This window comes from Sebastes fasciatus, chromosome 18 (genome assembly GCF_043250625.1).
Source record: "Sebastes fasciatus isolate fSebFas1 chromosome 18, fSebFas1.pri, whole genome shotgun sequence".
In the NCBI taxonomy this organism is placed as follows: domain Eukaryota; kingdom Metazoa; phylum Chordata; class Actinopteri; order Perciformes; family Sebastidae; genus Sebastes; species Sebastes fasciatus.
Genome location: NC_133812.1, coordinates 26,798,249 through 26,941,844, shown reverse-complemented (window position 1 = coordinate 26,941,844; position 143,596 = coordinate 26,798,249). Strand labels below are relative to the sequence as shown.

The window sequence follows — 143,596 nt, the reverse complement described above, 5'->3', positions numbered from 1 at the left end:
TTACTAATAGATGTTATTTAGTTTAGTTTTCACATATTTTACTGATATTTTTGGGATATTTTTTAGACAATTTTCACATATTTTTCGGACATTTTTCATTTCATTTTTTAATTTTTCAGATATTTTTTACTATTTTTTTCCACATATTTTACTAACAGTTTTCATAATTTTTTTCGGATTTTTCATGAATACTTGTCATACATTTTTCAGATATTTTTCGCTAATAATCTTTGTACATTTATTGGATATTTTTCACATAATTCTGAATGGTTTTTTTCATGCTTTTAGCTTTTAGGAAGCTCTTTACTCATAGATGTTTAGTTTTCACATATTTTACTTATATTTTGGGGATTTTTTCACATAATTTTCGGATATTTTTTGCAATTCTTTCACATATTTCGTAAATTTTTTAGATATTTTTCACAGATAATTTTTGTAAATCTTTTGGATATTTTTCACGTATTTCTGAATGTTTTGTTTTCATGCTTTTAGCTCGTAGAAAGTCCTCTTTACAAAAATATGTTTTTTTGTTTAGTTTGCATATTGTCCAGGTATTTCACTGAATTACATTTTTTTCACATATTTTACTAATAACTTTGGTTATTTTTCACACATGTCTGAATGGTCTTTGATGCTTTCAGCTTGTAGAAAGTCCTCGTTACTGATAGATGTTATTTAGTTTAGAACATGGAGAACAAAACGCTGGAAGTTTGAATCATTTCATTCAAAACTGTTTCACATGTAAATAAAAGATTTGTTGTGTGAATTGTTCTGTTTTTATCTGTTAGAATAGTTATTATTGAAGGAAAGAACATCAGTATAACATCTGTATGTATCATAAATATACAAATATACATATATGGCATCATGTCAGGTATCTGCTGTTGAATTTCAATGATCATCCATAATGCATGACGGGGCCGGTTGCCGTGGCAACACAAATTCAAGGTTACCACACCCCAACCCCCCCCTCGTCTCCTTCCAGATGCATAATTGGTCGTCGCGGTAACCAGGACCACTCTGAATTCTCCTCATGGAGGAGGAGACATCCATCAGAGCTCCACTAATGAGCCCAGTGCTCCCAGTATCATACTGGGAGCACTGGGATGAATGCAGATGAAACAACTGTTTTAATTAGCTTTTTTTAAATTTATTTACCTTTGTGTTGAATTTTTTATTTATTTACTCTTCTGTTCAATTTCCACTATTATTTATTTATATTTATGAATTTCTAAATTGATTTATTTATTTTTGCATTTATTTTTATTTATGTATTTTTGCATTTATTTATTTTATATTTATTTTTAAATATAAGTATTTATGTATGTGTTTAAGTATTTATTTATTTATGCACAATTTTCTCTCAGCATTTCACCCCTTATTTATTTCCCCAAACTTGTATTCATTTATTTTAGTTCCGTCCTCCACGTTTACCGGGCTCTAAATGAAAGACTCCAGATGCATCGTGGGAAATGTAGTGTTTCTGGCGTAAGGATATCTTCACCTCTTCTGTTTTTAATGTCACAACAACACCTCCAGTGTGGACGAGGTGAAGGTCAGTGAGTCTGATCAGCTGATCAGGAGTATTGATCAGCAGGCTCACTGACCCTCCGGCTGATTGATCAGTCAGAAACATCCTGATGTGTTCCTGTTATTCTGTCCACCCCCCCTCGGTCTGTCTCAGGTGATGTGTTTGAACCTCGTGTCCTGACCTGCCCTCTCTCTCTCTCTGACCTCAGGCTGCTGGGGGTCAGAGGTCAGAGGTCAGAGCCTCATTAGTTCTTCAGTAAACAGACCTGAGGACAGTCGAAGGTGAAGCTCCTCCAGGTGTTTCACAACAGGAAGTCACACCTGGATTCACCGTTACCTCCATCTGTCGTCATAACAGATCAGATCAGGAACCTGGAGGAGACGGCTCAACTACGCAGAAGAGGAGAAGTACTAGTAGTACTACAGTGGAGAAATACTCTGTTACAAGTAAAACTTCAGTAAAAGTATAAAGGTGTCAGCGTCAAAATAAACTGAAAGTACTGAAAGGACTTCAGGATTCTGTTTGAACTGAACTGCAAACTGTTTGTTTACTTTTTGTTGAGCTGTGAACTCGATAAACTCAACACAGAGATCAATAAATACACATGTTGTGTAATTATACAGCTTACTGTGTCATTAAACATCTGGGTGGTTTTGTATGTGTTTCCAGATATAAATATATTATTAATGATTATATTATTGTTCAACTCTACCTCACTCTGTTCTGTCCACCACAATAACTATTTATTTATTTACTTATTTATTTACTTATTTATTTATATATTTATATATGTTTTTACTAATTTATGTATTTATTAATTTATCCTTTTAATTAATAATTTATTAATTAACTATTTTATCTATTTAAATATTTATTTATTTATTCATTTATCTATCTATCTATCTATCTATCTATCTATCTATCTATCTATCTATCTGTCTGTCTATCTATCTATCTATCTATCTATCTATCTATCTATCTATCTATCTATCTATCTATGTCTTTATTTAGCTATATATTTATTTATCTATCTATCTATTTATCTATCTATCCATCTATTTATTTATCTATTTATTTATTTATCTATATATTTATTTATCTATCTATTTATCTATCTATCCATCTATTTATTTATCTATTTATTTATTTATCTATATATTTATTTATCTATCTATTTATCTATCTATCCATCTATTTATTTATCTATATATTTATTTATCTATATATTCATTTTCATTCCTTATATTTTAAAACGCAGCAGAGTGACGTCATCACGAGTCACGACTGAACTTTATACTGACTCATATATTCAGTTCACTTCTAAAGGGCTTTACTGACATGGGAAACGTACGTTTACATCACCAAAGAAAGGGTGAAATAAAAACAAAAACTGTGCATACAATAAGTAAAAATGTCGACATTGCAGTTAAAATATATAAATACAAACTGTGTAAACATTTAAAGGTGCAGTGCGCTGTATGTGAATAATGGTCAGTACAGGAATTAAACACACACACACACACACACACACACACTCACACACACACACACACGCACACACAGACACACACACAGACACACACACTCACACACACACAGTGTTTCAGCCAATCAGCTGTGAGTCTTTTCATATGCGAGCTGCAGCTGATAACATCTGAGCTGCTTCCCTGCTGCTCTGCACATGAATGCATCTCACACACACACACACACACACACACACACGCACACACACACACACACAGGGATTATCACACCTTGTTGTAAAACTCTGCAGAACAAAAACAAATCCACCTTAAAGGGTCAGCTGTGTCTCCATGGAGACAGTTTGGGGGTTTTCTGTCTTTTAACAACTTCAAATGTTTCAATTTATTCTTCGACTGGATATCTCAACATGACTTTATTCCGATGTAAATACTGAATATGACATCAGTAAGTAAACTAAGCAGTGTTTGTGTCTTTATCACCAGTTTCATTTCCTTCCTTCAGTCGACAGGAACTCTTTCTAGAAGAGGAAACACAACGAGTCCATTTTGGGAACTTTATGATGACAACTTGTTTTTATTTGGTCCGAGACTTTTGTTAAAGACAATGAAGAAAAAACAGAGAGTGCGTCACTGGGTCAGGAAACTCTGTGTCGGTAATGTTGAAGTAAAAAAACAGGTGCTCTTCAAGGATGGGGCAAGTAGTCAAATAAGAATAAAAACAGTGACTCTCCAGCTTAGTTTGAAGGGAAGTCCTTGGGATAAGATCTGAGGCACTCTGACTGTGAATTAAAAATCAGTTATTAAGATATGAATAACACCAACATGTTTCCACTCAACAAGTCTTCATCAAGGTGTTTAAAATGGACAAATCAAACTACATAATAGCATTTATATTAGTGAACCTAACTCACATAAACTGGTTAAAAAAAAGCCTTTAGACTGAAGGAGAGTTTGTTGCCTGCAGCTTTGTCTCATGTTTCCTGACAGATGTTCAGCTTCAGGTCGAACTAACACAAAGAATCCTCATCAGGTTCAAATCCTCCTTTTCTCTGTTTTCTTCTCCATTAACCTTCAGTGTAGCAGCAGCGTTAACACACTACAATATAATATATATATATATATATATATACAATATATATATATATACAATGATTAAACAATCAGCCCAGTCGCACAGCAGCTCATGAAATAGTTACGAAATTGAATGTATTGATTTGTGTACATAGACACTAATTTCAATTATTTTTTCGTAATTGGCCAACACGAAATCGTATGTAATCCACGTAATCGTGAAGCAGAAAGTATAAAGAGTGGCAAACGCCATGTACGGAGGAGGTCGGGGTGGATTGGTGGGTCAAAAAACACCAGACTTTCACCAGGAGACCACTGTTCACGTCCCGTGTGAAACCAGAAGTCAACGTTGATTTATTTGTCACGTAATTTCCGTACTTAAATACCGCCACTTCTGGACTTATTTTAACCCTAATCGCGATCTTTTCCTAAAGCAAACTAAGTAGTTTTAGTCACATAACTTACGTACTTCAGTTATGACACTTCCGAAATTATTTTAACCCAAACCGCAATCTTTTCCTAAAACTAACTAAGTTGTTTTTGTCACGTAACTTCCGTACATAAGTTACGCCACTTCTGGAGTTATTTTAACCCAAACCGCGATCTTTACTTAAAGCTAACATCATAGTTTTGTCACGTAACATACACAATTAAGTTATGTCACTTCAGGAGTTATTTTAACGCCAAACCATGATCTTTTCCTAAACCTAACTAAGTAGTTTTTGACACGTAACTTCCGTACTTAAGTTACGCCACTTCCGAAGTTATTTTAACCCAAACCGCGATCTTTACTTAAACCTAACTACGTAGTTTTGTTGCCTAACCCTAACCAAGTCAATCTATTCCTGAACCTAACTGAGTAGTTTTATTTTGAAAAAACTGGAGCGGAAATTGCTAAAAAAAAAATACGTTGTTGAAAGTCGCACGGAGCGAAAGGGACATTCCTGTCTATGTACACGAATCAAATAGATTACATTTTGTGACTATTTCACGAACTGCTGTGAGACTGTGATGAAACATCAGTAAGTCCAGCTGTAACTCTACTTTCAGATAGAATTCAGATCCTTTACTGCAGTAAAAATACTAAGAATACTAAATGAGTAAATGATTTTCTTTATAATGGATTAGTCTGCTGGCTGTTGTCTCAGTTTGGTTTATAAAAATAGTGAAAACAAATGTTTTTTCAAATGTAAAAGTCTGCTGACTTCCTGTTTCCAGTGTTTTACTGCCTTCATGTGATGGATGTGTCTCTTATCTGATCTCAGGTCAGTGAGTCAGGATGTTAATGAGAGGAGGAGGAGCTGCTTCATGAATGAGAAAAGATCTCACAGGTCGGATTTACACGTGAGAGAAAGATCTGACTGAACTCCGGTTTACTGACTCTGAGGCTACAACCACACTGATACGCTTTAAAACTCTTAACGTCTGCTATGTGTACGCCTGGCGTCCACACTACTCGGGCGTTTTCGAGTTCATAAAACGGAGACGTTTGAAAACGCTGCTGACGCGTTTTAGTTTTAAAACTTCAGGGTTGCGTTTTAGTCTGGACGGACAGAAACGTAGAAAACGATGACGCAGACGCCCACACTCGCTTCCTGATTGGGTCTTACAAAGCTTCAGTCATGACGTGAAGAAAACAAATGACATCAGCATCGACCACAAGCGGTTCATTTCAACATGGAGAACGAGTTACAAGCATTGCTGACGTTGTTGTTGATGCTAGCAGCTGCCGTGCAATTAAATTCTGCCTTTTATAATGCTGCTATCATAAACATATATACATAGACGCTGCATTGGACTCTTCGTCGCGTCAACATGATATGTCAACGTGGGCGCCATATATATCGCTGAATCAGTTTTTTCAGCCTAAAAACTGATTCATTATACCTCAAAAGTGTATTTAAGTACAGTACTTAGAGTAAATGTACTTGATTGATTAACAGAGAGTTGTTCTGTTGATGCTTCTGTTGCAGTAAAAGGAGATTTTTACATGTGAAAACAAACTGCAGTTGCTGTTAATGTGGCTATTGATCAGTGTGTGTGTGTGTGTGTGTGTGTGTGTGTGGGTGTGGTAGCATCCATTCACATAGATGAGCTGAGCCGTTCCTCAGGAATGTGGCTGTTGTTCTGTGAGCCGTCAAGGGTTAAAGGTCGAGCTGCTGCTGCTGCAGAGGTGACAGCTGATAGTAAATATTTTTTATTAATAATCAATTATATTATATCTACATTTATATAAGATCATCTCCTGGTTGAAGGAGAAAAGTGAGTAAATATTTATTTATGTAGATATTTTCAAAATAAAACCTACTAAGGGTTTCACAATAAAGGCATTTACAGGCAGGATGGTAACCAGTACAAGAGCAACAAAATAAAAGTCAAACTGACATAAAATAAAACGAAAAAGTTAAGAAAGACGAGGGAATATAAGTGAGTCTGACAGACAACTACAGCGGAGAGTCATCTGCATAGAGGGGAACAGACTTATTATTTATTTCTGTATCTATTTATTTTTCCTTTATTTTAAATTAATTTTTAAATGTGTTTATTTATTATTAAATTGTATTTATTTATTTATTTGTTTGTTTATTTATTTATTCATTCATTCATTCATTCATTTATTTCTGCATGATTTAACGTCTGAGGCCCTCTGATTGTGAATTCAAAATCCTTTATTAAGACATGGACAACACCAACACGTTTCCACTCAACAAGTCTTCATCAGGGTGTTTAAAATGGACAAATCAAAAAACATGTTGGCATTTATATTAGTCAACCTAAATCACACATAAACTGGTTAAAAAACAATAAAAGGTGGATCACAATTTGAGGAAAGAACTGTGAAAGAACCGAACAGTGTAAAAAGACATATAATGTGGTAGTATAAGTCAAACTACTCACAAATGAATAGATTTATTATAATATCAAATAAAAAGACCAAATAGTAGAATATAGATCGAAAATACAATGGAGTAACTCCTAAGTAACGTTTGTTCAATGGTTGACGCATGAAAACGAACACACAGATAAATACCTCTAATCTGCAACAATCTCCATTTTACCAAGAAAATTTTAGATATTGTTAAAATCTAAAAACTTGTATTTCATAAAATTATAGAAAATAATCTGAATCAAGTCTCATTAGTCTTGATTTTGGAGAGAATATATCTGCCTTCATCTGTCTTATACTCCCCTTTGTAGAGAATTCTTAAAACAAGATATTTAAGACTTTATAATCAACAACAATGACTAAAAGCTGAACTAGTTATTTATTATATTATTTTCGGCACTTTTAATAGCCTCTTTATTTTTTCATTTATTTATTTATTTATTTATTTATTATTTATTTATTTATTTATTTATTTATTTATTTATTTATTTATTTATTTATTTTATTTATTTATTTTATTTATTAATCAATCTGGCAGGTTCTGTCCTCCATAACTTTTAGTTTACATTTTTTGACTTTGAGGAAAATATGGAGGCAATTTACTCTGGATTAGAAAACGTATTCTATCAGTTACCTGATGGTTTGTGTCGAGGTTTGTTCTGCAGCCTGTTATTCAGTCAATCACATGCAGCGTTAATCCCCCATCACCATCACCATCATCACCACCATCACCACCATTCACCACCATCACCACCCATCACCACCACCCAAACCCATTCCCCCTGTTAACATGTGTAAGGAGACGGGGCTGGTTGGGGGGGTGGATGTATTTACATCTGCGAAGAGCTTCTTGTCAACACCTAAATCCTCCTCAAACACAGCGGCAGCATTTTAATGAGCTTCTACTACAACAGTCTGTCAGAGCTCCTGGTTCATGTTTAATGTCTGTTAGTTTGTGCTAAAATATAATTTAATGACTTAACATTAAGAAAACATGCCAAAGATTTTCTTCCAAAAGGTTTAAACATGTTAATTATACTGTTTGAGAAAATAATCCTATTTCAGGTCCACTCACTATGCAACACAAACAGCTCATATGGAGGAGGAGGTGGTGCTGGTGTTGGAGGAGATAACAGACGTAACATCCTCCTCCAGCCGACTGCAGATAAACACAGATAGAGGATCTGGATTTAATTTAATAACAAAGCAGGAAGAAGAAATAAATAAATGACTTTTTCATGGACAAATCCGAAGTAAGTGTCGATATGTATTGCGATTTTTAAGTATTGCGATTCGATATTAAGATTTATTGGGATTTTTGTTAACTTTTTTAACACTAGACCATTGGGAAGGGTTGAATCATACATTTCTAGGGATTTTACTTTGGAAAAATATCTAAATGAATCCAGTAAAAATGTTTGATTTTCAGCATGTAAGTAGTCAGAGATGTCCTGAAGTCAAATATATCAGTCATTGTCAGGAATTATTTATTAACCAGTAACCAAAAAAATCAAAGAATAAAGACATTTCCCTCACAGATTACTGGTATTTTCTTTTTAATTTAAAAGGGACATGTAATGTTTTATACTTCTGGTGAACATAATCCAAACAATCTTATTTCCATAGATGTATTTTGTATATACAGTTCCCTTTGTTAACACCTTATTTTGAAAACCGGACGTAGTCCCACGTGTCTACTTCCTCTAACTTCTCCAAGGTGGTCTCTAGCTCTCCCTTCAGCTCCGTTCTCTTTATACATCCATGGTCAGCTCCATCGGGGCTGTTTCAATGCAGAGAACATAAATGTCAGTATATGAGTGATCTACAGTCGTAGCGTCGGCCCATTTGACCACGGAGACGAGAGCGACGGCCGAGTCAACCGCCACACTACCGCGATACGATAACGTTTCCTGTCCGTGACAGAGTTAGCATGCAGCTTTAGTCGTGATGTCTAGCTCTGCTTTTCCTGTCAATGTGTGAAACCCAAAGTGTTTCCATCCTTTACTGGATGTGTAGTGTTTACCACGCTGGATTTAACATGTGAGGGTGCAGGTCGTATCCACGCTGACCCTCCAACGTTTTCTACTTCCTCGTTTCGTCTCTCTGAGGTTTGTTTTGGTTGGCGGATACGGAATGGATATGATGTCACGTTACAAAGCAGTAACTTCCTTCTACCTCCACAGAGACTCAAATGAAGCAAATATATCGATTCTGGCATTAAAAAAATCTATTTCAAAATTGTTTTTAAAAAATCACGATACGTAGGTGTTGGTGGAGGCGTGTTGTCTCAGGTGATCCAGGAGTTTATGTGACCACACAGATGGTTCCTGATACCCTGAGAGGATTTAACAACAGTGAGAAGAGGCTGAATGGAGGCAGTGATTGCAGCTTTAACGGCTCCTTCACATCACAATGGCAATGGCTCCTCATTCATTTCAATGAGGCCGTTGCCTCCGGGCGGAGAAGTCATCCAGCAGCAACGTTGATTGTGTCTTTATACTGTCTCTGAGGTGTGTTGGTCGATCAGACATGTCCAATAATGTCCACATGTTGTCCCCAACTAGTCCTCCAAATTAAACCGCAGAATCTGTAGTTTTAAAGTTTCCTCCAGAACCAAACATAGATCTGGTTCAGACACAAGAAGGACTTGTTTAAAGTGAAAGAAATAAAACTTTGCGTCTCTCCAACACCGTCACACTATTTCGTTGTTTGCACACACAGATAAAAGTCATATATCCTTCAGCTGAGTCAGCTGGACGTCATTTTGGGAATTAAATGAAACATTTGAAGGACTGAAGAGGTCTGAAGTTGGAAAAGAAGTTGTAATAAATAAACATCATTAGGTGAAGGCCTGGTGGCCGAGAGCTTAAACTGTGATGTTCTATGTTGTTCTGCGTCTTTCACCTAATTCCCTTAAAAATGAACATAATTTAGTGTAACCCTGGTTAAAAACCACTGAACTAGAGATGCATAAGAAAGTGATTGAAGTTGTTGTAGTAAAGATGTAAAGGAAGATAAACATGTCATGTCTTCCTGCTTAGTATTTCTTTTTCTGTCATAAGGTGAGTTCATTAACCACCTGTGACGCGTGTGTCCTCCAACTTATGTGTTCACCTTTACTATGAAGGAACCTGCCAAAATAAAAAATAAATAAATATTTTATTAAATGCAGCAAAAATAATAATAAAAATAAATGTAGTCATTAATTAATTGATAAAATGTGACATAAATCGATATTTATGTTGTTTATTTATTTATCTTTGTATTAATGCCCTTAATTATTTATTTACTCATCTGTTTAATTTTCCATTTTATTTATATATTTATTTATATTAATTTTTAAATGTATTTATTTATGTATTTATTTTATATTTATTTCCAAATGTGTGTATTTATTTATGTATTTGTGTATTTATTTATCTTTTATTTATTTTATAATTGTTTTTTAAATGTGTGCATTTATTTATGCATTTATTTTTGTATTTCTTTGCATTTTTCATTTATTCTTTGTTTAATTTTCCCTTTTATTTATTTGTGTAATTATTTTTTTATTAACGTTGAAATTTATTAATTCATTTTTGCATTTATTTATTTATTTTATATTTATTTTTTAAATGTGTGTATTTATTTATATTGTCTTGTAAAGGTGTGAATTAATCTGTTTCCATCTCTCTGTGTCGCCCTCTGTTGGTCGACAGTTGCAGGAGGGTTTTGGAAGAAACCTAGTTGATCACCTGGACCTGGACCTGGACCTGGACCTGGACCTGGACCTGGAAACAGACACTAGATGTTTATTCAGACGCCAGCCGACTAGAAGAGGAGAAAACATCTTTAACATCAGAGATACAGAGTAACTGAAACGTTCCCAAAAACCCCTGAAAGGTCCTTGAAGACTCCTGGAAGCTGCTCAAGGACCTCTAGCGTTCTCTGAAGAACACCTGGAACCTCCTCCTCCTCCTCCAGGAAACCCTCCTCAGGGATTCCTGGAACCTCTTAAAGGACACTCAACAGGCCCCTTGAGGACTTTTAGAACTCAAGGATCCTTGAAAGACCTAAAAAAAAACACGTTGGAGTCGGCTCACAGCTCCCTGGAACTCTCTGGACCACATTTTGAATATCAACAATATTTCCATCTAATCGTTCACAGGATGAATTAACATAAAAACTGTCTGACACACTGAAAAGACACTGAGGGAGTGTGAAACTTTGAGCTTTAACGTGTTTACTTTGATCCAGAGGCTTTGTAGGTATCGATCCTGTGATTTAATACCACTAAACACCAATAAAAAAACCGATAAATATTGATTACTTTCACTGTAATGATTTATCAATCGAAATTGAAATGCAGTTAAAGGTAGGGATTTGTTGGTCGCGAACGAGCCGGTTCAAAGAGCTGGCTCTTTTAAGCGAACGATAAAAGCCGGCTCCCGTCCGAGAGCCGTTTTTTTCTTTTCCTTTTTCTTTAATTAATTCAAGGCAGAATGATAGGATGATCCTCTCCGCGTCACGAGCACTCCATGCACTGACTGTAACTGAATGTTGTGTTAATGACGTCTGTGAGACCAATCAGGTGATGAGGAGGGGTGGGGGTGCACTGACGGTCTACAGGTACAGAGCAGGAGGAAGAGGAGGAGATAAAGAGAGAGGAGTGCGGTACGCGAATAGCAGACAAGATGGGTGACAGTCGGAAACAAAGCAGCATGTAAAATTATGATATTCTGGAAATTATAAGATTTGGTATAATTATATTGAATAAGTTAAAGGGATTGTTTGTAAGTTCTTACAAGTATAAATCACCCGGGTCGGTTTCCCATGCGCAAGATTATTATAAATTGATATTTCTGTTTTAATTGCTTGTTTATTTATTTATCTTTGTATTTATGCCCTTATTTATTTATTTACTCTTCTGTTTAATTTTCCTTTTTTATTTATGTATTTATTTATATACATTTTTAAATGTATTTATTTATTTATGCATTTATTTTTTTATTAATTTAATATTTATTTTCAAATGAGTGTATTTATTTATGTATTTGTGTATATATTTATTCAAACATTTGTTATTTATTTATTTCATAATTATTTTTTAAATGTGTGTATGTATTTATATATGCATTTTTTTTTTGTATTTTTTGCATTTTTAATTTATGCTGTACAATTGTAGGAGAGCTGTGATTGGATGAGGGGCGCTGCGGAATCAAAACAGCTAAAGCTAAATTTGGCTGAATTATAAAAGGCAGAAGTGGTAAAACGAAGAGCCGTTTGGGAGCCGAAAGAGCCGACTCTTCTCTTCTTGGTGAGCTGTGCCAAAAGATCCGGCTCACTAAAAAGAGACGGAATTCCCATCACTAAAGTTAACGGCCGGAAGCTGTGGGCGGGCACGCAGTGCGAGGGAGGAGAGCTGTGATTGGCTGAGAGCTGGTTGAGGGCGGTAACGTCTCGCGCATTATCAGCCGGTTAATAAGACGCCGGTTTGGCGGTTTGAACAGAGAGATGCTGCCGGTGGTGAGAAGAGCAACGGCTGGAAAAACACACCGAAACGGCCAATAAAACACCACGAAACGGTCAATAAAGACGGTGGAAGTGACTGGAGACGGCCGTGGGGTTGTTTTGAGTCCGTTGCCCGTTTTGTGAGAGTTATTTCGGACCATGGTTCAACATGGCGGAGCGCGGAGTATCAGCGGATCTGATCCGGAGGAGAGAGCGCTGCCGGCGGCCTCAACCTCCTCCTCCTCGGCCTCCTCCTCCTCCGTGAAGCCGGACTGGTGTAAAACCGCCTCGGGTCACATTAAAAGACCCATGAACGCTTTCATGGTGTGGTCCAAGATCGAGAGGAGAAAGATCATGGAGCAGTCGCCGGACATGCACAACGCGGAGATCTCCAAGCGGCTCGGGAAGCGCTGGAAGATGCTGAAGGACGCGGAGAAGATCCCGTTCATCCGGGAGGCGGAGCGGCTGCGGCTGAAGCACATGGCCGACTACCCGGACTACAAGTACCGGCCCAAGAAGAAGCCGAAGACGGACGGCTGTGCGTTCAGTGCAGCGGGAGGGAAGCCGGCAGCTCAGTCTCCGGAGAAGGAGAAGAGACCCGTTAGTAGTAATAATAATAAAAACAACCACCAGGCAGCTGCAGCCAAGAAGTTCTCCTCCAAGTTGAAGCCCAGCAAGCCGGTAGTCGTCCCGGTCCGAACCAGCAGCCTCCCAGACCCCCGGTACCGGTACGTACCACCTTTTAATTAATTGATAAAATGTGACATAAATTGATATTTCTGTTTTAATTTGCTCGTTTATTTATTTACTCTTCTGTTTAATTTTCCATTTTATTTATGTATTTATTTATATAATATTTTCAATGTATTTATTTATTAATGCATAATTTTTACTTATTTTATTTTTATTTCCAAATGTGTCAATATTTATTTATACATTTATTTTTTATTTATTTTTAAATGTGTACATTTATTTTTTTGCATTTTTCATTTATTCTTTGTTTGATTTCCCTTTTTATTCATTTTTGCATTTATTTATTTATTTGCTCCTGTTTAATTTTCCATTTTATTTATTTATATTCATTTTTAAATGTATTTATTAATGCATTTATTAATTTATTTATTTTATATTTATTTTCAAATGTGTGTATTTATTTGTGTATTTATTTTCTACATTTATTTTGTATTTATTTTTTAATTATTCTTAAATGTGTGCATTTATTTATGCATTTTTTTGTATTTGTCATTTGTCATTTATTCTGTTTAATTTTCCCTTTTATTTATTTGTCTATTTATTTTTTTATTAATATTTGCATTTATTTATTTATTTTTTCAGCCTCCCGGACCCCCGGTACCGGTACGTGTATACCACCTTTAAAGCCAACAAGCCCATTAAACGGGAGTTTACCGACGACGAGGAGGAGGATGATGATGATGATGACGACTCCGAGGAGGAGGAGCGGGAGATTAAGACGGAGGAGGAGGACGATCCGTCCCGGTACAGCCTCGCCAAGATGCCAGGCAGTGGGAGCCTGAGCTCCGCCAAGGCCTCCGCCACCGCCACCGAACCGGAGGGAACCAGCGTGTATGAGTCGTCCGGTCGGCTCTTCTACAGCTTCAAGAACATCACCCGGCAGGGCACCAGCACCCCGGCCTCCCTCTCCCCGGCGTCCTCGTCCCGGTCCGGCTCCTCCTCCTCCTGCTGCGGGGAGGACCTGGACGACCTCCCCGCGGAGGGCGCCGACTTCACCCTGAGCCTCTTGGCCGGCTTCCACGCCTCCTCAGAGCCCTGGAACCTGTCGTCCAGCTCAGCCCCGGGGAACCTGAGCCTGTCCCTGGTGGATAAAGACCTGGACTCGTGCAGCAGCAGCGAGGGCAGCCTCGGGTCCCACTTCGACTTCCCGGATTATTGCACCCCGGAGCTCAGCGAGATGATCGCCGGGAACTGGCTGGAGGCCAACTGCTCGGACCTGGTGTTCACATATTGATCCCACTGAAGGGGGTCATCGATACCAGGCCGGGTGGAGGGAATGATCCATCCGTCTCATCTGCCCCGGAGCCGGTTCTGGAGCTCCAGAGCCAGTCAGGGACCGGGCTGATGGGGCTGCTGCCCGGGTTCAGTGTGCGTGGAGCGGATGTTTTTGAGGTGGACCCCCGGCCTGGACACACACTGTGGTACTTCTGCAAAAAAAAAATGAATGAAATCACCTCAACAGGGTTTTATGGATTTAGTTTTCTGTTGCTCGGGTCTGAAACCCGAACTATGCATTCCCCCCCAATGACTCTAATGACTTTAATTAACACTAATATCAGGATCTTTATTTTAGTCCCTCCAGCACCAGGACTAGACCTTCAGGACTCTTTTATGTGACATGTTATCCTCCTTTTTATTTACTATTTCCAGCTCCTCCAGCTGTGAGGAAACCACTGGATGGCAGGAAAGATGTTTTTGATATTTACATAACCAAACATACCTCATCTTTTTTTAAAATATCAAGAAGTAAAAACTATTTTCAGGCATATTTTTGTACAGTCAAAGGGAATGTCAAAATGTTTCTTCAGGCACTTCTTCCACTTTTCATTCAGACTGATGGATATTATTATTATTATTTGTAACTGAGCATGTGAGGGTTCAAATCCCAGCCGGCCAGCCTGCCTTGCTTTAAATGCCTTGCTGTTGTTTTAAATGAGGACGAGGAGCGGTACCAGATCCAGGATTATTGTATATGTTGTGTAAAATAGTTAAAAGTTTAGGAGTTTATGTATATTGGTGTGAATGAGTCCCTGATGATAGCAGGAGAGAAACTGGATTCTCTGTTACAATTTTTTTATATCGTTAATGGCACATATTTGTTTTTTGCTCATTATTTTTGTGCAATATAAAAGAAAAGAGGAAAAAAAATAAAGAGTTGTTTTGTAGCAGAAGGAGAAACTGCGTTAACTTGTCCTTCATGATGAAGTCTGTATGTGGACGACTGAATAAATCAGCTGGAACTGAGTCAGGTTATGTTTGATTATTGATCTCTGATTGGCTCTTTTAAAGGGCCAGACTGCTTTTAGCTCCACAAATCAAACATTTACATTTTCACTGATCATCCTACAGCATTACATTTTTATTGTAGTTGACAAAAGATGTTAAATTTCTTTTTTTTTCGTCCATGTTGAGTAAAAAAAGTTGAGATTCAAGGTTCAATTTCATGAATTGTCAAGGGCCTTTAAGTTCTCAAAGTATCCTTAAAACCGTTTTAATTTAATTTACTACTTTGTCTATTTACGTCTGTAGAGTTCTCCTAAATTCACCAAAAGTTATCATTAGATAATGCCTCATTTGCATATTAAAACATAACATGCCAGAAAACTTGTAATACTAAAAATACTTGTCAGTAATTCAGTGGTGGTGTTTTATGGTGATGTCTATTATTATTTTACCCTATTCACCTGTAGCGTCTCTGAGAGGTTCCAGATGTTTAATACATTAATGAGGTGCTGATTTGTATTTGAGATAAATGAAGCCTCAAAGATCAGAATTTCAATTTCTACTTCAATACAAGCCGATCAGGGGTCGTTGAATTTCTTTGGCCGTCCTTGAAAGTCATTGAAAAGCCTTTGAATTCCAAGATAGCGTTGGGAATCTGCAAGAATCAAACCACAACGATTAACAGTGGTCATATGGAGTAAATAGACCTCTTTTCTGTTAGTAACCATGAAGACCTATTTTGTGGGTGAAGCGTTAAAGGGACTATTTGTAACTTTCAGAAATGTCTTGTTAACAGCGACACCTGTGGCCGTTAAGTCAACGAAAGTCAGCGTCGGGCTCGCGCTTGCTCGCTCTACATAGACATGAACGAGCATCGCTCAAAACAGTGAGGAGACACACGTCAGCTAAAACCACAATATCACTCTATATTTCAGCTGCTTGGCAGTAATGTTAGCTGACCAGACCAAGGTCTCTCCATGAATCACTGCTGATCCTAGTGTTGGTTTTTCCTGCCTCAGCCTCCCGACCGCGGCCGGAGGGAACAGGGAGACACCGGCACCCGGTCGGAGACGATAACGTTTCTCTCTGCGGAGCTGCGTCACTTCACAAAACACGGGAAACCTCTGTTGGTCTGGAGGAGCTGCAGCAGTTATTTCTGCACAAACGTCCACTGTACATTCACTAGATATTCTCAGAGCTACTAACTCTTCTGCAGTGTGTAGTGAGCGCTCATGCACGTCTAGAGGTGGAGCGAGAACGCATTTGCGAGCGCAAGCGTGCATGGGATCCCGACCCGGTACATTTATACACTTTAAAAGTTACAAACAGTCCCTTTAAGTGGAGGCAGAATTATTCTCTTAAGACGTTAACGTTGGCTAGCAAGTATAAGTATACTACAAAGTAGTATTTAACAATGGCTGAAGAAAATCCTATTTTCTCTCAGTATGTGCCGTCACTCACTCTCCAGGATCACCAGTGTGAGTTGAGAAAGTTAACATGAACCAACGGGACCAGATTAGCCGACCCCTACGCCGCTGGAGAATACTGCAGGAGGAGTAGACAGTTAGCTAACGCCTGCTCTCCTCCCGGTGAAGTCGTCTCCTAGCGGCGAGGAGTGAGGCAGAGGACCGTGACCCGGCGCTGTCCGCTGTTGGGCTCATTTTCTGTGTTGCATGACAGCATGGCAGAATTAGCAAGCTAAGCTAGCTAAGTAGCTAGCCGTCCGCCCAGCGGGTTGGTGGCCAACGGCAGCGCTGTAAAGATAAATTGAGGGCGTATAAATCTTTGGATGTCTATAGTTAACTATCCTTCAGTAAAGTCAGTCAGAAAGAGAGTCGTACTATATCGGCAAAGCGTTTCAGAGATGGAGAGAAAAGGTTGTTAATAGTTTAACCTTCTGCTAACCGCAGCCAACGGCTCACGGCTGCCGTTAGCAGAGGCTAAACTATTAACAACATTAACTCTCCATCTCTGAAACGCTTCATAACGTACAGCGAGACGGTCATCATTATTATTATAAATTAACCCTGACGTCTCTTTTGCTTCTATACTCTTTGGTATCATCTAGGGACTGATAATATCATTATTTTATTCCATATATGTTATTTTACACCATAAATAGACAATAACTTTCAAATGAATAATTACTAAATATAAACACTACTAATGAATGTAGGAGAGGGTTTCATATATATATATATATATATACAGTATATATATTTATATAATGCTAATATTAAAAATAACCAGGGGCCCGTCAGTGATGAAAGTCACACGGTTTTTACTGCAAATTATCATTGTTTATTACAGAACTGGCTCATGTTGTTAACCAGCTCCTAAAATGCCATTTGGAACATATTTTATTACGCAACATTGATCGTTTTATTGATCAGCTTCAGTGTTGTTTACATCACAACTTAAACAGATACCAGTACCTCTACTTTATAGCCACCATAATGTCATATAGTTGTATTTATACAGTATACATTTATTCAGAGGCAGGCAGACATATTGAAATTGAATTTACTTTATTTACTATTCATTTGATTTTTAATATATATACTGTGGGAGAAACCTGAGCACCAGGAGAAACCCCTTACTGATGTTTCTATGATCGATTGAACTTTTTTTTAACACTATAAATTACCACCAAATATATCACAAAAATATTTGGTGGTAGTTTAGAGTGTCCGATTAGCAGAATGCATAACTTGGAATTGTGGGAGAAACCTGAGCACCAGGAGAAATCCCATGCAGACACAGTGACACAATCGCTGAGTCACTGTGTCGCCCTTAAAGTTAACGACGTAACCCAAGCATCGAGAAACAGACAGGAGCACCGACACCGGAGCAACAGGTTTTCACTGTATTTCTTTAATAACCTGAAAAAGATCAAACTTTAATTAAATTAAATAAACAAGTAGAATATATAATAGCAGAAGTAAAGTGTGAGATGTTCACAGTTAAAGTGTGTTTAGTGACTCGACACGTCTGATAAACAAGCAGCTGAGACGAGTCGACCAGACGTCTGATGATAAATCAGATTATTGTGGATGTTTGCAGTCTGACACCCAAACACACACCAGAGTCACCAGTTTAATCAGCTCACAGCTCCCAGTGAACCATCTGATCCCAGTAGATTAACTGGTTTAACACAGATCCAGTAAGTGATGTGTCGGCGTCTGTTTCTAGGAGACATTTAAACGTGTCTGTAAACAAGATGAGATTAAAGCTTCAGCGTTTTCAGACAAAATATCAGTTTAACAGTATTTTTAATTGAGTTTTTGGCTGATTTTAATCTTTAAATCATCCCAGTTTATCAGGGAACGTACCGAAGAGAAGGGCACGTAAATCAGATAACGGCATTTTGATTCTCTCAGGGAGGAAACAAAAAACATTTCAAGAATAAAGTCAAAATATTTTGAAGGAAAGGTTACAAACTTGTGAGAATAAAGTCATAATTTTAAGAGACAGAAATATTGTAAAAGTTTACAAGAAAATGTCTCAATATAACAGAAAACGAGAAAAAGAAGAATCAAGTCTGAATTTGACAAGAAAAAAGTCCAGATTTATATAACAATAGTCTTAATTGAAAAAAATATTTTATTTGTAATGTTATGGAAATAAAGTCGTGCTTTATTAATTTCTACATTTTAAAAGAAAAAGTGAAAAAAATCTCAATATAAGAAAAAAAAAACGCATTTAATATATAAAGAAAAAAAGACTAAATTTCTCAAGAAAAAAGTCCAGATTTTTATACAATAATCATTATTTTAAAAGAAAATCTCATAATATTATGGGAATAAAGTCGTGCTTTAAGCAGACCAAAAAACGTTAATATTTACCAGAATAAGGGCGTACTATTAGGAGAAAAAGAATGGTAACATTTCAAGATAAAGTCATACATTTAGACAAAAAAAGAATGGTGATAATTCAAGATGCATTTTATAAGAAAAAGTTGTTGATATTTCAAGAATGATGTCTAAATAATTTTAACAAAAAGTTATAATCGGAGGAATAAAAATCTTTATATAATGAGAAAAAGAAAAAATTTAATATTTAAAGAATAATCTCTGAATTTCAAAAGAAGAACAATACTGATTGGTATAACAATACTGTAGCCATAATTTTAAAAGAAAATCTCGTAATGTTATTGGAATAAAGTCGTGCTTTAAGCAGACCAAAAACGTTAATATTTAACCAGATAAAGGGCGTACTATTAGGAGAACAAGAATGGTAACATTTCAAGATAAAGTCGTAATTTTATGGGAAAAATATATTGTAACTTTCAGAGAAAAAGGTGTTGATATTTCAAGAATAAAGTAAATATTTTATGAGAATAAATGTCACAAATGAACAAGGTAACATCGTAAATTTACAAGAAAGTGTTGTAATATTTCATAAATAAACTTTTTTTGTTCGTATAAAGTATAAGTCACGTAAATGTCGTGACGTTTCTGTAACGTTAATGTGAACACACGGGGGACAAAACTGTACCCCTCATCATCATCTCTGAAAACAGGTTTATTTTGAAAGGACACTGTGTACGTAACGAGCGTATATTGACGTGTCGTCCCCGGTCCGTCAAAAAGTGACGCTAGAGGAGGTGTACGCCGCGTGTCGGACTCCGATGACGAGGGGCTAGTGGAGTTGATCATCTCTCCGCCTGAGCAAAAGTCTGGGTTCCTCCACCCTTTGTTTGTTTACGTTACCCAGAATGCAAAGCTGGGGCGTAATTTGAAGTCTGGAGGGGTCAGGAGGTCAGGGGGTCACTGGGGCGGCGAATCAGAGCTCGGTTTGTTTTCTCAACTGCTGCTGCTTATCAGGAGACGAAACAGGAAGCAGCAGCCAGACGGCAGAGAGAAGAAGAAGAAGAAGAAGAAGACGAAGAAGAAGAAGAAGAAGAAGAAGAAGACCTGTTTTCATTTTAGTGACGATGCATTTCCAGCTGATCCAAGAGGCTTTTTAGAGAGTTTATTTAGCTGAAGAAGTTGTACTTGAGTAAATGTACTTAGTTACTAGTTACTTTCCACCGCTGCTCACTGTGCATTAAAGTGAATGATTGAATAGACTCTATATAGTCCTCTACGTAGCCTCTATATAGTCCTCTACGTAGCCTCTATATAGTCCTCTACGTAGCCTCTATATAGTCCTCTACGTAGCCTCTATATAGTCCTCTACGTAGCCTCTATATAGTCCTCTACGTAGCCTCTATATAGTCCTCTACGTAGCCTCTATATAGTCCTCTACGTAGCCTCTATATAGTCCTCTACGTAGCCTCTATATAGTCCTCTACGTAGACTCTATATAGTCCTCTACGTAGACTCTATATAGTCCTCTATGTAGCCTCTATATAGTCCTCTATGTAGCCTCTATATAGTCCTCTATGTAGACTCTATATAGTCCTCTATGTAGACTCTATATAGTCCCCTATGTAGACTATATAGTCCTCTACGTAGACTCTATATAGTCCCCTATGTAGACTCTATATAGTCCTCTACGTAGACTCTATATAGTCCTCTATGTAGACTCTATATAGTCCTCTACGTAGACTCTATATAGTCCTCTATGTAGACTCTATATAGTCCTCTACGTAGACTCTATATAGTCCTCTACATAGACTCTATATAGTCCTCTATGTAGACTCTATATAGTCCTCTACATAGACTCTATATAGTCCTCTATGTAGACTCTATATAGTCCTCTACATAGACTCTATATAGTCCTCTACATAGACTCTATATAGTCCTCTACGTAGACTCTATATAGTCCTCTACGTAGACTCTATATAGTCCTCTACATAGATTCTATATAGTCCTCTACGTAGACTCTATATAGTCCTCTATGTAGACTCTATATAGTCCTCTACGTAGACTCTATATAGTCCTCGACGTAGACTCTATATAGTCCTCGACGTAGACTCTATATAGTCCTCTACGTAGACTCTATATAGTCCTCTACGTAGACTCTATATAGTCCTCTATGTAGACTCTATATAGTCCTCTACATAGACTCTATATAGTCCTCTATGTAGACTCTATATAGTCCTCTACGTAGACTCTATATAGTCCTCTACATAGACTCTATATAGTCCTCTACGTAGACTCTATATAGTCCTCTACGTAGACTCTATATAGTCCTCTACATAGAGTCTATATAGTCCTCTATGTAGACTCTATATAGTCCTCTATGTAGACTCTATATAGTCCTCTATGTAGACTCTATATAGTCCTCTATGTAGACTCTATATAGTCCTCTACATAGACTCTATATAGTCCTCTATGTAGACTCTATATAGTCCCCTATGTAGACTCTATGTAGACTCTATATAGTCCCCTATGTAGACTCTATGTAGTCCTCTATGTAGACTCTATATAGTCCCCTATGTAGATTCTATGTAGTCCTCTATGTAGACTCTATATAGTCCTCTATGTTGACTCTGTATAGTCCTCTATGTAGCCTCTATATAGTCCTCTACGTAGACTCTATATAGTCCTCTATGTAGACTCTATATAGTCCTCTATGTAGACTCTATATAGTCCCCTATGTAGACTATATAGTCCTCTACGTAGACTCTATATAGTCCCCTATGTAGACTCTATATAGTCCTCTACGTAGACTCTATATAGTCCTCTATGTAGACTCTATATAGTCCTCTACGTAGACTCTATATAGTCCTCTATGTAGACTCTATATAGTCCTCTACGTAGACTCTATATAGTCCTCTACATAGACTCTATATAGTCCTCTATGTAGACTCTATATAGTCCTCTACATAGACTCTATATAGTCCTCTATGTAGACTCTATATAGTCCTCTACATAGTCCTCTACATAGACTCTATATAGTCCTCTACATAGACTCTATATAGTCCTCTACGTAGACTCTATATAGTCCTCTACGTAGACTCTATATAGTCCTCTACATAGATTCTATATAGTCCTCTACGTAGACTCTATATAGTCCTCTATGTAGACTCTATATAGTCCTCTACGTAGACACTATATAGTCCTCTACGTAGACTCTATATAGTCCTCTACGTAGACTCTATATAGTCCTCTACGTAGACTCTATATAGTTCTCTACATAGACTCTATATAGTCCTCTATGTAGACTCTATATAGTCCTCTACGTAGACTCTATATAGTCCTCTACATAGACTCTATATAGTCCTCTACGTAGACTCTATATAGTCCTCTACGTAGACTCTATATAGTCCTCTACATAGACTCTATATAGTCCTCTATGTAGACTCTATATAGTCCTCTATGTAGACTCTATATAGTCCTCTATGTAGACTCTATATAGTCCTCTACATAGACTCTATATAGTCCTCTATGTAGACTCTATATAGTCCTCTATGTAGACTCTATATAGTCCTCTACGTAGACTCTATATAGTCCTCTACATAGACTCTATATAGTCCTCTATGTAGACTCTATATTATGGGATCAGCAGGTTGACTCGTTCAGTGCAGCGTTCAGAGAGTCGAGCAGTTCTTCTATCACCTCATCAAGACTGTGGAAACCAGACAGTCTCACACACACACACACACACACACACACTTGCACGTGCACAAACACACACACAGTGTATAATAATCAGACGAGGTCAGACGAGGCCAGGCGTCTGCTTCCTGTCCCTCATTCCCGCCTCCCTCCTCTGACCTCAGGCTGTGTGATCCAGTCCTCCCAGTCCTCCCAGTCTACACACACACACACACACACACCAGTATCATGTTGTGTTCATGTTACCAACATGCTCCATCACACACTGAAACATGTCAACAACTATTATGGGATGGACTGTCGTGCTCCCCTCAGGATGAACTGCAGTAACCAGTGACCGCCATCAGGGGCCAACTCTCCCAGAATGCTTTGCTTCACATCCCTGTTCCTGTAGATAACAGTGTTGTATCTTGGTGTGGATGAATAATGCATTATGGGTAAGAGCACCAGGCCGGGACCCCCGGGGGGCCACAGGGCCACAGGAACCCCCACCCCCAGACCCCGGAGCTCTCAGTCCTGCATCCAGCTGTTGTTTTACATTCATTGATCGTTACACTGGAGTGGTGCGTTCAGGTGCAGTGGGAGCAGAGACGCTTCATGAAGGTGTTTATGTTCTCATCTGTCTGTGTGTGTGTGAGGAGGAGGAGGAGGAAGAAGAGGAGGAAAAGGAGGAGGAAGAAGAGGAGGAAGAAGAAGAGGAGGAGGAGGAAGGTTAGGAAGAAGAGGGGGAGGAGGAGGAAGAAGAGGAGGAAGAGGAGGAGGAAGAAGAGGAGGAGGAGAGGAGGAGGAAGAGGAGGACGAAAGGAGGAGGAAAAAGAGGAGGAGGAGGAAGATTAGGAAGAAGAGGGGAAGGAGGAGGAAGAAGAGGAGGAAGAGGAGGAGGAGGAAGAAGAGGAGGAGGAGGAGAGGAGGAGGAAGAGGAGGACGAAAGGAGGAGGAAGAGGAGGAGGAAAAAGAGGAGGAGGAGGAAGATTAGGAAGAAGAGGGGAAGAAGAGGAGGAAGAGGATGAGGAGGAAGAGGAGGATGAAAGGAGGAAGAGGAGAGGAGGAGAAGAGGAGAGAGAGGAGGAGGAAGAAGAAGAAGAGGAGGAGGAGGACGAGAGGAAAAGGAGGAGGAGGAAGAAGAGGAGGAGGAAATGACAATGTTTGTATTGTGTGTGTTGTGTGTATTGTGTGTATTGTGTGTGTTGTGTGTATTGTGTGTGTTGTGTGTGTTGTGTGTATTGTGTGTGTTGTGTGTATTGTGTGTGTTGTGTGTATTGTGTGTATTGTGTGTGTTGTGTGTATTGTGTGTGTTGTGTGTATTGTGTGTTGTGTGTATTGTGTGTATTGTGTGTGTTGTGTGTATTGTGTGTGTTGTGTGTATTGTGTGTATTGTGTGTATTGTGTGTGTTGTGTGTATTGTGTGTGTTGTGTGTATTGTGTGTGTTGTGTGTATTGTGTGTGTTGTGTGTATTGTGTGTATTGTGTGTGTTGTGTGTGTTGTGTGTGTTGTGTATGTCGGAGGGTTGATGGTTGATCCTCTGAGGAGCAGGAACGATTCTTTAAACCTTCTAAACTGAATCTTTTTGGACGTCAGAAGCACAAAGCTCTTCCTCGTTTGCAGCGTTCGTTTCTCATCTGGACGTGATGAAGGCGAACGAGAAGAATTCAGAGCAAAGCTGGACGTTGTTTTCTTAAATATTCAGCGGAGAGGAGACGAGATCACAGATACGGGAGGAAACACTGATGATCTCTGGCAGCAGATCAAACATCTGATCACATGTTTGATGATGTTAAACTCTCAGCTGGATCCTCTCCAGTCTGATAAATCTGCTGGATTCTGCTCCGGATAATTGAGAGGAACACCGAGCCTTCTGGGTAATGAGAACACCGGGTCACACACGAGTCACGCAGCTAAAAATAACGTCAGGAAATGTGGATTTAGTCAAAAAGGATGAAAACCTGATTTTCATTTTAGAGCTCTTCAGGAGAATGAAGAAGAGGTGAAAAGGTTAAAGGTCACAAAGGTCAATAAAAGAACAACAGAAGACAGAGGAGTGAGCGCTCCTGTCAAACTTTAACTCCTCTCTGCAGCTGATTTTACTGCCCGGCTGTAAAACAGGAAACGGCTTTTCAAAATATGGAAATGAACGCCGCCGAGCGTCGGATTATCATCACAAAGGCCGACAGCAGGGAGCCGAGAGGGGGTCAATAAAATGACCGAGCAGAGAGGATTGTGGGAGCAGTTTGAGGTCGGTGGGGTTTCTCTCTTCCCTGTAGTTCTTCACGGACAGCAGTCTGACCCAGAACGCTGACGTTAGCAGTTATTAAGCTTTAATTTGAAGGCAGCTTCATGGCGGCTCCTAAAAAGGAAACACAGCCTCAGAAATCCTCTTTGGATGGAGTCCAGACGGAGTAAGAAGCTGCAGGCCGGAGCCCAGAAATGTGGACTCAACATCAGCTAATCGTGTCTGCTAATGACGGAGCTGACCAGCTGTGCTGCCGTTTAATCCTCCTCCGCCTGTTATCCTCCATCAGTCTGCTTCCTCTCGCAGTCATTTGAATGTTTTCCGTCTTTATCTGTAAAAACACAGCGAGGTCAGGAGCTCACAGACGTTCACGTTTTAGTTTCAGAGGTCACTTTTATCTGAAGCATCTAATCAAAGCAGCAGGACGCTTTTATTTTTTACCTCTGAGGGCCTCAAAGTAGACGAGTTCCCTGCAGGCGCCGCGTGGTCACGGGCATTTCAACGGTGATGCATTCACTTGCTGTTGTATGTACTGACATTGAACGATGATGCATTCACTTGCTGCATTTGAGAAGTGATGCGTTCACTTGCTGTTTTACGTACTGAAATTGAACGGTGTTGCATTCACTTGCTGCATTCGAGCAGTGATGCGTTCACTTGCTCTTGTACGAACTGACATTTGAACGGTGATGCATTTATTTGCTGCATTTGAGCAGTGATGCGTTCACTTGCTGTTGTACGTGTACCTGAGCAGGTAGTGAACAGTAGCTTCTTTCTATTGGAATGAAAGTTCCAGAACAACGTTTCCCAAAGCATCAAAATACAGAATGTAATCTTCCACCTGTCGTTGCTCACCTGAAGACGTATCTGACCGCTACTACCTGCTCTGTGTTGTAAAGGTCAGAGGTCACGGCAGCTGTCCTCTCCTCAGGAATCAGGGACAAGGCCTATGGACAGGAGGCTGGGTCACGGGTCTTGGGGTATGGGGTATAACATGCGCAGTGTAACTGAAGCTGCGGTCGTGCGTTGCGATTGGCTCAAATTCGGCTCAACTGGCCAGATTTGACTGCTTATGTGTTGTACCCCCAAAGATATGACGCGTTGATGATGCGTGACCCGGCCTCCTTTCCTTAGCCCTTACTCAGGGATCAGGTTTCTGTAGCCTGGAGGAGAGGCGTTTGTTGAATGTCCCGGCTGACTTTGAACGCAGCACCGTGGGGGTGAAACGAGATCCGTCAGAGCTGCTTTGAAGTGACTCTGCTGAGGTGTAAATGTCACCTCTGGCCAGAGGTGGGGGGCGGGGGGGGGGGGGGGGGGGGGGGGGGGGCCTTAATAATTCAACAGGAAACACCACGACCATTACCCACACTTCCTCTCGGGGGGGTCAATTACATGTTAGTCAGCAGAAAGACTCACAGCTCAGTTTGTCAGTTTTTAAAACATGTTGATGTTGACAGACTGCAGACACGAGCTTTTGCATCATATATATAGTGACAAATAAACACCGTTAAATATTCACACTAATTAAATAATAAATCATTTATAAATACTCAACAAACAGGCTGGATAACCAACGTGGTCACACAGCTGGAGGTGAGCTGGTCTGTGGCTCTACCTGCTGGAAGCTGCTCTGCACTACAACATGAGGGATGCTGTGGTTGTTTCAGCCTGTAGATGACGTCATTACCCATCATCCTCTCTGTCTGAAGGACTCACAGTGTGTGACAGCAATCTGCATTCAACATATTTGAGTAAAAATACAGTACTATTTCGTATTTATTTTAGTATTTCTTTCTATGAAGTGCCTTAAACTTGCATTCTCTCTAACAGCCAGCAGGGGGCGACTCCTCTGGTTGCTAAAAGAAGTCTGATTGTATAGAAGTCTATGAGACGTGAGTCTACTTCTCTCTTGATTTATTACCTCAGTAAACATTGTAAACATGAGTTTATGGTCTCAATCGCTAGTTTCAAGTCTTCTTCAATACAGCATGATGTTCATTTAGTAAATTATGGTCCCATTCAGAGTCAAATAGACCATAAAGCAGGGGATGCTTTAGGGCGGGGCTACCTGGTGATTGACAGGTCGCTACCACGGCGTTGTCCGGTCTGGGAGTTGTCCGTGTTTTCGTCTTAGAACTTTAACGCTTTCACAGTGTGTTTTCAGTTAATTAAAGTTAATTATAACACTTTGGTCGCCTAAAAATGTCTTATTCAGCATTTGGTTGTACTTAGCTCCACCCTCTAGAGTCACTTCTGGTTGCAAAAAAACCAAGATGGTGACAGCCAAAAACCAAGATGGAGTGTTCGTGGAGGAAGTGAATCACATTATCCACCATTGATATCAGTTACTAGTTACTAGTTACATATGAAGCCTGGAGCTGAAGGGTCCGGGTCCAGTAGATGTTGGACCAGCGTCCCCGTCCACAGTCTCTAACGGGACCACGACGTGTTTCTGGTATTTCCTGTTGAACTCATGAACATGACGACTTGCTGAACGTCTCATTTGACTGTAGTTTTAATGTGCGGTGTGTCCACAGGCGCAGCAGCTGTAGAGACGGCGGTGATGAAGCCTCACACTTTGCATCTTATCTGTGATCAGCTCAGCAGGTGGCAGCGTCGCTCTGATCCTCCAGCAGCTGCTGCAGCATGCAAAACACAACCTGCAAAACACAACCTGCAAAACACAACCTGCAGATACATATTCAAATCCACGAAGCCACAGAGGAGTTTTACTGTTACTCTGAACTCTGACTCTGTCTGCTCGCTGCACAACAACAGCTGCTGCTGTTTGTCTTGCAAATGTTCACTGAGTCAAACTGCACTCTGACTGACTGACTGTATATACAGTATATATATATATATATTTTTTTTTTAAAAAGTTTTTTATATCAATATTTACAATGATGCACAAAGCTTGATGAAAATTAAATGTCTTAACAATATTATAATAATTTAGAAAGCCAAATGTTTAAAATGAACGTATTGTAATGTGGTGAGGACATTTAGTGATGAAAACCATGAAAAATAAACATGTTACAGATTAAAATCTTAAAGGGACTGTTTGTAAGAATCAGAATTGCTTGTTAACAGCGACACCTGTGGCCGTTAAGCTCGCGCTTGTGCTCGCTCTACATAGACATGAACGAGCATCGCTCAAAACAGTGAGGCGACACACGTCACTTCACAAGACACGGGAAACCTCTGTTGGTCTGGAGGAGCTGCAGCAGTTATTTCTGCACAAACGCCTACTGTACATTCACTAGATATTCTCAGAGCTACCAACTGTTCTGCAGTGTGGAGTGAGCAGCATGCACGTGAGGTGGAGCGAAAGAGTGAGAACGAGCGCGGTGTGTGACTGAAGGCAGGCAGAGGAGCAGAGGAGCAGAGTACAGCAGAGACTCCGGTCCTGGAGACCAAAGCTACGGTCTCCCCCGCGTCCTCCGACCGCGGCCAACACTGTTTAACAGACGGGCTTCACTAGATAGAACTTTGAGGTTTTAGTGCTTCCGTGTAGTTTGTGTTGGAGTCTGAGTCTGAACAGCGTAGCCACACGTGAGCGCGCATGAGACACCAACCCGCAATGATTTATACGTGTAAGAAGTTACAAACAGACTGTAGTGGCTATCTTCAGTCTTCATTCTTATTATCTTCGTCTTAACTTACTTTCTGTCAATAACCACATTTCGAGGACGACATCACAATGTTTTACGCGTTGAGTCGGCACGGTAGCAACGCCAACGGTAAAACAACCATGTTGCTCCGCCGGTAACTCGTTTACTTACAACAGAACCACTTCACAATAAAAGTTATTTCACAATAAAATTCACTTCCTGTCACTTTGTCACGTGTGTACGGAAGCCTCACAGGATGAAACTCAAATTCACGGTGGTCAACATACAGGAAGGAATCACACCATATGTAGTCACAATATTCTCTCACATTTAACTGAAATATATTTCTCGCTGAACTTCAGCAAATAATATTATCCAAACAATAAAGATGCACTTTGCACTAGTAAATGGTGCTTACACAGTCCCTTTAATAATGAGAGACCAGGTGAAATCAGGCAGCAGGTGAGCTGCTCAGACTGGATGTTCAGGGACCAATCAGCTCGCAGGGGGAGATGATTGACAGCGCTGAGAGCCAATCGGCGTGCAGCTTTTAGGGCAGCGGCTCTATAAGAAGCTCCTCGTGTCTCAGTCCGGATCAGTTGGACATGTCTCTGTGTCGGTTCTGGTCTCATGTGATCCTCAGCTGGTCTGTCAGCGTCCAGCAGCAGATATGAGAGCCGGGGTCCCGGTGCTGTCTGCAGGCAGGAGAAAGAAGAGGAGGAGGAGGAGGATGAGCCCGGTGGTCCCGGTGCTGCTGCTGCCGGACCTGGAGCTCTGGTTCCGGCTGCTGGACCGGCTGGTTCCGGGTCTGCAGCCCGGAACCAGCCGGTCCAGCAGCAGGGTGGAGATCCTGCAGCGCGTCATCGACTACATCCTGCAGCTGCAGACCGAGCTGCAGGTACCAACCTGCACAGCTGCTAGGTAGGAGACCCAGTATCGATCAGGTATCGATCAGCTGATCATGTGCATTATTCTAGTTTTATGATTTCTTCTCCTTCTTCATGGTTATTATTTTCTTAAATGTTCAATTTCTGATGGACTGAAGATTCATTATTTATTTTAAATTTAATTTAATAAGTTTGTGGAAATAAACAAACAAGGGCTGAAATGCAAAGAAAAATCATGCATAAATAAATATGAATGAATAAATGAATAAAAAAATAAATGAATAAACAAATAAATACTAAATGCAAAAATAAATAAACAAATTAAAATAAAAAAAGAATAAAAAAAACGCATAAATAAATGAATGAATAAATAGATAAATAGTAAATGCAAAAATAAATAAATGAAATTAAAATAATAATACTGAACATAAATATATATAAATAAATAAAGGGGGAAATTAAACAAATATAAATTTGTCACAATTTATCAATTAATTTTTTCAATTATTTTTAATAATATTTTTGTTACATTTGATGACATTTATTTATTTATCGAGGTATTTATTTATTTATTTATTTTGGCAGGTTCTGTCCTCCATACGGGGGCCCTCAATGTGGTCTCAAAGGGTCTATGAATTTTTAAAAGTACCTGAATCAGATTTTTGGGACTCAGGAGGAAGTTGTCCCGCCACATTAAAAGCCCGTCTGAAGCCACGGTTCTGCTGTTTTCAGATGGAAACTCGTTCATTCTCATCAGCTTTTCTCTCGCAGGTGTTAGAAACAAGAGGCTGATCGGACGCCACCAGAGTTCATCTGCAGGAAGCTTTTATTTTGGCAGCTCGGAGGACTCGGCAGGTCATCGACTTCTTCACCTGATTTCACGGTCTGACTCCGTTTAACCAGCGACGACGAGCGTCAATGAAGTCAAACTGAGACTCCTTTGACATTTCTGTCTAATCTAGACGTCTTTATTTCGTCCTGATGAGACAGAAACCAGCATGTTGGGATGACGTTGGATGCTTCTTCATGTCCGGTCTGATCTGATGACGGAGGATCGTCACACGCCGACGTCTCACGTTGTGTTTTAAATTCACTGAAGACTCATCGGCTGCGTTTCAACCAGCTACTGAAACCCACATTTTTGATACCAAGTCTGGTTTGAAATCAGTTTGAACTCACACGTCAAGACTTCAGACCTGAGTCTTCACAGCTGCTGTAACTTCCTGTCTGTTCAACTTCACTTCCTGCTTAATTATCAGAATAAGACAAAAATCAGACACATCAACACTCAACTGGAAACTTTATTTTGGTAGTTTATCATTTTCCAACATAATGTTTTTTAGCTCACATTTTAAAGACCTGCCCCCACAGGAAGAGGAAACATTCACAGCTTTGTCTCTTCAAAGTAAAAGTCTGAAGAAATGTAGCCTTATGCTGTATGCTACATAACTATATGCATGCATATAGTGTGATTTTATCTATTGTCAGGTTTATTTTGGAGGGGGGGGGACTTTTTTTTGGTAGAAGTTTGGCGAACAAAAGACTCATGACTTTTACTTTGACAAGACCAAGTGGTCGAAGCTTCCTCCTTGTGGCAAAATTACTCTGTAATGTAGTTTTCTTTCTGTTACCTGAGCATTGATGCTTCTGTTTTTGTCTTATTTTGAAAATCCTGCGGGAAGTGCAGTTGTATACAGTTATTTTTGAGTAGTTTTCCTGCAGATATGAATCACATGTGACCTCCGCTGTTATTCAGTTCATTAAAACCTGCAGATTCTTGACAGGAAGTTGACTCGGCGGTTACAGGACTCTTATTCTGAAAACATAGCACTTCCTTTAGCTTTGAGGACTTTTATTGTGACAGGAGGAAGGCTGTGTTTTCTGTTCTGGTTTAAAGTTTGAAATGTTCAGTTTCTGTTCAGCAATTTAAAAATATATTCTGAGATTTTATTGTTGTACTGAAATATTCTGTAAACTTTTCTACGAACAATAAATTAAAGTGTGTATATAAACATAAAATCTAATGACTTGTATATTAATTAATTAATTAATTACTTACTTATCCTCAGGCTGAGCACAGCAGATTTTTCAGCCTCAGTTTAAATCATCTTCCTGTTTGCTGTTGAACTGAATGAACTTCAAAATAAAAGCAGTTTGTTTCTCAAGGTCCTCTTACTCGCTTGTTCCGGAGCTTTCAACCGTATCACACCGCCTTCATCAGTAGGTTGACTGTGGTCGAAAGCTCCAGAACAAGAGAGTAAGTGGACCTTGAGTTGTATTAATTTGTTTTCTTAACATCAGAGCAGAAGTCGGATCTTTATTGAGAAACATGAAACACAAAATCTGCAGAATTAAAAGTTTAAAGACAAAAAAGAAGATTTCTTAATCTTAATATTTTTATATTTACATTTTATTTCAGACAACCTGAAGACATGTTGAAATCAGCTTCCAAAAAAAATAAATAAATAAATGACTCAATAATTAAATCAATGTTATTAAATGTACTAAAAATATAGCATGAATGAATTGATAAATTGATATTTCTGTTTTAATTTGCTTCTTTATTTATTTATCTTAGTATTAATTCCCCATTCCTATTTAAAGTTCCCTTTTATTTATTTATATACATTTTTTAATGTACACATATATATTTTTTTGCATTTTTTTTTATTAATTCAAAGTTCATTTTTAAATGTATTTAATTTTTTTTAAATGTATTAATTTATAAATATATATTATTTTCCCTTTATTTATTTCTGTATTGTTTTCTTTATATTTTTGGATTAAGATGTTTTCTCGTCTGACATGTTCTTAAAGAGAGTAGAACTCAAACAATTTTAATATTACATTTGGTACATTTAATGGCATATTAATTCATTTATCAAGTTATTTTTAATTTTTTTAATTTGGCATCTTCTGTCCTCCATAGCTGAGAGCATGCAGCAGACACAACCACTAAACTTCTGACTGAAACCAGAACCGACTAAAATAAAACTAAAACTCCTCCAGTTGAGTCTCAGATTTTGAACAAACGGCGCCTTCTGCTGGTGAAACTCTGAAATTCATTTTACTTTAGATCTGTTGATGAAACACGTCTCTTAAATACTGCACTGTGGTAATCACATAAATCCATTTATTAGTATTTAAATACAAGTGTCAACATACTTCTCACTTTTTCTATCCTAAAAATCAAAATTTTCTTCAAAGAAATCTCGTATTATTTATTTGAATCATTACGACGGTATTCTTGAAATATTGTCTACTTTTCTCATAAAATTGTTCAACTTTTTTCTCTTATCTTGTTTACTTACTTTGAGGGTTAAAATAAACATTTTAATAAACAATTTACATCAAATTATGACTTTATTTTTGAAATATTAAATTTTTTTTCTTATAAAGTTATGAATTTATTTTAATGTTTTCTTCTTCTTTTATTGTTGACATTTAGTTTAGTTTTCTAATGTAGTTTTCCTCCCTAATACTCGTCGTACTCTACACAAGTAAATATGTTTTTATATATAAAATTAATGTATTTCATCTTCTCATCTTTATATTCGTAGATTTTAAACAGTAAATAATTAAAACCAGCAGAGGTAGAGGAAGTATTAAAATATAAATAAAATAAATAAATACCACAGTGTAAAAATACTCTTAAAAATAATACTAATTAAAAGTACAAAAGTACTAGCAGCAAAATGTACTTAAAGTATCAAAAGTAAAAGTACTCGTGTAAAATGGCCCATTCAGTGTATTTATATAACGTGAATTTTATTGCTGAGTATAAGAATATTAGTATTGTGAAAGTGGCGCTAAATGTTTACAACTTTATGTACAATTATTCATATTTTATAAATCCATCACGTTTACATGTAAAAACTTATTCTGAAAAGTAAAAACTGTGTACTAGAAGTATAAAGTAGCAGAAAAAGTAAAGTAAAGTACTTCAGATTAGTACTTTCACTTCAAACTTTAAATACTTTTTTGCTGATAACACTTCTGTACTGTAGTATTTTTGCTACTTCAGTAAAAGAGGTGAATACTTGTAAAAGATTAAGAGTCTGAAAGAATCAACGTTCAACATCCAGATTTTATTTCTTTAGTTCACAACAGATTAAATAGTTCAGATGATGATGATGATGATGAAGAGCACTGAGACACTGAAAACATCGACATGCAGCTTCACTGAAACAGATACTGAGGTTCTTCTAACTCTAATTCTGTTTTTATTTAGAAATTAATATTCTTCTTTTTTTTTTTAACTCTAATATTGATCCAGTTATCAGATGCTTTTATTCTGAAAACCACAGGAAGCTCTCTGATCATTTCTCACATGTTGAACTTTATTGACAAATTTAAGATTTAATAATTTTTTTAATTTATTCTGTATTTGAGTAAACTAACAATTATTTTATTTATCAATTTAATCCTCTGTTTATTTTCTCGATTAATCAACTAATTGTTTGATCATTAACTTGAAAAATGTCCGTCACAATAAAAGCACGAAGTGACGTCTTCACATGTCGAAATATTCTATTTCCTACGATGTCAGATCAGGAAAAGCAGCGGATTCTCACATTTGAGAACCTGAAACCAGCTAATTTTGGACATTTTTGCTCGAATGATGAATTGATTATGAAAATATTGCAGATTTTTTGTATTTCTTTCGATGTGAACTTAATATAATAAATAAAAGCCTCCTGCAGTATCAGCTCTGATTAAAACACGATCACTGATTTGTTCTTCATGCTCACAGTTTAAATAAAACAAAACTTCCTGTAAACTGAGTTAATACTGATTATTACTGACAGCAGAACGTCCAACTGAAACTCTTATTTTATTCATTCATTAGTTTCCCTTTTCAAAAGTAAATACGATTTGTTTATTTTACTCCTAGTGTTTTTCAAAGTCAATAAAAACATGAATTATTCACATTAGTGCCAATCGGAATATAATATAGATTATAGCAGCTGAAACATTTTAATATATTTAATGTGTTAAAAAATGACGACTGATTAAAACTCCAGTTCAGTCTGTCGAGTTTAATTCAGAAGTAATTTTAATAATTATGATAATAATAATTTTTATTTAATTTTTTTCAATTTAGTAAATTTTAATATATATTTATTATTATTACTATTATTATTATTATCAACTTTTCTCCACATTTATAAAAGTTTTTTCACAGGTTTATTCATTGATGTTCAATTTTTATTATTTTTAATTTATTCCCTTCATCGTTTCATCTACTGTTTAGTTTTTAGGTTAATAACTTATAAATATTTTTATTTAGTTTGTTTTATGGAAACGTCTCATCAGAGTTAAAATACAAACGTGACGATTCACAACAACAACAACAACAACAACAACAACATGCAGCAGCTTCTAGTTCAATAAAGTTTCTACAGAACTTCAAGTTCTTCTACTGACGACAGCTGAGTACGGAGGACTGAACTGCCAAAATACAAATAAACAAATGACTTGATAAATAAATTAATATGACATTAAATTTGCTAAAAATATAGCATGAATTATTTGATCAAATGTGGCATAAATTGATATTTCTTTTTGAATGTGCTTCTTTATTTATTTACTTTTGTGTTAATTCCCAATTCCTATTTAAATTTCCCTTTTATTTATATTAATTTATACATTTTGTTATTTATTTTTTAATAGTTTAAAATTGCTTTTTTAAATATATTCATTCCTTTTTCAAATTTATTTATTTATTTTGATATATATTATTTTCCCTTTGCATTTATTCCCTTATTTATTTCTGTATTATTTTCTTTTTATTCTTTGGATTAAGATGTTTTTCTTCAGTAAAGAGAATAGAGCTGAACATTTTTAATATTATGTTTGGTAAATTTAATGGCATATTCATTTATTAATCTAGTTTTTTATTTATTTATTTTGGCAGCTTCTGTCCTCCATATCTGAGAGCATGCAACAAACACAACCACTGAACTACCGACCGATACGACAACAGACTAAAACTACGAGTCCGCCAGCAGCCGCTCTTCTTCCTCTGCTGACATTTAAACGTCAAATTTTTTCACGACTCATCAGAAGCTTGTCGGTTGACGAGTCGACCTCCAAGCTCCTGATTGGTTCAGAGGGTTGAGAGGCGGCTCCTGTTGGACCCTCAGTGCTCTTTTAATCTTCACGGGTCACAATGAGGTCACGGGATGAGGTCACGGGATGTGGTCACAGGATGAGGTCACAGGATGCTCTCACGCTCCTCGCCGAAGGTGACGGTGTCAGAGGACACGGTGCAGATCTCCGGCGGGTCTCCGGGTTTCAGGCCCCTCTTCAGGTGAACCACTCGGACGTTCTCGTTGTTCGGCCCCGGCCTGGTGGAGGTGGTGGTGCTGGAGGTGCTGGAGGTGCCGGAGCTCGGGGAGATGATGACATCACTGGAGGAGGAGGCGGGGTTGGAGGAGGAGGTGGAGCCCTCGGTGGGCGGGCGTTGGCGGTTGACCTGCTGGGCGTTGGTGTTGTTGTTGAGCGTGACGTTGCTCGGCGTGCGGTTGAGGTTGAAGGACTTGGACGAGGGCCAGCTCTCCTCGGGGCTGCTGGCGAGCAGGCTGCACTGGTCCTCGGAGCAGATGGACATGCGGGCGATGGCGGGGTCCTGGAGGCCGCTGAGGCTGCTGGGAAGGCCTCGCTTCCTGGCCAGGCTCTCCTCGTCCAGCTCGATCAGGTTGGCCCTCTCCAGCTGCGACAGGTCCGCCTCCTCGTCCTGCAGCGAGTGGTTGGGCGAGCTCTCGTTGGACCGCACGCCGGAGTCCGACGAGTCCTTCTTGTCCAACATGGCGTCCGACAGGTAGTCCTTCCCCTTCAGCGCCAGTGAGCCGCCGGGAAGTTTGGGGTCGACCACCTTCTTGCCGTCTTTCAGCAGAGGAGCGTTGTCGGACTCCTCGGACTCCTCGTCATCACTGGTCAGCTTCTGGTAGCGCAGCCCGCCGCCGGCCTTCAGCTTCAGGTCGGTGGCGCCCTGGAACAGCCCCCCCCTCTCAGCGGAGGTCTTGCGGGTCAGCAGGGACTTAGAGGACCCGTGGTCCCCCTTCTCGTCCTCTTCTGTGATGGGGTCCAGGCCGTCGCCGTTGGAGGCGAAGTCGGTGTTGTCAGCCGCCGGTTTGCCGCCGCTCCTCTTGTTGATGGATTTGCGTCCGTCCTGCTCGCCGCCGTCTTTGCTCTTGTCTTCTGATGATGATGTCATGAAATGTCCCGGCTGCGGTTGGACGGGCCTCTCTGCGCCGCCGCCACCCATCTCCACCTGAGCCATCTGGGCGATGTACTCCTGGTAGGCGTTGCGGTACTCGTCCTGCTGCCTGTCCGTCAGCTTGGCGATGTCGTTGGAGGACTCCTGGGAGTTCAGGCTGGTCATGCTGGCAGTGCGGTGAGCGCCGCTCTGAGGACAGACACCACAGAAGAAGAGTTTGGTTATTGTTTGACTGTAGGAACTTCCAGCAGTCGGAGCTCGACAGCTGAAGACTCGGAAAAAGAAACATGAGTAAAAAACATTTAAAGAATAATGATTTAATAATTCACCATCCACTGCATGTTCCCGTGTCTCTGAGCTTCGTCCAGTCCCACAGTGCTCAGCTCCTCGAAGCTCAGGTTGAAGCTGTACATCGGAGAAGCGTCCGTGTTGGCGGCGCCGGCGTGGGGCGGGGCTGTCGTTCGCCGTCCCACCTCGATGTGACTGCCCACGACGCTGCCTTGCTCACTGGCAGCTTCCTCGTGCAGCACCTGACTCTCTATGTGACGCATGTCCAGAACCTGCAGGAGACGGGAGGAGACAGGTACAACTTGATTTAACATGCTAACATGTGTTAGCTGGTTAACGAGCTAACACGTAGTGTATTAGCTGGTTAACTGATGTTGTGGGCTCACCGTGGCTCTGAACAGCTGCCAGTCTCCAAAGTTCATGCTCATCTCCTTCTTCAGCTCGTCGATGTTACACTGAGACAGAACTCTGCCGTTAACGTTCGCCTGGAAACAAGAAAAAACATCATTTAACTCTTCTTCTTCCTCACACAAAGACACGATAACAACACAGGTGCGAGGTCGCTGACCTTCCTGATGGTGGCGCTGTAGTGTCCCATCATGCTCTGGTCGATGCCTTCGATCAGTCGCACGCGCTCACAGACGGCCTCCGTCGCCATGGAGCTGAGGAGGACGGCGGGAGCGCCCGACACCACGGAGGCCGAACCCTGAACACCAAAACACGCAGGTTTGATTTGCAGGAAAACACAGCAGGACATAAAACTATGCTTTTAAAATGTAGTTTCCAGCTGGTTGGACGTAAACTACAACACCCAGAACTATCAGGACTGATTCTATAAAGACGTTAGTGATGTTTCTATTCTACGTTCATCTAATCTTATCAGCCAGTTCCGGGTCAGTGAGACGACGCGCCGGAAGTTGCGCCCATAATTCACGCAAGGCATCATGGGGGCATTAAAACATGTTTTACAGTGCGTAGGAGGGGATAATGTGCCAAACCAAGGAACCGACAGGTCTTCAACTCTGAGCACATCAAACATGTCAACAACAACTCTACTGGGGCTACAGGCTAGTCCAGGCAAGGTGCATGCTGGGAGTTGTAGTAGGCAGAGGGAATTAGTCTGAACAGACAGAGGGGGAGGGAAAGAAGGAAGGAGTTAGGGAGAGTTCAATACCTGCTTCCTTTTCAAAGATGAAACCTTATACTGCAGACAGACAGACAGACAGACAGACAGGTGAGGAATGAAACATCTGGTAAACACAGATGACTGACAGAAGAGTGGAAATGATTTCTGACAATAGTTTTTCTCTGAATGATTTCAGTTTCAGAGCATCAGAAGAAGCAGAAACAGAAAAAAAATCAACTTTTGTACAGCAAAGTCTCCAAAAGTTACACAGCCCCACAAACCACAGAAGAAGAGACGAGAGGTGGAGTCCGGCGTCGCCAACAGCAGAAGAAGAAGAAGAAGAAAACCAGAAACTAAAAAGCAGGGGATGCTGGGAAGGTTTCAAAATGTCTTGGAGTAACTGAATGTTTTAAAGTGGTGTTTGAGGATCAAATGTATGGAAGCTCATTTATGACGATAAATAAATAAAAAATACACTCGAAATGATGAGATACTGAGTCAGGCGTTTGTTTTGTAGCTCATAATTTTGACATTGAGAGTCAAAATGAGTGCCAAATTCGGACGATTTGGTGAAAAGACAAATTTATCTGCAACTATTTTGAAATTTTCCTTTCAAGCATTTTTTAAAGGAACAGTGTGTAGCATTTCATGGCATCTCATATAATATTCATAACTATGTTTTCATTAGGGTTTAATCAGCTGAAACTAAGAATCGTGAAATAAATGTTGGCAATAAAAGATAGAATAAATTAAGTGGAATTAATTTTACTGCATATAGTTTTATTGACTTTTTTTAATTTTGCTTGTGCATTTTATTTATTTATTTTATTAAAACATAACTTTCTTAATAAATAAATACATTTATATATTATTTATTATTTAATTATTTTTTGTATTTTAAAATGAATCAAATTTGTTCCTCCGTACTCTCCGTCTTTTATCCCCAAGATAACAAACAACAAATCACACAGCAGTTGAGTCCCTTCGGTCAGTAGTTGAGTCTTTCAGGTGTTTGTTGTACTCACAGGTGCAGCTGTGACGTCCCGACTGAAGTAGTGTTTGGGTGGTGGACGTGGGTGGAGGTATGATGGGTAGGTGGAGGCCATGAGTGGGCGTGGCAGCTGGTAAACGTGATGGGGGAAATATGGCTGAGGGGGACGGGAGGGGGGGGCAGAAAATCAAAATAATGATCATGGAGATGATTAGACTTCAAACAACAAGGAGGAGAATTAAAAAAAAGTCAAATCAAACCGTGAATCCCTGCTGACAGCTCGATGGCGCCCCCTACAGAATTTCAACAAAGCAGCCCTAGCGGGACATTTCACTTAGATGTATGAAATTTGGTAGGAACATGCATCACATATAGACTTTCAAAAAAGTCTCTCGGGGCCATGCTCTAAACCCAACAGGAAGTCGGCCATTTTTAATTTTGTGTGAATGTTTTGTGTATTTTTGGCCACTTCCAGGCTCTGTACTTTAACGAACTCCTCCTACAGATTGAACCTGAGTTACTTCAGATTTTGTTTAGCGTGGGTTCTCTAGCGCCACACAGTGGACACAGGAAGTGGTGCAAAATTTGCAAAGTATTGTTTCCTGCGCAAAAAACCCAATGACGACACGAGGCAGAGGAGGAGTTACCCGGCCCGGAGGAAGCCCGGGGCCCACGTCTGGAGCCAGGCCCAGACGGAGGGCCCGTCAACGAGCGTCTGGTGGCCGGGCTTGCCACGGAGCCCGGCCGGGGATACCCCGAAAAAGGAACGTGGCACCCCCCTCCTCTCCATCCTGTGGGCTCACCACCTGCGGGAAGAACCGCTTGGGTCGGGTGCGCTGCCACACGGGTGGCAGTGAAGGCCAGGGACCTCGACGGACTGGACCCGGGCGGCAGAGGCTGGCTCTGGGGACGTGGAACGTCACCTCTCTGTGGGGGAAGGAGCCGGAGCTTGTGCGGGAGGTGGAGCGCTACCAGTTGGATCTGGTAGGGCTTACCTCTACGCACAGCCTCGGTTCTGGAACCGTACTCTTGGATAGGGGTTGGACTCTATTCTTCTCTGGAGTTGCCCATGGTGTGAGGCGCCGGGCGGGTGTGGGGATACTCACAAATCCCCGGCTGAGTGCCGCTACGTTGGAGTTTACCCCGGTGGACGAGAGGGTCGCCTCCCTACGCCTTCGGGTTATGGGGGGGAAAACTCTGACTGTTGTTTGTGCGTATGCACCAAACAGCAGTTCGGAGTATTCGGCCTTCTTGGAGACCCTGAATGGAGTCCTGTATGGGGCTCCAGTAGGGGACTCCATAGTTCTCCTGGGAGACTTCAACGCGCACGTGGGCAACGATGGAGACACCTGGAGTGGCGTGATTGGGAGGAACGGCCTCCCTGATCTAAACCCGAGTGGTCGTTTGTTGTTGGACTTCTGTGCTAGTCATGGATTGTCCATAACGAACACCATGTTCGAACATAAGGATGCTCATAAGTGTACGTGGTACCAGAGCACCCTAGGCCGAAGGTCGATGATCGATTTTGTAATCGTATCATCTGATCTGAGGCCGCATGTTTTGGACACTCGGGTGAAGAGAGGGGCGGAGCTGTCAACTGATCACCATCTGGTGGTGAGTTGGGTCAGAGGGTGGGGGAAGACTCTGGACAGACCTGGTAAGCCCAAACGCGTAGTGAGGGTGAACTGGGAACGTCTGGAGGAGGCCCCTGTCCGAGAGATCTTCAACTCACACCTCCGGCGGAGCTTTTCTGGCATCCCTGTGGAGGTTGGGGGCATTGAACCCGAGTGGACGATGTTCAAAGCTTCCATTGCTGAAGCTGCGGCGGTGAGCTGTGGTTTTAAGGTCTTAGGTGCCTCAAGGGGCGGCAACCCTCGAACACCGTGGTGGACACCGGTGGTCAGGGAAGCCGTCCGACTGAAGAAGGAGGCCTTCCGGGATATGTTATCTCGGAGGTCTCCGGAGGCAGTTGCAGGGTACCGACGGGCCCGAAGAGCAGCAGCCACTGCCGTGACGGAGGCAAAGCAGCGGGTGTGGGAGGAGTTCGGAGCAGCCATGGAGAAGGACTTTCGGTCGGCACCAAAGTGCTTCTGGAAAACCATCCGGCACCTTAGGAGGGGGAAACGGGGAACCATCCAAGCTGTGTACAGTAAGGATGGGACACTGTTGACCTCAACTGAGGAGGTAATCGGGCGGTGGAAGGAGCACTTTGAGGAACTTCTGAATCCGACCAATACGCCCTCTATGGTAGAGGCAGAGCTGGAAGCTGATGGGGGACCATCATCAATTACCCTGGTGGAAGTCACTGAGGTAGTCAAACAACTCCACAGTGGCAAAGCCCCGGGGGTTGATGAGATCCGCCCAGAAATGCTGAAGGCTCTGGGTGGGGAGGGGCTGTCTTGGATGACACGTCTCTTCAACACCGCGTGGAAGTCGGTGACAGTGCCTAAGGAGTGGCAGACCGGGGTGGTGGTTCCCCTTTTCAAAAAGGGGGACCAGAGAGTGTGTGCCAATTACAGGGGTATCACACTGCTCAGCCTCCCTGGTAAAGTCTACTCCAAGGTGCTGGAAAGGAGGGTTCGGCCGATAGTCGAACCTCAGATCGAAGAGGAACAATGCGGATTCCGTCCTGGCCGTGGAACAACGGACCAGCTTTTCACTCTCGCAAGGATCCTGGAGGGGGCCTGGGAGTATGCCCATCCAGTCTACATGTGTTTTGTGGACTTGGAGAAGGCATATGACCGGGTCCCCCGGGAGATACTGTGGGGGGTGCTGCGGGAGTATGGGGTGAGGGGGGCACTTCTCAGGGCCATCCAATCCCTGTACGCCCAAAGCGAGAGCTGTGTTCGGATCCTCGGCAATAAGTCGGACTCGTTTCCGGTGGGGGTTGGCCTCCGCCAGGGCTGCGCTTTGTCACCAATCCTGTTCGAATGGACAGGATATCGAGGCGTAGTCGGGTGGAGGAGGGTTTGCAGATCGGTGTGCTGAGGATCTCATCGCTGCTTTTTGCAGATGATGTGGTCCTGTTGGCATCATCGGTCTGCGACCTCCAGCACTCACTGGATCGGTTCGCAGCCGAGTGTGACGCAGTCGGGATGAGAATCAGCACCTCTAAATCTGAGGCCATGGTTCTCAGCAGGAAACCGGTGGTTTGCCTACTCCGGGTAGGGAATGAGTCCTTACCCCAAGTGAAGGAGTTTAAGTATCTCGGGGTCTTGTTCGCGAGTGAGGGGACGATGGAACGTGAGATTGGTCGGAGAATCGGAGCAGCAGGGGCGGTATTGCATTCGCTTTACCGCACCGTTGTGACGAAAAGAGAGCTGAGCCGGAAGGCAAAGCTCTCGATCTACCGTTCAATCTTCGTTCCTACTCTCACCTATGGTCATGAGGGTTGGGTCATGACCGAAAGAACGAGGTCGCGGGTGCAAGCGGCCGAAATGGGTTTCCTCAGGAGGGTGGCTGGCGTCTCCCTTAGAGATAGGGTAAGAAGCTCCGTCATCCGTCAGTCCTTGCTCCTTTGCGTCGAAAGGAGCCAGTTGAGGTGGTTCGGGCATCTAGCACGGATGCCTCCTGGGCGCCTCCCTTGGGAGGTGTTCCAGGCACGACCAGCTGGGAGGAGACCACGGGGAAGACCCAGGACTAGATGGAGAGATTATATCTCTACTCTGGCCTGGGAACGCCTCGGGATCCCCCAGTCAGAGCTGGTTAATGTGGCCCGGGAAAGGGAAGTTTGGGGTCCCCTGCTGGAGCTGTTGCCCCCGCGACCCGATCCCGGATAAGCGGTTGAAGATGGATGGATGGATGTTTCCTGCGCCACTCACGTCGTGCGTGCCGTGTCCGATGGTCATGAAGTGCACGTTTGCTTCAACCGGCGTCCCGTCAGTACCCCCGGCGTGTGCGAGGGTCCGATCATCGCTGCTTTCAGCTTTAATCTTGTTTTCATAATCGTTAGAAGCCAAAATCATGAGGGAATATAAGATGTGATCAATCGGCCAGCCGTACATTACTGATCACATTACTGATCACATTATTGATCACATTATTGATCACATTATTGATCACAATATTGATCACATTATTAGTGTATTATTGTAATCTGACAGCAGGGATTCAGTGTGAAGTCTTCAGATTGTAAATTAAATTAAAACCGAAACATAAAAACACAAATGACAGAAGGTGAAGCTGAACCAGGTGAGCAGGAAACTGTGACATCACAGCGTTACCCATCAGGTGAGTCGACGGCGAGTCAGGGACCGTATTTAGGACTTTAACGAAACCTGAGAGATTTACCCTCCCCCCCGTCACCTGTGACATCATCAGGTGTGGGCGGAGCCTGCACTCACCCTGTTGTAGAAGGGGTGCTGCGGTCCAGCCAGGCCGCTGTAATAGCTGCTGTGAGGCTGCGGCGAGATGACGCCCCCCGCTGGCGGGTTGAAGGGTCCGCCGAAGGAGGCGGACGGCGAGCACGCCGACGACACCTGGCTGTACACTGAGGTGGGGCGGGGCTGGGCATCCTGCAGGGGGAGGGGTGGGTACGGGACCCCGCCCATATTCATCTGCTCCCGGGCAGCACGAACATCTGGATCAGAGAGAGAGAAAACATCTGGATCAGAGTGAGAGAGAGAGAGATAGACAGAGAGCATCTGGATCAGAGTGAGAGAGAGAGAGATAGACAGAGAGCATCTGGATCAGTGAGAGAGAGAGAGATAGACAGAGAGCATCTGGATCAGAGTGAGAGAAAACATCTGGATCAGAGTGAGAGAGAGAACATCTGGATCAGAGAGAGAGAGAGAGACTTTGGAGCAGTATTATCAGCAGTATTAGTTGTAGTACTAGTATCAGTAGTAGTAGTAGCAGTACCTGCTATGATCTCCTCAGTTTGGAGCAGTATTATCAGAAGTATTAGTTGTAGTACTAGTATCAGTAGTAGTAGTAGTACCTGCTATGATCTCCCTCAGTTTGGGGTCCAGGTTGACGGTGCAGGGCAGGAAGGTCCGGATGTCTCTGGCCGTCAGGACGGGCGTCCGTGACGACAGAAAGACCTCGAAGCTCCGAACGTCTCCGTCGATCTCCAGCAGAGGCTCCACGTCTTTTGTGGTAGGGATGTTCTTCGACACTCTGAGAGAAGAAGAACAAGAAGAAGAAGATGAAGAAGAAGAAGAAGAAGAAGAAAAAGAAGAAACGGTGACGTCTGACTGCTGCTGGAGGGAAAGATTTGTAGGCCACCGTTGATAATGAGTGTGACCTCTGACCTCTCGTAGATGGTCTTGAGCGTGGCCTGTTCGGGGACTCCGTCAGTCTCCTCCAGGTACAGGATGAGCCAGGACGTCCTGTAGGGCCACTGCTCCGTCATGTTGATCCACGACGCCAGACGGTCCCAGTTAAAGCTGATCTGATTGGCTCGCAGCAGACGACCTGCACGCAGAGATGAAACCTGTCAGCTCGTTTTCAGACTCAAACTTAAAATCTGAGCTCGGATTATTTTACGTCACTAAAATAAGAGAAACAGAAATCCTTTAATATATATTAATATACTGTATATATATTCATATCTATATACATATATATGTATATAGATATTAATATACAAAAACATATTTATTTCTGTATTATTTTCTTTATATTCTTTGGATTAAGATGTTTTCACGTCAGACATGTTCAAGAGAATAGAGCTGAAACAATTTTAATATTATGTTTGGTACATTTAATGGCATATTAATGTATTTATCAAGTTATTATTTATGATTTTTGCAGCTTTCGTGCTCGATGTCTCAGGTCTGTTCTAAAACCAGACTTCATAAGTCTTTATTAAGCTTTATTATTAATCCTGGTTCTGTTTGGTTTAACTGGTACTACAGTACTGATCCGATGTCAGTGCTCTGTAATCCTCTCTCTGTGTGGAACTGATCGGTTTAGTAATGTCTGGTATTGATCCACTGATTCCTCAGCCACCTGTGACGGAGACGATGTTGAGCAGCCTTCTCATCGTCTGCGGGCTGATGTCACTGAACCAATCCTCCGTCACCATCAGCTTCGTCAGGTCGAAGGACATCTGACGAGTCACCGAGCGCTGCACCTGCCGCCGCCGATACGTGTCCTGAATACACAGGTCACATGATCACATCAGTCAGTCACCAGGTAACATCCATATCGACTGACTACAACAAGCTGCTGCTCTCTGCTTTTGTTTTCTTTACTTTCTCAAATATGACAAAAAGTACTACATAAAGTACTGCTGTAGTTATACACAAGTTTCACATGTTCCTATATACTTTTCTCTGAATGAATGTGAGGTTTGCGTCTGGTTTTAATTCGATAAAAGAAGAGAGGAAACACTCACCCTGCGGTTGAGCGTCGTCTTGCTGCCAAACTTGGTCAATTCTCCCAAACTGTGCTGAGACAGTTTCCTGTCCAGCTCCTCGTGCCAACCTGCAGACAGACAGACAGATATGTTGTATTATTACTTCTGTGACTTTGGGGTTCACGGTCGGCGTATAAAGCTGTACGATTTATAGCCCGTTTCTGGTCCAAATGTTGAGCTGCACGACTTATTTTAGAGTCGGACCAAATTTCCGCTTCACTCCAGCGTTAAAGCTGAGCCGCTACAACCTAAAAGAAGTTGTATTAATGCGTTAAAGAAATTAGTGGCGTTAAAACTAATCGGGGTTAACGCGTTGTTATCGCGTTAGCTTTGACATCCATAGTATACTGTATATGTATCACCATGGTTACCGTCGGTGTTGGCAGCGTCCCCGTTGGCCGGCGCGGCGGCACACATCTTCCTTGCGCTGGACAGCCCTCTGCTGTTGAGGAAGACGGGCAGGTGGACGATGTTCCTCATGTAGTCGTGTCCGTTGATGTTGGAGTCTCTGAGGACGCTGTTCAGGTTCTGGTTGATGGCCTTGATGATGATGTGAGGGTCGCTGGCAAAGATGGAGATGAAGGGGCCTTTGGAGAACAACACCCGCACCTGTAGGACCAACACAGATCACGTGAGACGGACTCGTCATCCTCTCACCTTCTCATCTGTTATATGTTACTGTCAGTCAGATGAATGGAAGCATTAGCGGTTTGGTTGTCGTGCTAGCTTGTCGGGAAGAACGCTAAATACCGCTACGAAGTTAGGCTAAATTTTGGCGAGGAAAAACTGTCAATGCGTTTTTCAAAGGGGTCCCTTGACCTCTGACCTCCAGATATGTGAATGAAAACTCTGAGATGAACAGAGTGAAAACTGTGTCTGATTACATAAAACAGATGTTGACAAGCTGCAGAATCTGCAGTTGAAAAAAGGTAATAAATCACAATATATGTTATCGCAATACTAATATAGTATCGTGATAATAACGTATGATGACTCGTATGGTGACTTAAGTATCATGATAGTATCGTGTTGTGGGGAAGAGGAAAATGTTGTGTATCGTCTCACCGTGTCGAGCATCTGCAGAACTTTGTCCTGTTCGCAGGAGTCCAGTCCGTCGATGACGACCGCCAGCCTCGTCTGATGCTGCGTGAAGCCGTCGATGCTCTTCGCCATCCTCGCCATCAGCTCCACCTCGGTCTTCAGCACCTGCAGGATGAGGGCACCACGGGTCTCGTTAACTAAACACCAGCAGCGTTCCCGTTCCCCGCCAGCAGACTAGCCCTTTAAAGCCTCACCTTCATGAAGCCCTCACTCTTCAGCTTGTGCATCCTGTTGGCGGCGCTGTGGAGCCTCTTCCTCTGAGAGTTCAGTATCGAGTCGGTCACCTGCCACCAGGTCCTGCAGTTCAGCAGCAGAGCCAGACCCACCACGCTGCCGATGGCGATCAGTACGGCGTTCACCGTCCGGTTGTCCCCGTCCACCTTAAACACGGCCAGCAGCGCCATGCCGGTCAGCAGGCAGGCCAGCACCAGGACGAAGATGATGAAGGACGGGACACAGCACGTCCTCTTCCACTTCTTCTTACCTGAGACGACAACCAAAGAAGAAGTAAACTGAGTTGCTGTGCGTGTGTGTGTGTTCGTGTGCGTGTGTGTGTGTGCATGCGTGCGAGTGTCTGCGTGTGCGCGCATTTCACCTTGCGTCTCCTCGGTCTTGAACACTCTGAACAGGCGTGTAGCGAGGAAGCCGAACTCTCTCTCGCAGGCGTCGGACAGCGTGGCGATCATCTCGGCCATCGACGTTTCTCCACCGACGCTCGACAGGCGGTTGTAGTCTGTGAACAGGAACCTGCAGAGAAAGACGTGATGACATCAGCGTGACATCACATCCACTGATGAGGTCTTCAACACCTGACACCTTTACCTGACGGGCAGCGCTCTGGTGCTCTGCTCCGGCAGCTCCGGCGGGTTCACGAACATCAGCCTCAGCAGCAGCTCCAGATACCCGATGTGACGCGCCAGACGGGTGCTGATCAGCCACGCCCAGTTCCAGCTCTCCCCCTCCCGACGCCCGCCGAAGTACACCACCACTGAGGAGCAGAAAACTTTATTTAAACACCACCGAGGACCAGAAAAACTTTATTTAAACACCACCATTATCTGCAAAATAACTAAAACTGTCACATAAATGTAGTGGAGTAAAGAGTGTAATATTTCCCTCTGAGATGTAGTGGAGTAGAAATAGAAAGCAGTAGTAGTAGTAGTATTTTTATCTTACCGAAGAAGAGGTAGAGCAGAGCCAGCAGGCTGAGGGAGACGGCCATGGCGAGTTTGGGGTCGACGGTGAAGCCGAGGACGACGGCGACGGAGCTGCAGAGCAGCAGAGACAGAAAGACGACGAGCCAGGAGAACTGAAACAACGGCTCGATCTGCTGACCGGCAAACGTCTTCATCTCATCTGAGGAGAACGAGGAGAGACGTTAATGTGTATTTATACTGTGTGTGTGTGTGTGTGCGTGCGTGCGTGCGTGCGTGCGTGCGTGCGTGTGTGCGTGTGTGTGTGTGGACTCACCCTCCAGCTTCTTGAGCAGGAAGGACTTGCCGCTGCCCCACTGGGCGTACAGACCCACACAGATGGGCGGCTGCATGGTGGGTTCACTCAGGATGTCAGCCAGCGCAGAGCTGTACAGATCGTAACCCAACATGTCTCCGTCTGTCTCTGTGGGGGACAGGTGACCTGCAGGGGGGAGACGCACGTCACAGGTGAGCGGTATGTCAAACAAAACTCCGCTTTTGTCTGATTTTCTTTTGTTGGTGTTTTGTTTGAGTGGACGTACGAGCTCCAAAGATCTGTGTGAGGATGCTCTTCTGGTGGCTGCAGTCGATGTTGTACGGCGTCTCTCCGCCCTTGTTGGGTCGGTACAGCAGACGGCCGTCTTTGGGGTTCCTGAGGAGGAGCTCGGCCAGGCGGCGACTCCGCCCACGGATGGCGATGTGGAGGGGCGTGTCTCCTCTCTGGGAAAACAGGAAGTTCAGAGGTAAAACTGTTGATCCCTGTCAAGTGAAACTGAATTTCCAGAAAAACTTAAAAAGAAAACCAATGAACATAAAAAAATACTTTTATTTTGAAGGGCAAACGTCAGCTTTATGTGACATTAATAGATGCTAACTGTTGATTGAATGAGTCTTTATTGTTCCCACCTTGTCGACAGCCGACACTTTGGCTCCTTTATCCAGCAGCAGCTCCACGATCTCGATGTTCCTCATCTTGGTTGCTTTGATCAGAGGAGTCTCTCCGTCCTGAGACAGGAAACAGGAAACACAACATCACAACATCCGCTGCCAAACACGACGGTCCTTGAAGGATTGGTGAGTGATCAATTAAAAGAGTGCTAATAATATTCTCTCATTGTATCATCACGGCTTGGTTGTTAAGCGTTAACTATTCGAATGCGAATTATTCTGCCTCCACTTAACGCTCCGCCCCAAAACTACATCATCATATTTACTAACAGATAAGGAGTGTATATACTATGTGTTAAAGTGTGTTGAGGTCTCACCTTGGTGCAGGTCTCACTGTCGGGGTTACACTGCAGGATGTCTCTGACCATGGTGGCGTTCCCTTTCTCCACAGCCCAGTACAGAGCAGTTTTATTCTCCTAGAAACACGTCAGAGTGAGACATCAGCAACTCACTTTATTACTTTATTATTATTACTACTACTGCTACTTCTATTACCATCAGTGCTTCCAGTAATGTGACACATTTACAGGAATATTTCAGTTTTTTCTACCGTGGTATTATTATAATAATAATAATAATAATATGTTCTCACTTGTCCTCTGATGTCGATGTCGGCGTATTTATGCAGCAGAGCTCTGACGATCTCCACGTGACCCCCCCTCACTGCTCCGATCAGCACCGTGTCCCCACTCTGTTACAACCACACACACATAAATAAGGTAAATAAATAAATACATATATTAAAAAAATTAATGAATTTATTTCAAAATAAATAAAAAATAAATAAATAAAATAAGCAAAATTAAAAAATAAATAAATGAAAGGGAAATTGAAATAGTAATGTAAATAAATAGGGGCATTAATACAAAGATAAATAAATGAAGAAGCAAATTAAAACAGAAATATCAATTTATGTCACATTTTATCAATTAATTAATGCCTACATTTATTTTTTATATTATTTTCAGTACATTTAATGGCATATTCATTTATTTATCGAGTCATTTATTTATTTATTTTTTATTTTGGCAGCTTCCGTCCTCCATAAAGAGTCAGGATAATAAAACTTATTCAGATGGAAAATTAATTGCTGCATTTTCCATAATTTTCTTCAAAAGCAGATAAACTTATTTTTTAAACATCTCAACATCGGAAACTGTCAGCCTGTCCGACACGCCCGTCGTCAGGCTGTTTAACATGGTCTCACCCGGTCTGGGATGTTGACGTACGTCCCGGCGTCCAGCAGGTCCTGGACGATCTCGGTGTAGCCCTCCTTGGCGGCGATCATCAGCGCCGTGTTCCCGTCTTTATCGGTCATGTTGACGTTGGGGTTTCTCTTAAGCAGCTCCTTCACCACCTCGGTGTAGCCGCCCTTCACCGCCACGATCAGAGCCGTCATCGAGTTCTGAGGAGGACGCAGAATATAATGTATATAAAAACTCCAACTAAATAATAACAGCATTATGTTATAGATTAGTATGAATATAATTTATGGTTGTTAATATTCTTACTGCTCCCTCCTGGTCCACGTCGGCGCCGTTCTCCAGCAGGTGCATCACACAGTCAAAATGTCCTTTCCTGGACGCCCAGATCAGAGGAGTGGTCCCATACTGTCACACACACACACACACACACACACACACACACACACACACACACACACACACACACACACACACACACACACACACACACACACACACACACAGAGGGAACTGGTTTATTGTTTATTATTCATTATGTATTATATTATTATGGCGTGGTGCTGCGGTGTGTCTTCACCTTGTCAGAACAGTTGACCTTAGCTCCGTCCTTCAGCAGCACTTTGACGATGTCGGCGTGTCCTCGACCTGCAGCCCAGATGATCGGATACACACTGTACTGCTGCAAGACAGACGGACAGACAGACGGACCGACTCAGTTCTGTGTTTTATCACTGAGGTCGTAGTTAGTGATGGCACCGGGGCCAGTTGCATAAACTTAGTTTAAGACTAGTCTTGGCCTTAGACGGTCTTGGACTAGTCTAATTAAACCTGTCTGTTGCATAAATATTAAGACTGATATCATTTGAGGGAGGAAAGTTAGTCACCTAGACAAAATAATAGAAACACCTAACTTCTGACAGTGTCAACATTATAAACTTCATAAAGGTAGAAGTTGTATTGAGATTGTGTACAGGTGTACCTAATAAAGTGGTCACTGTGTGTGTTACCTGTCCTGTAGTGTTGGGGTTGGCTCCAGTCTCCAGCAGCAGCTCGGTGACCTCCACACGACCTTTGTAAGCCGCCCACATCAGAGCCGTCCAGCCCCCCTGACACACAGCATTACATCACACAGTCATTACGTGTGTATAAATCATTCATACGTGTTTACAATCCTTCTATAACTTCATTACGTGGGTTTATTCTGTACACACATCTATTTCCTGTCTGTCCATTTTTCCCTGTTAAAGTTTTCTTTATCTGAGTCGAGGGTCTGAGGACAGAGAGTATGGAGGACGGAAGCTGCCAAAATAAAAAATAAATAAATTGATTAATTAATACGCCATTAAATGTACTAAAATAATATTAAAGTTGTTTCAGTTCTACTCTCTTCACTGAAGAACATGTCAGATGTGAAAACACCTTAATCCAAAAAATATAAAGGAAATAATACATAAATAAATACACTTGGGGAAATAAATAGGGGAGAAAATGCAAGGGGAAATAATACATAAATACAATAAATAAATACATAAAAACATAAATAAATACATAGGCCTACATTTAAAAATTAATAAATATATTTTTATATATAAATATTTAAAAAAAATATTTAAAATTTAATAAAAGAGAATATTAAATAGGAAAGTAAATAAATAAGGTTATTAATACAAAAGTAAATAAATAAAGAAGCTAATTAAAACAGAAATATCAATTTATGTCACATTTTATCATTTAATTAATGTCTACATTTATTTTTAATATTATTCTTAGTACGTTTAATGTCATATTCATTTATTTCGTGAGACATTTATTTATTTTGGCAGCTTTCGTCCTCCATAAGAGGGACTCGGATGCTGTACTAAAATGAACAGAGATCCCAGAATATGACGGAGGACGATGGAAGATGATAAACTGTAATTACATATATAAACGTGTGTAGTAACAAATGTAGAGTTGATGTAGTTTAACTTCAAACAGTTCAAATGTTCCTTTAAACACACGCATACCGCACAGGGCTGAAACGTAACGTTATAACTCTCTAACTGAACTAATTGAAGTCGATATGTTTGATAGATTCCTTCATACAGGGATGCAATAAACCCTCTGCACAAAATAAATAATATTACTTATTTTGATAATCACAATAGAAACAGAACTGTTCTTTGTTCTTAAATACTCAATATGTTAAATAAATAATTCATCTTTTTATTTTCAGTTCAAAGAGTTAATTATTGACTACATGTCCCATGAGTCTTAGCGGCGTCATGTTTTGTCCCACCATGTCTCTGTGCTCGATGTAGGCGCTGTTCTCCAGCAGCTCCTTCACCACCTCCACATGACCTTCTTTAGCTGCAGAGATCAGAGCCGACCAGCAGTCCTGACAACACACAAAGAGAGACAGAGAGAGCTGGTGTTACCATGGAAACAAGCCTGTCTCCTAGCAACCGTAGCATCCGGGGTGCAGGAGTTCAGGGAGGAGAGCAGAGAGGGAGGTGAGAGGTACGTTTGTTATTCCACTGAGGGGAATTAGAATAATGAATTATTCTTCAGACACTGAAACTAGAAGGTGTCAGTAAAAACACACGATGATGTTTTCAGGCTGTGAAGCAGAGCAGCAGGAGGACGACGGCCTCAGAGAGTCGCTGTGTGTCGGATTCGCTCACCACGTCGTCCAGGTTGACGTTGGCTCCCCTCCTGATGAGCTCCTGGACGATCTCCAGACTGCCCTGCTCCGCCGCCAGCATGAGAGGAGTCTGACCGTTCTGTCAACAAGTAAACACAACAAACAAATAATAACTGTTCATAAATAATAAATACACCAACAGCAGCAGGAGACAGCATCGGGCCTTTAGACGAGAAACATGTCCAGAGTTATAGAATATGGAGGACGGAAGCTGCCAAAATAAATAAATAAATGACTCAATAAATACATTAATGCCATTAAATCTACTAAAAATAATATTGAAATAAATGTCGGCATTAATTCATTATTAAAATGTAACATAAATTGATAATTTTGTTTTAATTTGCTTCTTTATTTATTTACATTCCTATTTAAATTTCCCTTTTATTTATTCATTTATTTATATATTTCTTAAATTTACTTTTTTATGTTTGCATTCATTTTTTATCTATTTAAAATGTATTTCTAAATGTATTCATTTAATTTATGTATTATTTATGTATTTTGTGTATGTATTATTTTTCCTTTGCATTTTCCCCCTTATTTATTTCCCATTTATTTCTGTATTATTTTCTTTATATTCTTTAGATTAAGATGTTTTCACATTTGACATTTTCTTCAGTAAAGAGAATAGAGTTGAAACAATTTATGTTTGGTATATTTAATGGCACATTTATTAATTAATAAATTTTTTATTTTGGCAGCTTTCGCCCTCCATACAGAGTTTTAGTCGACTAAAACTGGAATAAAAATAAGACTTATGGACTAGATTAAAAATGACTAAAAGTCAAGTAGACTTTTGAACTAAGGACTATATCTAAAAATATCAGAGAGAATCCTCTGGTTATTAGAGGATTATTAGAGATATAATAAATGAAATAAAGCAACAACAAGTGTTGAGATGTACGTACGTCGCTACGTCCGTCCACCTCCTTGAAGCGGTCCAGGTGAGCTTTGAGAGCCCCCAGGTTCTCCTCCTCCACGTAGCTGAACAGGTTCTGGATGGCCAGAGTGGTCATCTTGATGGACGTGGTGGTGTCCATGTCTGCTGTCTGTCACTGCGTCCCCTACTGACGGGACACAGCACGAAAACACGTTAGTACACAAACACACGAAAAAATTGAAAAAAATCACAGCCTAACTAAAAAAAAATAGTAAAATATCCAAACAATATTAGTAAAATAGAAGTAAAACATAAGTAAAATATCAGACAAAAATTTATAAAATATCCAAAATAATATCTATAAAATATCTTAATAAAATATAAGTAACATATAAAAACAACAGTAGTAAAATATCCAAAAAATAAATAAAATGAGCTCCACCTTAAATAATAGTAAAATGAAAAAATAGTAAAATATCCAAACAATATTAGTAAAATAGCAGAAAAATATTAGTAAAGTATCAGACAAAACATTTTCAAATATCCTAAATAATATCAGTTACATATCCTAAAACATATTAGTAACATATCCAAAAAAACATTAGTAAAATATCAGAAAAATATTAGTAAATTATCAGACAAAATCCTAGTAAGATATGCGAAAAATATTCATAAAATATCCCAAAAATAAATAAAATGATCTCCACCTTTACCAACTGCAACATTAAAGTGATGAACACATCAATGCATCAATAATTATAATAAAGTAATATAATATAGATTATTCTGCAGAATGAAGACTTTTACATTTGGTACTTTAAGTTTATTTTGATGCCAATTTGTGCTTTGAACACAGGACTTTTACTTGTAATAGAGTATTTCTATACTGTGGCATTACTACAGTACTTTTACTGAAGTACAAGAAGTGAGTACTTCTTCCACCTCTGAGGTAAACACAGTAAAACACAGTCCGTCTCTGTGTCTTATTGACGTGTGTCAAAGTGTTGAAGAAGACTCTGTTGACTCCTGATATTTCACATCCAGACGCTCTGACTGAAGTCTCATCTCCAACACTTTAAAGTCACAGTGCTGAACTGACTTCAGATCAGCATGCTCACATCTGTCTGGGCTCTGCTGGACCACTGATACCACTTCAATAAACAGCTGACATTTCACTGTTGCCATGGAAACAGTCTCCTAGCTCAGCCACATTATTCACCACAGCTCCACACAGGGTCATGTTTTAAATTCACAGAATAATTATTATGTATCATGCTGAAGATATTATAATATAATATAATAATATAATAATAAGTCTAGGGCCGCAACTAAACACAGTTTTAGTCTCTAATATTCCATTTCCTGTTGATCAACTAATCGTTTCAACTCCACCACAGTCTAATTAGTCATTTTAAATATTATTATTGTATTATTCTGACACGGCTTTATTATTAAACTTTACCAGAATAATGCAATAAATGTTCAATATATAAAACATTTGAGTTTATAATTTTATATTATTAGAATACTGTAATATAATATAATTTAAGATTATAAATCATCTCTAATTGATATGATGGAGCAGTGTTTGAGATTATATAGAACTGTTACAATAGGTGTATTTATTACTAATATGTACATACATGTGTATATGCATGTTTGTATATATACCTAATATACTTATTTATTTTGAATATAAATCAGTTTTATATTGTACACCATTTTGTTGTAATTTTGAGCAATATCTGGCACAAGAATTTCCTTTGGGATTAATAAAGGTTTATCTTATTTTATCTTATTTTAACACTGTGTAGTAGGATACTAATATGGCACTATTGTTATGTTAATTCATGTTAATAATAAACAGGGCGTAGCCTCGTTCTGCCATACAGGTTAATAATAAGGTTATTAAACCGTTTGTTTTAATGAAACTCAACTACAGCACTGTTGTAAACATCATATCTGTAATAAAATATTAATAAAAATAGAGCTAGGTCGCCTTCAATGATCTTAAAAATAACTGGAGTGTTCCTATTATATAAATAAATATTTAAATAAAATAAAATAATATTTAATAATCTTTAAAATAACTGTAGTCTTCCTATTATGTAAATAAATATATAAATTAAATTAAGTTATATTTAATAATCTTTAAAATAACTGGAGCGTTAACGGTTATTTATATGTTTGATTTGTGTAAATTAATAAACAGATAATTAGATTATTAGACAGATTATTATTTTAAAGAGTCTTATTGTTATTGTGTGTGGATGAGTGCAGACAGTAAACCATGAAGGTTATTCAGGTTACTGCAGAGTAATAACAACATTACTGACATATATCACTCAGTAACACTTTTCATTCATTCTCACTGTGCAATATCATTTTTCACTTGTGCAATTTTGTTAATAGTCTGTTTATTGTCAATACTGTACATACTGCTCCTATTTTTATACTTCCTTCTATTTAAATGGTTCATATTTTGTTACACTTTATTTAGCTATTTTCTTTTACTGTGTTAGCTGATGCCTTTTGTTTTTTGCACTATCCCCTTCACATAAGAGGAACACTCCAGTTATTTTACAGATGAATAAATGTAACTTAATTTAATTTATATATTTATTTACATAATAGGAAGACTACAGTTATTTTAAAGATTATTAAATATAATTTAAGTTAATATAATTTAATTTAATTCAATTATTTATTAATATAATAGTAACACTCCAGTTATTTTAAAGATTATTGAAGACGACTTAGCTCTATTTTTATTAATATTTTATTACAGATATGATGTTTATAACAGTGTTGTAGATGGGTTTCATTAAAACAAACGGTTTAATAACCTTATCATTAGCCTGTATGGCAGAATGTTTATTATTAACATGACTTAACATAACAATAGTGCCATATTATTAGTACACCTGTTACAACAGTGTTACTGAGTGATATATGTTATATATATATGTCAGTAATGCTGTTATTACACTGCAGTAACCTGAATAACCTTCATGGTTTACTGTCTGCACTCCTCCACACACAATAACAATAAGACTCATTAAAATAATAATCTAATTATCTGTTTATTAATTAAACAAATCAAACATATGAAGAACCGTTAACTCTGATTTTGTGTCAAGTGTCAATCAATTATGGATCGATGAGCTGAGAGGATGCTGCAGACAAGGAGAGGAGAAGAACCGTGTTTACCTTCAGAAGAGAGTTAGATTCGGTTCCGGCGGTCCTGGTTCGGGTCCAGCGGGGTGTTGGGCGGGTTTAGTCTGCGTTTCTTCGGCCTGTGTTCGGATCTGAAGCTCATTCTCCATCCCGAACAACAGCAGCCATCTTGATCAGAACAAACAACCGACCGCCGCTAAAGTCAAGCGAGACAAAGTGACACCCGCGCTTCCGCTCGCTGCTGTCAAAATAAAAGCACACGCAGTGACCACTCGGTAGTTCGCTACAGCAGCTGAGCAATCGAACCAGCTTTATTGTGGAGGACGGAAGCTGCAAAAATAAATAAATAAATAACTCGATGAATAAATTAATATGCCATCATTTTTAATTTTTTTATTTTTTGTTTATAGCTTATATTGTATATTGGTAGAATTTAAAAAATGTTATTCTTATTTTATTCTAACGTTTTTATCTATTCTTTGTTATTATACTGCTTATTTGCACCAACAAAACCAAAGCAAATTCCTAGTGTATACCTCTTACACCTGGCAATAAACACGATTCTGATTATTTATTCTATTATTTATTTTATTTGATTAATTCCCGTATTTATTTACATTCCAATTTAAATTTCCCTTCTATTTATTCATTCATTTTTATTTATCTTTAAATTCACTTATTACTATTTTATATATATATATTCCATCATTGCAGATTAACCTGAACCACCTGGCCCAAAAAAAAATGATCTTGTGTTGAATAATATATATATATATATATATATATACGTATGTATATCTGTGTGTGTATTAACGTATATATAGGCTACGTGTGTATATATGTGTGTATTTACGTATATATACGTGTGTATATACGTATATATATATATATATACGTATATATATGCTATATATATGCATATGTATATATACGTGTGTATATACGTATATATATACGTGTGTATACGTGTGTATATACGTATATATATATATATATATATATATATACGTATATATATGCTATATATATGCATATGTATATATATGTGTATATACGTATATATGCATATGTATATATATATGTATATGTGTATTAATTTTCCTTTTGCATTTTACCCTTATTTATTTCCATATTATTTTCTCTATATTCTTTGGATTAGGATGTTTTCCCGTCTGACTTGTTCTTCACTAAATACAATATTATGTTTGGTACATTTAAATTATTTTATTTAAATTAATTTATCAAATTATTTATTTAATGAATAACTCACAATCATAATAATTATTTTCAGGAAAAGCCATACTTTTAATCGTCGCCTCTCTAAAAGCTCTATGGATGTATTTTTTTTTCATATTTGTCTACAGAAATATGTTACATAAGACCTTTAATTTATACAAATACAAGATGTCAATCATTTTTTTCTGTCAATCAGCTAATCAGTCTACTAATCTATTCAGCTGCAAAATGTCAGGGTTTTACCTGTTTCCCACTTCCAATGTTTCCCATGTGGGAGGTAATATCTCATTCCTGAATAGTGCCCCAAAAACAGGCACAGAAAATAAAATAAGTAAAAATGATTTTGATTTAATTCAGTTTTGTACGTTGTTTTTTAATCATTTGTCCTGTTCCTGTTGGTTTTAATGGTGTGGCTTTGTGTCATACCTGAATGCTCGTTATTTGAGCGGAGCTGACGGCTCAGCAGAGAAAAGTGACTTTTAATTTCTTTAACCACAAATTCTGGAAACCACGTCAGCTTATCATCTGAGGTATAAATATAATTACTCATTAACAGTGTAGCGGAGAGGCAGCCTGGTTCAGTGTCAGTTTATTAGGGTTTAAAGTGCAGAGTTATCTCATCTTCCTGTTACTAATCACCTTCTGACAGGTAGCACACAGGTAGTCTATGTTATGTTATTGATACTCAGCTGACTGTACAAACATCAACAACCACAGATGAACACACTTAATGTCAAGTGTCAAAAAAATCCAAGGTTTAATCACATAATTTACAAAAAACAAACAAACATGTTCATATCAAACCCACAGATAGGTGGCTGGTTCGCTGTGAGAACATTAATTTTTGTGAATCATCTCAAACAATCGCCATATAGCCTCGATATTCATCAGCAATGTCACGTCCTCATCCAGGTATCGTGACGCTATAAATTTAAAAAATGTGGAGACAGGAAAACATACAGGAACATTAAGAAATGTGCTTTCCTGATTTTGCGAAGGGGACACGACAAAACATAAAGCAGTTAAAGTAATACTGAATACAAATGTCCATTTTTTCTCTCGCCAACTTAACCCTGATGAAAAACACCAAGAGGTCATCGAGAGAAGATGGAGGGCTTGTAGAGTTAGGAACGTACACTGGGCTACATAACCACGCAGTGTTAGTAATAACATGGCGTGATGCGTTATTTAAAAAAACATATTAATGGAGTTATTTTTCACTTATGAAAACAAAACCTCCAGCTAGTCTGAAACTTTAGCTAAATAAAACTGTTTAGGTGCAGAACTCAACCATGAGCCAAACCAACTGGTTCTTCACTGTCCTGTTAGCTAACCTGTATCAACTGCTTTTAGCTAAACTGAGTTAGCTAACTGGAACTAACTGGTTTAACTTCTGAGTTAGCTAACTCAAAACACAGTTTATTAGTTTACACACTAAACCGTTAACGAACTCGAAGCAAACAGTTTTAGCTCAACTGAATCATTAGCTAAGCTGTTTCTGGTTTTAGCTAAACTGCAGTAGCTAACGGTTAACGGCAACTAACTGGTTTAGCTTCTGAGTTGTTACCGAAAACAGACTTTTATAGTTTCCACACTAAACCGTTAGCTAAACCGAAGCAAATAGTTTCAGCTAAACTGAATCATTAGCTAACGGTAACTAACTGGTTTAGCTTCTGAGTTAGCTAACTCAAAACACACTTTTTTTAGTTTCCACACTGAACCGTTAGCTAACTCGAAGCAAACAGTTTTAGCTCAACTGAATCATTAGCTAACCATAACCAAACTGTTAAAGCTAATCAAATTAACCATTTGCTAACCCAAACCAATTGGTTTAGCATGTTTGATGAAACGTCAGCTAATCTGACGCACACTCATCTACCTGCTAAACTGACCAATAGCCTAACCAAACTGTTTTGATGTGACTGTTTTAGCTTTCTCACTGAGCTGTTTAGCTAAACTAAACCAAACTGTTGACACCGTGGATGTATAATAAGAACTGGATAGGCTACGGTGCCGCCGCTCAGCCTTGCTTGACGTCTGTAAAACTTTCCTCGAGCCGAGAAAAGCGATTTAAAAATAGGGAATGGGAATCGCTGAGCATTCTTAAGGTGCGCCGCCATTTTTGGAAGGTAGCTTACGTAGCCAGGGAAGACTGTCATCTGTCAATCGTTCATCATCAGAAATGTATTAAGTACGTGAGAAAGACAAATAGTCATATAAAGAGACAAAGGGGCAATATCTTACAAAATGTAAGTTAGTTTATGATATTGATCCTTATGAATTACGAGGACCTTGACAGTTTGCCAGCCATTACGGTCACTGATATGTTTTGGCGTTAGTGAACACCTACAATTCAATATATGTAAATCTTTAGAGGCCAATTTACAATTTTCAAACGGGTAGGCTATATGATATTAAGATCTACAAGCCATATGCCAAGTACACAATCATCCAGACAAAGATAAGCTAGCTAATGTTATGCTAACGGAATACAACAAAGCGTCGGCTACTCGAGCATATTGAATCTACCGGTATCTTCCAGAATGAAACCCATAACGTTAGCCTACCTATGACTGTATACTATATATACTATAATTTCACTCTGCAGTGTTTTGTGTTATCTTTTGACACTTGCAGTAAACAGCCAGCGGATGGCACTCTTACCCATTATCCTACAAAAATGGCCAACTTGGTGATGTCACATTCCCATTCCCTATCTGTGTCATCACAATGTAAGGTCTATGGGTCAGCGGGAGAAACACTACTGAACATATTCAGTGGGCTGCATAACCCGGAAGTAAACCAGAAGACTTTTTTGGCGTACATGCGCCAGGCGAGCAATTCTCATTGTACTGAATAGGCGTCCTCTTGGGGATCCTGCATCCAGTTCTTTTTATACATCCATGGTTTAGCCTCTGAAGCATTAGCTGTACAAACAAAACTCACACTTAGCTAACTCAGACTTAACGGTTTGAATTTCCTCACTGAACCATTAGCTAACCTGAAGCAAACAGTTTTAGCTTCTACACAGAGTTGTTAGCCTCAACCAAATGCTTTAGCTTCAAAACTAAACCATTAGCTGAACCTACTAAACCCTACACTGAGCCCTTAGTTAACCTTAAATCAGTGTTAGCGTTGGCTACACCAAACCAGATTATTTTAGCTGCTGAATTGAACCGTTAGCTAACCTGAACCGAACTGTTTTATAACTTCTAAACTAAACATTAGCCGAACCAAACTAGCTAACCCCTTCGATGAACCAACAGGTGAAAATGTTGGGTTCACTTCCTGCTGTTATGTGATATTTATATTTAAGAGGGACCTAATCTTTATTTCAGTTCACATCATGAGAATTTTAATTTCAGAGTTTAGAGCTCATTTCCTAAAATTTAGAGAGGCGTTTTTATCTTCTTCAAGCTGCATCCCCACACATCTTACATCAAAACACAAGTCAGTTTGGAATTACATACATAAATAACAACTTGACAAAAACTTGACATCTACAAATGTAAACACGACGCCCTCCTCGCCCCTCACATACCAACAAAGAGTAAATAATTATCCTGCAAGGTAGCACTTTTCTTTTTCTTGTAAAAAACAAAACAAAACAACTAAGGCGACTGAGTGGAATAATCATTGGCACTTTCTCCAAACTATGTTTCTATGAATACTGTGATGTTGTGGTTTAATAGATTATAACACGATGACAGTCTGGGAGGAATGTGGAGGAGAAAAGATCAGTTTTAACCTTCTTTGTTCATTCATTTACTTGTTTAATGCACTAACTCACTGGCCTGCTCATTCATTCACTTATTTAGTCATCCACGTGCTCATTCCGTTTTTTCATATACTGGACTTTTCTTTGACGTGCTTGCATTCACTCGTGTCCTCGTTTAATCATCCGTTCAGTCATTTTCCTATTCATCCTTTCATTTATACCTCCCTTTACTCAATCATTTCTGCAGATGGACAGTCAGCACGTTTCTGACCGGAGAAAGAAATTGAGTCAGTTATATATACATATATATATATAACTGACTCAATGACTCAATTTCTTCCATCGTTGCAGATTAACCTGAACCACCTGTCCCCAAAAAAATGATCTTGTGTTGGTTATCGGAGTTTGAGTCCAAATACTATCCTGGCAGTCGTACTTCCTGGTAACGTCATAGTTTTGTGGAACACTTCATCATGTAGGCGACAACACTGGCCTTCAAAAACTCATGGCCCGCTTTCGTACGCGTCCCGTGAATCCAAATAATACAGTATTTTAACTTGCTGTCATTGTACCCGAGACAGGAGGAAGGTCCGTTTGGTATGGTTCGACTCCTCGTCTTTCTATACAAGTTTATGGAAATAAAATGTTGTACACGATTGTTCTTCGTCCTCTGTCTCATGTGGTTTTTTCCTTCTGGCTGCAGTTGCTATCTGTGGCCTCCCGGTGGTGCTGGATCGGCTCCTGGAGAAGGTTCTTCTGCTGGTTTTTGAGGCGGAGATGTCTCGGTTTGACCGGCAGCGCCACGGCCAGGAGAACGCAGCCGATATGGAGTCCGCAGTACCAGGACCTGCAGGGAGGAAGAAACAGGTGAAGACAAAAGCACTGCGGGTTTAAATCTGACTGAGACAAAGTTGAACCTGAGTTAAACCTGACTGAGACAAAGTTAAACCTGACTGAGACAAAGTTAAACCTGAGTTAAACCCGACTACTGACCTGTAGAACTTGATGGACGGACCCACGGACAGCAGGACAAAAGGCACCACTGTGTAGCAGATGGCGATCTGAGTGGCCGCCCACGTGATGACATCATAGACCAATCTGTGGGTGGGCGATTGAAGGAAGTGTGGACGAACGTTGTGTCGGACCTGAGAGAAATGAAACAGAAGTTAGTTAGTAGCTCATCATCAGTTAACAGCTGGTTAGCAGCATTATAAGCTAACAGCTAACATTTAGTTAGCAGCATTATAAGCTAACAGCTAACAGCTAGTTAGCAGCATTATAAGCTAACAGCTAACATTTAGTTAGCAGCATTATAAGCTAACAGCTAACAGCTAGTTAGTAGCATTATAAGCTAACAGCTAACGTTTAGTTAGCAGCATTATAAGCTAACGGCTAACAGCTAGTTAGCAGCATTATAAGCTAACAGCTAACAGTTAGTTAGCAGCATTATAAGCTAACAGTTAGTTAGCAGCATTATAAGCTAACAGTTAGTTAGCAGCATTATAAGCTAACAGTTAGTTAGTAGCATTATAAGCTAACAGATAACAGTTAGTTAGCAGCATTATAAGCTAACAGCTAGTTAGCAGCATTATAAGCTAACAGCTAGTTAGCAGCATTATAAGCTAACAGTTAGTTAGCTGTATTATAAGCTAACAGCTAACAGCTAGTTAGCAGCATTATAAGCTAACAGCTAGTTAGCAGCATTATAAGCTAACAGTTAGTTAGCTGTATTATAAACTAACAGCTAACAGCTAGTTAGCAGCATTATAAGCTAACAGTTAGTTAGCTGTATTATAAGCTAACAGCTAACAGCTAGTTAGCAGCATTATAAGCTAATAGCTAACATTTAGTTAGCAGCATTATGAGCTAACAGCTAACAGCTAGTTAGCAGCATTATAAGCTAACAGCTAACATTTAGTTAGCAGCATTATAAGCTAACAGCTAGTTAGCAGCATTATAAGCTAATAGCTAACATTTAGTTAGCAGCATTATAAGCTAACAGCTAGTTAGCAGCATTATAAGCTAACAGCTAGTTAGCAGCATTATAAGCTAACAGCTAACAGCTAGTTAGCAGCATGCAAATAGTGATACAAGCACCAAATTTGGCATGATGATTCCCGAGGGGACGCTTAGCAAATATGAACGATTGGCCACTTGAAAATCCAAGATGGTGGCCATTTTTCATGATGGCCGCCAAATTGACCTGCCGTTAATGATTTATCTCATAGAAATTCAGCTACTTGGTCGAGTAGGGGATCGGTCGAGTTGGTCGGGTAGCAGGAATATGACAAGGTCCATATCCAACACCAGGGGCTAGAACTGGAACCGTGGACTCTCACGCCGCAAAAACCACAAAGCAAAGACTCAGCGGACGGCCAGAAAGTAAGAAACGTATTGGAGGATGTTAAAGCTGTAAAAATTAGATCAAGCATACCAGAAAACATATAACTCTACATCACACATTCAAATTGACCAACTACATGCATTTCCTTAAGAAAAACATTCTCCGCGAGTAAATTTGACAGCCATCTTGAAAAATGGCCGCCATATTGCAGTTAAAAATTGTTAAAACTATCAAAATTAGATCCAGCATGCCAGAAAACCTATAATTTGACACCAAGATCACTCAAATCGATCAAGTAGATGAATTTCTGTGAGATAAATCATGGCCGCTATCTTGGATTTTCAAGTGGCCAATCGTTTATAGTTGCTTAGTGACCCCTCGGCAACCATCATGCCAAATTTGGTGCTTGTATCACTATTTTCACGATTTGATTGAAAAAATGGATGTTATCCGCTCCACTAAACAGCTAACAGTTAGTTACAGCATTATAAGACAACAGCTAACAGTTAGTTACAGCATTATAAGACAACAGCTAACAGTTAGTTACAGCATTATAAGATAACAGCTAACAGTTAGTTACAGCATTATAAGATAAGAGCTAGTTAGCTGGATCATAAACAGTTAGCGGGGATAGCTCACCGCTCTAGCAGCCAGCGTGATGACGATGCCGGTGAGGAAGGTGAGGTAGTAGCCTGGATAAGCTCCGTGCCACATGGCTGACAGGATGAAGGTGGCTGCTGTTGGGTGGTAGGGACATCGCTCATAACACACCCTGTCAACCAGAGGTCAGAGGTCAGACAGAATAATGTGTCACATACACTTTATTTCAGCAGGTTTTTTCCGGCCCTTACAGCTGACAATGTGCAGTTTGTGATGCTTCACTGTTGTTTAAAGGGACTGTTTGTAAGAATCAGAAATGCTTGTTAACAGCGACACCTGTGGCCGTTAAGCCAACGAAAGTCAGCGTCGGGCTCGCGCTTGCTCGCTCTAAATAGACATGAACGAGCATCGCTCAAAACAGTGAGGCGACACACGTCAGCTAAAAGCACAATATCACTCTATATTTCAGCTGCTTGGCAGTAATGTTAGCTGACCAGACGAAGGTCTCTCCATGAACATGATTTAAATCTGATCCTAATTTTGGAGGAGCTGCAGCAGTTATTTCTGCACAAACGTCCACCATTCACTAGATATTCTCAGAGCTACTAACTCTTCTGCAGTGTGTAGTGTGCGCGCATGCACGTGAGAGTGGAGCGAGCTGAGTCAAGCCACACGCGAGCGCATATGCGAGCGCGCATGGGACACCAACCCGGGTGATTTATACGTGTCAGAAGTTACAAACAGTCCCTTTAACTTGTATCGTGAGTGTGTCTGCAGTTGCACATAATAATGTGTGTTGTAATAGCCTAGTATGTGCAGACTGTACAGTAGATGTGTCTGTCCTGTTACAGATCCAGCAGCAGATGGCAGCAGTCTACAGAGTACCAACCAACCACGACACCTTCACAGGAAGCCAATCAAATATGGTACGTTAATTTTGGAGACTTCTGTCTGTGTGAGTGAGTGATAGAACTGATTATTATTTCATGCTGGATGTGTTTGAAACTCTTCTGATACAGTTTGGTCTCAGCATGCACGTCTCCATGCAACGGAAACTAAAGCTAGCTGCCGCTTAATGTTCGAATGCGTGTTGAGATAAAACTATAAGAGTTAAACCCATTAAACTCAGCATATCATACTGTAAAAGCAAAACACAAAAGGAGGCTTTTAAAGGGAAATTTAAAAGGAAAATCAAGAGTTTAAAAGGTTATTATTTCCTTGATTTATACTGCCGCTGTAGATAAATAACATTAAAAAACACAGAATAAATGTGTTCAGACCTTTTGAGCCAGTGTGCCGTCTGAATGTTCCAGTTGTCGAGGAAAACTTTGAAGCTGGTGGCTAACTGAAACAAAACAGAGAAAATCTGAGTTAATAAAACCAATATTTTATACGATGACATCCAGGTCACGTTTCATAAACGTCCTGACCTCGATGTTGAGGATCCTCAGGTTGGAGATGAGGTCCCAGCGAGGAGAGCCATCGCTGTCGTAGCCGTTGAAGCCGAAGCCGGCAGCGTTGTTGATGGCATCAGCTGAGGTTAAAAAGAGAGTAGAGGAAGAAGACGTGTTAGACGGGTGGGACAGGAGCTCTCGGACACACTGCCTGAGGTTTATGGACATTTCAGCCAATGAGAGACAGTCTGGTCTAGTCTGGACAGCAAAAAACTCACAGATACATAAACCTTGTTTTATATCCATGTTGTAACTTCTGTCCCATATCTGTGGTGGCGTTTCTATCCATCCGTACAGAGATGCGTTTCCTTGCGTTTTTACGGATTTAAGAACACAAAACTGTGTGGAAACGAGGTGTTAAATTTAATTTCCGCCCCTTTTCCAACTGCAGTCTTGTTGCTGTACCCTCGTTGGCACATAATGTTTAAAAGGAGGCATGCATCTCTACTCCAGCCTCACAAACTGTCAGCGAGTTGGTTTGTGTTCAACACACAGAGCTGACTCAATAAAAACAACAAAAAAACTTAAACTTAAAAACTTGACTTAAACTTTAAAAAATGTTTAAAAAACTTAAAAAGAAAACTTAAACTTAAGAAAAACTTAAAAAAATTTAGAAATAAAAACGTAAACTTAAAAAATTTAACTTAAAAACAATTAAATAACTTACAAAATATATAAAAAACTTAAACTTAAAAACGTAAACAAACTTAAACTTAAAAAACCTGATCTCAAAAAACTTAAACTTAAATACTTAAACTTAAAAAAATGAATTAACTTATCTTAAAAACTTTAAAAAGCTTAAAACAGGTTTTTTTTTAAAACTTAAACTTAAAAACACTTAAACATAATCATATTTGGAATAATAGTGGAATATTAATGTGAATGTAAATGTGCTGCTGTACAAACAGAGTAAAGACTGTAAGATCAAGAAGAGAGACCAAGAGAGAGCATAAAGAAAGAAAAGAGCGGAGATGTGTCAGACACCTACCGAGCGTCCAGACGAAGTAGTACTTGGGTCTGGTGGTCAGCATGGACAGGTACAGGTAGACCACCTGGGCGTAGAACGGCGTGTTGGCGATGAAGTCGTCGTCGATGTTTCGTTCCACGGGGAAGACTTTACACACCGACAGAAACACCAGGAGGCAGAAGAAGGACGTGGCCACTTTACGGACGACCTCCGTCTGAGGAGACACACATTTACATTTATTCTAGTTTGTGTTCTCTCCACGGAAGTGAAAGCAGACTCTGTTTCTGCTCCTGAAAGCATCTTGTTGTATCACAAACAGAGAGACATTTTGTCAGCATCACTGCTCTAAATTATGAATAGACCAGCTCTGGTTTCACAACAAGAGAGAGGGCTTTTAAAATGCTCTGAGAACGAGGGTTATCACAGTAACCTGCTCACAGCTTGGGTTCAAACATGCTCTTCAAACACTGCTGACAGGACTAAAGCTACAAACGTCTACAATCAACATTTCAGAGACATAATCTGGACTTTTTCTGAGACAACCAACAAAATCACTGAGTCAGAGTTGAGTTCAGAACATGGACACTTCTTGATAAAATATGATAAAATATACTTTTAAAATAGGGGAAATGAGTCTGTAATATAAAAATATTGTAGCACATAAAGAGTTAAATTAAAAGCATTAATGCTCATTACTGATCTAATATCCAGCTGTGATATTAAAGTCAGTGAATGGAGACAGCTGCGTGTGAGTTGTTTCTTTAAACTACGTCATCTCAGTCACTCCCGGCGCACTTTCTCTGAGCGTTTACTGTTGCTGCTGATGGGTTTACATTGTAGTTAATGGAACGCCTGGTGCGTCTCATACCGGCGCTAAAGGGCGCCTTGTGCGGCGGTACCAAATTTCCCTCTCTACCCGTCCACTCCCATATACTCTCAGTAATACTGGAAAGCCTAAATATGTCTCTTTTTCTGTCACATAATGTTGAGGAGGAATGAAAAATATGGAACGATAAATCAGAAGCATGCACGTGACGGTGGCGGTCAGTAGCTCCCATGAATTTCGCTCCAGCACGTATGGCAGAATACACTCATTAACGTGGGAAAAGGAAGCGTGGGGATTGGAAAGTGCAGAGGACTTTGAGATGATCACCACTGACGCCGTTTTCCTGACCAGCCAGCAGCGGGAGGAGAGCCAGGACGGGAGCTGACGTAACTCAGCTAGGACCTAAGGCTCCTCCACTACCCGGCCTGCTCCTGGCTGAGGCAAATAAGATGGATGAAATAAGACTTCAGCCCAGCAACGCCCACGTCTTTACAGAGACCTGGCTCCATCGTGGCGGCCCGGATCAAGCTGCACTAGACAGGAGAGCAGGACTCCGGTGGGACAAGAGGAAGCCGACTGTGTATTCATCAACAATGTTTGTTGCTCAAACAGTCAAAGTTGATGGACAAGTTTCCCTCATGTCGGCCGTATTAAAGGTGCCTAATGGTGTTTACCGTGTTCACGAGAAGAGTCCGTATGAACGCCTCCCTCTTGTCGTATTCACAACCTCGTTAAGTGATAAGTTTCTGAAAGTTCAGGTTAGTTCGGGTTCAAATGTAGCAATCTTATTGATTGCTACGAGGTGCACAGGCGAACGGGGAACCATGTGAATACAATTCTTTAAAATGCCATAATAAAAAAGCTAAAATGTTGTTAAAAATACTAGAATTCATTGGGTCCACAGCTGAGGAAGAGAAGAGATAGGTTTAAAAGGCTGTAAGGTTCCCCTGAAATATATCCTACTAAAACCCTTAGATTTAAAAGAAAATGTTAAAATAGCAGCTCAAGTAAATAGATTAAATAATTAAATAATTAAATAAATATTTTTTTCTTAAAATTTAAAGGTCATAATAGACTATATATAAAACATAACAAACAATACACGTGGTGGGTTAGTATTAAAATATAAGTGCTATTAAAAAGATTTGATGTCAGGGTAAGGCCATGAAAGTTAATTTTTTGGTGCATTATAAGTTAATATATTGTAATTTTAGTCGTATATAGCTTTTCTTTGTAATTTTATAAAATGTCTGAAGAACTGACTAGTCTTTCTCCTCCGTCATTATGCCTTTACATTTACTGCATTATGTTACCCGCTTGCTAGCTCGCTAAATTGTTAGCCTCTGTGGCTTCTAGACGCCGACAGTAACGTTTATATTGCCGTTGCTTAGCAACAGTGTTCTCACCACTTCTTGAACGCTGAGCTCACCAGTTTCATTTGAAGGCACCAGATCTGCCCAGAGAACTCACCAGTGTTCCTGTTGCTGCTGTTTACATTCCTCCAGCTGCAGATTCAGAAAATGCACTGGAGGAATGCACTCTTGTTTTTGTTTTGTTTCGTTTTGTCCTGTTTCTCTGGACGAGGCTGCAGCTGTCATTTGGTTGTGCAAGTCTGTGTTGCAGAATGTGATTCCTTTGATCTATTTCTTCTCTAATAGACCTGCTAGATAAACTTGGACACACTTGCTGAGCGAACGGTTTACTAGCAAGCTGCTGACGTTTAATTTAACATTTGGGTTAACCAATTTAACGTTAAAACCGACTAAGGTGACTACATTGTTTACGAGCTGTAAATAATGGGGCAAACGTTAACGCCACCATCGTCTTCGGAGCTGTTGGCCGAAGAACTTGCACGGACTGAGGAAAGCTGGCAAGAAAAATACAAAGCTCTGGAGGAGACTGCCGTGGCTTTCCATTTAGACCTCCAGGAGGCTGAGAAGAACTGGGAGAGGAAATTGCAACAGCTGGAGAAGGCGCAGAAGGAACTGGAGGAAAATCTCCAGAGGAAAGTGATCCAGTTTGAGGAGAAGATCCACCAACGGGACACAGAAATCCTTGGTCTCAGCGAGGAGAAGGAGAGTTTCTCTCAGAAACTCACGGAGACCAGAATCCAGCTTCGACAGAGCGAGGAAGATGAACTTCGACAGAGCGAGGAAGCCTGGAAGGCCCAAAATAAGGCTCTGGAGGACAAGTGTACAAAGAGACTGGCTGTAAAAGACAAGGTCTTGGAGTCGCTTCAAGCTCAACACCAGAGGAAACTCCAACGGAGCGAGGAAGCCTGGCGGGCCAAATATAAGGCTCTGCAGGACAAGCTCACAAAGGAGCTGAGAGAAAAAGAACAGAGCTTGGAGACAGTCAAACAGATGGAGGAGGAGAAGACGCTGATGGAAGATATCTGTCTGAAATTGAAGAAGACGAGAGGAGTCTTCTCTCACATGAGGGCGGAGGATCGAGAGACAATGCTACAGAAGCTGAAAAGCGAAATACGTAAGAAGGAGACGAAAGAAGAGGTGACAGAGAAGAAGAAGAAGAAGGCGAGGAGGACTGGGAGTTTTTTGGGCTCGATGCACCAAATAGCTTCAGTATTTTTGGTGGTAATTTAGAGTATTAACAAAAACTTCAATCACCCTCTACGTCTCCACCCCCGCCTCCCTCCTCCTCTACCTCACCTTCCTCTCTCAACAACAACCTGGGGCCCAGGTTTCTCCCACAATATATATATATTATATAAAAGCTTTACTAAAAATCAAATAAACAGTAAATAAACTTAATAAAATGTCTTGTCTGCCTCTCTGAATAAATATATATCGTATAAATACAACTGTATGACATTATGGTGGCTATAAAGTAGAAGTACTGGTATCCGTGTAAGTTGTGATGTAAACAACACGGAAGCTGATCAATAAAACGATCAATGATACGTAATATATATGTTATGTATATATATATATGTTCCAAATTATACTTTAGGCGCAGGTTAACACAACAGCCGGTTCTGTAATAAACAAAAACAAACGAAAAAACGTAAACTTAAAAACTTGACTTAAACTTTAAAAAGTGTTTAAAAAACTTAAAAAGAAAACTTAAACTTAAGAAAACTTTAAAAAAATTTTGAAATAAAAACGTAAACTTAAAAAATTTAACTTAAAAACACTTAAATAACTTACAAAATATATAAAAAACTTAAACTTAAAAACCTGAACTTAAAAAAACTTAAATAGCTTATTTTAAAAACGTCTTAAAAAAACTAAAAAAAGAAAACTTTAAAAATTGAAAAACTTAAAAAACTTAAAAATGTAGAAACTAAAAATGAAAACATCTTAAAAATTTTAAATTGTTTAAAACATTTTTTTTTTTTAAATTAAAAACTTAAACTTAAAAAACTTTAAAAATTAACTTAAACTTAAAAAAAAATTAAATCTTGATATTTTGCGGGCTCATGATTATTTTTATTATTAGCATTATTTACCGGTAATTATTTAGCTGTCATTTCATTATAATTAACGGACAGCTGTAAACTACTCAAACATCTTTTCTTTCTGAATGTGAATCACTGAATGTTGAATACATGAAGCTCACAGTACACAGGTGGACCAGCAGAGAGACAAACATCTGGAGCATGGGTTTATCCAGATGTCAAAATGTCGTAATATCAGTTAATAATATCAAACTAAATTACTGATATTAGTCGGTATGTTTATAGAAGTCATCAAATGAAAAGTGATAATGGCTCGGCGTTGTGGTTCTGACAGTGTTTGTGGTCGTGTGTCGTACGTTTGGTGAGGGCTCGCTCTGCCTCAGCTTGGACTTCCTGTCGGCCTCCTGGTCTCTATGGCGACGGGGGTCTCCCTCGATGAAGGCGATGTAGTCGTTGTAGGAGCAGGTGGGTCCGGCCAGGATCCCCATGAAGTTACAGTTGTAGCTGAAGTACTCCAGCAGACTGGGCATCCTCCTGAACAACACAGAACCAGTAGGTGGTTTCTACAACGGGAGGTGTGCTACCAGTATTCATAGTTTTCACGTGATGTCACGGACCACCTGGAGGGCAAAACAAAGCTGCCCTCCACTGTCCGCCGACGACAGCTCAGCTTTTACAACACTGTTAGCCAAATATATGAGATAGTTGTTGTTCAATTTGATGCACAAACCGAAGAGAAGACGAGAGGAGACGGTGCTGTGTTTATACAGCACCGTCTCAGAAACAAAACCCAGAGCAGAGGATTGTGGATTTGTGCAATTAAATTAGACCACCGTCCCTGATTTATTCATACTTGATGTTAGTAATATCTTAAAGGTCCCATATCGTGCTCATTTTCAGGTTCATGCTTGTATTTTGTGTTTCTACTAGAACATGTTTACATGCTGTTATGTTCAAGAAAAATCTTTATTTTCCTCATACTGTCTGCTTGAATATACCTGTATTCACCCTCTGTCTGAAACGCTCCGTTTTATTGCATTTCAACGGAATTGCAACGGAATTGTGTTGCTAGGCAACAGTTTGGGTCAATGTTTACTTCCTGTCAGATGATTTCATTCACATACACTGCAACAGGAAATAAACTGGGACATATTTAGAATTTTTACGTTTAAAAGAGTGTGATGATCCATATATATTGTATATTTGTGACATCACAAATGGACAGAAATCCTAACGGCTTGTTTCAAACGCACAATTTCTGATTATTGGCTTTGCGTGTATTTCTCCGTATATTGAGCGTTTTGATACTTTCACAGTATTTATACAGCACTTAAACCTGCTTTATAATATAAAAGACATGAAAATCGTACTTTTTACAATATGGGACCTTTAAATTAAATGACTGAACTGTGTAATATACTGCAGAGTAATATATTTGTATTCTATATGATGAAAGTATAGAAAGTGTGGCTGGAAACAAACAAACAAACAAACCTTATCGCCAAAATCTTCTGTCCTGGAGTCAGATGTTCCTCTTTTCTTGCCATTCCTGTACGAAGAAAAATACAAATATATGAATATAAATCGCCATAATAGAAAAAACTCTGCATGTCGCCACATTATAATTATTATTATTATCTCACCGTCGTGGATTTCAAACGCCAGGCTGGTAATCTTTTGTGTTATCACCATCATGGGGCTGCAGAGAGAACGACAGCAGGAGCAGATTTGACTAACTCTGTACAAAAAGGTGCTTCTTAAAGCCAGGTGTGAACATAGTAAAGATGTAGATACAGTATGGAGGAGGAGACAGGTGAGGAGGATGTGTGAATGTGTCTCACCCTGTGAAGTCAGCAGAGTACATGCCGTAGTCGAAGACGTACACTCGAGTGATCTGACACAGACTCAGATAGCTGAGAGCCACCAGGAGGCAGTATCTGAAATAACACAGACAACATCATTCATTCATTCATAAAGACACTGATACATTAGTAGTATTATTATTATTAACCAGTGTGCTGTTAGCGCCCCATACAGGCTGCAGAGTTCTTACTGAAGGTCTCTGGTTTGATCCCTGAACTGGCCGCTTAATTACCACCACTGAAGTGCCCTTGAGCAAGGCCCTGAACCTGCAGCTGCTCCAGTAGAGCTGCAAATACCGCCGCTCGGTCAGTGCCCCTAGGCATCGGAGACCGACGCACGGTGTACCCCTCTAGCGTTACTTTAGGACGGACCAGGGACGGCGTGTCAATATACGCTCGTTACATGCATAGTGTCCTTTCAAAATAAACTTCCGTTTTCACAGGAAGTTAGGTTTAGGCAACACAACCACTTAGTTAGGGTTAGGAAACGGTCGTGGTTGACGTTAACTTCACAAGTGACTCACGGGACTGACGGGACTGATGATACCGACGATTCATAAGACTAACGACTCACCTGACTCACAGGGCTGACGATACTAACGAGTCACTTGAAAGTCAGGTTGAAAGTCTTGTTTGTCTGACAGCAACGGGGACCTCGAATGTTTGAGGTTAGGATAGGTCGTCGGGCAGCGAGTCTCGCGAGAGTTTTCGCACGTGTTCGCAACTTGCGTGATTACCATCTAGACACGACCGACCTGAACCACTAACAGCATCCACTGGGACCAGGTCAAAGGTCATGGACTAGGGTTGAGTCAAGCCCCCGTGGAAGAGCGCCGAGCTTTGGAGGAAATTTAGTGGCCAAACGGCAGTACTACAACATCCGTGTCTGTCACCTGATGCCATCGGGCCCAAAAAGACTTTTTTCCAGAGACTTAAACTGGGAAAGAGACGTCTGTAACTCGGCGGATTATTTATTCACACATAAAGAAGTTTGTGTGACTAAAATAAATGGTACAGATGTTTGGACTCTTGATGTCCTCAGTGCAGAGAGGACTCTGGTTATAAACAGCCTCCGTCTTCATCAGTATAAACGTGTGTCAGTCTGCTCTGACTCTAATGGATCTGCCTGCACTCAGAGGCTCCTCTTCATCTCTGGACTGATTAATGACTCCTCTTCTTCTTCTTCTTCCTCGGGGAGTTTTAATGCATCCAGACCCACAGTCGACCCACCTGGTCCTCCAAACATCACACCGGGTTTCTGTTAAATATATGTGATCTGAATCAGGGACACCGAGGACGTTCTGAAGCTCACTTGTGCATGTGTTCGACTCCGGTCAGGATCATGATGCCGTAGGTGAGTCCACTCTGAAGCAGGAAGTGAAGGGCGTACCTGGAACACACAGGAAGTTAAACATCACTGTTCAATCAAACACCAGCGGACCTCCTGACAGTAAAACAAACGTTGAGACGTCCAGCAGCAATAAGACATTAAATCACTTTAGAGTGGACGCTCGGTGTCGACTGGTTGGTCCCAACAACTACTTAAACTTAAACTACAACTTCCTGATTATACTGACATACTTTTACTTAAAGGAACATTCAATCAACGGTTCAATCGAGGGTTTTTAATTTACTTTACTCTGTAATAGAGTATTTTTACAGAATAGTCATTTTAGTGCGGTATTAGTACTTTTACTCTAACAGAGTTTGTATACAGTATAGTACTTTTACTGTAACTGAATATTTTCACAGTGTGGTATTAATACTTTTACTGTAACAGAGATAGTACATACACAGTACTGTACTGTACTTTGTTACTGTCATCTATAGTGGTTATTTGCATAAAAACACACAATTGATATAATTATGATTATTTAAATATCTGCTTCAATTAAAAAACATCTTGGCATCAATATCACTGTGAAAACATCTCCTTCAAACAACTGGATTTATTCATGTTTCTCACCAAAAGCTTAATTTTAAGAGATTACATTTGAACGTTGTAATTTACCTTCGACCAATGATCATTTTTACTGAGCAGAGTTTGAACGCCTCATGATAATAACTCAATGGCACCTCCGTTAACGTTACTAGCTCCGTTATTTAAGTAGGATTCTGCTGCCCACCGGCTGCTAACAGCTAACGTTACTTTTTTGTGGTTCACAGTGTCGCATTATCAGGGAAAAACATGATGCGAGATGCCGAGGAATCGGACAACTAGGAACCGGTTCTCTATTCCCATCTCAAGCAACGATTTTATCCGCCACTGACAACAATTTACCCGCAATTGGCCGACGGCGGGTGCTAATTTCAGACCCTTAAAGCTAGTATAAAATACGTTATAAAAGTAAAAATCAAACAATATTTTTTTTTCCATCTCACCAGCCGAAGCAGAAGAGAGCGAAGTAGAGTCCCAGTAAGGTGGCGACCACATGTCTGATGAAGGGACTGGTTTTACTGGGATGAAGGAAGAGGCGAAACCAGAAGGCCGACAGCAAAGCGCAGAGCTGACACACCACAAAGTTCACCTGCCAGACAGAGAGAGGGGCGAAAAGACACATTACAGGTTAACTACAGACACACCACAAAGTTCACCTGCCAGACTATTTATTGAATCAGTTGTTTATTTATTTTTGATTTTGGCAGCTTCTGTCCTCCATAGACTGAGGCCTACACGGTGCGTTTCGAGGCGTCCGGTTATAAATGGCTGATCTTTATCTGTTTGTGTTGTCTCCACAGAGGGAGTATCAGCAGCGTAACATCTGATCCAGCTGTAGAGTGAAACAGGCGACGCTTGTTGATGTGTTGCTCATTAATAATGAACGGCGTGTAAACTGAGCGATTACAGTCTGTTTCCTCTTTCGTCTGCTGCCTGAAGCTCCACACACACGTTAATTAGAGGCTGATGACTAATGAGGAGGACACACACTGACCGGCTCCACGGCTGGAGAGTAACTGAGTACATTTACTCAAGTACTGGACTTCAGGTACTTGTGTTTCCATTTCATGCTGCTTTATACTCCTATGCTCCTTCTACTCCACTACATCTCTGAGAAAAATATATAATAACTTTAGTTACAGATTCAGATTTTAAAAACAAAATCTAATCAACTAATAAATGCTGATGTCTTATTATAGATTAAAGTACCAGCAGTATATATAGTCATTAAAATGAGCTCCACCTTAAAATATTAGTAAAATATCAAAAAATAAATAAAATGAGCCCCACCTTAAATATTAGTAAAATAAAAAATAAAAAATATCCAGAAAATATTAGTAAAATGAGCACCGACTTAAATGCTAGTAAAATATGCAAACAATATCAATAAAATATCAGAAAAAAGAGTAAAATATCAGAAAAATATTAATAAATTATCAGACAAAATATTTATAAAATATAAAAAAACAGTAAAATCTGAAAAACATTAATAAATTATCCGACAAAAATTTCCCAAAAATAAATAAAATGAGCTCCAACTTAAATATTAGTAAAATGAAAAACATTAATAAATCATCAAACAAAATATTAGTAAAATAGTGAAACAGGGAAGCTGGGAGCTCGCTACAACCTAAAAATCACAAGTTGTGTTAATGCGTTAAAGATTTTAGTGGCGTTAAAACAAATGTTCCTTATCGTGTTAACGTTTACAGCCCTAATAATAATCCAAACTTTAATAATAACAATTTCATTTAGTTTTCTTCACAGGAATGAATTAAGACGTAGGCCGACTGTGTATGTTTTTAAAAAGTTGTCTTATATTCCTAAATATCAAGAAGGCCTCGCGACCCCCCGGTGACGCTCTGGTGACCTGTAGCGGAGGTCAGGACCTCCAGGTTGGGACGAGGCCCTGACAGGAGTCTGCTTTGTCCTGTTGATATTCAGAAGTACTGAGATCCTCTATGGAAGTATATTAACATACAAATACTATAGTACAAGGCTGGGACTGGATATTTACTGGATGTACTGCACACCTCCTGTATGAAGTCATTTATTACATATAGTTATTATTGTTCTATAGAGAACTCTGGATATAGACCGTATATTTATTTATTACATATAGTTATTATTGTTCTATAGAGACTTTATATTTGTAGTGGTGGAAGAAGTTTTTAAGTAAAAGTACCAATATATTCATGTAAAAGTCCTGCATTTATAATCCTATTTACTTGGAGCTAATATAGTCCAACCTGAGGAGCCAGGCCCCTCCAGGACCCTCCAGAGGATCCCAACCTGAGGGGCCGGGCCTCTGTAGAGGGTCCCAACCTGAGGGGTCGGGTCCAAGTCTGAGGGGGTCAGGTCTCAGTCTGAGGGGTCTGGTCCCAACCTAAGGGGCCAGGCCCCTCTAGAGGGTCCCAACCTGAGGGGGGCGGTCCCAACCTGAGGGGTTGGGTCCCAGTCTGAGGCGTCGGGCCCCTGTAGAGGGTCCCAACCTGAGGCGTCGGGCCCCTGTAGAGGGTCCCAGTCTGAGGCGTCGGGGCCCTGTAGAGGGTATCAGTCTGAGCGGTTCAGGTCTCAGTCTGAGGGGTCTGGTCTCAGTCTGAGGTGTCGGGCCCCTGTAGAGGGTATCAGTCTGAGGGGGTCAGGTCTCAGTCTGAGGGGGTCTGGTCTCAGTCTGAGGTGTCGGGCCCCTGTAGAGGGTATCAGTCTGAGGGGGTCAGGTCTCAGTCTGAGGGGGTCTGGTCTCAGTCTGAGGTGTCGGGCCCCTGTAGAGGGTCCCAACCTGAGGCGTCGGGCCCCTCCTGAGGGCCACCAGATGAATCAGATTTCTATTACCAGAGCTCTGAAGCCAAAAGGGCTGAAACACTGTTATTAATCTTTAATGATTCACTTTATTTAACAAGATGCTCAAATGTTTTTATCTGTAGTATCTCTTTACATAAGTACACCTCAGATTTAATAACATTTATAATAATATTACATATTATATATATTGAGATGCAGGTTTGACTCAGAGCCGTGATTCTATTATTAATATAATATAATAATAAGTAAATGTTATTATTATTGGGGCCTGTATGAAGCCACTGACCTCAGAGTCATCAACAGCTGATCAGGATGCAAAAATGATTTCATGTGTCTCCTGCTCATCATCATCATCATCATCATCCTCCTCCTCATCATCACAGCTCCTCCAGCCTGTCAGACCTCCATCATCATCACCTCCTCCTCCTCTATCTCATCCTCCTCCACCCTCCTCCATCTCCCAGCTCCACCGTGTCTGTGCCTCTCCTCCCGGCTGTGTGTGTCTGTGTGTCGCTGTGAGGCCTCCATCCATCTTGGAGCTCCGCCGCGCCGCTCTGCTCGTCTGTTCTCGGTGTTTAGTTTAACGGGTTGTGTGTCGGTGGTCGGTCGGTCGGTCGGTCGGTCTGTATCTGATCTTACCTGGTCCAGCGGCAGGTTGGTGATCTCGCTGACCGGCTGCAGCAGGCTGGAGCCGGTGCAGGCCGTGGATTGGAAGTCTTCTTCAGCGGCCATGGCTCCTCCGGCTCTCCGGCTCTCTCTCCGGGTCTCTGCTGCTCTCTGTGTCCGGCTGCAGCAGCTCAGAGGCGGCGGCGGAGGCTCCGTGATCCGCCGACAGTCTGTCTGTCTGTCTGTGTGTGAGTCCTGCTGCTGATGCTCCTTCCTCCTCTCCTTCCTGTTCCTCCTCCTCCTCTTCCTCCTCCTCTTCCTCAGTCTGTCTGCCCCCCCTCCCCCCCCTCCTCCCTCAGACCCCCCCACATCCATCTCTTATGCTCCTTCTTCCTCCTCCTCCTTTCTATCCTCCCCCTCCTCTCTACTTCCTCTTCTTCTTTGTTTCTTCTTCTCTTCCTTATCATCTTATTCTTTTATTCCTCCTCCTCTTCCTCCTCTTATACTTTTATTCCTCTTCCTCTTCCTCCTCCTCCTCTTATACTTTTATTCCTCTTCCTCTTCCTCCTCCTCCTCTTATTCTTTTATTCCTCTTCCTCTTCCTCCTCCTCCTCTTATTCTTTTATTCCTCTTCCTCTTCCTCCTCCTCCTCATCCTCCTCTTATTCTTTTATTCCTGCTCTTCCTCCTATTTTCTATGTTCCTCCTCCTCTTATTATTTTATTCCTCTTCCTCTTGCTCTTCCTCCTTTTCTTCTTTTATTCCCCTTCCTCCTCCTTTAATTCTTTTATTCCTCCTCCTCCTCCTCTTTTCTATCTTCCTCCTCCTCCTTTAATTCTTTTATTCCTCTTCCTCCTCCTCTTTTCTTCTTTGTTTCTTCTTTTCATCCTTTTCTTCCTCTTCTATCCCTCCTTCTCCTGTTCTTTCTCTCCTATCACTGTTTCTCCTCCTCTTCCTCTCAGAGATGTTTGTTCTACTCTTTGATGTTTGATGAGACAAAGGGCCCCTGATCTCCAGCAGACATGTTGAGGCCCTCAGGAGCCAGAACACCAGACTGGAAGACGTCTTAGTCTCTGGTCGTTTTATGACTCTCTGTGGTTTTGTGCATCTTTATGGTTGTTTATCATGTCTTTGTGATAATTTTCTGTCTCTTTTCCTTTTTTTTGCCTCTTTGTGTTTGTTTATTATTTCTTTGTGGTAGTTTTTTGTCTTTGTGGTTGTTTATTATTTCTTTTTGGTCATTCTTTGTCTCTTTATTTTAGTTTTTTGTTCTTTTGGATTTTATGTATTTATAATATGAATAAATGTAAAACAACAAATACATGATGAACATCGTCTCGTAGACCTAAACCTGATAATATAGTACTATATTTTCAGGCTATAAGAACATAGATTTAACATTGTCAACATTCTTCAAAACAGTTTATTTTCATGAAGTTTATTATTAAATCATTTCTAAAGAACTAAAATCACCACTTTCTCTTTCTGAATCTATTTCTAACCTGACCACCAGACTCCAAGCAGCAGGAGGTCCAGTAGCTCGTTACACAGCCGACATTAAACCAGTAGAAGAAGAAGACACTTCCGGGTGGTTTGTTGTGACAGTTAGCAGTTAGCATCGAGCTAATCATGTCGGCTACAGAAGACGACACCGAGCTGCGGGACCTGCTGATCCAGAACCTGGAGAACAACGGAGTCCTCAACAAGCTCAAGGTCCAAACACTCAGTTAAATACCGTTAAATACGTTATTAAACCGTTAACTGCTGAATTAACCGGCCCGCCGGCTAGCAACGCTAGGCTAGGCTAGGCTAGGCTAGGCTAATGTTAGCTCAACAGCTAACTGTCAGTGATAGAACAATATCAGCTGTGAGAGAACTTCAAGTAACGTTACTGTACTAAAGTACAATTTAGTTACTTTTACTCGAGTATTTCCATTTTATGCTACTCTTTACTTTTACTCCACTAAATCTCAGAGTAAATACTTTTTACTCTACTACATTTATTTTTTCTTTACAAATTCAGATGATTAAAACAAAATCGAATAAATTAATAAATGATGATGTATTATTATAGATTAAATTACCAGCAGCATATAAAGCTGCATCTTAAATATTAGTAAAATAAAAAATATTTAAATATCCAAACCATATAAGTGAAATAGCAGACAAATATTATTAAAGTATCAGACAATTTTTTTTTAAATATCCTAAAACCTAACATACTAAAGTATTTCCATTTTCTACTACATTCTACTTTTACTGCAATATCATTTTCCACTTGTGCAATTTTGTTAATAGTCTGTTTATTGTCAATACTGTATATACTGCTCCTATTTTTATACTTCCTTCTATTTAAATGGTTCATATTTTGTTAAACTTTGTTTAGCTATTTTTTTACTGTGTTAGCTGATGCGTCTTGTTTTTTGCACTATCCCCTTTACTGCTGTACACTGCACATTTCCCCACTAATATAGGAATATCTGATCTTAACTTATCTCTCCCCTACATCTCAGAGTAAATATTGTACTTTTTACTCTACTACATATATTTTTTCTAACTCAAGTTACTCAACAAATTCAGATTATTAAAACAGAATCTTATAAACTAATAAATGCTGATTTATTATTATAGATTAAACTACCAGCAGTATTCTTGATTAAAATGAGCTCCATCTTAAATATTAGTAAAATAAAAATATTTAAATATCCAAACAATATTAGTAAAATAGCAGACAAAAAAATTGTAAAATATCCTTAAAAATATTAATAACATATCCAGGAATCATTGGTAAAATATCAGAAAAATATAAATTAATTATCAGACAAACTCTTAGTAAAATATGCAAAAAAATATTCCTAAAATATCCACAAAATAAATAATATGAGCTCCAACTTAAATATTAGTAAATAAAAAAAGTAAAATATCCAAACAATATTAGTAAAATAGCAGACAAATATTATTAAAGTATCAGACAATTAAAAAAAAATATATCCTAAGAAATATTATTAACATATCCAGGAAACATTGGTAAAATTTCTGAAAAATATAAATTAATTATCAGACAAAATCTTAGTAAAATATGCAAAAAATATTCCTAAAATATCCACAAAATAAATAACATGAGCTCCAACTTAAATATTAGTAATCATATAATAATATCCAAACAATATTAGTAAAATAGAAGAAAAATATTTGTAAAATATCAGACAAATATTTGTGTTAAGAAAGTTAACAAAAATCTCAATAAATTGTAATATTGAATTGCTATACTTTCGATACCCACGTATCGTGATAGTATTGAATCAGGAGATAGTTGATTCGTCCCAGCCCTAATAATATTGTGGCTGTTAAAGTAATTTGTCATGAACTGCTCATAAACCGTCACCTGTCTGACTCACCTGTTTCCTCCTGCAGGCAGAGATGAGGGCTGCAGTGTTCCTGGCGATGGAGGAGCAGGACAAACTGGAGGTGAACATTTACTTAATCATCATGTCCTGATGTTTCACTGAAGCTCATGTTAACTTTATTATTCATTTCTTTCAGAACAAAACTCCTCTGATCAATGAAAACCTGAAGAAATGTCTCAACAGCAAAGACGGTGAGTCATTTATTCTCCTTTATGGACTCTTCCACTCTTTCCTGTTCAGTTTGTTCTTCCTTCACTCAGCTGGTCTCGTTGTGGATAAACAGTCTCGTGTCTCTCTGTATGTTGTTATGATGTAGTTTGGTATAGACAGATGTGTTCAGTGATGAGAGGGCTTCAGCCTCCGGAGCTGAGGAGTTGTTATAGTTCCTGTTTGCCACCACTGGGTGGAGCTGTGAGCCCTCAAACCAGCAGGACTCAAGTGGATCTGAAGAACCAGACCGGGTTCAGAACCAGACTGGGTTCACATTCAGAGGGTCCTTTTGAGTTGTTGTATTTTTATGTAGAAAACTGCTGCTTTAGAAAGAAAAACTGAAATAAAATTAATTTTCTGAATAAACTCCAGTGCGATATGAAGGACGGAAACTGCCGAAACAATAATACGATTAATTTATTGCTATTGCTATTTATTATTATGCATTTAAATTTTTTTTTTTTTGTTGTTGTTTTTTTTACTAATTAATTTATATTATTCTTAATGGTCTCTTTAAATTTTCTAATTCACTTATATATTTTAGCATCTACTGTCCTCTTATTGTCTAATTTCTGCCCTTGTTTGTTGCATTTATTTTTTCTTTTGTAAAGAATAAAATTATTATTATTATTATTATTATTAATAAAACTTGACCGGGCTTGTTGACCTTCATTTCTCTGCATGTCTGCAATCCTAATCGTTAACGTGTTCAGTGAGCTGTGATGTTGCGTTCAGGTGCCAGTCCTGATTAACGTGCTCAGTTAGCTGTGACGTTGCGTTCAGGTGCCGGTCCTGACTCTGTGTTGTCTCCCTGCAGGCCGCCTGGTGGCCAGTCTGATCGTGGACTTCCTGCAGGTCTTTAACCTGGACTTCAGCCTCGCCGTGTTCCAGCCGGAGATCAACTCGGTGAGTGTGAAGACGCAGAGACGTGGCGTGACCACGGTGTGACTCGGAGGCTTGTCTCTGTGGTCTGTGGCTGTCACACTTACATCACACGCTATCGTAACCTCCATCCTGTCTGCTGGCGTCCGGTTTCTGGTTTCTAACAATCAAACGGCGCAGACATTCTTGTAAAAGAATGAATTATTTCATACTGAAGTAAATTATAACTAAATGATGACTCTCTTCCAGTAGCCTGAATATTCAGTCAACACTGGTGCATTCAGGGAACAGCTGCTGAAAACTACTTTTAAATGAGCTTAAAATACGTTTGAATAATAAACAAATAATGTTAATTAAATAGTTTGTTTCTTTAAAATGTTTCTGTTCAGCAGCCAATCACATGATTATAATGTAAAATAACAAACTAAATGTTGATTATCTGCAGAATAAAAACACGTTAAATAAACATGTAGAGCCAGTGTTAGATATCTGATCTGCTGTTAAATGAGACGTTTCCTCTCCTGTTCTGATGATGTTTGTGTGTTTGCAGCTGAACAGCCTGGACAGTCGGGACCTGGTCTGCAAAGATCTGGGTCTGTCAGAGTCCGAGGTGAACAGGAAGTCCCCCCTGCTGCTGGAGCTGGTCCGGAGAGGACGACACAAACCGACCGAGGTGAGACTGATGATCAACCAATCAGCTTCACTTCCTCTAACGCCCACTAAAAAGTACATTTACTCAAGTACACATTTGAGGTACTTCTACTTCACTACATTTATCTGACAGATTTATTTACTTTACAAATTAAAACACACGAAGAGTTTATAAAACATGATGTTTTGTTATAAATTAAACTCCCCAACAGTTTATACAAGTACAGCTGAAACCATTAGTCCATTAACCCTCTGAGACACCTGCGATCCTGACCGACTTTACTGTCTTTCAGAGGCGGTAGCTAGATTGACAATAAGGGGGTTTCTGAGCAGTTTACACAACAGAAGTGCTCGCGAACCAATCGCCGAAAAATGCAGAAATCTCCAAATGTCAAAAGTTTTGAAACCAAATCACAGCATGGCTTTTTCTATGGTGTTCCTTAAGGTCTTGGTGTCTTAATGTGGCATTTTGGAGGGATTATTGATCATTTTTATTAATTCTCAGGTGGTAAAAAATGGTTAAATTTAGCACCGAATCTGTGTAACAAATAGCATCAACCCACAAATTGCTGCAACAACTTATGAAACATAATAGAGCATGGGGATGACCATCATATACTTCTATCATCATGTTCTAAACCCTTGTACACTTTTACAGTACAGTAATATGTCTGCTGCCGTTGGCCTGTTCAATGTGATCTTCATACTGTGTTTATTGTTTATTGATTCTCTGATGGTTTGGTCTGATTTTATAATTTCTTTCCTGTTTGTGGCGTCTTGTAGTTTGAACAGGGAGACAGAAACATCCTCAAGGTGAGCTGACGGTGTGTTTCAGTGTGTGTGTGTGTGTGTGTGTGTGTGTGTTGTGATCTGGGTCAGTGGTGGAGGTCTGACAGTAGAGATGGAGGAAGTGCAGCTTTGGTTTCCTGTTGATCTCACTGTGTCCTGGTTTCCACTGTTGAAGCTTAGACTCAGACACTACTACTAATACTACAACTGCTGCTGCTGCTACTACTACTACTACCAGTTCTACTACTACCCCTACAACGAGTACTACTACTGCTACAACTGCTGCTACTACTACTAGTACTACTACTACCACTACAACTAGCACTACTACTGCCACTAGTACTAGTACTGCCATCACTCTGCTGCAGTGTCAGCTCAGGATTAATAGTAATATCAACTCACATTACCATTTTCTTAATTCCTAATCATGCAGATACGATTTATTCTATGACTTCTTCTGTTACTACAGTAATACTACTGTTACTAATAGTACCTCTGGTATTATAAATACTACTACCGCTACTACTATAACTGATTAAATACTGATTCTTAAAAAGAATATGGAGACATGTACACTAAAACAAACAAGACTAATGCACACAAGAAATAAAACCAAATAAAATAGATAAATAATAGATTATTAGATAAGTGAGCAGATGGACTCTTTAACATTCAGAAAGTATACTTAGAGTTTTATCTATAAGCAATGAATGACAACAATTACATGATAATTTAGACTTTAATTTTACTTTTGTACTCAAAATCAAGCAGTAGAAAATTTGAGTTTCCAGGATGAATCGTGAGATGTGGTTTCATATTCAAACAGTATTGATGTTTATCTTTCTGAAGACTACTACTACTACTACTATTAGTAGTAGTAGTAGTAGTACTACCACATGTGCTTCTAGTACAACTTGTAATAAGAATAATATTTTCAGTTTTGTTCACCAAAACTAAAAAAAATAATACAAATTATTATAAATAAATAGATAAATAAAAAGGACATTTAAATAAGAATATAAATAAATAAGGGAATTAATTTTTAAATGTATTTATTTATTTTGCATTTATTTTTACATTTATTATTTATTTATTTACTTTTGCATTTATTTATTTATGCATTTATTTATTTTTGCATTTATTTATTTTTGCATTCGGTTTTATTTATTTATATGCATTTTTGATGTATGTATTTATGCATTTATTTATATATTTATTTATGCATGATTTCCCTTTTGCATTTCACCCACTATTTATTTTTTAAATTTATTCATTTATTTTTGCATTTCTTTTTTATTTACTTATTTATTTATCTATCTATTAATTAATTATTTTTTTGTTTATTTTTTATTCATTTTTAAATGTGTATTTATTTATGTATTTATGCATATATTTATGAATTTATTTATGCACGATTTTTCCTTTGCATTAAACCCCTTCTTTATTTCCCCAAACTTACTTAAACAGAAGAGTTAATAAATAAATAAGGGAATTAATACAAAGATAAATAAATAAAGAAGAACATTTAAACGGAAATATAAATTCATGTCACATTTGATCAATTAATTCATGCCTACATTTATTTTTAATATTATTTGTCATATTCATTTATTTATCGAGTCATTTATTTATTTTGGCAGCTTCTGTCTTCCATAGTTTTATGACTTGAACTAAATACATTTATTAAAAGAAGATATTTCTGCGTTCAGCTGCAGCTTCTTGTTTCTCTGTCTCTCTCGTAGGAACCGTCTCAGAAACAGATCTCACTCGCTCGGAAGAAGTTTGACTTTTACGACAAGGTGAGCGCTCAACACCTTTATGTGTTTGTGATGTCATCAGTCTCTGGCCAATCACGGCCGGCTTTGTTGAGGCTGATAGTTGTTGTTGTTGTCCTTCAGGACGGGAGCGGCTCGGTGGTAAAAGAAGATCTGAAGAGCGTCTTCACAGATCTGTTCCCCAGTTTGAACAAGTAGGAAACACACGCTGACAGATATTAACCGTTTATTTATTATAAATAAAGTTGCTGAGCCACTCTGAATGTCTCTAGCTACATATATGCTAAAACATTTTTACTGTATTAATTTAGATATTGTCCAAAGTAAAAGTCCCTGTAATGTTTGTGACCTGCAGGAACATGTTGGAGAGGTTCATCACTGATGAGCTCAGAGCTGCAGACAAGACCTTCTCTAAAAGTAAGATTAATAATACTAATAACACCATCTGACACCTCGGTACTGCTGGACAGCTGACCGATCAGGTCTCAGGACTCAAACTGGGAAAAATACTGTCTTTATGAGCTGCTTCCTGTCATGTAGAAACACAAACCGTTGTCTCAAATATCTCTGTATGCTGCTGGAGCTTTAACATTTCACTTCACAGGAACTAAAAGGCCCAAGACCTTATTATTATATTATAAAAACAAACATTAAAGGCAGTTAGATATCAGCTGACACCTCTTGCTTACTATTATTTACTGTTGTCATGTCTGTTGTTGTGTGTTTGGTTTGACAGCGATAGACTTCCAGGTGTTTGTGGGATTTTACAAGCGTCTCTTCTCCCAGTGCAGAAGTGTGGTGAGTTTGTTATTCACTTATCATGCAGTGATTTAAAGGAGCGCCCCAACATCTTCTGGGGGTGAAATGCAAAGGGACATTTGTGATATAACATATTTAAGAAATATAAAATACACTTTCTGTATATCTGTTCCCTTCTGTTTGTTTTTTATTTTATCCTTCAAGTTTTTTTGGGGGGGGAGGACGGAAGCTGCCAAAATAAATAAATAAATAACTCGCTAAATAAATTAATATGCCATTAAATATACCACACATAATATTAAAATGGTTTCAGAACTATTCTCTTTACTAATATAAAGAAAATAATACAGAAATAGATACGTTTGGGGAAATAAATAAGGGAAAAAATAATACAGACATAAATAAATACATAAATTAAAAAATTAATGAACACATTTAAAAACAAATTTTAAATGAATGCAAAAATAAATAAATTAATAAATAAACATAAATGCAAAAATAAATAATTACATTTTAAAACAAACAAACTATACGAAATACACAGAAGGGAAAATTAAACAGAAGAGTAAATAGATAAGGGAATTAATACAAAGAAAAATAATTAAAGAAGCATATTAAAACAGAAATATCAATTTATGTCACATTTTCTCAATTAATGAATGGCTACATTTATTTTTAATATTATTTTTGATATATTTAATGACATTTATTTATCGAGTCATTTATTTATTTATTCATTTCTTTTTGATTTTGGCAGGTTCCGTCCTCCATATATATATATATATATTGATGTGTTTTGTTCCCATCAGACTCTTTAGTGTTGTTAATAAATGAATACATTAACAGTAAGCGTTTCCTGCTGTGACGTCTGAAACTGTCGTCTCTGTTCAGGTGGATCAGGACTCTGATGGTCCTGAGGACAAGATCAACTCTCCACCTGTCAGTAAGGTACGTTCACTTTCACCTGCTGACCTCTCAACGTTAGCTGAGTGTCACTACTGCTGCTGCTGAGCCCTGTGATGTCTCTTCAGTCTTTAATTTCCATTTTTAACGTAGTTTAATTTGGCCGGTGTTTTCACTTTAGAGGATGCATTTCACCATTCGAGGTGCTTTGAGAGAAATATGAGGTTTCTTCTTGTCTTATTGGTGCAGGTTTAGCGGACGCAAAAGCCCCACAATCCTTTTGTGAACTCCCCCCCGCCTCCCCGTGTAACATCCGGTATATAAAGGGTCAGTGTCAGGTGTGCTGATAGCTGCTGTGTCCCTGTCGTGCACAGATCCCCAGATATAAAGGAGGACAGAGTCAGACAGCAGCCAAGGTAACAACCGAAAGAACAGCTCCTCTGCTCACTAACGCTGACTTCCACATCTCATTTCTTTATCTAATAATCTACTATAAAGATAGAAACCGCCGTCTGTCTGTCTGTGTCCTTCACTTATCTAAAGAACTGTTCATCTAATCTACTTCACACTTGTTGGGTACCAGCAGTAGGGATGTTCATAATTAACCGTTTAACCATTAACCGACAATAAGCATTTTAACCGCTTTAACGCTATCGGTTAAAACGGTTAAAAGAAATATTTATAATTAATTAAAAAGCTGAGCGGCTCGTCACTTTAAGGAGAAAAGCTGGTCCACCTTAACAGTCCACCTTAAGAGACGGAGCCGGAGTTGCAGGATACAGGAAGTCGGCTCCCGTCTCTGGCTCGCTTGAGCGGAGCGGAGGAGTTGTACACTGCTACACCTACGTTCACAGCTATAACGCCACCATCAACCTCACACTCACCGCCGCCACACACACGGTCTGTTGGAAACTCGCTAAAGTTACGTCGCGCTGACAGACTGTATGTGTGTGGCGGTGGCGGCGAGCAAGAAGCCTCCAGCTATGCTAGAGCTGCTAACGTAGCACAAATACACACACTGTTTATCGGACAATCGCTATCGTTAATCCGGGCAGACACACAGCTGACAACCTGCTAAACTAAACTAAATGTGCGGTGGAGAGTTTTACTGGGGAAGTGGCTGCATGTCTGCGACACTACACGCAGCATCGTAGCTGCTGAGTTAACGCTCCCGGACGGTGAACTGGGGACTCACTTGTCTGTTGTGCTCGTACACTGCAGCTGGCGCGAGGCACAAATCTTGTCGGTTAATAGTTAATAATCGGTTAACGAGGGTTGGTTATTGGTTAAGACATTTGTTCAGAATGAGCATCCCTAACCAGCAGTCATACTGTGGTTCTCTACAACGCTGCCAACAGAACATCTGGGGGCCAAGCGATCAGGACGGGGGCTGAACTAGTGTTTCAGAAACCTGAATACAGATCTGTTAACTCTTTAAACCTCAGATGTGAACACACACACACACACTGATATCAACCACCTAAGTACATATATGGACTTAATGGTAACTCTTTATAATAACCATCATTTGGTAAATGTTTTTAGACCGATGACATTAGAGTGAGAGCGCGGGCGGATATATTAACAGAGAAACCGTCACCATGACGTATAAAACACACACAGGGGGGAGGGCTCGGCGTGAACACATTAGTATACACGTCGCTCTGTGACTTCACTGCCAGTTTAAGTGGGAGTGAAACTCGATTTCAGATTTCAGAAACTCGTCGCCTGAGAATAACCAGTCTGACTGTGTGGAAGGAAACTGTGTTTGATCAACCCAATTAACTGGAACAGTGACGTCACAGCAACTCCTCATGAAATAACCACTGATTTACTAAATCAGGCTGCACCATTACAACAGTGAAGGGATAGTAGTATGAGGTACTGAACCACAGTCGGTGTGTTACCTACAATAGATGGAGTTTGGAGCAAAGCAACGCTGTCAGACAGCCCTTTCTGACGGGGAACTGAAGCCGCTATCTAGGCTCTCTTCAAAGCCACCAGACTCCATTCACAAAAACAGCAATTTTGGTGTTTTAAAGGAATAGTTCAGATTCACTAAAGTCACACAACAACACAAACAAACTAACCAATCAAGGCAGCGGTAGAGCAGCAGCGTTCGGAGAGAGAAAATGACAGGTGTTTTCAATGGAGTCTGGTGCCTTTGGCGAATCATCACTTACTCACTTTACTGTAAAAGCTCCTGATATATTACGATATCCAAAATCGAAGACATGTCTAGTCTCATATCACAATGTCGATATTATCTTGATATATTTCCAAACCCTAGCTGACACTAACGATTATTTTCTTTATCGATTAATCTGCCGATTATTTTCTAGAATAATCGTGAAACATGTCCAACCCAGTTTCTGTCATAGGTGACGTCTTTAAATGTCTCGTTTTGTCCCAAAGATACTCAGTTAAATATGAAATATAAAAAGGAGAAAAGCCACAAATCTCTGTATTTAAGAGGCTGAAAACAACATTTTATGTCATTTTTGCTTGAAAATGACTTAAATGATGAATCAATTATCAGAATAGTTGGTGATTAAAGGGATTCTTTACGGTTGTGGTGGGGGCTGGTCGTTTGTTGGCGTTTAGCAGACTCACATTTCTAACCGAACGTTAGCTCCCATTCTTCACGTTAAAAGCCGTCTACAGGCTGATAGATGAAACCCAGAAAATCCCAGGTTATGTTACAACCTGTTCACACATTGGCAATAAAAAAACGATTAAAACACATTTATATAAAACTTACATACAGTCCCTTTTAATCTGCTGATTATTTCTAAAATAATCGTGAGAATGTTCAAGGTGACGTCTTTTAAATGTCTTGTTTTGTCCAAAAGCCAAAGATATTCAGTTAAATATGAAATATAAAACAGAGAAAGGCGCAAATCTTCATGTTTCATTTTTTGACATTTCTGCATGAAGATGACTTTAATGATCAATCCATTATCAAAATAGTTGTTGATTAGTTGTTGCAGCTCTACATGTTGGACCTGAAACTGGTCTTATTGTCTTCGCTCAGGCAAAGAGACGAAACTCCTGTTCTTTTTTTTACAACAGACGCTGGCGCCATTTTGGACTGCAAACGCTTATTATATATATATTATATATATATATATAATATATATATATTATATATACATTATATATATATATATATAATATATATATAATATTTTATTGTTCAACACAGGCCATTTTGGTAGACTATGACAATAGAATAGAAATAATGTAGTTTTACTTTCGTACGTCTCTTTGTAGGCGGACGTTTTACTGGCGTCCGGTAATCGCTTTCAGTCCAAAATGGCGGAAGCGTAGCTCTGCTGCTGGGCGCTGACGTCGCAATGGAACGAACAGTTGACTTCCACCTCTTATATAATATACTGTATATTAAAATATACTTCTTTTTGCTCAGGACTCGGAGGGCGTGGCTTCTCCGGGTAAAGTGGACTTCCAGCCGCCGGCCTCCAGACACGGCGAGGCGTCCTCCTCCGCCGGCCTGCAGAGGGAGCGTCTGGACCTCGACCTGGAGGTGGAGGACGACCCCGACGACGGGGATTCGTTCTTCGACGACCCGCTGCCCAAACCACAGAAGACCTACGGCTGGTGAGACGCCTGACCTTTCACCTTTCACCTTTCACCTTCACCTTCTTACTGCATCAGCTGCCTCGCTGTGATTGGTTCAGTCCAGGTCATGTGTCGTCTAACCAGACTGCTCTTTATATACTTTATATACTCTATATACTTTATTTACTGTAATACTTCAAACAGAATAGTTTGACATTTAGTTTAATCCTCCTTTATAATATATATATATCTATATGTATACACGGTGTCTGTTCTCTGTGTTTCTCTGCTGCCTCTTAAAGTCCTGCTTCTCCTCTGGGAGAAAAGGACTCAGAACGGACAGACAGTCAGAAAGAGTGAGTATCTCCACTGATTAACTCAAGGTCCACTTACTGCAGCTCTGTCCTGAGCTTTTGACTACATCACACAGCCTTCTGCAGCCGGTGGGTTGATTTTAGAGTGTACCGACTACAGACATGAATCTAGTCTGAGCTCAACATGGACGTGAGGTTCCTTCAGTCAGTGGACTTTGAGTTTCTAACATGTAGAGAGAAGGTTTGAACATCTTTGATGAGATGTTTTAAGTTTACACCGTTAGATTGTTTTATTTTTAACCTTAATTTAGTTGCAAAATGGACTTCTTTTTTATTCTGACAATCATTAAAAAGGTCATGACATGTTTATAAATCTACGCTGTGAGATGGAGGAATATAATAATACGTAATATGTAAGGGATAATGTACTTCAGGGCGATGCAGGACGGCATCATCGCTCTGTCGGGGTTTATTTCACAACAATGACCCGCTAGCTGTACATTATCCTGCTTATTACACGGCTACTTACTGAAGAAATCATTATTTTGACACAAAAACGGTCCGCCAGAGTCCGACATCAGAACTGCGTCTATAGCAACGGTCTGTTATACATAGCAATGGTCTGCTATACATAGCAACGGTCTGTTATACATAGCAACGGTATGCTATAAAGAAATAACAGGCCGTAGAACGCCGTGATTGATCAATCAGAATCGAGTATTCAACAAAGCCGTGTAATAAATAAATATAATCCTTTACAAAAGCCAAACAGAGTGGTGTTTCTGACTTTTCTATCATCTTTGCATTTTTAATGGATCACTGAAGAGTTTCACGTCTCAGTTTCTCCTCAGACTCTCAGAGATCTGCTCCTCCGTGTTGTGTTCAACTTCCTGTGTAGTTTGTCTTTTATTTCTCTTCTTCCTCTGTTTCTCTTTGCTCTGTTCTTCCCCCGATAGAGTGAGAAGAGAATGTCCTCTGCCTTTTGCATTAACGTGCTTTTATTGTGAAGTACATAAAGGAAGTGATGATCAGCAGCTAAACGCATCGACAGATGAAGCCGGCCGAACAGGAAGTGTTAGATGATGGTGTTGAAGGCAGAGCTGGAGTACAAACTGGATCCTGGTGTAGGTTCCTGAGGAGTCCAGGTTCTGGTCCAGGACTGGGTTGGTGAGGGTTTAGAGGTGGGACAGGACGAGGACTTCATAACCACGGAGGTCAGGGAGACGGGGTTCAGTCCTGTGGTTCTTCCCGGTCCTTTGGGGACGGGATGGTGGTGGAGGACTTGAAGCCGGCTGCTGAGGTGTTGAAAATGTCCAGATTAAATCAGTGCGTCCTGTATGTCCCTCTGAGCTTGTCTTACCTGTCCAGGTGTTCCTCTTCCTACTTTGGTTTTTCTGTCCAGTCTTTACACTGTCCTCTCTCTGTTGATGTCCCTGCTTTGTCCTAAATGTCTTTATATCTCTACTGTACTTCCTTTTCTTGTCTCCTTATATCCTACCTGCATCTCTACCTGTCCTCCCTGGCCTTCTGTCTGTACCTATCCTCTCCCTGTCCTCTCTACCTGTCCTCTCTATCCTTCTGTCTGTACCTATCCTCTCCCTGTCCTCTCTACCTGTCCTCTCTATCCTTCTGTCTGTACCTGTCCTCTCCCTGTCCTCTCTACCTGTCCTCTCTATCCTTCTGTCTGTACCTGTCCTCTCTATCCTTCTGTCTGTACCTGTCCTCTCCCTGTCCTCTCTACCTGTCCTCCCTGCCTTCTGTCTTCACCTGTCCTCTCTACCTGTTTGTCTCTACCTGTCCTTTCGAACCTTCTCGCTTACATGTCCTCTACCTGTCCTCTACCTGTCCTTTCTAACCCTCTGTCTTACATGTCCTCTACCTATCCTCTACCTGTCCTCCCTGCCTGTCCTCTACATGTCCTCTATCTGTCCTCTCTACCTGTCCTCCCTGCCTTCCTCCACCTGTGCGTCCCCCCCTCCTCACCCTGCAGTGTTGTCCCCCTGAGGGAGGAGTGTCTCTCTGGGCCGGTCGTGTCCCCCATGAGGCGAGGCAGAAGCCTCAGTGAGTGAGTCTTTACGGCCGCCATCGTGTCTGATGTCACGTGAAACACGGCTGGTGACGGCTGCTCACGTGGACGCCGTCTAACCGACCAACCGGAGACAAACTGTTGATTTCCCAGCATGCATCAGTGTGTTTAACAGCTAACTGCAGTTAAAGTCCACAGTTTTGTTCTCATTGATTCATCCGCTGTGCCGCTGTAATGTGTGATGTCATCAGCCAATGTGTGATGTCATGGCGAGGCTGAACCCAGAGCTGCTCAGCTGACTGTGTGATGTAAACCGTGTTTGACGTCGTGAAGGAAACAAGCGTCCACGTCGGTGTGAACTCGTCCCAGAGGACGACTGTAACCGAGTCCGATTACATTTCACTGTCGGCTCCATCAAACTTTAATGATCTCTGAGGAGGAAGTGGGTCAGCGAGCAGCTCCGGGCTCCGGGCTCCGGTTACATTCACACTAAACGCTCCTGAACTCTCAGTTTAGACACGTTCTGCATGAGTGTGCATGAGTGTCCCCCTGGTCCACTGTGTGTCCCGGTCTGCGATCTCTGTTGGGACCAGTTTGAGACGCAGACCTCCAGGCTCAGAGTGATCTATAGAAAGTGAGGACGAGTCCGTCTTTCATCATCTCTGTCCCCTTTCTTGTCTTTGTCCTCTTCCCCCTCTCTGTCTCTTTGGTCTCAGTCTGTCTGTCCTGGCTGCTGACTCAGAGGACGAGAGAGACGATCGTCTCTCTGAAGACAGTCAGACCTCTGAGCTCAGGTGAGCTGCAGACGTGATGTGAAAGGAACAGGTGTTAAAAAAACAACAGGAAGTTAGTTACTGTAGTTTGACAGCAGGCGGAGCTGATTAAGATACTTTAAAACTCTTCTTCTTCTCTGATAAAAATACTTAAAACACTTCTTCTCTGATAAAAATACTTTAAAGGTCCCATATTATGCTCATTTTCGGGTTCATACTTGTATTTTGTGTTTCTACTAGAACATGTTTACATGCTGTAATGTTAAAAAAAAACTTTATTTTCCTCATACTGTCGGCCTGAATATACCTGTATTTACCCTCTGTCTGAAACGCTCCGTTTTAGCACATGTTGACGGAATGCGACGGAATTGCAACAGCATTGCGTTGCTAGGCAACAGCTTGGGTCCATGTGTACTTCCTGTCAGTTGATGACATTCACATACACTGCAACCAGGAATAAACTGGGACACATTTAGAATGTTTACGTTTGAAATCTGTGTAAAGGGTCTAAATATTGTAGATTTGTGACATCACAAATGGGCAGAAATCCTGAAAGCTTTTTTCAAATGCAGAGTTTCTGAATACGGGCTGTGTGTATTTCCCTGTGGATTGAGGGTTTCGATACTTTCACAGTATTTATATAGGATTTTTAAGCCTGCTTTATAATAAAAAAAACATGAAAATCTCACTTTTTTATAATATGGGACCTTTAAAACTCTTCTTCTTCTCACAGAGAAAAGACGCTGCAGAACTTGCCTAAGAATTTTGATATTTTTCACTTTTCTTCAGTCTCACAGTAATCTGGTAATCCAGTAATAGTAATAATCCAGTAATAGTTGTCTTTACATTCATGAGACACCGAGCTGATCTCAGATCAGTCAGCACTCTGTTCATGGAGACTAAAACACGGGGCTCAAGTTGAAGCCCACAGCATAATGGATCCCCCAAAGCATCATGGGAACTGTAGTTCCAAAAGTTAGAGCACGATCATCCCCCGAATAGAAGTAAGACAAAGAATCATAGGAGTTACAAAAAAACCATTAATATTGGCTTTTCCATGTTACACGATCTATAACCTTATCCTTTGACATTACCAAAGCTCAGTAATGGAGGCGTTGCCATGGAAACAGCACATAAATCGTTGGTGGATTTAGTCTTAGTTTAGTAAAGTAGTCATCATTATTTATTGGAGTAATAATCTGTGTTATGTTGTAATTAAAGTCCTCCATCCTCAGCTGACTGTGTGCTGTTTGTATCCCAGGAAGGCCTCCGGAGCCAGAGGGAGTCCAGCAGGGTCCCTGTCCGACGCCCAGAGACCAGGAGGAGGAAGAGGAGGAGGAGGAGGAGAAAGAGGAGGAGGAGGAGGAGGAGGAGGAGGAGGAGGAAGCAGCGCCTCGGAGCAGAGCCACAGCAAGAACGGTCAGAGTTCAACAGTTCTCGACAGTTACCGTCCACCATTTACATTACTGGGGATAGTAACTCTTTGGTATCTGGGGATAGCTACCGATAGCTACCGATAGCTACAGATAGCTACAGATAGCAACAGATAGCTACCGATAGCTACCGATAGCTACAGATAGCTAGTTAGCTAGCTAGCTTGTCTGTAGAGGTATTTCTCTCTGAAGCAGGATGGAGAGTTCATGTTTAACTTTTTTCTTCCTGCAGGAGCGTCGAACTCCAGAGAGAGAGGGTTCAGAGACTCAAAGGCCCCCAATGATAAAACTGGATCTCTGCATTTAGGTACGATTCAAACCACCACAACTCCAGAATCTCTCCTTCTGTAGCGCCGTGAAGGAATATTTGTCCCTGTACTGGTTCTCTGCATTTTAGATTCTAACTTGCTGACATTTCAGAGCCGTGGTCGGGGCCATAGATTATAACTTACTGATATTTCAGAGCCGTGGTCGGGGCCATAGATTCTAACTTGCTGACATTTCAGAGTCGTGGTCGGGGCCATAGATTCTAACTTGCTGACATTTCAGAGTCGTGGTCGGGGCCATAGATTCTAACTTACTGATATTTCAGAGCCGTGGTCGGGGCAGGTTTGAAACAAGAATCAGTTTCAACTGTTTCAGTAACTTCTGTCTTCGGTAGGCAGAGCAATTTAATCACATCTGGGAACCATTTTTAAAGTTTTGACTGTAAAAATATTCAGCTTACTTATTTCTGTTAGTTAGAAATGTGAGTGTCATCTGCAAAGAGTTGAATCATGAGATTTCTGTTGAGTTGTTTTTGTTCATTTTAGCCGGTGGGGAAGGGGGTGGTGAGATGTAATGATGCTTGTTAAAGACATAAAAATGTTTAACTTCACAAATTAAACTTTTCAAACTTTGTCTCACAGATGACGATGTTGAATACGACGATGACTTTAACAGGTGAGACTGACGATGTGATTCTTCGGCGTGTTTTTTACACTTAGAGGTTTTTGTTCATTTCAGTTTGCTGTGAAATCGTCACACTCAGTTTTTAGTGTGCTGTACTTTAAAGTTACTTCGACCCAAATGAAAGCTTCCTAAACTTTAACTGTGATGGATCATTAAGTCTCTGCAGGTAGATTTTTATAGACATGAACAGAAACCAGCGTCTGTCTGGAGGGAAATTAATCTAAACTCTGACAGAAAGAGAAAATATTGTTGATTTGTTTGTTGCAGTCATCGGTCAGATCTGTCCAAGAGTGAGCTCAGCATCGGCGAGGAGATTGAGGAGGTTTCCATCGAGGGACCCGACAACAGCGACAAGGTGATCAGATCTGATCGTGGTTCAGGTTTCACCTGCGTGTCTTTAAAATGTTGACGTTAAACCACATGTTGGTGTTTGTTCTGCAGCTGGATGAAACCACTCAGGACCTGAGCGTCTCTCAGCTCAGTCAGAGTCACGGAGCCGACTACATGGAGGAGGTGGCCTGAGCCTCGCAGCCTCCCATCATGCACCTCTTTGTATCCTGCAATATTTAAGTCTGTACAGTTTTAATGAGCAAATAAAGTGATTTGTATTCAGAGTTTGTTTTATGCAGAATTATTTTGCTACTGACGGAGAAGGTGGATGTTTGTTTGATGAAAGTTTCACTTTGTTTTTAGTGTTGGAGGATATTTGAACCATGTTAGAGAACGCTCACCGTCTTCACCAAAACTCTTCTTCATCACTCAGTGAAACACGTACGGGATAATGTTCAGTGAGCCGGTCGTTATTACGAAATGAAACCCGACAGGGCGATAAAGGACCCCGACGCGAAGCGGACACAAAATATTGATTTAAAAAATATATTTTATTGATATAAATATTATTTGATTGCTTCCACTAATAAAAATAGTCCATCCGACACGGTTGGAGCTGTACGATGGAGTGTTAGGGCCACATTGAGGGGGGGAAAAATCTGAGATTTCGAGAATAAAGTCATAACTTTACGAGAATAAACTCATAACTTTACGAGAAAATAAAGTCATAACTTTACGAGAAAAAAGGTTGTAATATTACGAGAATAAAGTTATAACTTTACGAGAAAAAAAGTTGTAATTTTACGAGATTAGTATTTTTTTATTAAATAAACTTTCTTATATCAATATAACTCGTCAGTGCTTGCCTCTCTTTCTGTTCGTTGAGCAGGAGAGAAAATAGTGAAAATATATATATATTTTTTGAAAGACTAAACGGCAACAAATCTGGATTGAAGTTAGGGCTGGGCGACATGGCCAGGATCTTCTATCCCGATATACTCGAGGTCTTTTCATAACTCAATAACGATATATATCACGATTAGGGCTGGCAAAGCTAACGCGATAGTAACGCATTAATGCAACTTGCAATTCTTGGGTTGTAGCGGGCTCAGTTTTAAAGCTAGAGTAAAGATACTGGTATCATATGAAACTAGAGAACCTGATGAATCCATCGGTACCAACCATGTCATACTAGCTTGTCATGAAGGAAGTTAAAATGACGCTCCAAACCTGCGTTAAATTTTGGCGAGGAAAAACTGTCATGGCCATTTTCAAAGGGGTCCCATGACCTCTGACCTGCAGATGGGTTCTATGGGTACCCACGAGTCTCCTCTTTACAGACATGCCCTGAGGTCCCTCTTGTGGGTCTACAACAACTAGGCCCTGTTTTTCTTTTACGTTACCAGTCTACCTTGGACACCATTATGTTTTGGGGTCTGGGTTTTTTCCACTAGTACAGGGTTACTCTCCCATTAACACATCCATTAACTTTATTGTATCCTATCACCGAGTTTATTACCCACTTTGCCCGACTTTATGTCACCGTTATGTTCTAAAATAAGAGTTTTATTACATAAAGGGCAGTTGTTAAATGGTTCTCTGATTTTGTTTTTCCAATCAGAGCGAACATTAAACTGGAATTTATGTTCCACAACACACTGACAGCTGTTGTTGCCTGTTGGGCTGCAGTTTGCTATGTTATGATTTGAGCATATTGTTTTATGCTAAATGCAGTACCTGTGAGGGTTTCTGGACAATATCTGTCATTGTTTTGTGTTGTTAATTGATTTCCAATAATAGATATATACACACATTTGCATAAAGCAGCATATTTGTCCACTCCCATGTTGATAAGAGTATTAAATACTTGACAAATCTCCCTTTAAGGAACATTTTGAACAGATAAAAAAATGTATGATTAATTTGCGATTAACTATTTCAATCAATTAACAGCCCTAATTAATATGCAAATTTGCAGATAACAATTTTCCATTTATGTCAGCAATATTTAGGACAAAAGGAAAATGCACAATTATCTAAAAAAAAAAAAAAATGAAAACTGACATTTCATTTTCAAGGACTTAACCTACTGTACAGTGGACAATATTCAAATGTTAAATCAAATTTTAAAATTGGTTTTAATTTAAATGTTTTACTCAAATAACTCATATATATGTGCAAAATTACAATTTTATTGTAGAATTAAATTCTTTAATTTTCAAGTTTACATTGTCATTTTAATAAAGTCCTCTATGGGCTTCCATACTCATAGGAGGTTTTATGAAATAATCATGCACCATCTCTTCATAATGTCTCCTACAAGTCTAGTATTTAAAAAGAAAACATTTTTTATTTGTTATACATTTTTATTTTCTTATAGTTTAGACAATTGATTATTGTGGGTAACATTTTACTTTCACCCAAATATTTGTTAACACTTTTGTTAAACTTTGACCATTAAACGTTTGCTGAGTTGGTGTTTAGCAGTTCCTGTTTGCAAACTTTCTCACAGATTGCAAACCACAAACATATAGAAAGACAACCAGATCTTATCTTTACTTTCATGCGTGTATATTTATGCTCCTATTATAGCAGCAGCACTTGAACACATCATCTTCAGAGCCTTTATACATATATATTACAGCAGTTTCAGGGGTGACACGAAATGAGTAATGAGCTGAAACAGAGAGAGAGGAGGGTGTGGAGGTGAAAGAGGAAGACATGAATGAGAGCTTTCATATGTTTCCCTTTTTATCAGCAGTGTTTTCAGTGTGTGTTCAAACTGGTGCAGCTGCCTCACCACCATCACCACCATCATCATCATCATCACCATCTTCATCATCATCATCACCTGAAGGAGCGGCGAGGGAAACCAGCAGCACGATCCAGACTTCAACCCGGTGAGTTCTGATTTTTATTTCTACTTTGATTTCTAGTTTTTTTTTGTATGTCTGCATCAGTCTCTCAATCCACTTCTCATTTCTCTCTCTCTTTCACTTTTACGTTCTTTGTGTTCCTCTTAAAGTCTGTAAGTTTTGTTTAAATCTAACGTTTAATTCTCAGTTGATTTTTATACTTCCATATCAGCTGTTTTGTTTTGAGGCGTAAATCTAATCTGAAATAGCAACAGATGATGTAATCCGTCAGCCGTGTCCGATAACATCAGTGAGTCGGTTTGGTGTCGTTTTATCTTGAAAATCAGACAGGATGTGAACTTTTAAAAATATGATGTATTCCTCGAAACGCATGTTTGTCTCTTAAATACGACTTCCTTTACAAAAGAGAAGTTTATTCAAGTGTGATATTAGTATACTTCTTTTAAACTTAAAATAAGAGAGTATGCTTTCAGATTACTTGTTATGCAGCTATCAGAGTTAAACTTAACACAATTATACTTCAGTATACCTGGCTTATACTGAAAAGTATACAGAAAGTTCTAAGTGTGCTTGTTGGCAAGTATACAGAAAAGTCCAAGTATACTTGGCTTATACTGAAAAGTATACGGAAAAGTATATTTGGCGAAGTACTATAAGTTCACTTGAGAAAACTTACAAGTATACATGCAGTAAAAAGTATTAAACTAGTTGTTTACGCTACAGGTATATAACTAGTAAACTAACATTATACCTATAAGTTCACTTGTAGTATTGTTCATAATATAGTTACAGTACAAAATACAACTTGGATGTAAACTAGTTGTGTACTCACAATGCTCTTACATTTACTTAAAAGTATACTTTTATAAACTAAAAAGTGGGCCAATTTAGTCCCCAAGAAGTATTGAAGTAGTACACTTATAAGTATATTGATATTAGTATACTTATTACATAAAGTATACTTGGGAATATACTTGAAAATAAACTTGAAGTATACTTATTTTTTTACAAGGGTTGTTTTAGAAACTTCACGTCACAAAAACTGTAGAAATGAAAACAAAGATTAATATTTTAATTAAACTTTAACGACCGCAGCGGTTTAAATCTTTGGAGTCCAAACAGGTTTTATTTCCTCTCCTGTTGCTGCAGTAATTAAAGTTATATGACAACATAAGGTTAAATATTAAACCAGGCGTTCCAAACATTTTGATCTCAGTATCAAAGTTTCATTGTTATCAGAACTTAGTTTATTTTTCTTCTTCTTCTCTCCCGTTGATAATCTCAGGACCCGTCACGTTGACCTGGTGACCCTGTAGAGGTGAGTAAAGGCCTCTATATAAAGTATATACAGCTCAAACTGTGTACAGGTGTGAGGTGTGGAATACAGATAAGGAAGTCCTGTGATTTAAAGTAAGTCCTTAAATACACAACAAACATCAGGTGAACACATACCTGTACAGGTGACTCTAAACAGACGTTAGAGAGCAGATTAAACTTTATATTTAAAATAAAAAAAGAAGAGCTGGATGTGAAACTATAACAACTGAAGAAGAAGAAGTGTTGTTGTTTGTTTTACTCCAGCTGACATTTGAAATACAGGAAGTCAGGGAGCGTCCATTTTTGACGTCAAGACAGCAGAAGTCCACTGCAGGAACAATGAGGCGTTTGAGGAACTGTCGGACAAATAGTTTCACTGTCCCTTTAACCCAGGGGTCGGCAACCTGCGTATCTTCAGCTCCTCTCCAGCGGCTCCCTCTGGATTTATAAAAATGTAAATGAATAACTGTTTTTTATTTACATTTTCATTTTTATTCATCGTTGTTGTAGGTCTATGATACGACGGTACGACGGAGTATTAGGGCCACATTGAGGAAAAAAATAAATCTGAGATCTGAGAAAGTTATGACTTTATTCTCGTAATATTATGACTTTATTCTGGAAATCTTAGATGTTTTTTTCCCCAATGTGGCCCTAATACTCGTAGTACATTGTCTCTTTGGCCCTCACTGCATCAGACTTATATACTATATACTTAGACTATAAACTGTGTTACCTTCATCACAATGCTCAAATGTTTTGCGGCTCCAGACAGCCTGGCCTTAAATGTTTCAGTGGTGAACCCCATTATAGCAAAGATGCCATGCACAGAGATGCCACTGAATTCATTCAGCAACTCGTTGACTACAACTGTGCCAAAGCAGATATAAATAACACATAGAGCACATAGATTCTACAAAGGTTTTAGTCAGGATAAGACCATGTGGACTCTCCGTTTGGCCACTTGGATACCCAAAGTGTGCCAAATGGGTTTTCTACCTCTTGAAAGAGAATCTGGCTATAAAATACTACATTAAAACAATAAATAATAACCGTGTGTTTTCAGCTGTTTACTATTATTATTAGGGCCCGAGCACGAAAGTGCCAGGACCCCAACGGTGTCCTGGCACGAAAGTGCAAGGAAACCTATTGTTTTTCTAAGGATTATTATTTTTCTGCTGGAATATCGCGTTTTTGTGGCCTTTTCCATCCCCAAAAACTCACCAAAAGTGGAATATGCGTCAGAAGTGGCGCGAAATTCAAAGTTCTGTAGTGATTCGGATCGGGTGTCGCCAGCGGGCGAGATAGCACCCCCTAATGTAGGCTGTTTTTCAGGGAAAGTTTCTTCGATCTTCATGAAATTCAAGTATGTCATTGCATACGTCTTGAAGTTCGTGTTAAATATTTTTGAGATTTTTTCAGCCAACAGGAAGTCAGCGATCTTGGACTTCCTGCGTTTTTTTAAAATTTACGAACACATCTTTGAAGACTTTAGGATGCACAAAAACTCATGAAACTTTACATGCACATCCAAACTAGTAATTACTTTGATTTAGTGGTGAAATTTTGCTTGGGCGTGGCATGTTGGCTCTCTAGCGCCCCCTTATGTCTTTTAGGTTTTGAACATACCTTGAGGTACTCGAAAACTCATGAAACTTGGCAAAATGATGGACACCTGTGAACTTTATGTAAATGTACAGTTATTGGGTTCAGCATGTTTAGCCGGCTCTATAGCTATATAAATTTGGTAGGCACATCCTGCTCATTATTTCAGACATATTCCTCATCGGGTTTCATTAGCTCCGCACACCGGGAAGTCGGCCATATTGGAATATGTGCGTTTTTCATGTATTTTATGCATACTTTTACGAACTCCTCCTAGAGAGTTTATCGGATCCACGTCAAATTTGGGTGGTATAACCCTCCCACAACTGTGATGGTAAATTGCGAAGGAATTTTTGATCGCTCGAATGGTGATGTCATACGTCATGTGCGAAGACGCCATTTTGTCACTTTTTAGGTATGAAACTTTGTGATACTCCTCTTAGAGGATACAAGCGATCCATCTCAAAGTCGGGCAGCAGAATCTCAACACCTTCATGATACTAAATTGCGAAGCTTTTGTGTTTTCGTGAAACTGCGTTCTTGTGGCGGCGTGGCGAATTTTGATGTTTCGCCAAGACACAGGATGCTGTTGTAACTTCACTTTAGGCCATAGTTTGGTCAAAGTTGTTCCTATATTCATGAAACCTGGTATGCATATTCCACTCATTATTTGAAACATATTCCTCATCGGGTTTCATTTGCTCCGCCCACCCAGAAGTCGGCCATATTGAATTTGATGTTTTTCATGTAATTTATGTATCTTATGCATACTTTTACGAACTCCTCCTAGAGAGTTCATCGGATTCGCGTGAAATTTGGGTAGTATAACCCTCAAACTACTGTGATGATAAATTGTGAAGGAATTTTTGATCGCTCGAACGGTGATGTCATACGTCATGTGAGAAGACGCCATTTTGTCACTTTTTTGTAGTTTGTGCTCGTATCTTTGTTTTTCTGATGTTGATAGATGATCTAAATATTCGTGGCTTTGAACAGATGGAAAGTTGACAGGCTTGTGCTTCCCTGCTACGGATAATTCACTGTGAGCCGCCATCTTGGTCCATTGTTTTGCCCTCCAGTTAGCGGCGCGTGTCACGTGTCTGAAAACTATGAATTGCATGTACATGTCCTCAGGACTGGACCCTCATCATAACTGAGAAATTTGGGGCAACTAAATCTAGTCTAAACCCAGAATAAATTAGATCACATGTAAATCATCAATTGAAAATATTATTACCACCATTCATCACATTTCCAACATAAATGTGTCATATTTTAATATGTTAGACTGATCACATGTTTAAGGAAACTCAGGTCCAGGACCAGGTCTTGGACCAGTTCCAGCACCAGATCTTGGACCAGGTCCAGGTCCAGGTGGTTTCCGTCAGTCTGAAGGTTTATTGTTAACTGTTCTGGAATGTGGTCGGACTGGTCCAATCAGGACAGGAATGCGTCTCACGTTAACCACGATGTTTCAGCAGACTGCCAACACGGAAGCATCAGACCAAACTACATTCAGAAAATACCTCATTTAATGTGAAGTTTAGCAGCTGAGTGAATGTGTGGAGGTGTGATGACAATCATGAATGACGTGCTGGAACAGAAAGTCTTTTTTGTTTCTGGTAAATATGGTTCAACCAGTTCTGTTCTGAAGAACATCATACCAAAAATGGCACGCAACAACACACACCTAGACACTAATTACACACCTACACGCACACACATTGTTAATTATTGTGTCCATTTCCTGGTGAGATCAGTTTACAGTCGGACTGGTTCAGTTTGCGGCTCATTTTTAGAAACACTTTCAGTCTTTATATGTAAATAAGTCTGCTTTCACATCAGGGAACTGGACCCGGATCCGAGTCCACTTGTCCCCAAAATCCAGTTCGATTGATTAGTGTGAACGCTCCGTACCGTACACGGGCACGGTTCGTCGATCCGTTCTGTCTGTAGTTCATTTACTTTTGGGACTTTACTGCTTGTGTTCTTCCTTTGCTTGGATTGTCTTTCTGATTCAACACTAGCAGCTTCATTCATGCTGTCGATGAGTATTTCATCTGTCACCCTCTGATCATCGAGATAAGGCTTAAACTGAAACTTGATATGGTCACTTAACAGCCCAGTACTAACTGACCTCAAGAATTTCTTCTGGATGAGCTCGGAACTGTACTGTTCATCTGGCTCTACTTCTCTTGAAGCAAGTAACAGCCTTTCCTTTAACTCAATTGCCCTAAAGAGGAAGTTTTAAGGAGACTCACGACTGTCTTGTGTTATATTTCCTAGTCTGTGATATAGATGTGTAGAATTGTCTTCTTTGAAGTGTCCCTTTAATATGACCTTTAGCTGGGGGAGGGTAAGGTCACTTTTTATCTCAAGCATATCACGAAGACTCAAACCTGGACTGATTGACTTGACCACAGCCTCCATGACTTCAGCCTCACTGTGTCCTTTACTCAGGCCTTTGTCCATCTGATGCATCAGGTTTGTGTATGACAGTCTGTCCTTCTGTCCCTTTTCCCCTATCTGACCACAGATCTTGAATTCTCTCCTTATTGTCACTTCTGGAAGCCTGTTCACAGCTGGAGGCAACACACTCTGTGGAGCTGAAACTTGGCTTGGAGATGCACTGTTCATTCTTTCACTCAGTCTCCTAACTTCATCCTGCAGCGCTTGACTATTTAGCTGGAGCTGTATTTCTCCATCTCAAAGTCGAGCAACCGAATCTCAACACCTTCAGGATGCTAAATTGCGAAGCTTTTGTGTTTTCGTGAAACGGCGTTCTTGTGGCGGCGCGTTGAATTTTGATGTTTCGCCAAGACACAGGAGGCTGTTGTAACTTGACTTTAGGCCGTAGTTTGGTCAAAGTTGTTCTTATATTCATGAAACTTGGTATGCATATTCCACTCATTATTTCAAACATATTCCTCATCGGGTTTCATTAGCTCCGCCCACCCGGAAGTCGGCCATATTGAATTTTGTGTTTTTCATGTCATTTATGTATTTTATGCATACTTTTACGAACTAGTCCTAGAGATTTAACCCGATCAACTTCAAACTTGGTCAGTACAGTCTTGAGACCTTTGTGATGAAAAGTTACCCAAATCGTGAGTTTTCATGAAACGGTGTTGACGTGGCGTGGTGGAGAATTTACATGATTCGCCATGACACAGGAAGCTGTTGTAACTTGACTTTACATAGTCCAATCTGCTCCAAACTTCACAAGCTGGATAATAGTCCAGGCCTGAAGACATATATGTGGTATTATGAGTGAAAGTCATAGCGCCCCCTACAGGAAACAGGAAGTTGTTGTAAATTGACTATACATTGTCCAATCTTCCCCAAATTTGACATGTTTTATAAGAGTCCCAGCATCAAGACGTATACGTTCAATTATGAGTGAAAGTCATAGCGCCCCCTACAGGAAACAGGAAGTTGATAGATTTACAAGCCCAATGTGGCATTATACTTGCATGTGAGCAATCCTTATTGTTGAGCCGTGCCTGAGGAACCTGCTCAATAGAATCAGGTTTTAATCAAATCAAACCATGTCACTAATCTTTCTGACTTAATGGAGTCAACACCGTAGAGTGTGAATAATTCACATCAAAACCAATAAATAACACAGACAATAAGTTTGTCTTTACAGCATCTTTTCCCATGCGTGAAAATGGGACACACCCAAACTCTGACGTTCACGTCGATTAGATCGCTCACCCAGTAACGTTGTTGTTTTTCGCTCTTAACTTTGTCACCAGTAGCTGCAGTTTTGACTTCATGAATGTAACGGGGTACCAAATGACATACTGATATCCTTTTAGTCATGATTATAGGTGATGACAGTACAAAATCTGAAATTACAGGCACCAGATGCTAATAAAAAAAGTGCAGTGCATTTCTTTTACCTGTAGTCTCTACACCACAAATGCCTACACCTCAGTCTGGGTGTAGGTATGACACTGACAACAGAGAGGTGACAGTGGAGGAGGATCCTAGGGTTCTGCACCCTGCGTTAAAAGCTATGAACACCCACACAGGTGTTTTCAGTTTATTTGGCTGATTAGATCTCTGCTCACTGTAATGTATTGACATCTTCCTGAGTCTCCTGTCAGCTTTCATTGCACCTGGTAGATGGAGATTTGTGATCTCATGAATTCCACCTTCAACCTGAGCAGAGGTCTAATCAGCCAGAATAACTGAAAACACCTGTGTGGGTGTTCAGAGGACAAACAGGTTCAGCTTATACAGAGTTTGAACAAAGTGTTCAGATGTACAACAAAAAACAACAAATGAGTAAAGATCTTCCAGTCCCTTCAAGTTGGAACTAAATGTGATTATTACATTATGAAAATGCCCAGTGACTGGCAGTTTGGTTATAGCGAGTTCACTCTACTCGACTTTAGCCCTGATTTTCCGCTTCCAGACTAGCGACTAGAAGGGAGCCTGTAAATTGCGAAATTTGATCTGAGATCTGCAAAAACTCTCGTGAGACTTGCTGCCAGACGACCTAACCTAACCTCAACCATTCGAGGCATACGACATGACACAGGAGGCTGTTGTAACTTGACTCTACATATTCCAATCTGCTCCAAACTTCACAAGCTGGATAAGAATCCCGGCCTGAAGACATATACGTTCCATTATTGAGTTATAGTGATAGCGCCACCTACTGGCAACAAGAAATGGTTGTATACTGCCACCCACCCTCATAGAAGTGCCTTTTAAGGATGCCTCACAAGTTCTCAACAGGTCATTTACAGTGCCACGCGCTCCACGCAGAAAATACCCTCTAACTGTTGCGTGCAGTGTCCGACTTTCATGGAAATGCACGGCAGCGGGTACCCCCGACGTGCGCAAAGGGGCGAGGGCCCGTTCAACGCTGCTTGCAGCTTTAATTATTATTACAATTATTATTATTACTATTAATATTATTATTACTACAATTGTTATTATTTTTTATTAATACATTTCTTGCATTTGTGGGTTTTATTACATTTTCTGGAAATGATTAAATTATTGTCATGTAAAAGATATACATGTTAATTGATAGTTTATTTTTTTATATATATATATATCACCTTAAATAGAAAAAATAATTAATTAATTAAAAAACAAATATATATATATTTATATATGTATGTATTTATTTATTTATTATTATTTAAATTTTTTTAAATTGTTCTCTTTTAGGCAAGGTTTTTAGATAAGCCCGTATTGGTTTCTATCTCACCTGAACATGTATTTTATGTACTTTTTAATTAAATCACTTGTGTGATGGACCGATCGTAGATTTCAACCTAAGCCATTAAAATAAGTTTCACATATTTCACCGACTTTAAACAGACCGTTGTTTCAGCTCAATGACACAAAGACTTTTAAACCTTCTCTAAAGAGGGTTTTTATTAGTGTTTCTTTGTCTCTCCACTGATGTGAACAACAGTAACTGTTATTCGGCAGCGAGCAGCAACATCTACATCGGTGGTATTTAAACTGAAACCGCCGAGACGAGATGAAAACCGCACATTACATATGAAGTGGGTCACTCAGTGTTTCAGACTCGACTGACCTGTTTTCTGCAGACTGCAGACACCTGAGAGCAAACACATTCACACGTTCACCACCTCGTTCAACCACAACTGGAACACTTTCAGGTCCTTTTACCAGCACAACCAACCAGACAATCAAACATTGTGACATTTGTGCCACTTTCATATCATTTCAATATCTAACGCACATTTAGTTTCATGGTTCTTACATCACACTGAATGAAACTTGGAGAAAGTCAAAGTGAAAAACAGGAGGCTGTGAAATGGGTCACTGATGCTTCTGATAAACTCGTTATAACTTTTATAGTTTTAACTCTATAATTAAAAAAAAAAAGAAACTGTTGCTGTGATTTCCTCTAAAATTAGTTTTTGTTTGGATCCAACACTTCAACGTATCCTCATACAACGGTTCGTACGCTGTGTTACCAAAAGTTACTCCTCATTTTTTGTGCGTTTTCCTACAAATGTCCAGCGTCAAGGAAAAGATCGCAGTTTGAGTTTAAATAACACCAGAAGTGCTGTAACTTAAGTACGGAAGTTACGTGACAAAAACAACTTCGTTAGCTTTAGCTAAGCCATTAACATGATGCCTCTAGCCAGTAACATGATGCCTCTAGCTGGTAACATGATGCCACTAGCTGGTAACATGATGCCACTAGCTGGTAACATGATGCCACTAGCCGGTAACATGATGCCGCTAGCTGGTAACATGATGCCACTAGCTGGTAACATGATGCCACTAGCCGGTAACATGATGCCACTAGCCGGTAACATGATGCCACTAGCCGGTAACATGATGCCTCTAGCCGGTAACATGATGCCTCTAGCCGGTAACATGATGCCTCTAGCTGGTAGCATGATGCCACTAGCTGGTAACATGATGCCTCTAGCTGGTAACATGATGCCTCTAGCTGGTAACATGATGCCACTAGCCGGTAACATGATGCCTCTAGCTGGTAACGTGATGCCACTAGCTGGTAACGTGATGCCTCTAGCTGGTAACATGATGCCTCTAGCTGGTAACATGATGCCTCTAGCCGGTAACATGATGCCTCTAGCTGGTAACATAATGCCACTAGCCGTTAACATAATGCCGCTAGCCGGTAACATAATGCCGGAAGGAGGAAATGTGCCGTACTATTTGTTGTATAGCTGTTTCCTCTTGTTTCCAGTCTTTATGCTAAGCTAAGCTAACGAGCTGCTGGCTATAGCGTCATATTAAATGTAAAACACACATTACATGAGACCAAACAAGCTGCCTATATACCTGCACAAAACCTCATGAAGTAAATACGGACGAATCAATGTGACTGATGTTCTGTTGTGTTTACAGGAGAAAAAGATGTCGGACGACATGTACGACACGTCCAACCAGTCAGAATATGACCTTGACAACTATACTTATGACTACGACCTGGTCGAACCGTGTTCTCACCAGAACAACCACAGCCTTGAGCAGGTGGTCGGCCCGTACGTCCACTCCATCATCTTCATCCTGGGCTTTGTGGGGAACAGCCTGGTGATCGTCACGTATGCCTGCTACAAGAGGACCAAGTCCATGACGGACGTCTACCTGCTGAACGTGGCCATCGCGGACCTGCTGTTCGTGGTGTCGCTGCCTCTCATCGTCTACAACGAGCTGTCGTCGTGGTCGATGGGGCCGGTGGCGTGCAAGCTGCTGCGCGGCTCCTACAGCGTGAACCTGTACAGCGGCATGCTGCTGCTCGCCTGCATCAGCACCGACCGCTACATCGCCATCGTCCAGGCCCGCCGCAGCTTCAGACTGCGCTCGCTGTCATACAGCCGCGTCATCTGCGTCGTGGTCTGGGCCTCCGCCATACTGCTGTCCGTCCCCACCTTCTACTTCTACAACTGGTACGAGCCGTCCCACACCAAGGACGTCTTCATGGACGAGGATGAGATGAACCAATCCTCAGAGCCGTCGCGGTACGTCTGCGAGTTCAGCTTCAGTGACAACACCACGGCCTGGAGGACGAAGGTGGCGGTCCCCAGCATCCAGCTGGCCGTGGGCTTCTTCCTGCCGCTGCTTGTCATGATCTTCTGCTACAGCGCCATCATCCTCACCTTGCTGAAAGCCAGAAACTTCCAGCGGCACAAGGCGGTGCGGGTGGTGCTGGCCGTGGTGGCGGTGTTCATCGTCTGCCACCTGCCCTACAATGTCACGCTGCTCTACGACACCGCCAACATGTTCGAGCTGCAGTCGTGCAAAGACTCGGACTTCCTGCGGTCGGCCAAGACGGTGACGCAGACCATCGCCTACCTGCACTGCTGCCTGAATCCGGTGCTGTACGCCTTCGTCGGGGTGAAGTTCAGGAACCACTTCAGGAGGATCGTCCAGGACCTGTGGTGTCTGGGGAAGAAGTACATCGCCCCGCGCCGCTTCTCCAGAGTCACCTCCGAGTTCTACGTGTCCACCCGCCGCTCGCAGGACGGATCCAGCGAAAACGGCTCGTCTTTCACCATTTGAGGAGGCCCGGCGGGTTCAAGCTGTGGACCAGAAACTTCCTTTCTAAACCCAAAGAGCTGAACCGGAGGAGGTCCAAACCTGAGCTTCAAGCTGTAGTTCTCAATCACAAGATAAATCTGAGATCATTTAAAATGTGAGAAATCTGCTGCACCAGCGATGTTCGTCTTTCTTTTCTTTAATCTTTTTTTATCGTGAAATCCTCTTCAGGACTTTTAAAACTGTTGAAATGAAACAACCTGAGAAGGAAACATGACTCGCTTTACGAGTTGGACCGCCGGTATCATTTGTGTTAATTCGCTCTAGACGCGCCGGAGAGGAGAAGGAGCTTGTTTCCGTAGATACCAACAACTTTTCTTTCCTCCATTCCCTCCATCGACCATGGAAGAAATAACCACTGTTGCTGCTTTGTAGAATAGAAAGCTTTATTGTCATTGTATTAAATACAACGAGATTCACAGTTTCCACTCCTGGTCAGTTGTATGTCTTGTAGGAGTCCTAGATGTGTCAGAAAACCAAACGCTGTCGTGTCAAGTTTCATAACGTCACCCGGCGGCGAGCTGTATTCACATCGACCCTATTTCACTGACTGTATCTAGCAAGCCACACGTCGTTACTGCGGTATGAACCCAAAATAAACAGATTGTGCTGTGATTTAATTACAATAAACGGATCAAAATGATGCCGAAATAACTACATAATGATGTTGATTTGTAAAAAGGTCTGAATTGATGCTTTGTCAGGTCTGTTACCAAGACGACAAGCAAACAACTTTTAAAATGCTTGTTTTCTGAATGGAGTTTGGTTCGACCAGTGCCAGGCTGTGCAGCTGCTCCATCAACACTCAACATAAAGTCAGTTAGGCATAAATACGGCAGCGACGTTGTTGTTTCTACCACAGACGGTCAGAGGTTTCTACACAGAGTTTGGTCACGCAAATTTCTCGTTCGAGTTGAAATATTTCAAGTCATTCGCGTTGTCGCCTCTTTGCATTGACTTTGTATGTAATCGCGCCGCTTTGCGTTTGGTATGAACGCACCATTAGGCCAACAAAATAGGAAACATAGAACGGACTTCTTCAGTGTATTCTTGGCAACGAGAGCAACCTTCAAAATAAAATAAAATTAAGGAAATGTATTTAAACACATATGTGATCAAATAAAATAGGAAAATTAAAATAGTTAAAATAATTTCAAGACTTTATTTTGGGTTTCTGGACAACGTCTTGAGAAGGAGTTCCAGCATCTTTTCTCTGGTTAAACTCCATCAGATGTTTTTTACTGAAGGAGTGTGAAGAGATTTGAATTTAATTTAGATTTTATAACGTTAAGTGATGACTCAAACTATTTTCTTTTTGACCTAACATCCTGTGCTCTTTATTTGTTTAAACTTCCTGTAATATTTGATCTGTTTATTTTTGATAACATTGAAACTGAGGAATTTAATATTGCTGTAGACTGACACACGCGTTGTACATTACTGAATAAATGTTTGTTTTAATGCAATCAGTCAAACAGAGTTAGATTGTTCTCTAAACTTTACCAACATTATAATCATAGATATTTGTTACTATGACTGTAATTCTGTGTCTCAACACCAGATGACGCCGTCCACAAAGATTGTTGATTTAATGAAGAGGTCTCACTCTTCAGCTGTCAGTCAGGAAACTGTTTATTTTTGATTTCACAGTTCTTGTTATGATGAAATGTTCAGTGTTTATTTAGAAACTCTGACATGAAGCCACTACGACGTGTGGAGGTAAAGATCCCCAAGTGTCGAACACCCATGTTCCTTTTAGTTCCCAAATGTCTCAAGGTCCTTTCAGGTCTCAAATGCCCAACGGCCCTTTTAGTTCCCAAACGCAGAAAGCCCAAGCTTCTTTTAGTTCCCAAATGCCCCAAGGTCTTTTAGTTCCCAAGTGTGGAACACCCACGCTCCTTTAATTCCCAAATGTCGAACATCCACGCTCCTTTTAGTTCCCAAATGCCCCACGCTCCTTTTAGTTCCCAAATGTCTCAAGGTCCTTTTAGTTCCCAAATGCCCCACGCTCCTTTTAGTTCCCAAATGTCTCAAGGTCCTTTTAGTTCCCAAATGCCCCACGCTCCTTTTAGTTCCCAAATGTCTCAAGGTCCTTTCAGTTCCCAAATGCCCCACGGCCCTTTTAGTTCCCAAACGCAGAAAGCCCAAGCTTCTCTTAGTTCCCAAACGCAGAAAGCCCAAGCTTCTTTTAGTTCCCAAATGCCCCAAGGTCTTTTAGTTCCCAAGTGTTGAACACCCACGCTCCTTTAATTCCCAAATGTCGAACATCCACGCTCCTTTTAGTTCTCAAATGCCCCACGTTCCTTTTATTTCTCAAGCGCCAAACCCCCACGGTCCTTTTAGTGCTGAGACGCTGCATATATATATATACGTATATATATATATAAAAATATGTTATATGTAGAATAGTTTATTTTTAAAGTGTTACACGTTGTGCTTGATCATAAAAGGAGTAAAAAACATGTTGTATTTCACTTTAATGGAATAAAATGTTTGCAGATTGTTGAGAGTGAACTTAAACTGTTTGGTCGAGGCCTGTAACTACAAAACTGTGGTAAGTTAAAAGATTATTATATTATATTTATATTTATTTAAAATGTATTACATTATGATTATTACAATAGTTTGTTGTTAGAGGGCAAAAAGAAGTTAGATATATAAAATATTTCTCAGAGTAAAGAAGCATTTAGTGGATCTGAAACCTCATCCTGCTGTTAACGCTGAAGCTGCTTTTAATCGATTTGCAGACAGTGATGAAGATGATGATGAAGATGATGATGGTGAAGATGAAGATGGTGTTTCTGTGGTTTGATTTGATTCTGCAGGAAACAGGATGTTGAGAGAGGATCTCAACGTGAGGCCAGACTCTCTGTCTGCTGAAGTAATGTCATTTATTCGACTCATTTCCCAGAACGCTTCCTGAAAACAACGACGTGATCTGGAGCTAATTATAAAGAGAAACTGAGTTTTTATTACGTTACATTTATTTAAGTGAGGCGGCTTTTATCCAAAGTGACTTACAATAAGTGAATGAATCTGTTAGTGTGTGGTGGCTGTTTTGTCCAAATCGTTGCTCTCCACACACTACAGGAACAAAACTGTTAAATTTAACACAACATGTCGTTATGTGTGGGTTCTCTCACATTTTACACATCTGTTAAAGCTGCAGTAGGCAGAATGTTTTTGGCATCGTTGGGCAAAATTCCATAATAACCTTTCAGCATATTGTAATTCAAGTGTTCTGAGAGATAACTAGACTTCTGCTCCTCCTCATGGCTCTGTTTTCAGACTTTAAAACATCTAGCCGGTGACGGGAGACTTTGACCAATCACAGGTCATTTCACTGAGAGAGCGTTCCTATTGGCTGAGCTCCGGTCATGTGACAGCTAAACCGTGCTCTACAAGATGATTCTGAAAACATCTGAGGAGAGAAATAGGCATTAACGTAATATAATATTGATTCATATTTGATCAGCGCTGCCTAGTTTGACCGTTTGGTCGGAGTTCAGAGTGATTGACAGCCGGCTCTCATAGACGGCAGCTGGACAGCAGACCTCAGATCAGCTCTTACTGCTTGTTTTCCTCCGGTCTGTGAAATCTTGCAGATGCCGTTAGGAGCACCGGAGGACACAGAGGAACAGGATTTTTTTCAGGTTACCTGTTTCATGTCCTACTGTCACCATATAGCAACCTTTTTATAGAAATAATTTTTTTTAATCATATTTGTTCCAATCTCGCCAACTGAAGCTTTAAGATCTGAAGCTTTAACTGCAGCACTTGAAGCAGTTCATCGTGTCTGATGAAGTTAATGCAGCTGCATGAGTCCTGCTCTCCTCGGGTTGAATGCACTTATTGTAAGTAGCTCTGGATAAATACATATCATGTAACTGAGCTGCAGTGTTTTTAATGTGATTGAACCGTCAGCTCTTTTTGATTTGAAAGCTTCACTGTGAACAGAGACTCATTCATATTTCATCTGCAGTGTGACGACACACACACACACACACACACACACACACACACACACACTGATGTAACAGCCTCCAGTGTGGAGGGCTGGTCTCCAGATGGTTTATGTATATAATCTATTCTAACATCAGGAGATCATTTGACAACCAACCAAAACAAAGACACAAAACACTTTTATTTTGAAAACGTAGAAACATTTCTACTGACTTTTACTTTAGAGCGTCTGTTTTAGTGTTATTCGGATGATTAAATATCCCTTAAATTAAGCACTTAATCCCTTTAAGAAGAACTTCAACATATGGATTTGACTTTAAAACTCATCACGTTTTATTCACTTTAATGTGAATTCAATTTATTTTTATATAGCGTCAAATCATAACATAAGTTATCTCGAGACGCTTTATCTATAGAGCAGGTCTTAGACCGTACACCATATAATATTTAATATTAATCATAAGGAGGTTTTAAAGGTGTGGAATTCATGTATAATTAATAATCAGAAGTCTATATAATAAGATCAGGATGTCTGTTATTTATTTATTTATTTTGTGTTACAGGTGTGTCAGACTGACGGGATCCAGGCTGAGAAACGATGATGTCACACTTCAGAGGATGATCTCATGTGCAGGTAACGCTGGGCGTGTTTGTTTTAGCTGTTTGAGGAAGGTCGGCTGGGTGGGGTTTAAGTTTGCACAGCTTTCTGGTATGTTTGTCGTCCTAATCTCCACCCGCCTGCCGTCAAACACACCTCATCATAAAGTTCAGGTCTGTTAACAAACTGGAAACAGTCGCTGCCGCCATTTTGGACTGAAAACGCTTATTATATTTATAATATTTTATTGTTCATCACAGGCCGTTTCAGTAGAATATGACAATAGAATAGAATTAATTTAGTTTTACTTTTGTACGGCACTTTGTAGGCGGACGTTTTACTGGCGTCCGGTAGTCGCTTTCAGTCCAAATGGCGGAAGCGTATAGCTCTGTTTCTGGGCGCTGACGTTGCAATGGAACGAACATTTGACTTTCACTTCTTATATAAAACACGTTCTTTGTCTGAAGTCACATCAGATCAGTCTGTTCTCTGCAGGTTTCATCTTCCTGTCGGATTATTTACCAAAATAAAATACAGTTATTTTATAGCGTTCGACACAAAAAGCTTCAGTTTGACCTTCAACTGTTACAAAACGAGGTTCATTTGACTTCAAAACGGCAAAGAATTATATTATATATGGATATTGCGACGATATTGAAGCGTTGAGTATTGGTGTTTTTACAAAATATTTAGACGATGAGATTTTTGATAAATAATCATCAGTAATGTGGATATAATGACTCTGTGGATAAAAGGGAAATAATAGAACAGCTTGAACAGACAATGACATCACTTTACTGTAATTCAGCCTTTAAAACCAGGAAAAGACAACACTTATGATATATTATGATATAACGATATCCAAAATCTATGACATATCTAGTCTTATATCACGATACTGGTGTAATATCGATATATTGCCCAGTCCTAATATATAATATAAAATAATATAATATAATATAAAATAATATAAAATAATATAATATAAAATAATATTATAAGATATGAAATAATATGATATAAAATAATATAATATAATATAGCCACTTGTTGTTTCAGCTCATTTTCATGCAGCAACAAGTGAAACATGGAAGTTAAAGAAAAAAGGCACAGCTGTTGTTCTACTGCTTCCATTCTCAACTCAAGGTCCATTCTGTAGCTGTTCTGGAGCTTTCGACCATAGCACATGACCTTCATCAGCAGGTGAATGATAATCTTTTGAATGTTTTTATTCTATTTAAAATTTTATTTCATATTATTGTCTCTAAATCTTCAGATTTTAGTTATTTTTTGTGACTTTAATGAGACAGAAGTAGTAAATTAAGTCTTTATCTGGATATAAATGATGTTATTTCATTATCCATATAACACATAAAAGTTTAACTGCTGTATCGTATCATATCGTATCGTATGGTATCGTATCATATCGTATCGTATGGATCGTATATCGTATGGTATCGTATGATATGGTATGGTATCGTATGGTATGATATGATATGGTATGGTATTGTATTGTATCGATATGAGGCCTGAAAAATGATCCTTAAATATAATTATTATTATAAACATTCAAACCAGCCACTTTTCATGCAGCAACAAGTGAAACATGGAAGTTAAAGAAAAAAGGCACAGCTGTTGTTTTTAGTCTCAGTCCGGGTCTGAAGAGGGTTTATCCCGGGTCAGATCAGGTGTCCCGGTTCAGAGAGAGGACGAAGGGCACCAGGGCTCCTCTGGTCTCTGCGGGGGGGGGCAGCACCTCCGGTAGGAAGCCCTCCCGGTCCTCCCGCACCTCGAACTGGAGAGTCTGGCTCCGGTTGACGCAGTAGATCCGGTCCCCGAGCACCGCGCACCGGAACGGCAGCGGGTTGAGCAGCGGGAAGGCCTCGCCGCCGAGCCAGACCTTCACCACCGTGTTGTACTTGAACACGTTCACCGACCCCGCTGCGTTGACCCCGCGGTCCACGTCGAACCGGTACACCAGGCTGCGGTGCGCCACCATGTCCGTGGAGCGTCTCCGGCTCTCGTTGAACGGACACTCCTCCCACTCGTCCCGGCGGGAGTCGTACCGCAGCAGCCGGTAGAAGAGCGATCCGCCGGACACGAACAGCTCTCCGCCGCACGACGTCGCCTCGTGAGCAACGGCGAAGGAGCCTTTGGGCAGCGGCGCCACGAGGCTCCACCGGTCCTTCCGCGGGTCGTAGCGCTCCACCGTGAACAGACACTCTCCTCCGATGGCGTACAGGTGTCCGTCCATGTGGACCAGTTTGAGCTGGCAGCGGGGCTGGCTCAGCGGGCGGATCTGGCTCCAGAGGCCGGTCAGCGGGTTGTAGCAGTAGACCCGGTCCGACGCTTTGGAGCGGCTGATGCCTCCAGCCACAAACAAGTAGTTATACATGGTGCACATCCCGGAGCCTTTAGCCGGGACCTCCTCCGGGAGGCTGGTCAGCACCTCCCACTGCCGGCTCTCCGGGTGCAGGCACAGAACCCGCCGCTGGTTCTGGTGGTTCTGGTGGTTCTGATCCTCTGGTTGTGGGCTCTGCGGCCGGCTGCTCTCCAAGCTCCCACACTGTTAAGAATTTCGGAGTAAAATAACAGTAAAGAACTGGCAGCAGGGTTACTGTCAAATTAACATTATTATACTGTCGCTGAAATTTACAGCTTTGTACTGTTAATGAAAAATACAGTTTGAACTGTTTGTTTTTTTATTAATTTCACAGTATTTTACAGTTAAAGGGACTGTTTGTAACTTCTTACACGTATAAATCTACCGGGTCGGGATCCCATGCGCGCTCGCATATGCGCGCTCGCGTGTGGCCGGAGTCTCTGCTCCTCTGCCTGCCTTCACTCACACACCGCGTTCGTTCTCGCTCCACCTCACGTTCATGCGCGCACACTCCACACTGCAGAAGAGTTAGTTTAGCTCTGAGAGTATCTAGTGAATGTACAGTGGACGTTTGTGCAGAAATAAATGCTGCAGCTCCTCCAGACCAACAGAGGTTTCCCGTGTCTTGTGAAGTGACGGGGCTCCGCAGAGAGAAACGTTATCGCCTCCGACCAAAACGCTGCTGTCTCCCTGTGGGCGCTGTCGGAAGACGACAACGTTTCTCTTCCTGCTTCAGCTCCGGAGGCTGAAGCAGGAAAAGCCAACACTCGGATCTGCATTGATTCATGGAGAGACCTTCGTCTGGTCAGCTAACATTACTGCCAAGCAGCTGAAATATAGAGTGATATTGTGCTTTTAGCTGACGTGTCTCGCCTCACTGTTTTGAGCGATGCTTGTTCATGTCTATTTAGAGCGAGCAACAGGACGCTGACTTTCTTTGACTTAATGGCCACAGATGTCGCTGTTAACAAGCATTTCTGAAAGTTACAAATACTCCCTTTAACATTATTAGCCTATACTGTTGCTGAAATTTACAGCTTGGTACTGTTAATGAAAAATACAGTTTGAACTGTTTTTTTGTTTTTTTATTAATTTCACAGTATTTTACAGAAGCATTATATTTTAGCTGCAGTAGAAACATTATGCACTTGCATTAAAACCATCTAGAAATTAAAAACACAGATGCAGATATTAAGACAGCAATGAGTGCAGAGAGACAACTACAGCATGCACATTACAACCTGCTCCTTAAATACTCTTAACTCAATTCCCTGCACAGATACAGACAACCACAGCTGCACACACCTCGCTGCTCTCGGCCACCGCCAGCACCTCGGTCCCCTCCATCCTCCGGGCCAGGATGAGCTCCCTCTCCGCCGCGGTGAGCCGGCCGAACAGCGCGTTGCTCCGCAGCACCGTGAGGTAGTGGTCGCTCATGAAGCGGAGGACGCGCTCCTTCAGGCTCTGCAGCTCAGAGCCGCAGCTCTTCGCTTTCTGCAGCAGCTCGTAGCAGTTCTCCAGGCTGATCTCTGATGAGTCCAGCTGGGAACAAAGACCTGGACCATCACCGGCCTCCATCTGGTCCGATCAGATCGATATTGGTATAATTTTTTATTTTTTTTTGTTATTCTTATTTTTATTCGAACGTTTTAATCTATTCTTTTGTTTTTATACTGTTTAACTTGCACCAACAAAACCAAAGCAAATGTTGGCTCTTACACCTGTCAATAAACACGATTCTGATTCTGATTCTGATTCTGGTCCTGGTTCTGGTTCTGGTCCTGGTCCTGGTCCTGGTCCTGATTCTGGTCCTGGTCCTGATTCTGGTCCTGGTGCTGGTGCTGTCAGAGGCAATTATGCGTCTGGAGATCCAGACTCTCTCCAGTAAACGCCCCTTTACACTCCTCCTTTATCCTCTCTGTTGCTTCAAGTTTTCCTTTCTTCTTCCTCTTCACCACCTGAACCAGAACCGGCTCTGGGTTTCATCCCTCCGGATCCTCCATCCTCTATAGCGGGGCGCGGTGCCTGATGAAGCCGGGATGGTGAGCCTGCTGTCCGGGGAGGTTTGCTGCGTCGCCCCGGAGGAGTCTGCGAACACAAAGAGCGTTCAGTGACCGAAGATGACTCTCCCTCCTCTTCCTCCTTCACACTGGTCTCTCTGTGTTCTCCGTGTTGACGCCCCGCTGTCCCCTCAGGAACAATGAGTCTCTGCAGAACCACAGAACCACACTGGATCCTGAACTGCTGCAGAACCGAGATTCATCCTGCAGAGTACCAGCTCACAGAGTCCTTCATAAACAGATACATCAGATTAAAGTCCTGCATTCAAAATATTACTAAAGTATCAACATCATATATTATATTACTTTATTATAATGATGATGCATTAATGTGTTCATCACTTTAATGTTGCACAGTGGCGGCTGGTGGAAATGTTTCTAGGTGGGTCTGTGGTGCCACATCTAATCAATTTCAACAAACATCCCGGTATGATTTAATGCAAAAAAGTGAAGGTATCAAAAACACAATACTACTTTACAGTTAAATAATCAACAATTATTTTATTCCAACAGGAGCAGTAAAGAATGCTTAGAAAAACACAACAGTATAACATGTACTCAGTGGTGGAAAGTAACTAAGTACATTTACTCAAGGACTGTACTTCAGTACAATTTTGAGGTACTTTACTTGAGTATTTCCATGTTCTACTCCACTACATCTCAGAGGGAAATATTGTACTTTTTACTCCACAAGATTGATTTAATAACTTTACAGATTCAGATTATTAATACAAAATATATTCAACGAATAAATGATGTATTATTATAGATTAAACTACCCAGCAGTATATAATAATAAATTATGTATTATTATTGATTAAACTACCCAGCAGTATATAATAATAAATGATGTATTATTGTAGATTAAACTACCCAGCAGTATATAATAATACATGATGTATTATTATAGATTAAACTACCCAGCAGTATATAATAATAAATGATGTATTATTGTAGATTAAACTACCCAGCAGTATATAATAATAAATGATGTATTATTGTAGATTAAACTACCCAGCAGTATATAATAATACATGATGTATTATTATAGATTAAACTACCCAGCAGTATATAATAATAAATGATGTATTATTGTAGATTAAACTACCCAGCAGTATATAATAATACATGATGTATTATTATAGATTAAACTACCCAGCAGTATATAATAATAAATGATGTATTATTGTAGATTAAACTACCCAGCAGTATATAATAATAAATGATGTATTATTGTAGATTAAACTACCCAGCAGTATATAATAATACATGATGTATTATTATAGATTAAACTACCCAGCAGTATATAATAATAAATGATGTATTATTGTAGATTAAACTACCCAGCAGTATATAATAATAAATGATGTATTATTGTAGATTAAACTACCCAGCAGTATATAATAATACATGATGTATTATTATAGATTAAACTACCCAGCAGTATATAATAATAAATGATGTATTATTGTAGATTAAACTACCCAGCAGTATATAATAATACATGATGTATTATTATAGATTAAACTACCCAGCAGTATATAATAATAAATGATGTATTATTGTAGATTAAACTACCCAGCAGTATATAATAATAAATGATGTATTATTGTAGATTAAACTACCCAGCAGTATATAATAATACATGATGTATTATTGTAGATTAAACTACCCAGCAGTATATAATAATAAATGATGTATTATTGTAGATTAAACTACCCAGCAGTATATAATAATAAATTATGTATTATTATAGATTAAACTACCCAGCAGTATATAATAATAAATGATGTATTATTGTAGATTAAACTACCCAGCAGTATATAATAATAAATGATGTATTATTGTAGATTAAACTACCCAGCAGTATATAATAATAAATGATGTATTATTGTAGATTAAACTACCCAGCAGTATATAATAATAAATTATGTATTATTATAGATTAAACTACCCAGCAGTATATAATAATAAATTATGTATTATTGTAGATTAAACTACCCAGCAGTATATAATAATAAATGATGTATTATTGTAGATTAAACTACCCAGCAGTATATAATAATAAATGATGTATTATTGTAGATTAAACTACCCAGCAGTATATAATAATAAATGATGTATTATTGTAGATTAAACTACCCAGCAGTATATAATAATAAATGATGTATTATTGTAGATTAAACTACCCAGCAGTATATAATAATAAATTATGTATTATTGTAGATTAAACTACCCAGCAGTATATTATAATAAATGATGTATTATTATAGATTAAACTACCCAGCAGTATATAAAGTCATTAAAATGAGCTCCACCTTTACCAGCTGCAACATGAAAGTGATGAACACTTTTAATGCATCAATACGTATAATCCAATAATATACATTATTCTGCATAATGTGTACTTTTATGTTTTGGTACTTTAAAACTGAAGAAGCGAGATTGGAGCAAATGTGATTAAAAAAAAGTTATTTTTATAAAACGGTCGCTGTATCCTGACAGAAGTTCATGAAACAGGTAACCTGAAATAAATCATGGTCCTCGGTGTCTTCCGGTGCTCCTAACGGCATCTGAGAGATTTCTGCTGCCTAGCAACCGTCTATGCCTAGCAACCGTCTATGCCTAGCAACCGTCTATGCTTAGCAACCGTCTATGCCTAGCAACCGTCTATGAGAGCCGGCTGTACTCTGAACTCCGACCAAACGGTCAAACTAGGCAGCGCTGATCAGATATGAATCAATATTCTGTTACGTTAATGCCTATTTGTCTCCTCAGATGTTCTCAGGATCATCTTGTAGTGCACGGTTTAGCTGTAAAATGAGAAAGTTTGTGTCGCCGCCGCTGCCATTGTGAAATCTGGTGAAGGAACTCGAAGTTCCGGTCACATGACCGGAGCACAGCCAATAGGAACGCTCTCTCAATGAAGTTACCTGTGATTGGTCAAAGTCTCCCGTGACGCTCGTTTTGGGTGATAAAATAATCGCCCCTCTCGTATCAGATTGGAGGACGCTGATTGGCTCAATTTAATGTCAATCATTCATAGCTTGAATCAGCTATTGGCTAAGCTGCTACATAGACCCGCCTGCTCGGGGCGATTTCTCCATCGCCCCAGAGCTGGCTGAACTACAGACAGACAGACAGACAGAAGTGAGGCAGGGATGTGCAGGAAAACCATATATTTTGCATATTCTATCATGTTTTACACATATTACTGGGTTCACTCCATATTTTAAATACACAAATATTGACAATTTGTATAATATATTATTAGTATTAGTAGTATTAGTAGTAGTAATGTGTTTTTGTGTGTGGCTGTCATAGCCCTAGCGCCCTCTATTGACCGGCCGCCAATGGTGATATTGTTTGGATGTTTTTACTATTTTTTATTTTACTAATATTTAAGGTGGAGATCATTCTCATGAATATATGTACAGTGGTAGTTTAATAATACATAATTATTTATTTGTTATTTATATATAGTTGTTGAACAATAAAATAGTATAAATATAATTAAAAAATTGCGGCAGCGGCTTTTGTCAAACAAACAGCGGAAGTTCATCTCGTTGCTTCTCTACTCTTTGATCTTCCTCCTCTCAGACGGTGAACCAGGCGGTGACCGCTCAGACAGGAACTCTCTGTTTTAACTGTTTTAACTGTTTTAACTGGTAAGTTCAGACATGTTATTGTACATTAATGTTCAATAAATAGAAATAGAACATTGAGATTCATCAAGTTGCATGTTTACCTGCTCTGTTGGGCGTTTGGGACTGAATGTCGCCCAGCTACGTTAGCTAGTTAACTAGCTAGCTAACGTAGCTAGTTAGCTAGTGAGCTAGTTAGCTAGCTCTTTTTTAGGATATTTTACTGATATTATTTTGGATATTTAAAACAATTGTCTGATACTTACCTAGTCTTTTTTGCATATTTTTCTAAGATTTTGTCTGATAATTTATTAATATTTTTCTGATATTTTACTATTTTTTTAGGATATTTTACTGATATTATTTTGTATATTTAAAAAAAAAATTGATGCTTTACTAATCGTTTTTGCATATTTTACTAATATTTTGTCTGATCATTTATTCATATTTTAAATATTTTACGAATATTTCTCTTGATATTGTAACGACTGGGTGATGTGGGGTCCACTGTTAAGTTACAAGTTCTGTTACTGTAGTAAGCCAGGTTTACATGATGTCAGCGAACGCAGCATTGACATTGTTTTGTGAAGATAGCCACCTGTGATTGGGAGAGGCTTGAGGAGGGAGTGACGCGGAGGGCTCGCGGGGAGACGAGAAGCGGGAGATGAGTGAGTTGCTAATGGAGATAGCACGCTGTAAACTAGTTGGTTTGTTGTTTTGGTGTTGGTTACGGCCCACAGTCACCTGTGTTCAAGCTGAGGAATAAAGTACCAGCGAAACCAGTTCCTGCCTCGTAGCTTCATTGACCAGGGTCGCTACAATATTTTACTAATGTTTTTGGGGATATTTTACTAATATTTTTTGGATATTTTTTACTATTTTTTATTTTATTAATATTTAAGTTGGAGCTCATTCTCATGACTATATATACTGCTGTTGGTTTAATCTATAGTAATACATCAACATTTATTAGTGGATCAGATTTTGTTTTAATCTGAATTTGTAAAGTAATTAAAGTTATCAGATAAATGTAGTGGAGTAAAAAGTACAACAGTCTGACTGTAATTTCTGATTTATGGAGTGATTAAAAGAGATATAAAAAATCCCCTCTGTAAAAGCCTTTGACTGTAATATGTCAACAAAATTAAACAAGAATTGTGAACTTGGTTTTATCCAATGTTCACATTTCTGTCCTGGAAATTTATTCAAATTAGCTCATATTTAATAAGATAATGCCTTTACAAATTTAAACATAAAATTTCAGAAAACTTGTAATACATAAAATAATTGTCTTAATGTCACTAATTAACTGGGGAAGTTTCATGCTGATATCTATTATTTAACATGTTGACCCTAAATCTCCACTTAATTATAGTGTTCCTGAGATGTTTATTCTTTTCCTCCCATGGTGTTGATAAGATATGCTGATAACCGATTTTATAATTATTATTTTTATTTTTCAAGCTTCATTTCAAGAGATTTCCTTCTTTCAGTGCATGAATAAATAATACCAAATATAATGAGATAATTAAAACAGAAACAAAAAGGTAATTAACTGTAAGACACTTAATGAATTATTCATATTTTATTAACAATGACGTCTTCAGATGGGATTAAAGTGAGATGATGGATGATGATGTTCTTCAGTCTGACAGGTTTAAAAACACAAAATGAAAAGGTAATAAAATAAATCAATAGATTCTGAATAAAATATGATTAAAGGAAAACAATAAAGTAAAATAATGGATTTACACAGTAGTGAAACATTACAATAGATGAATTTCTTAACAAATGGCTCCATCCAGTGTCAAAATGTCAGAATCACTGTCTGCTCGTATAGGGATCTCAATGTTCCCCGAAATGTTTCAACAAGTAACTTTAAACCTGCAACAAGTAAGACACACAACATGAACATATCATCAGCCTTTAAGAGGGACAGAAACTGACCTGAGTGAGGAGGTGTGTTGATATGGAGGACGGAACCTGTCAAAATAAAATATAAATAAATAAATGACTCCATAAATAAATGTCATTAAATATAGCAAAACTAATATCAAAAGTAAATGTATTCATTAATTAATTGATAAAATGTGTATTAATCTTTATTAATTTCCTTATTTATTTACTCTTGTTTGAGTTTACCTTTTATTTATTTATGCATTTATTTATTGTTTATTTTTACACTTATTTTTTATGTATTTATGCATTTATTTAATTAAGTATTCAGTTCTACAAGATTTTCCCTTTGTATTTCACAAATTATTTATTTCCCCAAACTCCACAAACATAAGATTAGTAAAGTATGAGACCATTTTTTTTTAAAATTCCAAATAATATCAGTAAAACATCGTAAAAATATTAGTAACATATAAAAAAAAACATTAATAAATATACGAAAAATAATAAGTTATCACACAAAATTTTTGTAAAATATTAGTAAAATGTATCTGTATTTGTTTTGTTTACACATTTATCTTTAAATTAATGTATTTATGTAGGTATATGGTTTTATTTATGCAGCTGGCAACTTCCTCTTGTAGTCTATAGGAGCTCAGTCAGTCCGTCTAGGTGATGTGCTGCTGCTTCTGCTCGCTGTCGGGCCACACAGCAGCTTCCTGCTTTTAGGCCGCTGAGGGTCCTTATTAGCGAAAACATTTTATTCATATTTTTTTCTTCTCTACCATGATAGCGAGCTCGACATTTTTTTCAAGTCACTTATGAAGGTATTCACTATTATCCCAATAATTTAAATTCACCACGATCAATAATTGTGTTTGTAGGCTCCACCTCCAGCAGGTAAACAAACTGGTGCTGATTAAACATCAGATATCAGCCCAGTTGATCACTGGTTAATAAACCAGTCTGTCTCTGTGTCTCACTGTCACTTCAGACTGAAGGAGGATGCCTGACAGACAAGCTGAGGGGTGAAGTGTCTGTGTTGATGGACTACAAAGCTCCTGGTAGACGAGACGCGTCTGATCTGCAGGTGAGTCCTGTCACATGATTATTAATAATGTTCTTTATGTTGAAATGATGTGACATCAGGAGACATTTTCACATGTTCAACAACCAAACAAACAAATCAAACCTACATTATTAAATCTGAACAGTGTGTGTGGAGTGTCATATTAAAGGAGGTAGTTGGAGCAGGAAGCATCCTGTGTTCCTGTTGAATTTTCTCTCTGAAAAATGTAGTTAATTTTTATTTTTTTTAGTTATTTTTTGGGGGCATTTTCCATTTTTTATTGAGAGGACAGTGGATAGAGTCTTGGAAAGGAGGGAGAGAGAGGGTGGATGCGGAAAGGGCCACAGGCCGGATTCGAACCCGGGCCGCCGCGGTCAGGACCAAGCCTTGTTACATGGGCGCCCGCTCTACCAACTGAGCTAACCCAGGCGCCCAAATGTAGTTAATTTAATTAAATAGTCTTAATGTTCCATGGCTGATATGAACACACAATTTAGTTCAGTTCAATTCACTTTATGTTCTGTGAGGAGCTTCATTTGTGCAGTGGACAAATAGGACATGTAAAAACTAGAACTTGCGATTTTTTAATTTAACCCTTCGATCATTTGGAGGTTGTAGTGGACTCAGTTTGAAAGCTTAAACATTTTTATCTGTTCAAAATGTCCCTTAAAGGGAGATTTGTCAAGTATTTAATCCTCTTATCAACATGGGAGTGGACAAATATGCTGCTTTATGCAAATGTATGTATATATTTATTATTGAAAATCAATTATCGACACAAAACAATGACAGATATTGATCCAGAAACCCTCACAGGTACTGCATTTAGCATAAAACAATATGCTCCAATCATAACATGGCAAACTGCAGCCCAACAGGCAACAACAGCTGTCAGTGTGTGCTCTTTCTTCTGACTGTCTTTATTTTCCTTATTCAGCTGATCTGAGACCTGCTTCTTGACGTAGTGCTTGATCTTGTTTTTCCAGAGTGTTCCCTTCAGAGGTGAGCTGGTTAAAGGACTGAGTGTTGGACGCAGCATCACTGTTAAAGGAGAAACCAATCAACGCACAGAGGAAACACTTTTTTGACATACTGTACTATGACTTTTTTCGACATACTATAACAGGAATAGCATCACTCACCGCGGCCACAGACTGTTTGCCTTCCTGCCTTCCTGCCTTCCTGCCTTCTGCGATGCGCTACAGGACTCTCCGTTCCAGGACCAGCAGACTCAGGAACAGCCGTCTCCTCAGCAGACACCTTGCTGAAATCTGCATCTCTGTGACAGCAATCAGACACACTGTTAATACTGTTCCTACTGAACATACTGTATATATCTACTGTATTCATACCAATTGCCATTTATTCAACATACAATATTTTATTCTGTTTTTTGTTGTACATCCTGCATTATGTTGTCTCAGTACCTTTACTTTGTGCAATGACAATAAAGTATTATCTTAACAATTTAATCAAATTCATTTTTATCATGACAAACATTACTATGACTTTTTATTTCTTTTTTTCGTGTACTATATATTTTTTTTAGTACGTTGAAAAAAAATCCATGGTATACTATTTTGAAAAAAGTCAAAGTATAGTATGTCCAAAAAAAAAATACTATGACATACTATACTATGACTTTTTTCATTAAATATTTCGACATACTTTACTATCACTTTTTTTCATGAAATTTTTCGACGTACTATCCTATGACTTTTTTGGTGTAATTTTTGGACATACTATACTTTGACTTTTTTTCATGACATTTTTTGACATACTATACTATGACATATTTTGGTGTTATTTTTTGACATATTATACAATGACATTTTTTTCATGAAATTTTTCAAACATACTATACTTTGACTTTTTTTTGTTGAATTCTTTCAACATGCTATGATTTTTTTTGGTGACATTTTTCGACATGCCATATGACTTTTTTTTCATGAAATTTTTTGACATACTATACTATACTATGACATTTTCCGACATACTATTTTTTTGACTTTTATGACTTTTTTTTCATGAAATATTTAGACATACTATACTATGACATATTTTGGTGTTATTTTTTGACATACAATACTATGACTTTTTTTATGACTTTTTTCGACATACTATGGTACAACTTTTTTCGACATACTGTACTATGACTTTTTTCACGACTTTTCGACAAACTATACTATGACACTTTTCTACAAACTGACTTTTTTCATGACTTTTTTTATATACTGTACTATGACACTTTCTTGACATACTATACTATGACTTTTTTTGGTGAAATATTTCGACATACTGTACTTTGACTTTCTTTACTGTTTTTTCCGATATATTATACTTTAACAGGAATAGCATCACTCACCCCGGCCACAGACTGTTTGCCTTCCTGCCCTCTGCGATGCGCTACAGGACTCTCCGTTACAGGACCAGCAGACTCAGGAACAGCCGTCTCTCCTCAGCAGACACCTTGCTGAAGTCTGCATCTCTGTGACAGCAATCAGACACACTGTTAATACTGTTCCTACTGAACATACTGTATATATCTACTGTATTCATACCACTTGCCATTTATTCCACGTATATATACTATATACCTAGAAAATAAACAAAAACACAACAGGTCCCCTTTAATAAAAAGTTTAATTCTTCAGCGTGAAGATCCTAAAAACGCTCTCTGAAACCTTTTTGATATTTTTGTCTTATGGCTTTTTGTGTTGTTCTTTGCTAATAAAATAAACTTGTGTATTTTACGCAATTTGTTTTATGAACGGTCAAATTTCAGGACATCAGACTGATGAAAATGTGAAGAAAATCAGGAGGAGAAACTGATTATCTACCCGTCTTCCTCTGGTCCTGAAGCGTCTCTCTGCTTCCTCTCCTCCGTCCACAAACCAGCTTCATTATTAATGACCGATCTCTGGCAGCCTGAAGGCTTCAACCACCTGCAGGGAAGAATTAGAGAAACATCAACGAGGTTTAATTATTCAAACAGCTGCAGGTGATCTGTGTTAAACATCTTTTATTAACGGCTAAATAAACGGATTAATGAGAACGTCTAAATAAAGAGCAGCTCGATGTCAGAAAACACATCATCAACAATTAGAAGCAATTAAGGATCAAATATTTTGATTGTAGAAATAAAAAAAGAACTGGAAAGAAATTCTAATTAAATCCTGGACTATGAAAATGTATATATGATGCATTATATGAGGGTAAGAACTCCCATGATGCATTGCTTCACCTCCACAGACATGTAAACGGATGTTACGCAGCATGTTCTTGAAATGTTCATTTAAAACATTACAATTATTATGGTGTGATTTCTTTGAGGGGATCTGAACCAAACTAAGATGTGTAGACCAGGACGTCTCTGCAGCATCACAATATTTTATTTAAAATGCTATTTTGACACATTTCACCTTTAACAAATATTCTTCTTCCTAAACAATATTGCGATTTTGATCAAATCTGGATTTAATTGTGCAGCTCTAACTATGAGGAAAACTACAGAGCTTTTATTGTGAAGAGATAAGAGACAAGTGAACATGTCCTCAGGTTTCACACCAGTGGATTTAAATAAATAAAATGGCATTTATTAGTATTTGCTGAGCTGAATGAACATTTATTATGCTTAGTTAAGGTACTTCAATTACTGAAAATTCTGTATAATAATTAGTAGGGCTGTCAATTCATTAAAAATCTTGATTAATTGCAAATTAATCATACATTTTTTATCTGTTCAAAATGAACCTTAAAAGAGATTTGTCAAGTATTTAATACTCTTATCAACATGGGAGTGGACAAATCTGCTGCTTTATGCAAATGTACGTAAATATTAATTATTGTAAATCAATTAACACAAAACAATGACAGATATTGTCCAGAAACCCTCACAGGTACTGCATTTAGCATAAAACAATATGCTCAAATCATAACATGGCAAAATGTGATTATCATAAAGTGGGCATATCTGGAGGTCAGAGGTCAAGGGACCCCTTTGAAAATGTCCATGACAGTTTTTCCTCGCCAAAATTGTGTGTAACTTTGGAGCGTTATTTAACCTCCTTCCCTACAAGCTAGTATAAAATGGTTGGTACCGATGGAATCATCAGGTTTATTAGTTTCATATGATGCCAGTGTCTTCACTCTACCTTTAAAACTGAGTCTGCTACGTGAAATGTTTGAGAAAGATTGTTTGCTGACTGTGAATCAGTCTGAAGCCATGCTGCAGTTAGTCCTCTTACTGAACCAGGTCCTGGTCTTCCTCTGGTCTCTGGTCTGAGCTCCTCCTGCAGGATTCTTCTATCAAAAGATGTTATATTTAGTGACTTAACTATTATTTTCTTCCTCCATTCCAGCTGTTAATCCACCATGCTGCTCTCCACTCAGCAGCTCTGTCTCCTTCTGCTGCAGTTAATCAGGTCTATGAGCCTCTGCTGCCTCCAGTGGGAACAGCAACAGCACCAAAATAAATAAATAAATAAATGAATGAATAAATAAATATGCCATTAAGTGTAGCTAAAATAATATTAAAAATAAATGTAGCCATTAACTAATTGATAAAATGTGACATAAATTGATATTTATGTTTTAATTTGATTATTTATTTATTTATCTTTGTATTAATTCCTTTATTTATTTACCCTTTTATTTATTTATTTTTATAAATTTTTAAATTCATTTATTTATTTTTGCTTTTATTTTTTATTTATTCATATATTTTTGCATTCATTTTTTTATTATTTATTTTTAAATAGTATGCATTTATTTATGTAAACATATATGTATTTTTATTTCTGCATGATTTTCACTCTGCATTTCAACCCTTATTTATTCCCCCGAACTTATTTATTTTTATACATTTTTTATTTATTTTTTATTATTATGTATTTATTCATTTTTGCATTTTTTTTTATCCATTCATTTTTTTTTGCATTTATCGTTTATGTATTCATGTATTTTTGCATTTATTATTTATTTTATTTATTTTTAAAAGCTATGCATTTATCTATGTATATGTATTTATTTATTTATTTATGCAGGATTTTCACTTTGCATTTCACCCTGTATTTATTTCCCCAAACTTATTTATTTCTGTATTATTTTCTTTAAGGTGGCGGAGGATTTACAGCTGCTCCGTCTTTATGAAGTCATCATCTCAGCACGACTCTTGACGGCAGGAAGGAAGCGAACGTCTTCATCGTCTTCATCGTCTTCATCGTCTGATCTCAGACTGCAACAGGAAGTCTACGGGGAAACACTGAGAGATCAGAACACCACAGAAGAAGAGGTGAGTCTGCAGAGAGAGGAACGAGGTTAGAACAGAGGTGTTTGAAACATCTTCAGCTCGACTCTCCTGGTGGCCGCCGATACAGAAAATACAGACTTTATATTAAAGATCTCCAACTTTTCTGTGACGTTTGTTCAGGTTCACCAGATTTCATCATTAGCCTGTTGTTCTGAAAACATTACTGACGTCTGATAACATTTATTAAACATTACTGAGGTCTGATAACATCTATGAAATCTGCTGCATCTTTCTCTTTGGATTAATCAGAGCAGGCGTGAGGTCAAAGGTCATCGGTTCCCTGCAGATTAGATAAGATACTAACGTTAACTGATTCTTATTTCTCAGCTTCTGTGTGTTTAAACTTCATCTTTAAATAATTTATTATTCAGTCTCTTCCTCTACAGATAAATAACGATGTTGGTTTCCAGCTCCGCGTTAAACGTCGACGCATTTCTCGGTTTGTGTCTCTGACAGCCGTTAGAGAGGCAACCTGCAGCGCGGCTCACTTCCTGTTTGATCAGAGCTTTATTCAACGCCGTGACAGACGAGTTCAGCCAGAGTTCAGCTTTATACGACACGTCAACTGAATACTAACTAAACCATAAAGTCATGTCACAAAGAGAGAGAGAGAGCGGAAAGAGAGAGAGAGGAAAGTTTGGAGTAAAAACAAGATTTGAGGAATGATTTTAAAAATATCTGAAGGACGCTCTGAGACGCTGGAACCACCGGCAGCCTCGTTCGGATTTAATAAAGATATAAAGATCAGAAGTGTTTCCATCACAGTTTACAGATCGATGAGGAGAGTTGAGGAAACAGCTGATAGTTAACAGGCGGCGAGTGTTTCCATGGCGAGCAGGTCATGTGACAAACACTAATTAAGACCCGTCAGAGAGATGAGGAGGAGGAGGAGGAGGAAGAGGAGGAGGAGGACAGATTGAACGACGGCTAATTTACTCACAAACGTGTCAATAAAAAGCTATTTCATCCTGGTTGCCATGGCGCCCAGCAGCCCCTTCCTGTCAGTGATGGACGAGGAGAAACAACGAGGAGAAACAACGAGGAGAAACAACGAGGAGAAACAACGAGGAGCGCTTCGTTCACGGCGTTTGTTGTCTGAAAGGTAACAGGAAGTGAAGTGAGAGAGGAAACATGGCGACGACTCCACCTCGGTTTCACACCTTCCACCCGTCAGCACCGGGGGTCACTGCTGACGATTCAGCGTCTTTAAAAAACATTAACAGCAATAAATGGTTAAATTTACATCTGAGCTAAACTATACCTTTTTATATTCTTAATCCAATTTATAAAATTAATTAAAATAAATAAAGTTTTTCAAGTATAAATTGTTGAATCTCTGTATGACACTTTAAAAAGACGTTGGTTTAGCAGCAGTATACAGCATGAATGTGACGTTTAAAGGGTTTAATCTGATGTCGTGCTGTCAATCAACCATCGTCCCTCCAGTCTGATATCAGGTGTTATTTTCTCTGGTGGATTTTCTCATTTAGTTTTGGGATGAAACTTTTTTGATCTTCAGTGTTTCCAGAGAGGATTAAACCTGCAGACGGACTCGTCACTCCGCGTCCACTCATCTGACATTTAGATAGCCGTTTATCTCCCGACACAGTCGACGCCGGAGGAGGATTTACGGCCTGGACGTCTCTGAAATGTCAGGCGGTGACGGACGGACAAATAATCAGCTGAGATGGAAACACAAACAGCTACAGCAGCTAAACGCCCATCACTGACTTCACATACTGCAGGACTTCTAAAGGCCGTCACTCACCGGGGACGTGGCGAATAAACAACACGAACATGAAAAATACTTTATTCGCTGTGCAAGAGCTCTGAAAAATCATCTGTAAAAAAAGTACGCTGCTTTTTCGCTGTGTAATATTCACGTTCTGTGTGAAAGTACTTGTGAAAAAAAACAGTAGTTTTAAAAAATATATTGTGCTAATTAGCTGCAATTAATCGTCACGAAAATGCAAAATCCTCTTCTGCGAATATTTCACATCAAAACTATTCATACCGGCAGCAATGCGGATTTGAAACAGTTGTTCAACAAATAGGTTTGTGCTGACTCAAGCTTCAGAAAATAAAGATGGATTCAACATCATTCTCAGCGAAATGGTCGGAATTAGGGATGCACCGATACCGATACCAGTATCGGGTCCGATACTGTGGTCATGTACTCGTATTCGCAAAACAGCACCGATACCACTTTACAGCAGCGCAACGTTAACCTCTTGTCAACATCTTTTGGGTCCTCACGCTCCACCTCCCCTTCGGTGCGGGAGAGACGGGAAGGTGATGCGCCCGACCCCGCTGGGCCTCACTTTCGTTGCGCCACGGGGTTTTGCTTGCACCCTCTGACTCGCGCGTGCATTAGACTCCTTGATCCGTGTTTCAAGACGGGTCGGGTGGGTTGCCGACATCGCCGCAGGCCCCTGGCGCCTTTTGCCTTTTCCACGTGGTTGACAGACGCACCGGGAGCACTAAAGCTGAAGCTGCGGCCGCGAGCCACCTTCGCCCCGAGCCTTTCCAAGCCGACCTAGAGCCGGTCGCGGCACGCCACCCTGTAAGCGGGACTCCCCAGCCTGCCATGTGTCGCTCACACCCTCCAGCTGGCTGTTAATGAGGGTCTTTTGGCACACAGAAGTACTCGTATCGGTACTCGGTATCGGCGAGTACCCAAATGTAAGTACGGAATAAGTCGGAATCTTCAGTTTTCTTTCCCCCTAAAGGAGTCAACCAATCACGTACAACGTGATTGGTTGATGCCTCTATTCGCGGTGAGAAAGCTCAGAATAATCAACCTCGTTCTGAGAAAAAATTATGTCACTTTTTTGAAGCGAAATATTCACATTCTGTGTGAAAGTACTCAAAAACAACAGTTCAAAAACATATATTGCCCCGTTGTGTGACGTCCTTTAGACCCATTTTCTGCACAAACAGGCACGAGACGCTTTATAATAAACATAATAAAAACCAGTCTGTGTGTAATTTAACCCAAAAGACTCTTATCTTTATTAACATGTATGACACGAGGCGATCCACTCATCCGGTACATTTCCTCTCTTCTCTTTTCTTTAGAAATAATTAGAAAACTGTACAGTACCAAAACAAATAAAAAAAGATATTATTAAAGGTCTCACAGCACTTTAAAAAAAACTCCCCTTTTTTTTGTCTTCTATAACAAACAAGCTCAGAAACAAAGACTCGATGCAGGATGACACGTATTTAAAAACAAGAAAACTTTTCATGCAGCAACTTTAAAAAGAGCCTGAGAATGTTTTAATGGAGGTGAATAGAGACGCTGTCAGAAGATAACGGAGGAACATGGATAAAATGAATCTATCCTCACGTTGACTCAAACTTGTTCTTTTGCATCGAAGCATTTCGATGAAAACGGCAGTTTATTTATTTTTGTGTCTGGAAAATAATCATCAATGAAAAAGTCTACAATGTAAAAAAAAAATGTGTGAAATGAAATAAAAAATGTCTCAACTACTGTTTTAAATCAGCCCTCAATGTTACAAGGCCAACTCTGAGATGGAGTCGAGCATTTGGGCCGAATCTACGTCATGAAATTTATATAATAAAAGAAAGTTAACGCCCTTTAATCATCCTCTCCTCCTCGCAGCGTCTACCGTCAGAACCACCGAGGAGCATCACAGCAGCAGCCTGCTCTCATTACAACATCTGAATCAGTGTTGATGTCTGATTATCTGGCGATAGCGATGTGCTCTCCTAACGCTGCGACTGAGTGTGTGGATGAAGCATTTAACTCATTTAGCGGCTGGCTAGTTAGCTAGTCAACGTTAGCTTGGTAGTCTAACGGTACGCGTCCACAGCCTCCGTCCTTCCCACGCTTCCCATTCACTGTCTATGTAAGCAGCCGTGCAATGCTTTCTGGTAGCGTGGCGGCGCGATTCCAGAGACGGACCGTCACGTCGCCCGCTCCTCATTTGCATAAAGTTGAGGGCTAGTCTACTTTATGCAAATCACGGGCGTCCGATGCGACTCGCCGCCTCTGGAAACTCCCAAAATCTTTTAAACTTACAGTTATTGATCCAAAATAAAGACAAATTTAGCAACATCATGGCTTATTACTCGCATAAAATGTTTTCAGAAACATTTCGGTGAACTATTTTCGTGATATAAGAGAAGAAGGTTTCCAAACGAGCCGCCATGTTGGTTCCGGTTTGAAAGCCGGGAGCAGCAGCCCACGAGGGAAAGCGTCCAATCAGTGTCTAGTGACAGCTCGTCAAGCGTCCAATGCTGGGAAGCGAGGCGATCCCTCGCGATAAAAAAATGCCCCTGTGGACACGAACCATAATGGACCCACGTCCCCGCCGTCTGGAGACTGCCGGGAGGAGAGTGGACGGCTGCTCTGCGACGCTCTGTCTCCAGAGCTGGCGCCGCAGTTTTACGAGGCATCTCATGAAACTGGATTACTGAAACATTTCTACTCAGTTTGTTGTCTGGAGGATCAGCCGGGTCTTTCACTTCACTTTGTACGCAGTCAGTCAATCTGCTTTTAGGCTCTTTAATATTAAAATGTGATATTTCTGCCGTTCGGGTTGTTTAGGGAAGAGTTGTACGGACAACTACAGACTACTATCACTGGATTACTGAGACTGAAGAAAACTTATTTTTTCTCTGATTTCTAAGGTGATTTCTGGACGTTTATTGTGCTGGACGTCAGAGATGATGATATCCTGGGGAAGAGGAAGTCACGCTGAATCTAAAAATGTGTGTTTCATGCGTGTGAGTTCAGATTTGACTGAGTTATGAAGAAGAAAACGAGGGTGTGTGTCAAAAGCAGTAAAGTAATCCAGTGAAGTGAAGACCGACTGAGGTTTGCAATAATTATTGCTCTTCTCTCTGTTTTACTTTTCTTGCCAAAACTTTTTATCATCTGAACAAACCGTCGAAATCCCATCCCTCTTTTTGCATAACGAATATATTAGAAATTTTGTTTTTAAGATCAGCACCATAAGATGAATATAAAAACTGAATAAATAAGGAAATTAAATAAAACCTAGAAATAAATTAGATAATAAATATAAAGGCACTTCCAGAGCGTTCATCCTTTTGTGAGATCTGAGCAGCAGTTTGTTCTTCTGCTGATCCAACAAACATCCATCGTCCCCGACACGTTCAGTCATTAGAAACCAGATGTTTCACTTCTTCACTTCCTGAAGAAGCAGGTGTTGTGTGTTTGTATAAATGAATGTTGGATGTTTAGTTCGCAGATATGAATGTTTTTCTGTGACGTCTTGAAAGGACAATAAATCGTCTCTGTCGTCATCCGGCTTCAGAAACTCTCTCCGCCTCCCATTAGGTCGTCCATGAGCGTATTAGAAGAACTGGACACGGCACTTTTCGTTCATTCCAGTGAGCAGAGCTCACTGAGTGCACAGTGTGAGTGTTTTCATGTCTGGAGACGTCCTTTTATTTTAAAGTGGATCTTTAATGGAGATAATAATTGAGTTTGTTAGCAGTTGGAGGCGTCCTGTCCACAGTTTAACACACGTCTCTTCGGGGGATATTTTGGTTGCAGTACCACGAGTGGCCACCGGGGCAGACTGACGGTGGTGGTTGCAGTGTCCTGGGCATCAAATACCGGAGCTTTGTCACGCCCCTCTGTGTGTGATGTGGACGCACAAGGCGTCTTTTAGTGTCGGTAAAGGTCCTGACACACCAAGCCGACGGTCGGCCGTTGGTGAGCGTCTGTAGTCTAGTTTTTTCGGTGTGCCCCGCATCGTCGGCTCTAGTCTGCTCGTGTCGGAGGTTTTTCGGCCGATTCAGCGTGTTGAATCGGCGGTGAAGCTTGTCCATGAGAGAAATCACTCTGATTGGTTGTTCAGCTTAAACCAATCAGTGCAGGAGAAGAGAAAACGGAGGTGAGGAAAGCCAACGAGTAAAAACACAGAAGACTCTTCTCATGTTTCATCTCATCTGATCGTTAAAGATATTTTCACGACGACATTTGGAATGAAGGTAAGTGGTGAGTGAGAACGATGTGAAAATGGTCGGCAGACGCCGCTTTGTTTCATGTACGTATCATAACGACGGCTTGTATATCCGCCATCCTCGTCCTCTTCCGGTTTCCCTTTTTGAATGATGAATGCAGACTACCGCCGCCTGCTGGTGTGGAGAGTTAATTCCTCTCACGCAGGAGCAGAACGTACTGCTAACGTACGTGTTAACTGGTCGTCAGCTGTCGTCTTTGCGGTGTTCGACTGCAACTTGTCGGGCAAGACAAAGGAGACGTGAGGCGATGCAGCAGGCGGCCTTCGTCGCCGCTAGTTCTCTCTGCTTGGTGTGACTCGGGCTTATGAGACGCACCGGGCTTCCCATTAACTAACAATGTAAACTCATCCACGGCGTCATTAGACGGTCAGGTGACGTAGTTTAAAGAGCAACAAAATCAGGGAGGTGGATGGGTCCAACAAACACAAAGCTTTCATCCAGGAGGCCGCTGTTAGTGTACAGTGTTCACTTTCACTTTGTGTCCTAAACCGATGGTGGTTTTGTTTGAACATTAACCAGGTTTTTACTGCGACCGTAGTGGAGCGTCATAGTTTGGTGCGCTGGACGTCAGAAAGTGACGCTGACGGGCCCCGACCGGGCGTCAGTACGGACGACAGTGTGTTGAGCATCCGGCTCTCCTCTCACACCTCCACCTCCTGCTGTCCTCCCTGCGTGGCGCCGGCGGCCGTCGTCGTCACCGCGATGTCGAAGCAGGTCTCCATCATGACGCGGGACTTGCAGAGGTTGACGCAGTACTCCAGCTCCGCCGTGGCCTGAGCCAGAGCCTCCAGGTACTCCTGGGACTCCCGGTCCAGGTCCTGGTCTACGTCGACTGGAGGGAGGGCAGAGACAGTAAGGGAAGGGTTAACGTTAAACACATTTATTACACGGCTTTGTTGAATACTCGATTCTGATCAATCACGGCGTTCTACGGTCTGTTATTTCTTTATAGTAGACCGTTGCTATGTCTAACAGACCGTTGCTATGGGCACAGCTCTGATGTCGGACCGTTTTTGTGTCAAATTATTGATTTCTTAAGTAAGTAGCTGTGTAATAAACAACAACGTCGCTGCCGTATTTATGCCTAGATGACTTTATGTTGAGTGTTGATGGAGCAGCTGCATAGCCTGGCACTGATGGAACCAAACTCCATTCAGAAAACAAGCATTTTAAAAGTTGTTTGCTTGTCGTCATGGTAACAGACCTGACAAAGCATCAATTCAGACTTTTTACTAATCAGCATCATTATGTAGTTATTTCAGCATCCTTTTGATCCGTTTATTGTAATTAAATCAGAGCACAATCTGTTTATTTTGAGTTCATACCGCAGTAGCGACGTGTGGCTTGCTAGATACAGTCAGCGCGACGGCGCTGTATGTGAATACAGCTCGCCGCCGGGTGACGTTATGAACCCAGACACGACGGTGTTTGGTTTTCTGACATATCTGGGACTTCCACAACATGTACAAAGCAGCAACAGTGGTTATTTCTTCCATGGTTGATGGAGGAAAGAAAAGTTGTTGGTATCTATGGTGTCCAATTTTTGATGCCAACTGTCAATCATGACTTGGTTTGAGTCAGAAATAAATGTTAACGTCAACATAATCAATCTTTGTAACATGTAATCATATCATGTTGACGAGGTTTTGACAGGATATTCTGACTGATGGTGAACTGATAGTCTCTGATTGGAGCAGGGCATGCTGGGATACACCAGACCAGGACTCTCTGTATCTTCACCGTCACACCAGAGGAAGCAGACGGTGATTGATGAGCTCCTCCTGCAGCCAATAACAATCAGAGGTAATGATGTCGTATTGATCCGAGTGTTTCTTGTGTTTTTTTGGAGCTGATCGGAGCGTTTGTCCCGCTCACAGAGAAATAATAAAAAGATGTAAATATAATCCTCTCCCTCTGGGCTGTTGCTCCTCAACAATCTCCTCTCCAAACACACCACCGGCTCTTTCTTTTCCTTTTGTTCACAGGATCCAGAAATAGAAGCGGAACGGGAGCGAGTTGTGTTAACTGTCGAGGCTTCGGGCCGCCGGCGGCGCTCAGCTGGAAACTCCCTCTCTGTTTGTCTGTTGAGCGTTTGAGGTCGGGAGCTGCTCGGTGAACTCATCTGTACGGTACCGGCTCCGTCGGGTAACAGAGGTTAAGAGTGAGTGAGAACGTTGACACACCAGACTTCACACAATAATTACTGGATTTAGTGGCGCTGCAGACGGAGCTGTACTCACACTCTCCGCTCCACTTGTTTGGGTTTAGCATCAGCCGGCTCTTGGCCTCCTCCAGCTCCACCTTCAGCCTCTCGTGTTTGCTCTTCAGCTCTCTGATCTGCTGCTGCCTCTTCTCCAGCATCCTCAGCCGGGCGTTAAAGTAGAGCAGACCCTGAGGAGCAGACACACCAAACACACAACCTGATGAGAGTCTCTGAGACGTGAAGGAGTGCATGGAGGAGGGTGTAGGAGGGGGGGGGGATTACCACTAGAGGACCGAGGGGCTGCTAACCTGCTCTGAGGATTCACTCTCTGTCCACGGCTCGATTTAATTAGGAGCCAGCCGGAGATAAAATTAGCACGGGCGCTAATCTGCTGGCGAGGGATTAAGGACAGCGGAGGACGAGGAGGTGACACAGATCAGTGTCGCCTCTCAGCTTCACTTAATTACAGGTGTTGGAGGAAGAACCAGGTAACGCTGGACTGCTCACACACTTTAAACTTTAATTATTTGTTATCTCAAAGACGCACGAATTCACCAAAATAAAGGTCACGAGCAGACAGAAATAAGAGCTCAGCGACTGCTACCACAGTGAACCAGTTAGCTCCTGTTAGTGAGAGCAACAACAATGCTAACGTTATTCTGAGTAAACCAGAACTACTACGGGAAGCTGCTGCAGAAATAACAAGTGTTATTAGGAATAGTGAGATGAAACAGACTTAAAATGTATGTTATTAAATACAAATGAACTCCTATAAAACCCTAAAATGTTGAAATACATTTTTATTATTTATTAATATCATATGTTATTTCATAATTAATTAATTACGTATTTATTTCTTTAAAATTGAACACTTTGGGGTTCCATAAAGACCCTTTTAGAGCCGACATCATGATGACGTCACAGTGTTAGCTGGAGGCAAAACAAAGGAAAGACTGGAGGCTAACTAACGCTATCAGTGGGCTAAAGTTACACATCTAAAATGTCATCTTGCTGTGTTGTTGGGTGCCAGAATCCAGATATCACAGACATTAGAGATGACAAACTGTGATTTCATTGGGAAGATGAACATTTGTTTTGTGCTCACTTGAAAAGTGAAACTCACCTTTTCAACATCGTGGAACGGCTGCAGAGAGAAGACAGAAGCACAAAGAGACAAGATCACTCTCTCTCTGTGATGAAGTGCTCATCATGTTTCTCTAATTGATAATAAACCAGAGCTCTTTCCTTCCCTCGACACCGTTCACTGAAGGTTAATGAGGCGTTAACACAGAGAGAGGTGGCGGCCGTAAAGACCAACCAGCCGAGGAGGAACCTCCATCCATCACTGCATCCTCCTCCTCCTCCACTCACATCTAAACCAATTAAGACTGTAACTGACTCAACTGTAATTGACTCAGAGATGAACTGGCCTCAGGCTGGACTGGTGATACTGGAGGTCGGCGTAGAGAAGCTCATGGAGACGCACATCTTTTCTCAGGAGGAATAACTTGTGTCTATCTGAGTTATGAGACACGTTATTCACCGACAGTATAATCCACGGTGAAAGTCTGGTGTTATTTGACCCACCCATCACCCCGACCTCCTCCCTACACAGCGTTTGTCGTTCTTTATACTTCCTGGTTCATGATTACGTGGATTACATACGAATTCTGCGGTATATATATATATGAATTACAGTGCATTACTTTTAGTAGGTATAGCTATGAACAGTGGATGATTCGACCAGCAGACAGTTATTTAACATTCATCCTGAAGAGAACCGAGCAGATGGCGTCCGTCCTCACCTCTGAGCCCGTCACCAGCTCCCTCCTCCTCTGCAGGCGCTCCACGTCGTCAATCTCGTACACCTTTATCTCAAAGGGCTCCTTCAAGGCGCCGCCCAGCGGGGGCAGGTCTACCCACTGACCCCCCGCCTTCCGGCCCAGAGACGAGGTGTCCGGGAGGGGAGCCGGGATCAGACGCCGCCGCACGAAACCTGATGGAAGTCAGATTAAGAAAATTAATAAAAACAACAGAAAGAGATTAAATAATAGTTATATTATTATAAAGATTTTAGTTCAGAGACTTTGTTTCCTGCATTCTGATGACTTTAAAAGAATGAAAATATTAAAATAATAAGTACACTGCAACGGCATTTTTATGCTAAATAGGTCTACTTTTAATTTTACTTTTAATTCTCCAGAAAGAAAACTGAATAATTCGCCCCTCTGGAGTGAACTTCTGGTTTAAACGAGGCTAATATTCATCAGTTTTTATTGATTCATTCATTTATTTGCGCTGCTTGAGTATTTATTTTTCTAGTACTCTCCATTTCTCTCACTCACTGAAGCTCCTTTCAGACACAACGCCACCACTGCGCCCTGAAACACATTATTTCCAATGGTTTGCGCCACGCCACAATGGTTTTTCGCTGCGTCGAACAAAGCCCAACTTTGGGCGCTGCTGTGACTGCTCTCTTCCACCGGGAAAAGACATTTGGTGCAGCTTCATTGTCATCCAGGTGGAAACAGTAGGGATTATACACGCTGTACAGCGCCAGAAAGTGTGAAAATGTGTCATAAATCGGGAGAAATACGGGAGAATTGTGACCCCGGGGAGGAAACCAAGGGAGGACGATGAAAAACAGGAGTTTCCTGGAAAAATGGGGAGGGTTGGTAAGTATGTGTTTAAAACCTCTGAATTCAACCTAATCTTATTTTAATGACTCTGTGCACACGGCTGTCAGATAGCTGCTGTACAAATTAATTTTATGATGATCGTAACCAAAAGCAACAGTGTGCAGCACAAACAAGAAAGCCATTAATGGTTATTAAAACCTTCTGGGGCTCTGACAGTCGTGGCAGATTGAGGGGGAGTGTGTGAAGCGTAGTGGTGTGTAGTGGTTGGGGGGGGGGGTGATAATTGGAGTTGGATATGTACACCGGGAACTGCAGCGGCTTCATGAAATATTCATGAGTGCAGAAAGGAGCCCAGATCCGCAGACTGATGGCAGCCAGATCACACGACTCCATATGCATCAGACTGCCTGACCTGCTGCCAACGAGCTGCATGAATCACAATCAGCTGCTGTACGCTAACAGAGGCGTCGTCCCAGATAACGGGCGCGGACGCAGATCTGAAGAGATAAAATTCATGCGGTGAAAATA

The 143,596-nt window shown here is 40.1% G+C and overlaps 8 protein-coding genes and 3 long non-coding RNA genes across 30 annotated transcripts in view; 6 read left to right on the top strand and 5 right to left on the bottom strand.

Annotated features, from left to right (window-relative positions):
• The first annotated feature begins 12,396 nt into the window (after positions 1-12,396).
• sox11b (SRY-box transcription factor 11b) lies at positions 12,397-15,460 on the top strand. The gene is made up of 2 exons (XM_074616366.1): positions 12,397-13,191; positions 13,799-15,460. Exons 1-2 carry the CDS (start codon positions 12,623-12,625, stop codon positions 14,448-14,450), a joined length of 1,221 nt encoding a protein of 406 aa, XP_074472467.1. The 5' UTR covers positions 12,397-12,622; the 3' UTR covers positions 14,451-15,460.
• A 13,999-nt stretch (positions 15,461-29,459) lies between these two features.
• On the top strand, positions 29,460-31,695 carry id2b (inhibitor of DNA binding 2b). 2 transcript variants are annotated; one of them, XM_074616380.1, is made up of 2 exons: positions 29,460-29,710; positions 30,448-31,695. In XM_074616380.1, the coding sequence occupies exons 1-2, from the start codon at positions 29,460-29,462 to the stop codon at positions 30,452-30,454; spliced, it is 258 nt and encodes an 85-aa protein (XP_074472481.1). In that variant the 3' UTR covers positions 30,455-31,695. The 2 variants fall into 2 exon arrangements, with proteins under 2 accessions (XP_074472481.1, XP_074472480.1); XM_074616379.1 differs by having other exon boundaries at positions 30,434-31,695.
• A 2,050-nt stretch (positions 31,696-33,745) lies between these two features.
• Positions 33,746-57,090, bottom strand: kidins220b (kinase D-interacting substrate 220b). Of its 4 annotated transcripts, none has more exons than XM_074616316.1 (30): positions 56,888-57,076; positions 53,706-53,864; positions 52,775-52,873; positions 52,390-52,488; positions 51,119-51,217; positions 50,689-50,790; positions 50,418-50,516; positions 50,114-50,311; positions 49,499-49,597; positions 49,224-49,322; positions 48,865-48,963; positions 48,501-48,678; positions 48,236-48,400; positions 47,942-48,121; positions 47,588-47,753; positions 47,361-47,512; positions 46,960-47,249; positions 46,730-46,870; positions 46,036-46,273; positions 45,644-45,732; positions 45,256-45,400; positions 44,556-44,718; positions 44,243-44,421; positions 43,647-43,882; positions 39,338-39,460; positions 38,361-38,390; positions 37,755-37,892; positions 37,573-37,671; positions 37,228-37,458; positions 33,746-37,087 (listed from the first exon to the last, which is right to left on the bottom strand). In XM_074616316.1, exons 2-30 carry the CDS (start codon positions 53,835-53,837, stop codon positions 35,894-35,896), a joined length of 5,262 nt encoding a protein of 1,753 aa, XP_074472417.1. In that variant the 5' UTR covers positions 53,838-53,864; positions 56,888-57,076; the 3' UTR covers positions 33,746-35,893. The 4 variants fall into 4 exon arrangements, with proteins under 4 accessions (XP_074472417.1, XP_074472418.1, XP_074472419.1 ...); XM_074616317.1 differs by having other exon boundaries at positions 53,706-53,861; XM_074616318.1 differs by lacking the exon at positions 38,361-38,390 and having other exon boundaries at positions 56,888-57,090.
• A 4,343-nt stretch (positions 57,091-61,433) lies between these two features.
• On the bottom strand, positions 61,434-79,019 carry mboat2b (membrane bound O-acyltransferase domain containing 2b). The gene is made up of 13 exons (XM_074616350.1): positions 78,663-79,019; positions 75,662-75,807; positions 74,592-74,669; positions 73,259-73,354; positions 73,061-73,116; positions 72,912-72,966; positions 71,774-71,951; positions 67,195-67,387; positions 66,183-66,286; positions 66,033-66,097; positions 64,792-64,924; positions 62,802-62,953; positions 61,434-62,655 (listed from the first exon to the last, which is right to left on the bottom strand). Exons 1-13 carry the CDS (start codon positions 79,002-79,004, stop codon positions 62,484-62,486), a joined length of 1,770 nt encoding a protein of 589 aa, XP_074472451.1. The 5' UTR covers positions 79,005-79,019; the 3' UTR covers positions 61,434-62,483.
• Positions 62,527-76,419, top strand: LOC141756547 (uncharacterized). Of its 2 annotated transcripts, XR_012591495.1 has the most exons (4): positions 62,527-62,675; positions 65,604-65,678; positions 75,665-75,845; positions 76,019-76,419. It is a non-coding gene; the product is annotated as an uncharacterized LOC141756547 (long non-coding RNA). The 2 variants fall into 2 exon arrangements; XR_012591494.1 differs by lacking the exons at positions 75,665-75,845; positions 76,019-76,419 and adding an exon at positions 67,115-67,253 and having other exon boundaries at positions 62,532-62,675.
• On the top strand, positions 78,746-97,694 carry cep43 (centrosomal protein 43). 9 transcript variants are annotated; one of them, XM_074616351.1, is made up of 22 exons: positions 78,746-78,877; positions 80,142-80,341; positions 82,043-82,096; positions 82,172-82,226; positions 83,063-83,151; positions 83,678-83,800; positions 84,562-84,591; positions 86,310-86,366; positions 86,466-86,536; positions 86,698-86,759; positions 87,079-87,140; positions 87,993-88,049; positions 88,379-88,420; positions 91,432-91,622; positions 91,886-91,939; positions 93,888-93,962; positions 94,640-94,717; positions 95,958-96,115; positions 96,362-96,436; positions 97,038-97,071; positions 97,348-97,435; positions 97,522-97,694. In XM_074616351.1, exons 2-22 carry the CDS (start codon positions 80,258-80,260, stop codon positions 97,600-97,602), a joined length of 1,620 nt encoding a protein of 539 aa, XP_074472452.1. In that variant the 5' UTR covers positions 78,746-78,877; positions 80,142-80,257; the 3' UTR covers positions 97,603-97,694. The 9 variants fall into 9 exon arrangements, with proteins under 9 accessions (XP_074472452.1, XP_074472454.1, XP_074472455.1 ...); XM_074616353.1 differs by lacking the exon at positions 91,886-91,939 and having other exon boundaries at positions 78,747-78,877; XM_074616354.1 differs by lacking the exon at positions 93,888-93,962 and having other exon boundaries at positions 78,748-78,877.
• A 456-nt stretch (positions 97,695-98,150) lies between these two features.
• Positions 98,151-111,937, top strand: ccr6a (chemokine (C-C motif) receptor 6a). Of its 4 annotated transcripts, none has more exons than XM_074616373.1 (4): positions 98,152-100,310; positions 101,572-101,604; positions 110,088-111,264; positions 111,313-111,937. In XM_074616373.1, the coding sequence occupies exon 3, from the start codon at positions 110,097-110,099 to the stop codon at positions 111,240-111,242; it is 1,146 nt and encodes a 381-aa protein (XP_074472474.1). In that variant the 5' UTR covers positions 98,152-100,310; positions 101,572-101,604; positions 110,088-110,096; the 3' UTR covers positions 111,243-111,264; positions 111,313-111,937. The 4 variants fall into 4 exon arrangements, with proteins under 4 accessions (XP_074472475.1, XP_074472474.1, XP_074472473.1 ...); XM_074616372.1 differs by having other exon boundaries at positions 111,310-111,937; XM_074616371.1 differs by having other exon boundaries at positions 110,088-111,937.
• A 5,477-nt stretch (positions 111,938-117,414) lies between these two features.
• On the bottom strand, positions 117,415-122,831 carry LOC141756538 (kelch repeat and BTB domain-containing protein 11-like). 2 transcript variants are annotated; one of them, XM_074616369.1, is made up of 3 exons: positions 122,808-122,831; positions 119,528-120,310; positions 117,415-118,405 (listed from the first exon to the last, which is right to left on the bottom strand). In XM_074616369.1, the coding sequence occupies exons 2-3, from the start codon at positions 119,798-119,800 to the stop codon at positions 117,524-117,526; spliced, it is 1,155 nt and encodes a 384-aa protein (XP_074472470.1). In that variant the 5' UTR covers positions 119,801-120,310; positions 122,808-122,831; the 3' UTR covers positions 117,415-117,523. The 2 variants fall into 2 exon arrangements, with proteins under 2 accessions (XP_074472470.1, XP_074472469.1); XM_074616368.1 differs by lacking the exon at positions 122,808-122,831 and having other exon boundaries at positions 119,528-120,495.
• Positions 122,832-123,852: 1,021 nt separating this feature from the next.
• Positions 123,853-127,977, top strand: LOC141756546 (uncharacterized). Its single transcript, XR_012591493.1, has 3 exons — positions 123,853-123,950; positions 126,817-126,912; positions 127,878-127,977. It is a non-coding gene; the product is annotated as an uncharacterized LOC141756546 (long non-coding RNA).
• On the bottom strand, positions 127,233-131,316 carry LOC141756545 (uncharacterized). 2 transcript variants are annotated; one of them, XR_012591492.1, is made up of 5 exons: positions 131,139-131,316; positions 129,732-129,836; positions 129,257-129,379; positions 128,034-128,170; positions 127,233-127,932 (listed from the first exon to the last, which is right to left on the bottom strand). It is a non-coding gene; the product is annotated as an uncharacterized LOC141756545 (long non-coding RNA). The 2 variants fall into 2 exon arrangements; XR_012591491.1 differs by lacking the exon at positions 128,034-128,170.
• Positions 131,317-135,185: 3,869 nt separating this feature from the next.
• kif26aa (kinesin family member 26Aa) overlaps positions 135,186-143,596 on the bottom strand; it is a 44,543-nt gene continuing 36,132 nt past the window's right edge. For both annotated transcript variants that reach the window (XM_074616312.1, XM_074616313.1), the window contains 4 exons: positions 142,235-142,425; positions 141,553-141,573; positions 140,467-140,617; positions 135,186-139,058 (listed from right to left, as the gene is read on the bottom strand). In XM_074616312.1, coding sequence (XP_074472413.1) covers positions 138,868-139,058; positions 140,467-140,617; positions 141,553-141,573; positions 142,235-142,425 — 554 coding nt within the window. In that variant the 3' untranslated portion in view covers positions 135,186-138,867. The remainder of the gene's footprint in view (positions 139,059-140,466; positions 140,618-141,552; positions 141,574-142,234; positions 142,426-143,596) is intronic.

Excerpts from the sequence above, each read along its gene's own strand:
- kidins220b (XM_074616316.1), bottom strand. The coding sequence starts at position 53,837 with ATGGACACCACCACGTCCATCAAGATGACCACTCTGGCCATCCAGAAC. Across the intron at positions 49,598-50,113 it reads ACGTCAACATCCCAGACCGG|AGTGGGGACACGGTGCTGAT; the intron begins GTGAGACCATGT and ends TGGTTGTAACAG. Across the intron at positions 47,754-47,941 it reads TCTGCTCTACCTCTTCTTCG|TGGTGGTGTACTTCGGCGGG; the intron begins GTAAGATAAAAA and ends TCTGCTCCTCAG.
- sox11b (XM_074616366.1), top strand. The coding sequence starts at position 12,623 with ATGGTTCAACATGGCGGAGCGCGGAGTATCAGCGGATCTGATCCGGAG. Across the intron at positions 13,192-13,798 it reads CTCCCAGACCCCCGGTACCG|CCTCCCGGACCCCCGGTACC; the intron begins GTACGTACCACC and ends TTATTTTTTCAG.
- cep43 (XM_074616351.1), top strand. The coding sequence starts at position 80,258 with ATGTCGGCTACAGAAGACGACACCGAGCTGCGGGACCTGCTGATCCAG. Across the intron at positions 86,537-86,697 it reads CTGTTCCCCAGTTTGAACAA|GAACATGTTGGAGAGGTTCA; the intron begins GTAGGAAACACA and ends TGTGACCTGCAG. Across the intron at positions 91,940-93,887 it reads CGGACAGACAGTCAGAAAGA|TGTTGTCCCCCTGAGGGAGG; the intron begins GTGAGTATCTCC and ends CTCACCCTGCAG.
- id2b (XM_074616379.1), top strand. The coding sequence starts at position 29,460 with ATGAGAGCCGGGGTCCCGGTGCTGTCTGCAGGCAGGAGAAAGAAGAGG. Across the intron at positions 29,711-30,433 it reads CCAACCTGCACAGCTGCTAG|CTTTTCTCTCGCAGGTGTTA; the intron begins GTAGGAGACCCA and ends CATTCTCATCAG.
- LOC141756538 (XM_074616369.1), bottom strand. The coding sequence starts at position 119,800 with ATGGAGGCCGGTGATGGTCCAGGTCTTTGTTCCCAGCTGGACTCATCA. Across the intron at positions 118,406-119,527 it reads CGGTGGCCGAGAGCAGCGAG|TGTGGGAGCTTGGAGAGCAG; the intron begins GTGTGTGCAGCT and ends AATTCTTAACAG.
- ccr6a (XM_074616374.1), top strand. The coding sequence starts at position 110,097 with ATGTCGGACGACATGTACGACACGTCCAACCAGTCAGAATATGACCTT.
- mboat2b (XM_074616350.1), bottom strand. The coding sequence starts at position 79,004 with ATGGATGTGGGGGGGTCTGAGGGAGGAGGGGGGGGAGGGGGGGCAGAC. Across the intron at positions 71,952-72,911 it reads CAGAAGATTTTGGCGATAAG|GAGGATGCCCAGTCTGCTGG; the intron begins GTTTGTTTGTTT and ends TGTGTTGTTCAG. Across the intron at positions 67,388-71,773 it reads AGAGCGAGCCCTCACCAAAC|ACGGAGGTCGTCCGTAAAGT; the intron begins GTACGACACACG and ends GTGTCTCCTCAG.